General features: G+C 44.6%; 6 protein-coding genes across 9 annotated transcripts; 4 read left to right on the top strand and 2 right to left on the bottom strand.

The window, feature by feature from the left end:
* Positions 1-9771: 9771 nt before the first annotated feature.
* On the top strand, positions 9772-16664 carry LOC133108743 (leucine-rich repeats and immunoglobulin-like domains protein 1). Of its 2 annotated transcripts, none has more exons than XR_009704696.1 (10): positions 9772-9909; positions 11719-12048; positions 12694-13005; positions 13335-13634; positions 14455-14562; positions 14773-14800; positions 15109-15155; positions 15596-15646; positions 15739-15847; positions 16333-16348. XR_009704696.1 is itself a non-coding variant. In XM_061218457.1 (10 exons), exons 1-10 carry the CDS (start codon positions 9861-9863, stop codon positions 16480-16482), a joined length of 1488 nt encoding a protein of 495 aa, XP_061074441.1. In that variant the 5' UTR covers positions 9772-9860; the 3' UTR covers positions 16483-16664. The 2 variants fall into 2 exon arrangements, 1 of the variants encoding a protein (XP_061074441.1); XM_061218457.1 differs by having other exon boundaries at positions 15735-15847; positions 16333-16664.
* A 515-nt stretch (positions 16665-17179) lies between these two features.
* LOC133107549 (high mobility group nucleosome-binding domain-containing protein 5-like) lies at positions 17180-27521 on the top strand. Its single transcript, XM_061216539.1, has 9 exons — positions 17180-17268; positions 17558-17716; positions 18028-18098; positions 18307-18374; positions 20432-20581; positions 21193-21340; positions 21779-21837; positions 24075-25536; positions 27513-27521. Exons 2-9 carry the CDS (start codon positions 17563-17565, stop codon positions 27519-27521), a joined length of 2121 nt encoding a protein of 706 aa, XP_061072523.1. The 5' UTR covers positions 17180-17268; positions 17558-17562.
* A 6760-nt stretch (positions 27522-34281) lies between these two features.
* LOC133108489 (neurogranin-like) lies at positions 34282-45800 on the top strand. Its single transcript, XM_061218054.1, has 3 exons — positions 34282-34427; positions 38915-39107; positions 44730-45800. The coding sequence occupies exons 1-3, from the start codon at positions 34413-34415 to the stop codon at positions 44783-44785; spliced, it is 264 nt and encodes an 87-aa protein (XP_061074038.1). The 5' UTR covers positions 34282-34412; the 3' UTR covers positions 44786-45800.
* Positions 45801-53524: 7724 nt separating this feature from the next.
* On the bottom strand, positions 53525-118754 carry sorl1 (sortilin-related receptor, L(DLR class) A repeats containing). 3 transcript variants are annotated; one of them, XM_061217674.1, is made up of 48 exons: positions 118451-118754; positions 97920-98036; positions 97296-97424; positions 95395-95556; positions 94661-94728; positions 93442-93625; positions 86096-86203; positions 85771-85940; positions 85048-85240; positions 84197-84314; positions 80803-80876; positions 80254-80342; positions 79609-79787; positions 78960-79146; positions 78444-78572; positions 76969-77054; positions 76136-76308; positions 75755-75886; positions 75210-75301; positions 74222-74468; positions 73181-73319; positions 72160-72333; positions 71541-71654; positions 70908-71030; positions 70539-70658; positions 70035-70160; positions 68613-68723; positions 67731-67862; positions 66576-66707; positions 64482-64616; positions 63842-63994; positions 62275-62454; positions 61869-61997; positions 61584-61710; positions 60647-60816; positions 60070-60182; positions 59639-59743; positions 59238-59304; positions 58349-58431; positions 58119-58209; positions 57732-57916; positions 57279-57398; positions 56798-56962; positions 56297-56471; positions 55761-55867; positions 54932-55124; positions 54243-54455; positions 53525-53662 (listed from the first exon to the last, which is right to left on the bottom strand). In XM_061217674.1, the coding sequence occupies exons 1-48, from the start codon at positions 118751-118753 to the stop codon at positions 53595-53597; spliced, it is 6690 nt and encodes a 2229-aa protein (XP_061073658.1). In that variant the 5' UTR covers position 118754; the 3' UTR covers positions 53525-53594. The 3 variants fall into 3 exon arrangements, with proteins under 3 accessions (XP_061073658.1, XP_061073657.1, XP_061073659.1); XM_061217673.1 differs by lacking the exon at positions 53525-53662 and having other exon boundaries at positions 53698-54455; XM_061217675.1 differs by lacking the exons at positions 53525-53662; positions 54243-54455; positions 54932-55124; positions 55761-55867 and having other exon boundaries at positions 56421-56544.
* Positions 118755-121263: 2509 nt separating this feature from the next.
* On the bottom strand, positions 121264-132149 carry LOC133108479 (porphobilinogen deaminase-like). The gene is made up of 14 exons (XM_061218036.1): positions 131935-132149; positions 131118-131171; positions 130180-130252; positions 129675-129724; positions 129452-129507; positions 128718-128795; positions 128422-128499; positions 128125-128200; positions 127585-127698; positions 127228-127266; positions 126879-127002; positions 124798-124847; positions 123352-123438; positions 121264-123050 (listed from the first exon to the last, which is right to left on the bottom strand). Exons 1-14 carry the CDS (start codon positions 131956-131958, stop codon positions 122874-122876), a joined length of 1080 nt encoding a protein of 359 aa, XP_061074020.1. The 5' UTR covers positions 131959-132149; the 3' UTR covers positions 121264-122873.
* A 1862-nt stretch (positions 132150-134011) lies between these two features.
* On the top strand, positions 134012-142937 carry arcn1b (archain 1b). Its single transcript, XM_061216898.1, has 10 exons — positions 134012-134244; positions 136666-136929; positions 137978-138157; positions 138329-138534; positions 138621-138785; positions 138979-139144; positions 139376-139523; positions 140185-140293; positions 140432-140636; positions 141467-142937. The coding sequence occupies exons 1-10, from the start codon at positions 134242-134244 to the stop codon at positions 141554-141556; spliced, it is 1536 nt and encodes a 511-aa protein (XP_061072882.1). The 5' UTR covers positions 134012-134241; the 3' UTR covers positions 141557-142937.
* Positions 142938-144179: the final 1242 nt, after the last annotated feature.

Below are 144179 nucleotides of genomic sequence, written 5' to 3'. Positions count from 1 at the left end.
TCACTACAAGACTAAGACACTTGTCACTACAGACATTTTACAGTGTAATCCTGCAGCACGTAGGGATTATTGATGTGTAAGTACAGAGTAGCTGCCTGCTCCGCAGGCCCTGGGGCTGATGGTGGCAGGGCTGGGGCAGGAGTATCCGGCTGGGCATGTGCTGCAGTCCTGAGCCTGCTGCCCCTCTTTCAGCCTCCGGAACGTTCTCCTGTAGGAACACAACAGCGGCGGTCACTCACACACAGGGCCAAATTCAGTCTCTGCAGGATTTACATCATCAACATCACCATCATCATCATCATCACCATCATCATTCTCAATAACATCATCATTTTCATCATTGTAACCATCCTCATCATCCCAATCATCATCACCATCCTCATCATTATCTTCATCACCATCATCATCATCATTCTCATTAACAACATCACAATCATAATCTCCATAACACATATCCCTGACTCACGCGGGGCAGGGTATAGGTTTTGAGGTGCCCTCTGGACAGTAGTGCCCCTCAGGACAGGGCTGGCAGTCCTCCGGCTGCCCGTTCCCCATCTTAGTGCTGTAGGTCCCAGCAGGACAGGGGTACTGAGAGCCGTACTGCGTCCCTGAAGCAAAACACAGAAACAACATGTCTGTACAGTGCTTTAAGATATTGGTCCTTTGTGAAAAGCACAGTACAAATGAAACTGCATTGAACTGAACTCAATTCCTTGACAAACAGAGTGAATAGACCAGGGATAGTCAAATCACAGTTCTCGAGGACTCCCTTTACATGGGAGTCAGGTGTAAAGACAGTCTGGCCAGTCGGTAGCATAAATTGTTCAGTTAATTACCTTGGAGAAAAGAAAACCAGGACTGGATTTGGTTGTAAGGATCCCTGCAGTAGACTGCACAGGGTACAGGTGGTATTGGCCACCCAACCCAGTTCCTGGAGATTTACCATCCTGTAGGTCTTACATTCAACCGTACATTGGCACACCTGATTCTACCAACCAGCAGCTCAATGGGATCTCTAGCTGTTAAATGAAGTGTGTTTGTCCTAGAGTTTGAGTGAAAACCTACAGGACAGCAGATCAGCGTGAGAGTAGAGAATCCCCCCCCGGTCACCTTCAGGGCAGTAGTGTCCAGAGCTGCACCTCCCAGAGGGGACCCCGGCCCCGGGCAGGCAGTACCACCCCCTCAGACACGGCCGGCACTCCCTCTCCGACCGCATCCCGCTGCGCTCGCTCCACGTCCCGGCCGGGCACTTGTGCTGGGTGGGGTACATGGTGCCTGGGGGGCAGAAATGTCCCGGGAAGCAGGCCAGCGGGGGTCTCTGTGCTCCTCCTGTACCTGTGTGTGGGAATTTTAACTTATATAGCTCAAAGCATTAAACAATATCTCATATTAATACTCCTCCCTGATATACAGTGTTTTAGTCTAAAATCTCCGAAGTAGGAAATATTAGCATTAGTGAAACTGTCTTACCTCACCTCTCATAAAAATTTATAAACCAGGTTAGGATGATTTCATTTGTGTAATACACTCTCATATTATGCGCTAAATATAATGTGAATAATCAGCAAGTGATTTCTTTGGCAGATTTTCAGTGCAGGTGTTGAGATAAGTGTGTAGAAGCAACTGTGAGGTTGGTCTCTGTATTTTATAAATACTTGCAAGGGACATTATTAACTGCATTACTGCCAATAGCTCAATGTATAAGAACCTTTTCTGTGACATGGGCAATGACTACACCTGTATGCATTCACAGTTCATATTATCTATATACATTTATATGTGCTACATAATTCATATTCCCCACAATACACTACCTACCTTTCCATTCTGTGCCCCACAGCAAATACAACAGTCATTAAAAATAGTCCCTTCACACTCATAGGGAATGACAGGCACGGCTTAGAAGGCACATCCTAACTAGTGTAACGCTGTGGCACAGTGATTTAACACAGTATTTCACACCTCAAAAGCAACCTGACTGGTGGTGGCAACGAGAAAGAAGAAGGGGGGGCAGATGACAGTTACAGTGAGCTGTAATTCAGCGCACTTCATGCTAATATCTCAGGGTGCTTTATAAACAGAGCAGAAAAGACAAACAAGAACAGACAAGTTAGCACATGATTACAGCAGCACCTCTGAGATGTGGAAGTGAATGCCTGAGACGCAGCTAAAAGCTCTTCAAACCCCCTTTTTTTTTTAGAAATTAGCAGTTGCTAAATGCAGAGTGATGGTGTGAAAGAGAAGGAGGGGTGTGTATGATGGTGTGAATGAGTAGGAGGAGGGGTGTGTATGATGGCGTGAATGAGGAGGGGTGTGTATGATGGTGTGAATGAGGAGGGGGGTGTGTATGATAGTGTGAATGAGGGGGGGTGTGTGTGATTGTGTGAATGAGGAGGATGATGAAGGAAAGGACCTCGCAGACAGGCGTATCGTGGTGGGCACTGCTGGCACTGGGAGCGGTCGGTGAGGCCGGTGTGGTTGCTGAGGGTGCCGGGGGGGCAGGCGCTGGTGGGGGGGTTGGGCTTGGAGGAGCCAGGGGGGCACACAAACCTGGGGGAGGCAGGGAGGGAGGGGGGAGGGAATGCTGATAAAGTAAAGTCTGTCTTGAGATGTGTCATTTTCATCTCTCAGGTAGAAGATTGTTTTAAGTTACTGTTTGTTTGACAAATTACATTTTCTCACCTCATGGGCAAACCTTAACCCTTTCAGACCCTAATGAGCACACTACAATGTACACCACTTGTTTGTCCTTTTTTCACCACATTAATCTATAAAGAAAACAATAAAAGTCCATTGAATCATACATTTTACAACTGTTCGGACCTAGAGTCCACTGGAATGTACAAAAAATGAAAATAATTAAAGATTTGCAATAAAAAGTTTTTTGTTTGAATCTCATTTCTAAATGCAACTATACATTTTCCCCATCCCTGAAACATTTCAGGTGTGAAGGGGTTAAAATGTGTAAAACTGGCTCACCTTATTAAAAAAGCTGATGTTTAGTAATATGATGTTTAGTCTACATAAAACAAAAATACTTATTAGGTTTTTTGGTTTTTGCAATGTATCATATAATGACTGCAAAAAAGTATTAAGTATTAACAAGTGGCATAGTGGAACAATAATGAGACTTCAGAATAGAAAATATTAGCTTGTTTTAAGTTACTGCTTGACAAGGGAAATTTTCCTACCTCATTGGCAAATCTTAAAATATATCAAACTGTCTCATCTCATTGACAATATTTAGCGAATAAATTAATAGAAATAAGATCTTTCGTCCAAATATATAAATTAAATCATGAAGAGTTTGACTAATCTTTGGGTTTTGCAGTGTATCATATAATGTTGTGTGCATGGTGAGGCAGGGTCCTCCCCTCACCCCTGCATGCAGTCCACGTCCGGGCCCTTGAGGGCTCCCTGGGTGCAGGCCTTGCCTGGGTAACAGGGCCTGCAGTCTGCTGGCTCATCCTGCCCCTCCAGGGGGTTAAACGTGCCTGGCTGGCAGGGCTGGGGGTCACTGTAGCCTTCTGGGCAGTAAAATCCAGCTGGGCACTTCAAGCAGTCCTTAACACCTAAATGGCATTAAGCACATGTCATTTCTGAAGGCATCAGAACCTGGACAGCCGTAAAGTTACATGACTATGAACGCAGTGAGTAAGTAAGAAGAGCTAAAATGGTGGCTGTGTGAGAGAGAAGAGGTGAATTGGTGAATGGGTGTGAGAAATGGCTGAAATCGTGGATAAAGAGAATGGAGAGGGCTGAAATGGAGGATGAGGAGAGAGAAGGGCTGAAATGGAGGAGAGAGAAGTTTGAAATGGAGGATGGAGGAGAGAGAAGGGCTGAAATGGAGGAGAGAGAAGTTTGAAATGGAGGATGGAGGAGAGAGAAGGGCTGAAATGGAGGAGAGAGAAGTTTGAAATGGAGGATGAGGAGAGAGAAGGGCTGAAATGGAGGATGAGGAGAGAGGAGGGTTGAAATGGAGGATGGAGGAGAGAGAAGGGCTGAAATGGAGGATGAGGATAGAGGAGGGCTGAAATGGAGGATGGAGGAGAGAGGAGGGCTGAGATGGAGGAGAGAGGAGGGCTGAAATGGAGGATGAGGATAGAGGAAGGCTGAAATTAAGGATGAGGAGAGAGGAGGGCTGAAATGGAGGATGAGGAGAGAGGAGGGTTGAAATGGAGGATGAGGATAGAGAAGGGCTGAAATGGAGGATGGAGGAGAGAGAAGGACTGAAATGGAAAAGAGAGAAATTTTAAATGGAGGATGAGGAGAGAGAAGGGTTGAAATGGAGGATGAGGAGAGAGGAGGGCTGAAATGGAGGATGGAGGAGAGAGAAGGGCTGAAATGGAGGATGAGGATAGAGGAGGGCTGAAATGGAGGATGGAGGAGAGAGGAGGGCTGAGATGGAGGAGAGAGGAGGGCTGAAATGGAGGATGAGGATAGAGGAAGGCTGAAATTAAGGATGAGGAGAGAGGAGGGCTGAAATGGAGGATGGAGGAGAGAGGAGGGATGAAATGGAGGATGAGGAGAGAGGAGGGCTGAACTGGAAGATGGAGGAGAGAGGATGGCTGAAATGGAGGATGAGGAGAGAGGAGGGCTGAAATGGAGGATGGATGGCTCTTACTGATGGCACCCTGGTGCGGGGTGAAGGTGCCCTTTGGACAGCTGACTTCCTCCAGGGTCCCAGCAGGGCAGAAGCTCCCCCGGGCACAGGGCAGGCCAGGGGCTGCTGATCCTGGCACACACACACACACATGTAAACACACACCCACACACACATGTAAACACACACACACTGGCACAGGTAAACACACACATACATACACATGTAAACACACACACACTGGCACATGCACACTGTACTTACACACACCTCAACCCTCTTGCGTAAAAACACCAACACAAACAAATTAAAACATATACATGCACAGTATGCACACATACAAACACACATAGACACACAGGCATAAAGGCATAAAGACAGTATGACTTTTCTATTAGATGTACAAGATTTTCTTATTAATTCAAAGATGATCATAATTGTCATTATAAGACATTATAGAAATCTAATAATTACCAGCTTAAATCCATGCACAGATGTAAATGTTAAGTTGTTTAGATTTCTTATCTGATATCCCGGATGTTTTTGGCCTACCTGCAGGACAGAAGCGCCCCTCAGCACACCTCTTGCAGGCCGCCCTGGTGGTCTGTGCAAGCTGCCCCCCTGCAGTGCCCACGGGGCACGGGGTGCCGTGGGGCACCCCCGTGCCCTCCTCACAGTAATACCCCAGTGGGCACATGAACTGGGATCCTGGTCGACTGGCACTGCCCTCTAGACAGTAAAAACCTGGGAAACATTATTCAGAATGAGTAATTTCTCTCATGGGTTTGTCATTGTTATTTTTATTAACAGATACTCACTTGCACTTTTTATATGGTATACATTTATACAGATGAATATTTACTGAAGCAGTTTAATGTGGCTCTTGTGCACTTTTGTGAGGAATGGAACCTACAGGACACATCTATAGTTAAAAAGCCCAGCGCTATGCAACATAGCGCTTACTATTGTTTCCATTGACCTCACTATGTTTTGCTTTTATTGTCATGTAGTCATGGAGTTTCTCTTCTCCTCTACTCCTCTACCAAAATATCAGATCAGTGTAATTGGCAAGTTCAGTAACACTCTGAGTGTACATTGTGGATGTTGTGAACACCTGTAGTGTATATTGTAGAATGTGTTCATTGTGGATGTTGTGAACACCTGTAGTGTATATTGTAGAGGTTAGTAAGGGGCCAGTGTACCTGCAGGACACAGTGCACAGTCTGTCTCCCTCCGAATACCCTCCTTCGCACCATACCTCCCTGCTGGACATGGGACAGCCACACCCCTAGTGCAGAAATGACCTAAAAAAGAAATATTATTTTTTTCTTTTTTCTTTTTTCTTTTTTCTTTTTTAAAATCATGAACGTTACTGTCTCATCTCATTGGCAATGGTTTTGCCATATGAACATGAGACAAAAATACTTAATAATTGAATTATTTATTTATTTGTTGCAGCGAGAATTTTAATAGTTTAATAGTTTTGGTTTTTTTTTACGTGTTCGAAGTCTCACCCAGGGGGCAAACTGAGCAGGCTGGCCCCTCCCCCTCTTCCTGGTTCCTGTATGTCCCTGGTGGGCAGGAAGTTGAAACCCAGGACCTCTGCACCAGGGGCCCCGCAGACCTGTTCCAAAGTGGCCCCAACGTACCGCCACAGTGAAACGACCCGTTACAGCTCTCACACCGCACCTGGCCAGGGCGGGACGTGTACTGCCCAGAGGGACACGGTAAGGGCTGAGATATACCTGTACTAGGACAGTAACTTCCTGCAGGAAGGACAGATACACAAATAGACAGAGTGATGCTTTTTTTTGCCTTCCAAAGATTCAATTCCAACATTTCCTAGCTGTGGCATACTTTATTGAAGAAGAAAAAAACAACTAGATGGTTCATGCATGTCAGAGGAAATGGGCCTTTTTAGTTTTGCCTTGCCTGCAGGACATTGGAGACAGTGGTCACTGCTGTCAGTGGAGTACAATCCAGCAGGACACTCAACGCATTCAGTCTGGGTCGGGCTGGGCTCCCGTCCGGGGCCACACTATGGAACAGAAACAGAACTCCATCCATGCCCTTCAGCCATGTTTAGCACACCACCACCCATATGAAAAAGTATAATAAACATACTTGATATAAACATTAATTATACTTCAAGTATTCTTACTTATAAAATAGTACAGTTCAGGTATACTTCAGCATACTATTTCTTCATATGGGCCATCTTGTCTCACAAGCAACCAGTGCTATGCTCTTCTTTCCACTCTTCCTAAGTTTCTAGATTGCTCTCTAGCCTGATTCTAGTATGATCTGCCCTGGCGGAAACTGATAAGCCCTGTGTGTGCTGTCTGTAAGACTCTGAAAGGTAAAGCATACCTTACGCTGATGCCCATCTGGGCAAATGGAGCCAGTGGGACAGGGCAGGCAGGCGGTGAGTCCTTCTGGTGAGTGTTCTCCTGAGGCACAAGGCATGATGGTCCCGGTGCTCAAATCACAAGACACCCCAGCTGGGCAGGGCCTACAGTTCGCCCCATCCTCACCACTGATGGAGCCTGGGGGGCAGGGCTAAGCACCAGCCCAAAAACAAACACTTAGCATCTACTACATCATACATGTGACTATTTGAATCCACCAGTTTAATTAGCGAACTGCTTGAAATGTTGTGCTTTTGGTTGCAATAGCTTGTTTGAAGCTACTCTGGAGGACGAGACTGTGGGGTATTCCTTCAAGCAAATACTGGAATGGCCATGTCTAACCAGGCTTTTGATTCCTAAATATGAGACTTTAATTTTGTTATCCAATGTATCTGTAACAATCTGTAACTCTAATCTTCTCAGTCCGAATAAATACAAAATAATATAAAAGGCAGGGCAGGCTGCATGCTCAACAAGTCTGAAACTGTAGCACTCTTTTCACACAGCTCGTATACTGTGTACTGTTCAATAGGGAATAATCAGCATCAGCATGCTTGTTGTAGTGTAAGAGATGCATAAGAAACCAGCCAAATTCCATGAGAAAAGGTCATTCAGTACATCTAGGCTCGTCATTTTGTCTACTGTCAGGAGAATATCTGGTACTCTCATAAATCGTGTCTATAAAAAACCCACCTGGCAGTCTTGAATTCCTTCTTTGCCAGTGTGGTAATTGTAAGTCCCAATGGGGCATTTTCTTGGAGCAGACACATTACCAGGGCAACTGTGACAGAAACATTATATTTGGAAATATATAAAAAATATATATCTTTTTCTTCAAAAGTTTTTCCACAGACTGTGGTATAAAACAGTTCTCTTTAAAATATAAATATATAGAACTTTTGAAATCTGTCACAAAATGAAGGATATCAACAAGCTGCTATCTACAAGGTTACAGCGTATTCTATATAACCTGCATTATCATATGATTGAAAACTTACTAATATCCCACTGGACACTCTGCACAGAGTCCGGATGAGAAGTAGAATCCTTGGGAACAAGTGACCAAACAGTGATCGCTACAGATGGAACATTCTGGACTCACAGCCTGAACTCCTACAACCATTAAACACAGGATTAGTCATGTGCAGCCCTTAATATGTGGCATTGTGTGACTGGCTCCCCAACAAACCTTGTATTACAAACTTTGTACTACAGACATTTATTTCATTCAAAATGCAAGAAGCTTCTTCTTATGCAACAAAATAGCTATGGCACACACTGGAAAACTCACCTGAAATAGGATGGTGCAGTATCCATAGAGGGTTAAAACACAAACATGCCAAACATGACCAATGAAAAAGAAACACCATGTGCATGGCTGACTTGCATAAACTCCTCCATCTCATGATGATTGTGTGTGATATTTCTGAAAGCAACCTGCTTTCAGCAGAATGTGTGAGCAGTGCTGTGGTTCAATGAGGGAAAGTGATCCCACTGAAAGTGACATTTGAAACAGGACATGTGATTCCCTGGTAGGCTATGGGACATTAGGGCTCTCTGGTTACCTGCCCGCACCGTCCTACCTGGAGAAGCTGAGGCATATCCACTGACATGTGGTTCATTCAAATCGCAAAACAGACATACTGTAGCCTCTACTGCACAAAATTGGACAGATATAATTGTGTCCCTCGGCCTTGCCAGATTTGAAAATGAAATTAAGAGGGGATTGAGCTGTTGAGTTTAACAGGCTCAGATGAGCAGCTTGAATTGGAATTTTACTGTCCTTATGCTGGGAGGCCTCTTCAAGCAAACTGACACTGGCTGGCTGTGTATAGGCATGCATGTGTTGCATACAGTTCCCATGAGAACGAAAAGAAAAGGCAAAAGTTTAGACGAGACTGTTGTTGAGGTTATGAAGGTGTCAGATGTTTCCTGTTTGTTTTTCCTATGCCAGCCATCGGTACATTGCAAACCGTGCAGCTGCTGGTTTGTGCACTTTACCGAGGTGTGAGACTCTCTGTCTATATTACTTTCAAATCAGCTATTTGAGTCTTGCCATCAAGAGTCTTGCCAGAGTCTCCGGATCCTAGATCAAGTTTCAATCAAAGTTCAATTTTGTCCTCAAATTTGATGCATAATTTAATATCATATTATATCAATAATATCAACAAATTCCTTCTTTAATATTTTGTACGGGTGGTCCCCCTGATTTCTTGGTGGTGTATACGACAGTCAAGCTGCATAAAACAAGACAGTTGCCTCAATTTTTACTTGTGCCACATTGAGCAAGTTGGCAGAGGATGCTTTTACAGTTTGTCTTTGCTGATAAATAGTTAACATTTCAGAAATCTAAGAAGGTAGTAGACCATTGACTGCTTAAATAAGTAAAATAGTTACATCAAGAATAAAATAAAAACATTATTTCCTTAATTGCATTTTATCATGCATTTAATTTATACCAGCTTCATACCATTTTTTCTATTTTCTCTTTTCAAACCCATGATGAAAATTAAAAGTCTAACTGACTGTGAAATATAATAAATAAAGTTGTCTTTAAACTGAAAGTTGGCATTAAACAATTAAATGTGCATCAATCGTTTGAGCAGAATGATTCCACTGAGCATACACAATGGATTATTTTATCATGTTAACATGAGTCCAAGCATGGAAACACAACTCCCACAGAGCTTTTTTCACAAAAGTTAACCACTTCCTGATGTTCTCCACTTCCTGTTCTTGTTACCGCCTGTTTTAAGTGGCAGGTAACATAGTATGTTCTACAGAGTACTTTTGTTCATATCAGCAGCACATATATTGCATAAACCAGACCAGGCTAGGGTTGAACAAGAATGACTATTTTACCCGAACTGATATTTCTGCTCCTGCTCAGGATCAAAGGTAAGATTTATGATTAGTGTTACTATTATTTAGTTTAATAACAGCAACATGATGAAAGTATTTTTTCCACAGAGTGATCTATTCATTTGCCCATATATACCCATATATTATCAAGTGATACTTTGAAAAAAATGTTTTTATTATAACAACGTAGGTGTGAGAGCAAAATTTCACTTTTATTTCCAACATTTATGACATTTTTCATGTTGCCTGTCATCTTACATTTATAATTTACATGCTGCAGCTTGTGGATGTGTTTTCTGCATTTAAGCCATTTCAATTCAATTTAAGTCCTACAATTATTTAATATGTAATTCAATTCCTTTAACTGAATAACAAATTGAGGAGAATTGTCTAGATTCCCAAGAGAAGATTAAATTAGCTGTGGTGAGATAAATAATTAGGCTAGGTCAAGCAAGTTAAGTTAAAATGTTAACATTTTAAGCTTATTTTAGTCAAGAAATGAAGCTACTTTGTCTATGGAGGGAAATATTAAAATATATGAGGTTTCTGACAGAGCTCCAGCACAGTGGTACTCAGGCCCTCATGTTCTCTAAGCGGACACACCCATGAAGAGGCGTGGCTGGTTATTCAGGATGATAAGCCTTGGCACATTATTACAGTAGAGTAAGTCATTTCCTGCTTTCTGTGGCAATACGGCCACACAAAAAAGAAGCATTCAAATAATGAGGTTCAAGAACTAATTTAGGCCAATGATCAAAGTAATCTTTATTACTACCTTTATATAATCTTTATTTGTCTGTATTATCCATTCAAAGAAAATTTAATTCCCTCAGATAATAAAACAGATAATGAAAACGACTACAAAAGAGACGCATTTATGAAAATGAACTCCAAAAGAATATAATTATTAAAAATAATTATAAAATATGAAAATTCTAATGATTATAAAAACTTCAAGGTGTATGACTTAATTTCTACGAGCATAAATAATATGAAATATGTAAAGACTGGGGTTAGTGGGTAACCAATAAGGGTGTGACAGTATAAAGAAATCTTGCTTCAGTGTACCGCTGTTTTTACTTCATGTTTCAGTACATGTTCAGTAGAGCAGAAAAACAAATGGCAAACATAAAACTGCTTTTCATATATTATGAAAATGTAAACAGTGGCTAACTGGCCACAATTTCTTGCAGAACACAATTTGTCATTTGGATGTTTATAAATTAAGTTCCACACACCAAATAATTTATGCAGGTTTGGGTTACAGTGTGTGCCAAAGCGAAAACCCAGTACTAAAGGCCTTGACAAAGCACGCAGTGACGCTTTTCTCATTAGCCTCGCGTTGCTGCTTCCATTGTTTCACAGAAGCCCCCAATTGCTTGGAGGTTGAGTGTCAATAATACAGATGAAACAAGCTACTATTTGTGTTACACAGGGCTGCAAATAAGGTCACAGACTGCTGCGCTGGCACTGTTACGTTCTTTGGGGAGAACCATACACATATTCTTTTGGAACTGCATGTGAAAAAAAAGAAAAACATATAAATAAATGTGTTCACATTGTTTTAAAACAATGTCATGTTTGTTGACATTTCTTAAAACCCGCGGTTTTCTCCATAACAATGTGTGCAAAGTATTTTGTATTTTCAGTGACTCTTAAAATAGGTCAGATGCGGGGGGGGGGGGGGGGGTGATGGGGGGAGAGACAAACTTACGATTAATTAAACAATATTGTTAATAGTATGAATTCCGCAAATTCCCTCAAAATTCTTCAAAAAGGGAAATTCACCCAAACCTTTACAATACCACTCATTTCACACACACCCCTCTGTTATCTTTTCTGTAGGTGCTTTTCTGAATGGTGTGAACCCAGAGAATGGCTACGATACAGTTGTTGCCCAACTGGGGGTACCTCTAACACTGAAGTGTCAGCATAACTGCACCGCATGGACCCGTGGCTCCTGGGACCTTGAACAAGCAGAGGTGTCCGTCTGTAGGTCCTGTTTTAGTGAAACAAAGAAAATGGACAGAAATGGCGCTGTCTGCACAGTGCTCCTCTCTCTTCGTTATGTGTCTGTTAATCAAACCCATTACAAGTACGAGTGCCATTCTGTGGAGAACGATGACCCGAGTCTGACCAGGAAGAGGGAGCGGCGGGTTCTGGTTGTGGTTCAAGGTAAAGGAGCCGTCTGCATTCATCCATCCATCCATTCATTATCCTAACCCGCTTATCCTGAACAGGGTCGCAGGGGGGCCGGAGCCAATCCCAGCATGCATTGGGTGAAAGGCAGGAATACACCCCGGACAGGTCGCCAGTCCATCGCAGGGCACACACACCATTCACTCTCACACTCATACCCACAGGCAATTTATTTAAACCATATTTAGCCATATTACCATAATCCATGAAAGATTATTAGCATAATCCATGAAAGAAGAAATCTCTCCAATGCTGTCCAATACAAAAATTTTTTCAATACAGTGTTTATGATTCATGGGGAATCCATAGATTGCGGTGATTTGCAAAATCTGTGCACTGTGCGCAGGTTTTGTAAAGTTGTCTTTGGCAGAAAATGGGCAGCCTTAAATAAATGAAAAGCCGAAAAATGACAAATGCTGCCCTTTTCATTTTTACTCAAACAAATCAACACTACATTTCTTCCACAAAATATCTAAAGCAGCCAACACCCCGATTTTAAATCTGATTAGCTAAAATAGATTAGGACACAGTAAATTTGGAGAAATAACTTACACAAAGTTAAACTTATGAAGAAGCGAAGGGAGAGATTTAGTTGTTTTAAAATCGTACATTTTATTTCAGCTCCCCCTAGTGCCCCGGAGGTGTCAGTGACCCCGCAGGGTGACGTGAGGGCCGGGAGGTCAACGGGACTGGTGTGTGCCACGAGGGGTTTTAATCCCAGGAACGTGACATTCACGTGGACCTTCAACGGCTCTCCAGTGGCAGGGGCCAGCGAGCACACCGTGGGAACAAATGCTGACAGAACATTCTCCGCACAAAGCAACATCTCTGTCACACCCACGGCTTTCCATCACAAGGGCGCGTTCACATGTGAAATCCAGCACCCTGCGCTGAGTCGCCCTCTCAGAGCAAGCATCACACTGGATGTGAAATGTAAGAGACCGAGGTTCCCCGTGAGCGTCGCTGTACGACCGAGTCACTCAAATCACGGTCCTAGAGTGCAGAGGGCTGCTGGTTTTCCACCCTCTCTCTACCTGGGAGTCCGGTGTGAAGCCCGTCTAGCCACTCAGTAGCACCAGTGTTCAGTTAATTACCTGGGAGAAAAGGGACGGGAAGATCTGAGGATCCCTGCTGTACAGTGTACCTCAGAAATGACTCGCTCCTCGTGTGATTAATTTTTAAACAAAAACATTTCCATTTTGCTCTTTGATGAAAACATGCTGTTAGATTCTAACCTGTCATTTTAATGGCGTGTGTTCCAGATCTTTCCCTGAATATATCGTACAGTGGCAGCATAAAGAGCACAGGGGAACCACTACGATCACCTCATGCTATCAGAGCCAGTGTGGGTTCATACCTCAAGCTCTCCTGCCGGGTGCACAGTAACCCCCCTACTGAGGGTCAGTGGGTGAGAGAAAATGTTGCCCCCTCCAGGCAAATAGGTACTGCCACAACACTGACCCTGGACAAAGTAAAGGCAGAAGACGCTGGAAGCTACAGTTGTGAGGCATCTACAGCCTACGAATCCAAGCGCTTAACTGTTACAATTGAAGTGAATTCGGGTGAGTGTTTTTCTCAAACCTACAACAATACATAAGTTAATCAAGATACTGTGTTTGTATATAGCAGGATTGCCAAAGCACTTGAAAATCCTTCAAAATATTTGAATCAATTCGTACTATTGTTTAAACATAATTCCTCTCAATATATACATTTTCACCGCTGCTGCCTCCAGGACTGCAAACAGCAGGTCGACCAGGGGGTTCAGCTCAGCCAACCACAAATTATGTGTACACTCAGTGAGCACTTTATTAGATATTTATTCAACTTATTCTTTAGACTCATTGATGTTCTGCTGCTGCAGCCTATGCACTTCTTTTTCACACCATTATCTGTAACTCTTGACAGTTGTGCATGAAAATCCCAGGAGATCAGCAGTTTCTGAGATACTCATACCACCCTGTCTGGCACCAATGATCATTCCACGGTCAAAGTTACTTTGATCACATTTCTGTCCCATTCTGATATTTGGTCTGAAAAACAGCTGAACCTCGTGACCATGTCTGCATTCTTTTATGCATTTAGTTGCTGCCACATGATTGACTGATTAAATATTTGCATTCAAAAGCTGGTGAACAGGTCTACCTAATAAAGTGGTCACTAAATGTACATACTTGTTCGCAGGCAGTTCTCCCTTAATGTATTTTCATCAAATCTAACTGTAGCTAATTTACTGAGCTAGCTAGTTTGCTAATGTGCTGCTGTTAGTTCTCCAGTTCTAAAATCCACTGCCTTCCAGGCATCACCGAAGGAAGGAAAGTACCTTGGGCATAATAACAGCAACAGTTCAAATCTTTCACTGGTGCCATTTCTTTGTCACAGGGGGGTTCATCTGGTTTAAGGTGTTAGCTGCCACCATGGTTATTGTGGCAACTGTGCTGGGCGTTGCAGCGGTATACTTCTGCCTGAGCAGCCGAAGAAAGAAAAACGGTGAGCTCCAGGTTCAGCACTGGCCATGAGGCCACTCGGGCTAGCTCTGTACAGAGGGAAGACTAAATATTTAATTTGCAGTAAACTATAACTGTAGATGTGTATTTTGTCTGTGCCTTTTAAAGGCTATTGGTCTCACGTTTTTAAATTGTCCTTTATAATTCATTTTAAGTTTAAGCTAATATATTTATAATTCCTTGTACAATATAGCATGCCAGGATTTTACCACCTGCAACAGGTAAGACATTCAGTTTCTTTGTACCCGAGCTGCCATTTTCACCTGGCGAGGTGCAGGGCATACAGGGCGTGCTCCTCGCGTGACTTCGGACTTCAGCAGCCACGTCCAGTACGCCACGCACCTCGCCAGGTGACTGTGCCAATGTGCCGCGCAAAGTTGATTCCGGAAAATATGGCCATATTTCCTCAACTCTAAAATGTCACCATAGTGACAAGTTAATTTGAGGAATCCCAATATTTGGGTCTTTGTCTTCTTTTTAAATGTCACTGAGGATATATTAAATATATTTTTCATGTATCTATTGACAGTGGTACAGCAAACATTGAACCGAGAGTTGAAAAGCCCCCTGCTACAGGTAAGCCTTGACTCATCTCTTCAGGCTACACCTTTCCCTCCCTAACTCACCATCATGATTAGCCTTATATATGCCATAGACTGTAATGGCACGTATATAGTTGTATAGATATTGTTGTTGTTTTTTTCTTGTATTAGCTATTGTATTGTTGTACTCGGGGTATTCTAGCTGCCAACTGCGGTATGCTAGTTTGGAAGTTGATGTATTCTTCGAGGGTTCCGATTGTATCTGTATGGTTACACTAGGACTCGGAACTGTACTGTCCTCTCAGGTCCTCTTCGCACTTGTACTTGTGTTTGATCTGCACTTCGTTGTATGTCGCTCTGGATTAGAGCGTCTGCTAAATGCCTTGTAATGTAATGTAATTTTTCCAATCGTCACTTAGACACAAACCAACTCACAAACGAATGCCGTTCTCACCTGAATATTTCATGCATTAGGTGAAAGCGCAGCAAAATGGGAGCCTGTGGCAGTGACCTTTACCTGCGCAGGTAAGCTAACATCAGAGCCAGCTCTGGAGGGCTGAACTTTCGTACCGCCACAGAAAACGTTGTCATCACGCTGTTGTCTTCCCTCCAGACAGTCAGAGCGATCACGAGGTCCCTTACGCTGACATCATGATATCTGTGAGAGGATCCAGCACACCTGAACTCACACACATCCCAGACCCCACCCCCAGGAACTACAGACAGGTAAGAGGTCAGCAGAGAGGGGCATATACAGTCACCCCCTCCCCTCCTTAAGACCAGGCGTGGCAAACTCAAGTCTTGGAGGGCTTATCGGTGTCTTTCAGCATGAGTGATCCATTTAAGTCATTGCTTGGCTAAGGAGTCCACACAGTCCATCCCAAGGCTTTAACTGGCTGGTGATTGAAAAGAAACCACAAATATCTGTAAATAGTATGGCCCTCCAAGACAAGAACTCAACCACAACTTTAGACTTTTGCACCTACAGTACTGCACCACAACAAAACTGTCCACAACTAGTTAGCTCATCAATTGAACATGTCCCTGTTGCCCTCCCTTATAGTCAAATCGCACTCCGCTATTCTTTCCTAATTCAGATGTTGTTGGCTGTGTAGATAGCTAACTGCAATGGACACTAATGAGAAGATACACAAAGTTCAATTTCCCCCTATGACCTCTGACTTCTGACCTCTCTTTGCCCTCTTTGGCAGCGGTGGAAGGAAGAGCAAGGCTCGAGCAGCCTGTTGCAGGTCTCCTGCTCGGCTGACAGACTGCATGTCCACCAGAGGGATGTGGCCAGGAAACTGAGCACCAGTTCTGAATATGCCGTCATCCAATATCGCTCTGAGCCACTCAGCTGAGATGAGAAGAAGCCAGAGCAACACTGCCCCCTGCTGTTTGTGTTTGTTTTAACACTGTCAGCAGTAAGGAAAGAATGCACATTTTATTCTCCCTTCCCTACTCAGGCAATGTTTGATATTAATATAGTATTGGAATAATGTACGCATTGAACTCTATGATATACATATAAAGCTCCGATAAAATGCCCGTTATGTCATTTGAGAGCTTAAAACAAGTACGATTGTTAAAATGCCAATTGGTACAAAATCAATTATATATACTGTAAATGTAGGAAAGAAACATAATCTGTGTTTTTACAAATGTATATATATGAATTGTTTATTTTTTCATTGTTTATTATAAAGATGTGATTAATTAAATTTATTAAACATTTTTGACAAAATAAGGTGTAATTTCCTTGGCTGCCTTTTCAAATAAAAACGCGATTGAATAATTTCATGTCATTTGAAAATGCAAGTAAATGATACCCCTGGGAAATGTTTGTAGCAACATCCTACAAAACACTATTTGGCATCCATAACAGCACAAAAGTAGGATTATGGGAATAATAATATTACAAAACTAACCTTACACATTAGTCAGAATATCATACGTTCCACTGCCTGTTGGCGAATCATTTTTTTCCAACAGGTTTGAATCACCTATTTTACCCCTTCGAGCTCCCGTAGAGAACGTTCAGGGCTTTCTGTTGCCTAGGAACGAGGGGCAACAGTTCTATTGAGCAGGATAACTCGGAACTGTCACTGAAACCAGAGGTTTATAGACATAGCTAGCAAAAACAAACGGTAAGACGCATTAGCAATTAAATATTACGAGTTACCTGCCTTGGAGTTGCTACCTAAAATATCAAAACGTTTGTAATGTACATAGCCACGCTGTACATAATAAGTAAGTGTTGCCTTTCGAATAGTCTGCACGATAACTAAACTAACTAACGTTATAACGTTAGCTAACGTAGGGTTCGAGAAAGAGACGGATAAATAAATAATCGACCCCAGATGTCATACGCCTAGCAAGTCATGCAGATATTCACCATAAATAATTTGTTGGTTATGTCCATTTGCGTTTGAGCAGACGGGATGTCAATACCCTTTTCAAACACCACCCTTCGTGTCCCTCGGGGTTTTGGAAACCTCCTGGAGGGGCTGGCACGAGAAGTCCTGAGAAGTCAGCCGAAGGACATCCCGACATTCGCCGCCTTGTACTTCGGTGCCCTTCTAAAAGAAAGAGAAGGCAAAATTGTTATTATTATTATTATTATTGTTGTTGTTGTTGTTTCTAGTAGTATTAGTAGTAGTAGTAGTAGTAGTAGTAGTAGTAGTAGTAGTAGTAGTATAATTTATAGTTGTAGTGCTTAGCATTTATCAGCGTGTGCAGTGTTGTCAATCAATGGTAACATTTTTAGCAGAGGCTACAAGTCAGATACTGAATTAAGAGAATTGGGATATTCAAGATGATGAGCTAACACAAGAGATAGAGGACATTCCCTAAATATCTTAGCAGGATGCCACGGTAGACATTCTCTGAAGTGCTTTTCCCTTTAGAAAGCGGCCTGGATCCTGCAGAGTGGGGAGCCAAACTTGAAGACAGATTCTACAATAATCATGCATTTCAGGTACACTATTCATCTTTGTCTAACCGAAAACAGGGAGTACCCAAACAAAACACCCAATTACTTTATGATTATTTTATCCAGGATGACCTGCAGGTCATGAAGGTATAATACATGAGTAGGGGATGTCCAGCCAATGCGTACTATGTAATGACACCTTTCATACCTCCGCCAAAGTCTCATTTTTCTGTGTTCATGTCCTTTCACAAAGCCTGAAAAAGAGAAGGAAGCGGATGGCAGTTCTGAGCCTCAGCAAGAAGCAGTGGGGACCATCCATGAGTGAGTCTGTCTATCCTACACCATTCACAAGGAAGCCAGGCAAAATCCAGAAAGAGAGACAGAGACAGAGAGAAAGAGAAGCAGTCATTCATGTAATTAATAAAGTTTGATGGTTAGATGGTGTCAGGAACACACATCTTTTTATGGATTATAATATTATAATTATATTATAAATTCATACAGTAAAATGTACTGTTTTACTTCCATGTAAGATTGTTGTCATTCTTTAAGCTTTCACTTCACTGATCTTGACAGAAGATGGCACGATCCAATACACTAATATAATAAATTATCATGGCACAGTCCAACTGAAAACTTTAGAAGGCGTAGTACCACAAAGGATCACTAGAAGGCATTAGTTACATATACATCCATCTTTTGCTGTTGTGGATACTACGCTGTTCTCATGACTCCTGTAGGCTTAGCTTTATGTAAATAAAATAACATGTCAAATCACAGTATCAGTGGCTTTCCTTTTCACTGTAAGCCAATATTTTAATTATACAGCGGGTATTACAGGCAGTGAAATATAGTATGAGCTACAGCAATAACACTGTGTACACCCACACTATTCCTTCTGTAATGCATTGTACATTTACAAGGTAGCAGGGAAACACAGTTTTGATTAAATTGAGCTTCAGCTATGACTGTTCTCTTCCTAAAAAAACACATTGGAGAAATGCTTAGCCTTCAGCTACACACTGATTGGGTAATACTTAGATCAGTTACAGGTACCCTCTTAAATGTATTGCTCATTATGTTTTTATTCACTCAGTCAGTCAGTCACTCAGACAAGCTGGCTTTACATTTAGCAGGTATAGGGCATTTGTGGGTTCATGGTCTAAAACAAGAGAAACACTTCAGCAGCTCCAAAGTAGCTAGCAGAGCAACGTTACATTTCCAGAGGTTTCTGGAAGGTCGTCAAGTAAACGTCTAAGACATCCTTCCATGCAGAAAACCTGGGCCAATTGGAAAAAATACACAAATCTGATATAATATCAAAAGCCCCAGAAAATAACCCATCCCTTTCAGAATGTGGAACTGAGCATTTGGTTGGACTGTAGGCCGGGCAGGTACACCCAGGAGAGTGGGCAGATACGGAGGGCAGTGGGATGGGTAGCGTATCGGCCACTTGAGACCGAGCGAAGTTGGATTGTGCTGTAGAGGGATGAAGGCATCGCTGTGATTGGACGCTGCCCACGGGGCAAGGGGGTGAACTGCACACACTGATGAGCTGGCCTGAGGGAGAGACAGCTACACACCTTCTCCCTGCACCATAAGCTTATTGAGACTGGTCCTGGTTCGTATCGGACAGGAGAAGATTTAGACCAGAAACAACACCTGACCAGAACAGCTGTGATGTTTGGAGTGCTGACAAGCTGCATTCTGGAACAACCATAAATGCCAGGACATATATAAAGAATCTCAGATGAGATTCTAAATTGTCACTTAACCACTTTTATTTGAAGTAACTCTATAGGATTACACAGTATAAACTTCAGTAAACAAGATAGTGTGCAATCATATTGCATATTGAGATGCTTTAATACTCAACTTGCATTAGTGCTGATAGCGAGTGAAAATGGTTTTAAGTAGGACCCTGGTTCTGGGTGATTTTAAAGGTGCCAGCCTAAAACAGCCACATGTTCCCACAGGGTGCCAGCAGTGAGTGGGCTCGCCAGCATGTTTTGACAGAATAGTCTTTCATTTGGCTGGCGATGTGTGGGGGCACAATCCAGATTGATTTCTGCCTCTGTGCTGTGGAAACAGACGTTTGGGCTTGGCACCGCTGCCAAGGCTATTGTTCACATTCAGCCGCATTCTGTTTCGGACTATGGCACACCATGCATGCAGGCATGATGGGAAACATTCAGACATTGATAAGCTCTGAGAAACTTCACAAGTGAGACAGATAAAGCATGCTGGTCTACAGGCCTCCCACTCGAAAACTGTTCATTGAAAGTACTGTTGTTGAATATTAAATATCATGTCATTTTCACATTTACTTCTGTAACACAAAAAAAAGTGAATAATGTTCTCAATCCCCTGCCCTGCAGGAGCAGCGTGGCTGGGACCCCAAGCTACATTGAGGACGAATTCATCCAGCCGGTTCACCTGGCAACCGTCGCCAGCGCAAACTTTAACGTCTTCGACGACGACGTGCCACGTGTGGAGTCCTGTCGCCCGCCGTCGGAGATCGTCCATGAGTGAGTCCCCCTTTACTACACCGTTCACAAGGAAGCCAGGCAGCATCCAGCGAGAGAGAGAGAGAGAGAGAGAGAGAGGGAGAGAGAGAGAGAGAGAAAGAGAGAGAGAGAGAGAGAGAGAGAGAAGGAGCAAACAAAGGGAGAGAGGACTGACAGAAGGGGAGAGGGGCAGTCAAACATTAAATTCATGAGAGAGCGAGAGAGAGAGAGAGAGAGAGAGAGAGAGAGAGAGAGACATACACAAAATCTGGCATATCAAAAACCCCAGAAAATGACCCATCCCTTTAAGAATGTGACCATTTAATTAGTCTGTAGGGTCTGCATACACGCAGGAGAGAGGCACAAGGGTAGAACAGGGATAGATACAGTAGCATATTGGCGCCTGGAGAATAAGAGTTGAAGGCATCGCTGTGATTGGACGCTGCCCACGGGGCGAGGGGGTGAACTGCACACACTGATGAGCTGGCCTGAGGGAGAGGCACAGACCACTGTCCTCTGGAGCGAGAAGTGTGGTGTGGCACTCACCCGTGTGTCTCTTAATAATAATAATTAGAACTGGTTTACTTTGTGCTTTTAAAAGTGAATAATGTTCTCAATCCCCTGCCCTGCAGGAGCAGCGTGGCTGGGACCCCGAGCTACATTGAGGACGAAGTCATCCAGCCGGTTCACCTGGCAACCGTCGCCAGCGCAAACTTTAACGTCTTTGACGACGACGTGCCACGTGTGGAGTCCTGTGGCCCGGCGTCGATTGGCAGCAAGGCAAGTGAGGACATCTGCAATGCTGAGCTGGACCCATCATTCCTGTCTGAGGATTTTTCTCCCCACTAGAGAGTTTTTAACCTCACTTGCTATTTTGGGGATTCAGGTCTGGTGTTTGCCTTTTTGCTCCTCTGTAACGTGTCTTTGAGACAGTCTTCTGTAAAAAGCACGATTCAAATATAACTGAATTGAAATTGAGTAGTAGTACTAGTAGTCCTAGTACCAGTACTACAAGTCATCATACTAGTACTAGTAGTGAATACTAGCACCAGTGGTACTAGTAGTAGTGGTAATATTTTGCTGATTATTTTTTCCAGAATGGCCTACATATGTAATACATGAGTAGGGGATGTCCAGTCAATGCGTACTATGTAATGACACCTTTCATACCTCTTTTGCTGAAGTCACATTCTTCTGTGTTCATGTCGTTTCATAAAGCCTGAAGAAGTAGATGGCAGTCCTGAGCCTCTGCAAGAACCAGTGGGAACCGTCCATGAGTGAGTCCGTCTATCCTACACCGTTCACAAGGAAGCCAGGCAGCATCCAGCAAGAGAGAGAGAGAGAGAGAGAGGGGGGGGGAGAGAGAAAGAGAGAGGGGGAGGGAGAGAGAAAGAGAGAGGGAGAGAGAGAGAGAAGGAGCAAACAAAGGGAGAGAGGACTGACAGAAGGGGAGAGGGGCAGTCAGACATTAAATTCATGAGTAAATGTATAAAGTTTGATGGTGTTAGGAACACAAATGTTTTTATTTATTATGTTCATACAGTAAAACATAATGGTTTACTTCCATGTAAGATTGCTATTATTTTTTAAGCTCTCACTTCACTGTCCTTGACAGAACATGGCATTATCCAACGCACTAATATAATACATTCACATGGTACAGTCCTACTTAAAGACAAATTAAAACAGCAGTAGCTTCCGCAATATGATGTATAGTAAAACGGAGCTTTCGGGGAATATTTGAAGGTGTGGGAGTCAATTTGACTGATGTTAACTGTGGAGGGGGACATCATATGAGGAGACATGCTGCTGTGTGAAAAGGATATTGATTGGAGGGGAGCGGAAAATTCACAGACATTTTATTGACATACACGCCCACTGGTACAAAATGACGTAAAATCTCCTTCTCCAGGAAGTGGATGGAAAAAAATACACAAGTATTACATTTTTTTAGAATATATGTGTACTTTAAGATGTGTTCATATGGTTTTGAAGAATTGACTTAATTGAGGGAAAAGTTCATTTTGCTTTCAGCTTGTCTTTACATCTTCAGAAGGTGTAGTACTACAAAGGGACACTAGAAGGCATTAGTTGCATATACATCCGTTTTTATTCAATCTTTTGCTGTTGTGGAGTCAGTCACTTAGTCATTCAGACAAGCTGGCTTTACAGTGGCAGGTATAGGGCATTTGGGGGTCATGGTCTAAAGCAAGAAAAACACTTCAGCACCTCCAAAGCACAGTAGCTAGCAGAGCAATGTTACATTTCTAGAGGTTTCTGGAAAGTCGTCAGACAACTTCCCAAAACTAAAACTCTAAAACACATAAACCCTATCTGGACCAATCAAAAACATACATGAAATCTGATACATCAAAAACCCCAGAAAATGACCCATCCCTTTAAGAATGTGACCATTTGATTAGTCTGTAGGGTCTGCATACACGCAGGAGAGAGGCACAAGGGTAGCACAGGGATAGATACAGTAGCATATTGGCGCCTGGAGAATAAGAGTTGAAGGCATCGCTGTGATTGGACGCTGCCCGCGGGGCGAGGGGGTGAACTGCACACACTGATGAGCTGGCCTGAGGGAGAGGCACAGACCACTGTCCTCTGGAGCGAGAAGTGTGGTGTGGCATGCAGCCTCTCATGTGTGTGTCCAATAATAATAATAATTAGAACTGTTTTACTTTGCTTTTAAAGCTGGGTGGTGCTCAAAGTGCTACACAGACACATTTACACAGATACACACCATAAGCTTATTGAGACTGGTCCTGGTTAGTACTCAGACAGAAGATTTAGACAATATTTAGACAGGAAAGAAGACCAGATACTGTGTTTGGAGTGCTGATAGGTTGCACTTTGGACCAAGCATAAAAGCCAGGACACTGTGCTATAGATAATCCCAAATGAGACACTAAATTGTCACATAGTCACTTTTCTTTGAAGTAATTGTTCAACTCCATGCTTTAATACTCAACTTGCATTATTGCTGATAGGGAGTGAAAATGGTTTTAAGTAGGACCCTGGTTCTGGGTGATTTTAAAGGTGCCAGCCTAAAACAGCCACATGTTCCCACAGGGTGCCAGCAGTGAGTGGGCTCGCCAGCATGTTTTGACAGAATAGTCTTTCATTTGGCTGGCGATGTGTGGGGGCACAATCCAGATTGATTTCTGCCTCTGTGCTGTGGAAACAGACGTTTGGGCTTGGCACCGCTGCCAAGGCTATTGTTCACATTCAGCCGCATTCTGTTTCTGAAGTGTAAACATGGGTATGTGTGGAGACCAACGGCACATGGCACACTATGCATGCAGGCATGATGGGAAACATTCAGACATCGATAAGCTCTGAGAAACTTCACAAGTGAGACAGATAAAGCATGCTGGTCTACAGGCCTCCCACTCAAAAACTGTTATTTGAAAGCACTCTAGTTGAATATTAAATATCATGTCATTTTCACATTTACTTCTGTAACACAAAAAAAAGTGAATAATGTTCTCAATCCCCTGCCCTGCAGGAGCAGTGTGGCTGGGACCCCGAGCTACATTGAGGACGAAGTCATCCAGCCGGTTCACCTGGCAACCGTCGCCAGCGCAAACTTTAACGTCTTTGACGACGACGTGCCACGTGTGGAGTCCTGTGGCCCGGCGTCGATTGGCAGCAAGGCAAGTGAGGACATCTGCAATGCTGAGCTGGACCCATCACCCGTGGCCCCATATGGAGGGCTGCAAGTGCCCGGGGGGATGGGGAATTTTGACCTTACCACTGCAATGGTAACTCCCAGCCCTCTGCCCACTCCACTCGGGGTCCCAGAGGACATCCCTGCATCAGCGACTCCAGGAAGCCTCCTACTGGACTTTGGAGATGAGGAGGTGGAGCAAATGCCAGAAGCCACCCCAGGTTATGCTGCTGAGGAACCTGCTCTGATGGTAAGCATGGCAGAACCCGTGAGGGGGGAGGCCCCTGGAAGGCCAGAGGTAGTTGTGGAACACGGAGAAGGACAGGAGGAACTTCAATCGAAGGGAGGAGACACATCCAGAAGTGAACCCCAAACAGGAGGAGAGGAGACTTCACATTTCGATCCGCATGTCCAAGCCAAAGAGGATGACCCGTCTTTTGGAAAAGCTCTAGGCTCTGCAAAAGAAGAGGACCCACCCTTAAGAACAGCTTTAGACTTAGCTAGGCATGAAGGTAGCACTGGAGAGAGTAATGTTCCAGAGAGTATCCATTCTCAGAAGACCTGTACTGAAGAATGCTTCGCCATGGCTGAAGCCACCAATAGAGAAACACCTCCCCAGAATTCAGAGAGCCTCTCTGATGACAAGGCTTGTGATGTTGAAATTGATGGTAAACAGGAGATGAAGATGGAAGCTATAGTTGCAGATGCTGAATCAGATGAAATACGTGGTGGAGATCAGGATATATCTAAGGAGGAGGTGAGAATAACAGCCGAGGAAGAGGATACGAAGGAATCAGTGGAGTCCGGACAGGATATAGGGTCTGAGGAGCAGGAAGAGGGTAAAGAGTTAGAAAAGCAGATTAGGGAGTCAGAAGATCTGAACCAAGATGCAGAATCAGAAGAGCAGGAACAAGGTAAAGAGTCAGAGGTGCAGGAACAGGGTACAGAGTCAGAGGAACAGGTTAAGGAGTTGGAAGATCTGCACCAAGGTGTACAGTCAGAGGAGCAGAGCCATGGGGCAGAATTGGAGGAGCAGGAACAGGGTAAAGAGTCAGAGGTGCAGGAACAGGGTACAGAGGAACAGGAACAGATTAAGGAGTCTGAAGATCTGAACCAAGGTGCACAGTCAGAAGAGCAGAAACAAGGGGCAGAGCTGGAGGGGCAGGTGCCAGCCGTGATACCAGAGGTCAGCGTGGATGAAAGAGAGCCTAAGGTGGAAGGGAACGATAGTGACAAGCAGGAGCCAGAGCAGCAGGAAGAGGAGACGGTCCTGCCTTTGGGTGAAGATGGTTCCCACAAGGTAGGTAAAATTTGAGCTTTTCACAACATTACAGGCCCTTGTGACTGTCCAGAAAAATACCAGTTATGTGGCAATAATGGGCAATAATGCTATTTCACAAAATGATACACTAGGCATTAAGTATTTCAAATATCAAGGTAATATTTTGTTAACATTAATCATTCAATATCTGATTAAATATGACATTTCAATTAACAGTAATTGTGAGATTGTATAATATCACAGTCATACGGTATGTTTCCTAGCATCACATTGAATACAAGTATAACAGTAAGATTTTGATTAGCATTCATGATTAGATATTTTATATAAACATAACACCTATATCTTAGTTGGTCTATACAGGAACTTCAATACTTATTAAACTCTTACATTTCAATAAATAAAATCACTCTCTATGACCCAAAAGAGATGAAACTCCCAACTGACCTTAAAACATAAAGAGTACCGAATGAGGTAACCTTGGGTTGCACACCTTTGTGTCTCAAGAGGTCTCTGGACGTTCTGCAAAAATGGCACCTTCAAGGATCAACAGTCCGGATGTGTACCTTTCCCCGGGTCTCCAGAGCGCAGTGATTGAAGATGTAACAAAAATAGCCCGGCTTCTTAAATCCCTGAAATACACCAATACTGCACGTCATTCAGGAGCACCTTGTGAAGCAGCGGCACTTAAAAACCAGACCAGTTTAGGCAGTGCTAGCAGTGCTATTCAGAGACAAATGTGCAGCGTTTTAAAGTTTTTGCTCAACAGACCTGAAACAGTCACAATGAGGGCGGACCATAAGTGAGATGAAGAGGGAAAGTGGGTTAGAGCAAAAGAGGAAAGAAGGATCCATTCACCTCCTTGGTTATCATGGTGCCCAGTTTCTCCTCTTTGGATGTCAGTTTATTTTGATAGAGATAATGCATTGCATTAGCAATCAATACTGATAACACTGTAAAAATAACGAAAGCTACATCAGATCCCGCTTTGTGGATGAATCGAACGTTACGTGCGTAACTACGGCTCTATGAACTCCAGATGACGGTCAGGAGGAATTAAATAGAACTGGCCTTTTACTAATTTCTAGAGTAGCAGGCAGATACTGTTCAGATTGATTGTGTGCATATGTATGGGTTCTGTGCATGAATCCATTTGCGTAAGGCCATACGTACATGTGAGTGAGTGAGTGAGTGAGTGAGTGAGAGAGGGTGTAGAGAAGGAGAGAGAGACAGTGTGCAGAGAGGGAGAGAGAGGGTGTATCAAGAGAGAGAGAGATCCTGTTATGGATCTGATATACATCTTGATGTTATCTTGCTCTTTACACTTTTGTTCACTTGATGCGTGTGTGCAACTTCCAACTTCTAAGGGGGAAGAAATATAACTATCTATATTTGTTGTCTATAGTGATTTGCAAACTCCCACGTGTGTTGTGATAATGCAGTTAGGCTTCGTCTTCTGTTGGCTCTTGAGGAAAAACTTAGTTCTGAGAAAACGCAAGCAGCTCAGACCTGAGAGAGAACAACTGAGCCAAGGCGAAGAAAAAAAACGTCTCCCCACCGCACACTCCCTCCGCACTGTTGAACAGCACCTTACACTCATTATGCAAAATCCAGATAACCAATTAATGAGTCTGAAGACATGCTCGCTTGCTCACTCGCTCACTACTTCACTGAGGGAACTGAAGGGGGGGTTCATCACAGTATTGCCATGGAAACATGCATCATTCTTCTCTTTATCTTATTAAGGAATATATGCAGACGTCGCTACATGGAGTTGCATGTACAGAAGCTAGCAGTCTGCCACCAGAGTGTCGCTCCACACTTAATAAAAGGTTATGATAGGTTTTTATTGTACCGGTATTTAGTAGCGTAACAGACTCTCATAAATATACAGAGGGTACGTTTTTTTGGGACGGTAGAACTTTTTATATCCAATTGACATTGCTGTGCACATGTGTTTAATGTTTAATGTAGTGTCTGTTGTGTCCTGACAGTTCCATTGATATTTTGAATAATCTGAACAGAATTTCCACAGGATCTGAGCGTGGGAAACTTGTTATTGTCAGCAGCTTTGTACTCAGATGTAAGTGATATGAGATGACAGCTCTAATTGGATCACGGTATCACAGCAAGCCACGGTAGTACAGATACGCCAGTTAGTCATGTCCTGTAGCATCTCATGCCAATAGGATGTTGTGGGTCAGTGCACAACTAAATTAGTTTCTTCTGTCCGCCTGGCCTCGTCACAAATGGAGAAGAACAGAGTCTTTGGACTCAGGTAGAGCTTGAATGTTTCCCACAGCTCATGCGATGGTGACCTGCTTCTGTGCTCTCTGGGGAAAGCTATATTTGGATGCCTCACTATACGTCTGGAATTGAGCAAAGTTAGTTTTATACTGTCTGCATGCTATAGCGACAAACAAGGTGGAACACGTTTCCTTCTGGAAAACATAATAAAAGTATAGTCATCTGCTAGAATCTGTTAGAATCAAAAAGCAAATTGCTGTCCATAAACCTGTTTTTAAAGGGTAAACACCACATAACAACATGCATTACAAGATATTGTTCTAATTATTTATATTATAGAGGTAAATAATGTTTCTTAGACAGCGTCTTGGCTATCTTCTTCGGCCCATTATCTGTCCACATACCTACAGCAGGTTCTTCTACCTGAATCAGAGGCTCTCAGCCTGCTGTCCCCCCCAGAATATATAGTGGTGTGTAAAAATGTAGGTGCCCTTGTTCAAAAAGCCTTTTACCATAAATATCTAAGTGAACAGAAGTGACTGACAAAATTAAACATGACACATTTCTTCACATTTTATAGCAAGAAGCAAAACTTTGGGAACCCTGTCAATTAGTACTTTGTCACTCCTGCTCGGGCAAATATAACAGCTTGTAAACACTTCCTGTAGCCAGCTAAGAGTCTTTCAATTCTCGCTTTTGGAATTTTTCCCCATTCTTCCTGGCAGAACACCTCTAGCTCAGAAATATTCTTTGGCCTCCTTGCATGTACGGCATGTTTGAGATCTCACAGATTTTCAATAATATTCAAGGCTGGGGACCATTGGGACCATTCCAAAAACTTCATCTGTCTTTCCTGGAGGTTCTTCTTGTTTGGCTTTCGAGGTATGCTTTGGATATTGTCTTGCTGGAATACCTAACCTCTTCCACTGACCTTCAAACAAATTTCTTGATATTTGGTGGAATCCATTCTTCCCTCCACTCGCACAATATCTCCTGTGCCCCCAGCTGCCACACAACCCCAAAGCATAATGGATCCATCTCCATACTTCAAAGTTGGCAAGGTGTTCTTCTCTACAAAGGCTTCACCCTTTTTTCTCCAACATACCTTCTTTGGTGGTGGCCAAAAGTTCCATTTTGGTTTCCTCAGTCCAAAGCACATTGTTCCAAAAGGCTTCTGGCATCTCAGTATTTTCTTTTGCATAATTCAGACACTTAATTTTGAGTTGAGGTCATTCTTTCTGGAAACTCTCCAATGTTTGTTGTTTAAACTATGTTGTATTGTTAACCAGTGAATAGCTAGGCCTGTGTCTCCTACTAATGTTTTTGCAGCTCTTTTGCAGCGATGTGTGGGTTCTTCTGAGCATTTCTTACCAGGTCTCAGGCCATTCTATCTGAAATCTTTCTTGGTTTTCCAGACCTTGCCTTGACTTCAACTGTTCCATTTATCTTCCATTTCCACTGTTAAAAACAATAGGTAGTTTGATATGTTGAGAGAGTTTTTGTAGCCTTCTCCTTCATGGTGGAAATGAACCATCTTCATTCTGACATCCTTGGACAACTGTTTAGAGGAACCCATGGTTGTTGACACCAGACAGAACAACCAGTTGTTCTGCAGTTGGGTACTTTAGAAGGCATGGAGTTACTTCAGAATAAAAAAGTTAAGCCCTGGAATTATACTCATCTGGCACATTGAAGGCCTAACGAGTAAATCACCTCGGTCTGGGCCTTGGTAATAATCTTTTTTTTAAATAACAAAGAAAAATCCAAAAGGGTTCCCAAACTTTTGGACAGGGCTCTTTTCCTTTTTAAAAAAAATATAATTTATAAACAGTAAAAAATTAAAATGAAAAGCAATCGATCACATATTCATTGTAAAAAGGGGTGCCCAGATTTTTGCACCCCACTGTATACTCTGTTAGCAACCTTCTGGAAACAACCTGTCTTTCTTAACAGGGACAGTCTCCACCCCACCAAACATGGTGCTCACCTGCTTTCTCAGAACCTAACCAAGGCCCTGTGTTATGACTGCTACCGATTATTATTGTCAAGCATGTCCATCTGCACTAGACCTTCTGGAGTTGCAGAGGCGGATGTGGTGGGGTTTTAAATAATATCTTTGCAAGGGCTTAGTGTGAAAGCACTTCAATAAGCATTCTCCACCTTCCGCTGTCTAACGACAGGAATGAGCTTTGCTCTATTGGAGAGGTAAAGGCTCTAAAGAAATTAAAATGTAGGAAAGCGGCAGGCCCAGATGGCTTTCACTCTTGGCTTTTATATGCTGAAGATCTAGCTCCTGTCATTAGTCATATTTTTAATCAGTCATTCTCTGAGGGCAAGCTTCCAACTGTCTGGAAAAGTGCAAATGTGGTACCATACCCAAAGAGCCAGGAGAAAACCAAGCAAACCTGTTTAGACCAACCTCCCAAACATGTATTACAGCAAAACGTCTAGAAAAGTGTATGCTGAAACAAAATGGACGCCACATCCTTTCATCAATTTGCCGACAAGAAGAACTGTTCAACCACAATAGATCCAGTTGGCAGCATGTCATAGACATGTAGGCGGAGCCTTCTGAGGGCGAAAGCAAACCTGCGTCTGCCGTTGTTCTGAATAGGCAGCCATCATAGATCATTGCTATTTTAGTATTTTAATCAATAATAATGTCAGGAAATTGGCTCATGGTGTTAGCTGTTGTTAGCCATGGGCTTCTTGGCAATTAAATAAAAGTGCAAATCTAGGTTTAAAACATTTTTTCTGCACAGTAAACCACAAGACAGCTTTCTGGTATCTAAAAAATCGCTATGATTATTATATATGACTACGTTTTTTTGCTCATTTAAAGACGTGTATGAATAGCATCTTAAAATACAGGTCATACAGATAAAAGTGTTAAAACTCACGGTTCTAAGTGGTATATCCTGTTACCATAGTGATGGAGAATTGCCACGTGAATAAAGGAATTCATGAAAAAAAAAACCCAAAAAAAACCATACTGGCCCGGTGAGACTTAAGGGGTTAAAAGTAATTTCCAGAAGTTATTTCATATTGAACATAAAAAAGGGACACAGGGGAAACTATGTTGAGTAAATTTGTCCAAGTAAATGTTTAACTGCTATCAGAAAGTTGCTAATGTATAAAATAACTTGCTGGGCACTATACGGAGAGATGCGGCAGTTGTGGATAGTCTCTAGACAGGAAGGAAAATGAAAAGCCCAGATGGCATGAATAGTTTTTTCTCTCATCATTCTTTTGTTCTTATGTTGCACAATATGCTTTGGATCCATGCGAAGAACACATAGAATTATGAGTCAGGCCTCTGAATCCTTCTCCAAAAGCTGAATGATAGCTTTAAGAGGACTCTAACTGTAATAACATCATCAATATTTCTGACCAATGTAAAGGGTTTAATGCTTAAAAGACAACCACGATTTGCAGTATCTAGAAATGGTGTATGATGCAACATTTCCACATATTGTGGGTTGATGGTAAAATATAAGAATTATAATTTAGCTTAGGTAAAAAACAAATGTTTGCTAATTCAAATACTGTATACAGTACAGCTAATGCTGGTTTTAGAAAAGCAAGAGCTATACTTTTTCAGAAAGATTTATTTTATTTTATTTTTTAGGGTAGGTCATCTTCTCAAAGTACTGTGTGTGTTGTCCATTGACTTTGTGAGTATTGCGTGGGTTTGGCAACGGAGACTCTATTCTGAGTAACAGTACGCATGAAAACCACTTTCAGTCATCAATCAGGGGAAATAAATTCACCCCTGAATGCACACTCTTCCTCTTTCTGTAAGCCAACATCACTTATTAAAAGGAGCATCTGCTGCAACTAGCTGCTACTTATTTAAGACCTTTCATGAGAGCACTGACTGGCCCCTGTAGTCCCGATGTCAAGCCTGGGTTATGTTCTGTGCTGACGTTAACCGGACAAACTGAAGCAGAGGGACACAGCCGGCCTCGTCCCACGAGGGTTTTGATGGGTTTAAATTACCCAGCATTCCTTGGGCGACCTCTACATTTGTGCCTCCCAGTGACACACCCGGTGCCCACAGGCTACACAGTAAAACGTTCAGTGTTAAACCAACTCTTAAAGACTATGGCCAGCGTGGACCCATATAAATTCTGTTGAGTTTTGATTTTATACCGGACATTTTACTGTGTAGCCGTTATCAGTGAGAGTACCCCTTTCCCACTGCATCCACTAGCTCCAATTTTTCACTCTTCACGGTGTTAGTTTAATTGGCTGTTTACACAGTACATGGCACATGGTTAATTGGTTGGTTATTTAATAAATGGTGATTACAATTACAATGAAAAACGTATAGCGTTTCATATCTGAGGGCTAATCTGTTAGAGTAATGGCATGGAACGTGGGTGGGTAGAGGGGGGGCGGGGGTAGAAATGTGAAGAGGAACTCAGTAAGGCAGACAAACGGCTCTGCTTAGTGCCCTGTTGTGTGTCACCACAGTGACAGCCAGCGGAGGTGGTACTGAAGGATGGAGGAGACCAGCTACAGTCTTGCTTATCTCAAATCGATTTATGGCATCTCCCTGGGTACAAGCAGTGCCTGAGCCATTTTACAGTTTATGTTTCGACAAATAATCATAATGGACAACTTGAGAGCATCTTAACTGCCTTCTTGTTTTTTTACCGGTGCATTTACATTTCTGCCACCTATGCCTCCTCTGTCACCAAATCAGGCATGTACCAAAATTGGTGTCCTTGTTTACAAAAAATATATCTGAATTCAATTTTGAAATGCATGTGTTTAGAATTTGTGTATTTTATAAAAATGAGTTAATCAGTCAGTCAATACAGCAATACTTGTAATGCTGCTTGAATGCAACTTTAATTTCATAAAAGGCTCAGCATTGACTTCACCTACAGCAATCTTCTTCTGGCCTTTCCACAGAAAGAAATGAGTATTGTGTGTTCTGTAAATGTTAATATGGAATGCTCTAATGGCAGACTGTGAAGTAGAGAAAGTAGAGATTCCTGGGTGTATGATACCAGGCTGGGCACGGTACTGTATGCATTCTAGTCTGTTGACAAAATAACCAGATTCTCTATGCTGAATGGCCCATTCCCATCAGTAAATGTCCTTATTGGTTGTTGGCTAACAAATTGGTTAAAGTCAATGCTGAGAAAATCAGTGGCAAGTTGCCAGCACATCTTTTAGTTATGCCAAGAAGTAGACTGTGTATCAGCCATTCTGTTAAACATTAAACAGAAGCTGTCACCATTCCATGCTGTAATAACTGTATGATAACACATTATTATTCATAATAATATTCAGCCCAGTCCTCTGCCCTTGGCATTTCCTTCCACATTAAGTAGTCACCATTTGCATTTACATATTCTTTTCAAATTATGGTGGAAACATACATTTTATGAACACGGAAATTGTGATATTGAAAAAATAGTTCTCCCTCTGGCAGGGGGATGACGACAAAGAGAAAAGTCTAAATTTAAGTGTGCTAGAAAAAAGGCTTGAGTCGTGGTTGGAGATCAGTGACCTCCTGCTGCTGGTTGACCTATTACCATCATGACACAAGTGACAGTGAGCATTTAGCTTGACCTATGTCATTAGACTGTAGACTTAATTAAAGGTGCTAGCCTTTGAAGTTGATTCTTTGATGTTGTTTGTGCATTGGGACCTGTCTGCCTGTGGGGAAGAGGAAAACAGCATGGCTGAAATGTCAATATATGGGAGAGGAGAACCGCACACCAATACAGTACAACATACAGTACTAGCAGGTTTTGTTTGTGTGTGTGCGTGAGAGAGAGAGAGAGAGAGAGAGAGAGAGAGAGAGAGAGAGAGAGAGAGAGAGAGAGAGATATTAGTGTTATATAGAGTTATTTTATAGTGACGGTAAAACAGGCTGGATCTTAATATAAAAGTCACACTGAAAACACCAAAGAAATTGTGAGACAGAGTGGAGATCTCTCCAAAATTAAGATAAGCCAAAGAATGGTTCTGGCAACATGGACATTAAAAGTAAAATTCTCTCCCACTGGATTTGGCAGTCTGAATGCCTACGCACCAGTGAATAATTTATAATATACAAAGTACATCATTAATACTTTTGCTTTTGTTTAATATTCCCTAAGCATTAAATTTGACACATTGCCATTGCTTTATTAAACATGTGTGTGTTTTAAAAGCTAATATAGAACCTCTGAAATGACACCAGGGAACAGATTGCACACACTCTTTAAGTTGTAGGCTACTATGAAAGTGTAATAAACTGTTTATAACAGCGAACCATGCACAGTATGCAGTGGGGTCCAGGGGAATCCCGAGGAATGTTGCTGCCCGTATTAATGATTCATGAAGAGCATCTATCTACTTTATTTCCAACGGGTAGCCCTCGGTTTCTGCTACACCTACAGATAACTAATGGCTGTACTTTAAGATGTGTAGTGCTTGACTGTGTCTGTGTGTGTGTGTGTGTGTGTGTGTGTGTGCGAGAGAGAGGGGGGGGGGGGGGAGAGAGAGAGCGCGAGAGGGAGAGAGAGCATTCGGTTGTGTAGCCCATTTGTGTCCGTAGGAGGCTGTGTTGCCAAGGCATTTTCGTTCAGCAATACAATAAGAATATAGGTTGCGACTGAAAGTTGCGAACTATCTAGCTACCCGACATGGACTGTCACATCGTAAGTAGCCTATTGATGTTTATTTAAATTGCGTAATTTACGGATTAACAAATTATCATAGTTCGAAATATGTAGGCTAACTAAATTCATTACGAATCCTGAATAAATAAATAATAAATTAATGTATTTTATCTCATTTTACAAGTTTGCATGACCGAGTTTTGTTTAACAACTGAACGTTTATTATGGATGCAAATGTTGTCTTAATACTCGTATCTTGCTGAATATGGTTATGTTGTTTAAAACCGACCACAAGAACGCGAAGACCAGGATGCTCGTCTTCAAATTCATATGAACTACTGAAAGAACTCATCTTTCTGGTATCACAACATAACTTAGCTATTATTAAACAACAACAAAGCCTATTATTATTATTACTCAGATATTTACTTTGTAAACATTAAGTAGGCTATATTAGGTTTAGGTTATATGCCGTCTTTCAAAGTTAAACGTGGACGTTTGGTCGTGACATGGCTGTGCATGCTACTGCTGAACTCAGGTGTTTCGCTGCCTGCTGCGCGAGCGAAGTGCCCGAGCCTGATGCGTCCACCCTCTGGAATGTATGCTTTACTCTAACCGTTAGAGCGACATTTTCAACGAACTATATTTGTACTTGGTTTAAGTGTAGACTGCTCACAGCAAAATGTAAAACCATGTAATATTAACGTGCAAGTCTTCATGTAAAAACAAATATAAGCAGAATTGCATTTTGATTCGATATGAAAATGGCACGTTATTGGAAATAAATGAATAGTGATTCTTGGTTTGGTATATTTTGTTCAAAAACATTATTTGCTGTAATTACATGTTCATATTTTTGCTTAAGAAATTCTATAATTAATATGCAGATGAATGGATGGAGGACAGATGGACAGACATGGGCTGTTGTGCAGTGTCTTGACTACAGACTTATATTACATCACAAGGAGAAAAGCCCATTACATCAGAAGAGAGAAAGTTCATTACCTCATACCTCATAGAGAGAAAGAGAGAGCTAGAAAGAAAGAGAGAGAGCGATTTTCTTTGTGTTGTGTTATGTTTGATTTATCTGAAGTCCAAAGGATTTCATTTGGCATCTTGGCGAAAATGAGGGAGTATGAAACAGTGCTGTCCGCCTGCTGCTGTTTGATATGGGAATTTGGGAAGCATGTAGAGCACTAAGGAAGGGGGGTAATAAGTGACAGCCTGAGATGTGGGTGGACACCCTCCCACGCAGGGGGTGGAGGGGGGTGGGTGTTTAGTCAGTGGGGGACATGCACCAGCGGGCAGCTGATGCATTATCATTTCATTTGCTTATTTCTAGCATCAGCCTTTTTTGATTGAGGATTTAAGGTTGCAGTGGGCATACAGTATGCAGTGCATACTTTTCTTTTTGGGTACTGCCGTTTTCTAATCACGCACTGCGAGGAAATTGAGCCACTCAAGGGAAACACAAAAACAGACTATATTGGGGGAAATTCCACTATTCGTGTGGGGTTTCAATTCAGTGCGGACACAGGGTGGGTTCATGGAAGGCTTTTTTATAAAATGGGATCCATTTAGCCACAACCCCACCCTACCACACGCTTATCTTGCTTAAAGGATTGTTGCTTATGAAAGATGACTCTCCCTATCCCTCTTCTTTTCCTTCGTTCTTGCTATATTGTAATTCTGGCTGAATTAATCTGCACATTAAACAAGACTCTGGATCAAAACCTCATAAGTAACCATTACAGTCTATTAATGAGGGTACCTGCAAGCACAACAGCAAAATCTATGATCAACTACAATCCTTTCCCCCACCCTTCAAAGACTCGCAAAATGGCCAATTTCATCTGAAATTGAAGGGGTTTTATTTTTCTTAACATATTCTCTGAACTTCATCATTCCAACATATGAATTTATAATAGTGGAGGGAAAAAGATATTGGTAGATGGTCCGATATTGTTTCCCTTTTTTTCTATGCTATACAGACAGCCATTTTTTTGTTAATGGCGTGTGAATGTGTGAGTTCTTCCTGCAGACAAATCAACAGTCAGCAGGGCATTCCCCTATTATGCCCCTGAGTAGATAAAATCTGAAAGTAACTTTGTGTAGTGCAGTGTAAATCGTTTACTCATTACATAGTAGGGTCACACCTTGTGAGTGAATGTCCATTTCATCACTCAGTGATTTCAGCAGCACAGTTCATTGCTCTGCACTAGTACTAGAAAGGTGAACCAAGATGTTGGCAGAAGAATGGCATCTTTCCCGATGAATATAGAGCTTGTTGGTCTACCACACAGACACAAGGCTGCTGAATTCTCTGATTTTATCTGTTGTCATATTAAACATATTTAACTTCACTTCTGATTATGGCCCAGGCAAATTTCTGGCAATAAAAATCCCAGACACTGAAATTAAAGCTTACTCACTTCCTCATCATCATCATCAGGATGCATGTGCTGCATGTCTTTTTTAAACCTGGAGTGGGTTGTTTTGCTTACTACAGAACTGATTAACTAACATTTCAAAAGGAGCTGTAACTTGTGCAACGTACAGATTTAAAGTGAGAGTCGAGTGGCTCCAGGTTGTGACCTGGGACTTTAGACCCTGCTCTGCATAAGGGACCGTGACTCCCCTCTTCGGCATTGGGGAGGGGGCGCAGGACGACCCCTGGTTCCCCCGCTCCTCGCTGTGTCCGGTCTCACACCAATTACCCGTGGCCACCCGGGGCGATGCCGGGGAGCAATTACCCATGACCACCTGGAGTGATGTCATGGAGCCTGGCTGTGACAGAAAGCTCCCGCCGCAGGGCGTGATGGCCTCCCCCTCCGTCGCGAGGGGAATCTGGGCTACTGTATGATTAGCACTGTCATGGAGCTATCGGGATAGAGATGAGGGTCGCAGAACGACACAGTAAGAAGTCGATTTTTTTCCGGATCTGTGCACTTTCACTTCTGCGTCCATGACTCCCCGTTCGTCCGTGGGTACCAATGTCTCTGCTTCGGGATAAATTAATGATCAAGCGGTATTCTGAATTGAGTTGGCCTTTTTTATCGATTATATGACAAGCTGCCACCACATAGTGTGTTTCTGACAAGTGACTATGGTTGAACATTAGTTATTTTTAACTAGGAGACATTGTTATGGACAGTGGTATGATCAGCTTAAACTTAATGCTCTGACGTAACGTGGAGTGGGCATGCACGGTAAACCATTATCATAATGAGAAATCCAAATCTTCATTGCAGGTTTTAATCTGGTTTGTCAAAACCGATTTGCCCGCCACTTTGTTGCTAAATGACCATTGAAGTGCAAAGTCATTCTGAAGTCAATTACCTTCTATCTTTCTGTGTATTTGATTGTAATAATGCATGGCTGTTGCATTTCTCTTTCTCCTGACTTAACCTGCAATATTCTAGTCTACAAGAATGCTTAGACTTTAATATTTTTAAGTAATAATCCATAAATGACTTCAGCTCAAATGTTTTTTTCATATAGTAATTACTTAATGTGCAAAACTAATCAATTTCTGTCCGCTGTGCTTGGTCAAATGTGAATCATTTTGGTGAAAGGATGTGTGACAGTGCAGCCTGGATACATGGTGCCATATTTAGAGTTTCATCTCGTGTGTCCTTATTAGGGCACGCAGTTCTGTTCCTCACAGTCCACCACAAAATCTATTTTGTACCATCAACTTTCTTCAACATGTACTTTCATTCTGTTTAGCTTCTAGTTTTATTTTTCACAATTATGACAAATTTCACAAATATTTATATTGCCATAAAATATTTAAATAAAATATATTGTAAGAAATGTATCGAAGCTAATAAAATAATCCCACAGTGCCGATATGACAGAAGGGTTTCGCAAACACTGTGCTCAGTTTTCCATGTTCTGTCTATCTCTGACTCATATGAATCAATCAAAAAACAGCACAACATGATTTGGGCTTCTGTATGGCATATCCAGCTGAGATGTTTCTTGTGCGGTAATGAGGCTTGTGGTCGTGATCGAATCGTAACCATGCCAAAGCTACCTGTGGCCTCCTGCCTTAACCATAGCATCCAAATCTTACTCCAAAATAATGTCTGGTTGAACAGGCATTAGCAGTCTGAATGCATGATCTGGTGGACTCTAAAGTGAAAAGAAGAGGTGAAAAGAATGCATTTCAGAAGAGGTGTAACCTTCTGAACCTCCAGAAGGCTTTGCGGTGATGGCAAAGGTTTGTCACTATAAGGGCACCCTTGAAAAGACTAAACACGATGGGCATAGGAGCCCAACTGGCCAAAATGCTCCCTTGAGTGGTTGACAGGGTAGGACTACCACAAACCATGTTATTAACAGGGTGGGACTTTTGTCCTTTCTAGAGTGGCCCTCGAGTGACAACCATGGGGCAAGCCTATTATGATTTGGCATTCAAAATCGGAGAAGAGAAAAGACTGATTCAAAGCAGTGAGTCTTTGTTGGGTTTGTGAAGCCGCTCCAGTCACCACGCAGGCCTGATGCCCCCTTCTGGCCAACAGGAGGAGTGCAGCCAGCCCCAGGAGGAGGAGGACGTCATGGACATCCCACTGGACGACCCCGAGGCCAACAAGGCAGCAGCCAAGATACAGGCCGGCTTCCGCGGTCACATGACACGCAAGAAGATGAAGGACGACAAGCCGCGGGAGGAGGTGAGCAGTGATGAGGTGCTCAACGGCAGCCAGGGGGACTCAGGTCAGTCCCGAAAAACATCTGGCAAGAGTGGTGTGTAATACAGAGCAAGTCCACCTGCTCTCAGGTCAGTCCCGTGCTACACCTGGCCCTGGCCGGTATAAGACAGAAATCAGGTTTGGAGAAGTGGAATTGTACTTAATTGAGGAGTTACCAGCTGAAGATAACAGGACCACTGGTATAGGGTAGGGCCATCTGATCTAACGTCAGTAAAATGCCATATCTGGCTCAGAGTAACATGCTATTCCAGCAAGGTACAGTAAGCTTCAATAATTTCATCTCACAGCGAAGAGGAAACTCATTCTTCCATGTTTGTTTTAGTGGTGTGTGTGTGCATGTGTAGTTTATGGGGGATGGGGTGGTTGAGAGGGAGCATGATCGGGTGAGGAGATGCACTGATCCAATAGCTTTTTATTAAGGCAATGCAGAGCAGTAAGTTTGTGTTTTGCACAGCAAGAGGAGGGAAAACATGGCAGTGTGAGTGGAAAGTAGAGCTTGTCCTGAGCATGAACTACTGTAAGATTCAACGGAGCGTCCATAAAGACGTGGCCTTCAACAAAAAAAGGCTAATTTAGCCGATTTGTAGTTAAGAAGTTTAATACCTTTAATACCTTCACCTTTAGGAAGGAGCACATTCATTCTTTCCTCCGGGAAACCCCTCTTCACACCATGATCAATACATTTTTAATTGCGTTTCATTAATAATTTAAACTTTTTCGTGTAGAGCAGAGAAGTTTTTAAGCGCGGCCATTTGTAGCTTTCTAATTAGTTAACATGAGCAGAATCCCAGAGAGGAGGGAAGCCTTAATTAGTTCCAGCAGGGAGAGATTAATCACCAGGCAGGGGCACTGTGAGCACTGCTGCATACGGTTTAGCCCACCGTCTGTAGCCTACCGTCTGTAGCGCTTTCTGCATGAAACGCTAACCTCCTTTCTGCTGCACGCTGCTGCTGAAGGGCCTTAAACGTCTGATGAGGGTCCAACCAGAACACACATTTCTTCGCTGGGAAAACAACTTACAACAAACTACTAAAATCGGTCAACACGATGCAGAACAGTACAACATGCCTTTTAAATCTCTCTATGGGCCTGGAGAGAGAGAGCACGAAGGCATTCACAATTCACACTGCATTTTGTGATATGCACTGTTCTATGTGATAGCATATATTTGTCTTATTGTACACACGCAGCATTAACATACATCATTCAGTTACAGCTTCTGTTAGAGGTCCTCTCATATAGTCCAAGGCAGCATTGTATAGCGCCACAGAATGAAAAAAGCTTGTTGAGCACTGGTGTCCAATCTAATTGGAAAAGGGTTGGTGTGAGTACAAGTTTTTGTTTTAGTCCAGAACTACAACACCTGACTAATCACGGTTAACTTGAAGTTAACTTCAATCAAGATCTTGATAAGTTAGGATCAGGTGTCTTTAGGGCGGTTGTACATTTAACAATTTCCTCACAGGTTACGACGTTGCGGTTTCAGGTGACTTCTCGCACTTTACGGGGTCAGATTGTGATGACCAATCGTAAAATAGCATAGGCGATATGGGCTCCAGACCAGTTCTGAAAAATGTCCACCTCCTATTTGGTCGATGGGAATCAAAGCACAAAATCTGCTTGCAAGACCTCTCACACATGACTATTTCAAGCTGAAAGTGCCCAAATGTTTTTGACACATCAAACAATCGGGAGCCTGTTCACCAGTCAGATCGGCTCGGAAAGGAAGCTTTGATTGGGTCCCAATCTGAACAAAATAAATAAATAAATAAAAACAATTGGCCGTATAATGTACGGCCGCTCTGCTCCCACACCGGCCATTTTTGGATAAGATTGAACACCCCATGTTGTAAAGTACCTCTATAACCTACGTACACTGCACACGCACCACCATACAATTAGGCTTTTCTTGTTCTTTTTTATCTATGTTCTTGCTGGGTAATTCATCCTCGTTGAATATCTGGCCAGCAGAAGTCAGTCCGTCAAGCAGGTCTCAAAGGGCCTGGTTTATATACGCACAGAGCCACACGCGTGAAAAACAGCCAACCCCTTCCACAGAGGGTATTACTCCCATCTATAGCAGAGCACTGTAAAGCTGGGAGCTTAAGTCCATATGTGCCACATTTTCATCTTTTCTGCTTGAAAGTGATCCAGTTTACTTTATAGGAGCCTTGCATGCAATCTACAGTGGCATTTAATACAAGCTTGGCTGATTTTAACATCTTTAACATCTACACATGTATGTGAGGTTTTCGAGGATGTTTGCTCTTACTGTGACATGACATGATCTGTCACTCATTGTTTAATTCATGTTACTCCAAAACATTTAAAATCTCACTGAGCTCTTGCAAGCCTTATGAATACTGTTGAAGGAGATGGTTAACCATTGACACCATCAGCGTGGAGACCAGTAATTGGCATCAATAGATATTAAAGGCCCACACACATCAACATTCTCTTCCTGGTTTTATTATCTAAAACGCCCACAATATGTTCGCAGAGAGCAGTGACGTAGGTTTTTTTTTTTAAGTGCCTAACTCCTTCACCTCCTGCGGTCAGCTTTCTGTGTTAAAAGGGACAGTGGCGAAAGTGGATAGAATATAACAATGATGGAGAGATATAAATAACTGGTAAATAACTAACAACTAACAAATTTAGAAGATCAACATGGTTCTCAAAAGGTGTCAAAAGATCTGTTTTGGTCTCAAAGAGGCAGATTACATGGGTTCAGAGATGTATATTTAGCAATGTCATCCGATAATTATGCATAAACATATGTCATGTCACGTGGGAAATTGTTTCACAAACAGCTTGGAAAAATAGCAGTTTGATCCTAAAATGTGCATACTTCAACCAAAATTTTACTTGAATCAGTATGGAGCACAAACAGAAAGCTCCAGGATGATGATATGAAAAGCTCAAAAACACGTGTGAGCCTTTAATGTCTCGATGTATAAGGTATTTTGTTGCCACACGTATAGAGCAGCCAAGCACCGAGGAGCAGTAATCCTGGCCCTCTGAGTGTCTGTAGCATATTGAGCTGGTCTCAGTTCTGAGGCAGATGCCGCTCCATCATCGCCCATATTGTGTTAGGCGGGACGCTCGTGATTCCTTCCAGGACTCGTAATATGAATTTGATTGATTTTCACAGACTAATATCTCAGGCCTTAGTTTCGCCAGATGCACACTTCAGAGATGTCAGCTGTACTTTTCGTTAGAGCGTTGAAGGACATAGCCCTTTTCACATTGTCACACTGTTCACTTTTCCTCACAGTTAACATGGTGAGAACCAGAAGACACGTTCAGTGCCTCAAGCGCCTGGTAAAAAATATATGCTGGTGGATTCTCTGCTAATGCATCAAATTCATATTTAAATTATGAATATGCTATATACAGTGAGTGAAAACCAGCAGATAATGTGTCATGCCTGCCCTAAATTGTGAATAATTGCATGTCCATGAAATATATAAGTGAACTTGACAGAAGAGGATGGTGACACTGTACGTCATGCAGCTTGAACAGCAGATGTGATGAATCCCCCATCTCATAGACAGGCCTTAGTCTCTCAGAACTGAAGGTACACATTTTGTGAATATTACTGTATCACACATCCGGATAATTACATTTATTTTAAACTGAAATGAACATACTCTGGGGTTCAGCACTTTCTCATTATTATTATATAATAATTGCATTTATAGGTAACTTGGAGCATACTCAACTGAAACAAGACCAATTTGATACCAAAAAGCTCACCAGCTGGAGAGAGAGAGAGAGACAGAGAAAGAGAGAGAGAAGGGAATGATGATGAAATCGGAGAGCATGGGCTGCAATTCACCCAGTACTGGGATAAGTGTCATGGGACTCTGAAACTGGCATCCCATCAGAAATACAGTAAAGCACCCCATTACTGAACTGGAGTGGACTTCCACAGGGAGGACTGCCCTGTGGTGGTCCAGGACAGCCCATTGCAAGCAGCCGTCTCAGACCCCTGGTTAAGAACGCGGGCTTTAGAGGAACGACAGAATGCAGGACACAATGGGAGAGAGTGCCTCTGCTTTCACACATACCGCACTGCAAGAACAGACCTCTCCATGCCCACATTTCACACCTCTCCTTGGATTGGTCACAGTCTTTTGCCCAACCCCTTGGGGGAGGCCAGGCAACTGCTGCCCAATTTAGGCCTTTCCTTAGCAACGCCAACCTAGTTCTTGGTTGCTAAGCATCTTGGGAATGGAGGTGTTATTTTTAACTGCAGGTGCATCTTCTTGATCGACCATGACATGGTTGGATTAATGCACGGCTCCATGGAGACGCTCTCCAACTACAGACTGCCGCGTTCCATAATCACCCATCCTTCGGGAGGTCCATGAACATACTGTATCCCAGACAATATTAAAACATAACGGCTGAATCTACAACACACCAAGCCAGGCTGGAGATCAGCAGCATTCATCTCTCTACGCAATATATTGGGTACATTTCCTGTTAGTAGTAGTAGTAGTGGTAGTGGTAGTCGTAGTAGTAGTAAATCTCAGGACCTTATATAAGGACTTTATTTAATATTGGATATTTTGAGTTGATTACATTAACGTTATGTTTCATTCTTGCAGTTCTAATTTGCACTTTTACTAATGCCTACCCTTTTGTAACCATCTGTTGTTAGTACACAAAGTGATTGCACTTTGCTTTGGCATGCCAATCTGGATGTAAAGGTGTGCGCTAAATGGATGTGTTACCATTAGGGTGTAAAGCTATGGGTTCAAGAATTAATTGAAGTTTAATGAATAAAGGTTTGTTTTCTTTATTCTCCTTTTAGCATAGTGTGCCCCACAGGAAGCTCATAGAGTGTAGGATGGGGCGGTGGTTTGGAGGGCCTGTTACGATGTTGAAAGTGGTTCATTAATGGTTTCTCATTCACCCGAAGTGGGTCTCGAAAGGAAGCTGTTCGCCCGCATGTATAATTCACAGTCTTTTAACAAAGCAGCAGACAGATGCTGTGCTTTGTCAGGCATGGCCAGGATGCCAGCCCTTGGTAAAATAAGTGTTTTTTGGATGGTACAGCACACAAATTCAGAGGCAACCATTTGCGGCACAAAGCACCTGCTGCATAAAACTGTTATAAGGAACTGGCTGCATTTGGTGTGCTAAAGTGCCCACTGTCCCTGGGACACATTTAAAAAAACGTATTACTTCTTAATAAAGAAGTTCCAAACTGAGGTATAAGGTATGATTTTTTTTTCCCCTTTTTTGATGAACTCCAAGTACCTTTTTTAAGCTGCCATGTTTTGTCTGAATTCCTCTTGGTTTACAAATACAAGGTCATGAACTTTAGAATGTTTTATGTTCTCAGTCTCAGACCTCTGCAATCCTTTTCTTTTATTTACTTTTTTGGAATGCCAAGACTCATTTTGAAGGCCTGTCACATAACTGCAACCTCCCCCTCCGAGTCGTGAGGAAGCAGACCAGCACATGTCCACCAGCAACCGCAAGCAGTCCCCCAATGCTATTCCTAGTGAAATCACCCTGTTTCACAGTGCTGACGGCGAGAATAATACACTTTAATGTAAGAGGGGGCTTCAGTTGTCACTCTTCAGGCTGTTGTGGGTTTCTGTGTGCGTTTCAGAACCAGCAGGATCAGAAGGACTAGAGAGAGACGACAGCTCAGCCCCTGAACAGTGAGGTCCCCAGACTGCCCGAGACCTGCCCACCGACCGCAATAAACACCCCCCTGCCACACCAGAACTACTTCCGACCTTCAAATCTCAAGAAAACCATAGAGCTAGATTTGGAGTACAGTTTACGATCAGTGAACTCTCACACAGCATGCGTTTCTAAAACTACTGTTAGTGCGCTCACTGAGTACATACTGTGTGAATACAAGAAAAAAAAAAAAAGGTTTATGACTGATAAATGTTAACGGTATAAATGTAACCATTTGAAAAATGATTGATTCTTTTAGGGCTTCTTACCGATAAATGGTAAACAGTGTAAACATAATTTTGAAAATGGTTTTCATAATATTCTGTCTGATGTTCATTTACTCTGCTACTTTGAAGCTTAAGTACAATTATGCATCAAAATTAATATTAACTACCGATGCCTTTTCTAAGCTGTGTGATTTTGTCTTATCAGTATACTGAATGAATCTGCTTTCTGTGTATCCCATAATGGTAGTCACTATTATATCACCATCCTATATTTATTCAGTTTTTTGTTTTGATAAATATTATGTTTTTTTACCTGACAATTTATTCATCTTTTTTGTGTATAAATTTGGTCATTCCTCTCCATAACCAACTTAAACAACGTCTGGAGAAAATGTGTGCTGAGCTATTTGGCCCTATTGGCTTTAAGAACATTTCTGTCAGACTAAAACATTTCCTGCATCAGCAACTTTCCAGCGTATAAGCATGTAGTATTACTTTTTTTGTTGGCAAAAGCAGAAATCCATATCCATACAGAAATACAATCTTGATTTATCCTGTATTTCTGGCTTCCAGAAAAGTTTGCTTTTTATTTATTTGTTGATGTAATTCTGCGGTTTCCGTTATAGAAGGTGGATGAGAATGCAAATGTGTTGAGTGATTTAGATTAAGTTCATCGGCATGCTGCATGTCTGATTATTCTGTTACCCAAGGCATCAGTGTAATGCTGTAACAGTTGTGTAAGGTTAATAAAAGAATGCAACACATTACCCACTTTCCAGAATACTTTCTTAACCACTGTTAGAGAGTGATGGGTTTACAGTGGGTGGGGGCATATACAGGACTAGTCTTACACAATAGTGCTGATTCGAGTATTGCACCATAAATCAGAATCTGCTGTAGTTTCTGATTTCTGAAGAGCTAGCACTTCCTTTACCACCGCAGAGAGGTTTTGTTAAAGAGGCAATTCAAGATTTATCACCAATTATACAGCTCAAAAACACGGCAGTATTAAAATTATCATCAGCCTCAACTTCTTTTTAGAAACAAATGTTACTGTGGTATTTGTGGTTTCCTCTGCACGTTTTGTGACGGTCCTAGAGCAGAGATTTACAGTGCAGTCCATATGTATTTGTAAAGTGGTACAATTTATGTTATTTTGGCTCTGTATTCCAGCACATTTGATTTGAAATCAAGTAATAAATATGAGGCTAGAAGTGCAGACTGTCACCTTTAATTTAAGAGCATTTACATCCATATTGGGTGATCCCTATAGGAATTGTATAAAAGTAATTTGACAGTTGGTTTCTCAGCTCTTTATGATTAGTCAGGTGTTCTCAGTCATTTCTGTAGTGCAGGTATTCATAGTATTATGATGACATCACTTGAATAGCTGGGCACCATATTGTACGGATAGACTAACCGCCCCATGAACACGTTATCCATCTTACTGTTCACCTTTTTTCTGAAAATGGTCACAACGCATGTCATTTATCGTTGCCATAATAAATCCAGTGATGACAAGAGTAGGCAGTTGCCCTTTTACAGAATCCCAGTGGTGAGAGAGAACACAAGGAGTTTAAGTCAAGCCAGGAGGAACTCATGGCTAGCCAAAATAAACCGGAAAGATTTCCGGCCTTCACAAAGCAGCAAAGTGTGTTCTGATCACTTCATTCAAGGTAGAATCTAGCCAGCTAATGTGTTGTAATATTAATCAGCCACGTTTATGATATATCGCCTTTATTTACAGGCAAACCAGCTTATCTTAATAATAGCATTCATCCTGACTGGGCCCCCTCTGTTAAGATCGGGGTAGAAACATCAAACCACTGCCATAGCAAATGCAACAGGTACAGAAACGGTCTGAGAAGCTATCAGCGTACAACAGCTAAAAGTGAACCAACATGGCAAGATGAGTACAATGCAGAGGCCCGACTACATCTTGACAGGTGTAAGCACTGATTGTGTTCACAAAGTAATTCATAGTCAGTTTGTGATGCTAGGTAGACTGGAGTGGCAATTGTCAAGTTTTGTTATGTCCATGTATGGATCTAATCCATTGATAAGACATTTGTTTTCTTCATATCATCTCTGTGATAGTTTATCTAAAGTGTCTTTATATTTCATGTTGGTATTGGTTGGTTCTGGTTGTCCTTTGTAATATTTTGTCTACATGCCTTGACGGAGGTTAGCATTTTATCCTGCTGGTACACTGCATCCAATATTTCAGTATCTAGTCTTGATTCTAAGCTTTTGATTGCCTTTGGAGTCAAGAAAGCCGTTATGAGGCCTCTTGTGTCCAAATACTTATGGACTGCACCATAGGTTATGGAGATAATTACTAGATGCTTACGTGGGTCGCCTGTGGGAGGCGGTAACCCAGGAAAGGAGAGACAATATAAAAAAGGGACACCTGGGAGGGAGGACTTCTTCCAGTAAGGAACTATAAATGAATGGCGCACGGCTGCAGCGGAGTTTTGCATTTCTTGAATCTGTGACAAACTGGTGACCTCACGGACAGGGATAAAGCAGCGCTGCTGGAAGCAGACACAAACTGAAATATTTTAAATTACTTTTTCTTTTCTTTTTTTTAATAAAAAATGAATGGTCGCTCTCCACCTGGCAGTGTGACACAGGAGAGGGAGTCCGGCTGGTTTTGTTTTCTCTTGTTTTCTTTAGTTGTGCCTTGTGAAGTGAGGGTATGTCTGCCCATTTGGTGCTTGTTATGCTTTCAACACTGTGGGGCCATGGATGGGAAGCACAAGAAAATCTGCAGTGGGGTGAAGTGATTTAAGCTTCCTGAATTCCTCAACTAAAACAAAAGTAGAGTGGGCTCCACTTACCTGGGCTGCTGGGTCCAGAAAGGAAGGGGGCGTGGTGTGGAGATTGGCTTTGCGGAATGTCCAACTTTTTAATTTCTCTGAAAGATCTTGATTTATACTTACCTGGTCTGTGTGTTGTCTGAGGTGACTGGGTGGATATCTGCACAGAAGAAAAGGGATCGGTTATCGTGGGAAAGCTCACAACCCCTTACATTATCATGATGATGATAGTGGTGGAGATGACAAATGAAGATGACCATGATGAGTAGGACAGGATGAACAGTGCTAACGGTGATGTAGCTGACGGCTGTTATGATGAATATGATAACAGTGATTAGGCCTGCCAACTGATATAGCTCTCACCTGTGAAGTGACAGGTACATTGGTGTGGTGAGTCTGTCCGTTGACTCTTCAATATGTTCCTGTACCCGTTACAGCAAATACCCTCAAAGACACGGATAAGCTTTCTGACCAGGATAAAGTGAACACCCACACACGCTATTAAAATGAGAACTCTTTTTCTTTTTAATTTTGACTGATATTACTGGACCAAACCGTAAAGAAATGTGTTGATTTAGACAGAGGCACTAGATAGCCCAAATGATAAAAACTATGATTAATCTCAGTTTACCAAATCTACACTGAATAACATCTTGACGAACAAAATAATCATTACCAGAAGAGATATATGGCAGCATAAATCCATAAAGCACAAATGCATCAGAAATCCATACCAAAAGAAAGTCAAGACATTCTTGTACACCATGCCAGGAGAACTAATAGCAGTCGTAACAGTAGTAATGGCATGTAGTGTAGGCCTGCGTGCTGCACAAAGACTATACATACAACCCATGACACCTGTACGGGCACACAATGCAGCTAGATTAGCTTCCCTTATGTAGAAATATCTAGCTAGATTAGTTTACTTTATGTAGAAATCTCCACTTAAGTCCCTCAGATCCTGTAATGATAGTTCTAAAAAGCCATAGAATGCGACCAAATAAAAATGACTGACTTAAACCAGCCCACTTCCGTGTAAGGTCAAAAGCAAGAAGGTGATTAACTTGAAGAAAAAAACAAGTGCATGACTGCTGCCTAGGTAATACTGCAATCCTTGTTATATTGTCGCTGACAAACAATGATGCACAATAAATGTACCATCGGTTTTTGCCTCCTCCTGAAGTACTCGTTGGTGACAGAAGTGCCACGGATTTGCAAGTTGATTTGCGAGAGTTGGGAGCCCACCGGCCGCCCACACGAGCGCCCACGCGCGCTCCGGCTCCGCGCAGAGGCGCTAACGGCATCGGCGTGGGGATAGATACTGTCACAGCCTGCTGGAGTTCGGAGTTTTCCAATTCAATTTTCACAGGGTTTCCAATGGCAACGCGAGAACGGTCCAAGACATCCCGATACCAGCTTGACAGAGCGCTGAGGATGCTCGGGAATGTGCCTGCTGGCTGCAGCACGACGGCTCTTTAATGACTCTATTTATAGCCTGCAAATGTGGAATGCATTCGATTCTAAATATTTTTCGGACACAAGAGATTATAGTGTTTATAATACACAACATACAAAAGATGCAATTTATTGTAGTTATGTATGTATATGTTCTGTAATCGTATAGTGTTTAGTATCTAGGTAAGCTTACAGCAAAAAAACAAAGTGCATTTTTTTTTCATACCCCTGAGAGTAACTTTTATACAGCTAGGCTACATGACTGAGCTGAGATGATCTTTCCACTGCTCTAGCAAGCATGTTCCACAAGTAGTGACTTTTCACGGTGTCACAGCACAGACTACAGTGGCACCAACACTCCTGCCCTGTCATTCATACTGTGACATGACGAGGTTGTAAAAACACCAATTCTGTAATGACAGTTTGTCATCTTAAAAACAAGACACTGATGCGGCTCATTTAGTTCAGAAACACTTGTATCGGCTCAACAGAACCATGAGAGTTTAAATTAGTAGAACACATAGGGTTACAACTACTATACAGTAAGCAGCCCATCTGTCACCACGGCATAATTTCTCATTATGCCCCATAAATTACAAATGTAATGTTTGTTTAAAAAAACAACAATTTCAATAGTAATGCACTGCTTGATCTTATTCAATTCATACTTTACATAGGATCAGCACGCAGTTTCATGAGTTGAGTATATTTCTTTTCATAATTTGTACAAATGAGAGTACAAGTAAACCCATAAAGGGGTATCACTACAGAAACAGTGCTGACAACAAATTCATGCATTAGTTCGGTTATGAACTGTTGCCTGTTTGCTGACACTTATCTGTCAGGGGTGTCCAATCTTAACTGAGAACGGACAGGACAGGTGCAGGATTTTGCAGTAGCCCAGCAATAAAACACCAATTACTTGAAGACTATGATTAAAGTAATTCAGTAAAGAAAACAAATTACTTGTTTGCTCTTCAAGTAAACAAGTAATTCAGTTCAGTGCTTAGTCAAAAGCCTGCACCCAAACTGGCCCCCATGTAATGTTTGGACAATCCTGGTTTTAATTTTCTTCATGCAGGCGAGAAATTTACAACAAAAAACCTGGCCATGAAACAAGCGGTTTGGGCTGAGAATATTGAGCGGCTTTTTTAATGAGCACGATTCCTTTTGCAGCGCGGATTTGCCTCCATTCTGCCTGCTGCTTTGTGTCCCAGTTATGTCTGGCACACCGAACGCAGCCTGCGATGCCAGCAGTTGTAGGCGCTCGCGTAACTGACCCGAAATGGGGTCATCCTCCCCTCCCTCACGCCACCACTGGTCCGTCTCCACCCAACGCAACACCCCTCCCCCACATACAACCAGTCCTGTCCCACATTCCACTCTGCTCCACCAGACCAAATGACTGATGTGGCTGTACACCTAAAACACAATAAGCTGCCAGTGCCAAAATAACTGTGAAATAATTCCCACTCTTCTTCTCTGATTTGCGAGCTGGAGAGACGTACGGGTGGGCAGAGGTGGGCTCCCTTGACAATACCTCCAGCCACTGGGCCGGATTCCATTAGACCCGTTCAGATTTGCTGAAAAATATTCTGTGGAAACAAGGCAATATCCAACTGGAATGATTTAACAGCCCCCACCCCCAGACACCAACCACAAATACTGTTTCTTGGCTGATATACTGGATACTATTATGACTATTAAATAAAGTCAAAGAACATTGCAAATATATCCCAAACTTTTTCACCAAATTTGTATTTTTAGTTTGAATTGAAAGGGAAATGTAGTATATCCAGTTTGCAGAAAGCTTTCATTTTTGCATTGCCTCCTTACACACCACCCAGTATTGAAAAAAGGATCTTGCCAATCAAGTTGAGCATGTTTATTTCAGTATAAGTGGTCCTTAAAACACCTTCAATAGTACTTCTTCTGTGTCTTTAATTTCCATTTCTGTAAAACCCTTCGTAAGCACGGAGATAAACATTTGAAAATATAGTGATGTCCAAATACATTTTGTGCAACAGAAACATTTTAAGCATCCTATATTACAAAAACATTTTACATCATTTCTGATGCCTTGAATATTGGGGTACAGGGGTCACACAACATAGAAGAGCATTTTGTGTTTTTGTGTGTAAAACATATTTAAGAAAAACATTTACATAATTATCTGTGCTATGTGCCCTTCCTGCAATAGAAATATTGGAAAACAGAACATTTACAGAACATAAGATTTATGTTACAGTGAGCTACAAACAACTGCCTTTCTGCTGTAAAACAAAAGGGCATGCTTTTTACACCCGAAATATCCTCAGATAAACCACATTAGATGTAACAGTGCATGTTTACTGTGTGAATTTATGTGTGCATGATATCATACATATTCAATCTGTGTTATAATAAGGCATATGTGGCAAGCAGAAAGAAAAAAAGTCTAAAGCCTGCTGAGAGAGACTGGTTTAACTTCACAATCCTGTTTAAGGCCAGTAGAACGAATGATAAATGATAGGAAAAAATATATAAGTTCGCTGAGAGAAATCAGCCCACTGGTGGGTGGGTCAGGAGGGCTGCTGGGATACTCCCCTCCCTGTGGGGCAGAAGTCAGGGGTCAGGACTCAGACAGGATGTGTCGTGGGTGTGGACCAGGACTGTGTCCGAATCAGTGCACTTGTCTACTATTGAGTATGCAAGCTGTACACAAATTGTGTGTACAACTGTATACAAGCTGTATACAACTGTATGCAACTAGTGTACTCAGTAGTGGCAAATTGCCCCCTTTGGACACAGTCCTGCTCAAAAGGTGGGCAATGGATGCAGGGGTCAGTCACATAGCCCAGCTACAGGTGTGCCCCAGAGGAAGGCTGGGTAAATAGACATACAATTAATTTTATTTGGAGAACGGGACGTGGGAGGAAGTGTCAACGTGATGGATTACCACAAATCCATTAAATTAAATGCCACAATGTGAAGAATACATTCAAGAAATAAATCTTTCCAAACACAAAAAACACCTCACTTCCAGTTAAAATGGCTCATTAGTGCTGACAAAAAAAATACATTAAATTTCACATCTGCACAATACGAGGGGCTTAAAATGTAACGGCAAACAGCTTCTGCAAGCATTTACAATTCCCCAGCAGTAAGCTTTCTCAGAGACTGGCCTGTGTGGCTACTTGTGTCACCCAGTGCTGTACTGTATGTGAAGGCCTTCCTACCGCTGCTCGACACCCCCCCTCCACCTCCCGGGACGCCTCATACCTCATACACCCCGAACGCGGCAGGAAACCGTAAACAGGAAGTGTTCAGCTCCAAAGTGTTTCCTGGGCATCAAGTATCATGAGACAAAAAAATACATTTGACCAACCAACTCAGCTGGTGACAAACTAAGCCTGATTGCGATTCTTTATCCAAGAGGGAACATCTGTTACCAGATTTTATAACTTCTGTGATGAAAGCACACTGTAACAATGATCACTAACATTCACTCTGAGTAAAACCTCCTTTTGTGTTGCATAATTGGGAATTATAAATCTCTTCTGTTTTCAGCTTTTTTGGAGTCACACTGTGTTGAAGCGGCAACGAGAGATTACAGGCTTTGAGAATCGATCACATATTAAAAACAAGGACACATCCCTACGCATGGAGCCTGTGACTCAAAAGAGCATGACAAATTAAAAGTAAATGAAAAGAAAATGACGAGTTTGGAACACAAAGCGGAACGAAACCATTTGCTGTGTGGTCTGGGTTCATAGTACCAGGTTAATTGAGCATTCGCGTGATTGGTCCACTGTTTAATACACTTTGAGTGAATCGGCGCAGCTACAGGTGTGTACTGCCTCGCTGATCACGGGTGTGAGATGCAGCCATCTTCCCTCCACTGCCGTCTCAAACACATTCTCCTTCACAGCTTGCATCAAAGTCCTCTTTACCCATACACATACACATATACATACACGTACATATAAAAATAAGTTATTGCGCATCCGAAAAAAAGTGCATCGTATTCTTAAAAAAAATATCTTTCTTTGCTTTTTTTTTTCTTTTCTTTCTTCATCTCCCTTTAACTGCAGACTCTTCTTGAGGAGGGGGTAATGGGGGGGGGGGGGGCATATCCCCATGAACACGTGCCATTGGTGGAGGGGACAGAGAGAGAGAGAGGGAGAGAAGGAGAGAGAGAGTGAGAGAGGGAGAGAGAGGGAGGGAGGGAGGGAGAGAGGGAGGGAGGGAGGGAAGAGGGGTGGGAGAGGGGAAGACGGCAGAGAGGAAGTGGTGAGGGTGGTCTCGCTACGCTATCACCATGGGAACGTCGTCAGAGAAGCCGCTGATCATGGGGGCGTCCTCGTCGTCGTCCCCTGAAAAGAGCGACACAGGAAGCGTCAACAAGCGCTACAGCTCCGTCAGCAACTTACTCCACCGGGCTGCCAAACTCCAGGTGAGGAGAGGAGAGCAGTGTGGGATGGAGGACAGCCGTATGAGGAGGTGGAGCGGGGAGAAGGGCTGAAGATGGATGTAGATAGCAGAAACATTCATTTATTAGTCATGTTTAAAAAGAAATACATGAAATGTGTTCTCAGTGCCACACTCCCGAGACAGATAACATGTGGAGCACAGACCAGAACCTTAAAAAGAAAAAGAAAATGACAAGAACAAAAAGACACAGGTGTGGGTGTGGAGGGGAGGGGGGTCGAGAGTTCGTGATATTCATGGCTATGGGCAGCTGCTACTTTACACAGAATTGCACTTCATTTGACCTGTGTTTGTTTGTTTGTTTATGTTCCAATGACCTTCGGTGTGCACTTTTGTTTGGATAAAAGTGCCTGCCAAATAAAAAACAGTGTAAGGTAATGGAGAGAGCTGGGTGTGAGGGGGAGGTGTGGGTGTGTGTGAGGGAGAATGGGAGGGGGGTGAGGGTGTACGGGAGGGCAGCCGCACCCAGCTCGTCCCCGGAGGAGAAGATGGCGGAGCCGAGGCGGGAGTTGTAGTGGCTGTTAGCGAAGGCGGTGAAGTTGTGCTGCAGGCGGCGGTGTCTGAGGTACAGGGCCAGCAGCCCCGCGCACAGAGCCAGCAGCAGCAGCAGCATCACCGGCACCACCACCACCGCCGTGGGCCCTGAGTCTGAGCGCGACGCTGAGTCACCGCCTGGACCTGCCGGGAGTCACACACACACACACACACACACACACATACACACACACACACAAAGACACACACACACACACACACACACACACACACACACATATATATATACACACACACACACACACACATACACACACACACACATACAGACACATTACTCCTCAGTGTGTTGCACACTGTACCTCATCAATGACACACACCCCTGCCTGGGCCTGCAGTACATCACATACATCACTCCACACTACACCACATTATCAACACATCACCTACTGAATAATACATTGCACACAGTACACTACACACATTATACCAGCTTCATATCGCCAACAGCAGAAGCACTAACATCAAATAAAATGTCCTGAGTACACTACTTGGACTACACCAACAATTCTACAGCCAGCACCAACAGTACACTGCATCACAGTCACTATACTATACCATACTATACTATACAGTGTTCGAGTACATCGTACACTCACCAGTGCCCAGGTCAGTGTACTGCAGCAGGGCTGGCTCCCCACACAGCTGTGTGTTCAGCAGGCACTGGGCCTGCACAGAGAAGGTGTAGTTGTGCCCCAAATGCAGGCTGTTGATCCTGAAGAATGTGTCAGTGGTGTTACCCAGGAAGGAGGTGGAGTTGGTCACACTGTCATGCATGTGGATCTCATAGCCCTGCAGAATATACACACATAGGAAAACATAAACATGTGCACACACACATACACACACACACACACACCACGCACCACGCACAGGGATACGCACAGGGACACACACAAACACACATATACACACACCATTAACACCATTTACATGAGAGAACTTGAGATAGACATCCCTTGTTTAAATATAGTAATTTCATACCTCAGGCTATACTGTGGAAAAAAAAATGAACAGCATAATCTTTTTCAGCCAGAATTGTGGAAGAAAACTATTATGAGACATGTCAGCCATCAGCCAATATAAACTGGTATAAAGGAGCCTAATGAACTGATAAGAGTCTAGAAAGACACTGGCGGCTTAACCAGCGACAGTGAGAGATGAGATCCGTAATGGAGGCCAGGCCAGCAGTGTACAGGGCAGGGAGCTGCACAGGGCAGGGAGCTGCACAGGGCAGGGGGCTGCACAGGGCAGGGGGCTGCACAGAGCTGCACAGAGCTGCACAGAGATGCACAGAGCTGCAGAGAGATGCAGAGAGATGCACAGAGCTGCAGAGCTGCACAGAGCTGCACAGAGATGCACAGAGATGCAGAGATGCACAGAGATGCAGAGATGCTCAGAGATGCACAGAGATGCACAGGTTCTCACCCGACTCTCATTGAAGCTCTGCTCCTTCACCGCCAGACTCTTCCAGAACAGGAAGACATGATCGTTTTCTGTCAATATCTTCAGCGCATCTGGTGCTGGCAGAGGAACTGAGAGATCGAGGGATGTGGGAGAGGGAAAGAAGTAGGGGAGAGAGAGAGGAGGGAGGAGGGGGAGAGAGTGTGAAGAGGGGGGTCACACACACACAAAATTATTTGATGAATATGAAGTACGTATTTTGCATATCTGATTGCGTAATATGAATGCAGATCTAACCCAAAAAATGACAAACTCCGTTCCAGAACTCCGGGGAAACGACATAACCCAGAAAACACAATACAACCCAACACTCCCAGCATTACCACCAGAACACCACTGCCAGCACGTCCCCTTTATCAGGGCTGCATTGCACTCCTACACAAGACAGATTCAGGTCACGCTTTCACCACCGGGGCCTATTTACACAGTTAGGAAAGCATTACTTAACCGGCAGCCATGTAAGCACGTCTGGTTTTATTGTGTGAAGCGGTGAGAGTCACCTGTGCTGAGCGTGTAGCTGGCCTCCTTGCTCATGTTGCGCAGCCTGACGCTAACGCTGTAGCGGCCGCCCGGCTCCAGGCCCTTCAGGCAGTACTCCACCGTGTTGTTGGGCGTGCTGAGCTTGTAGCTGCGCTCCGTCTTACGCAGCGCGTCGCGGACGTGCACCACGTACGTCTGCGCAGGCGGACAGACACACAGACCGAGGGTCAGCTCCTCACACTCCGATCCCTTCGCTGCGATCCCTTCACTGGGGGGGTGACCACGATTTTAAAGGGTTCTGACGCATGACCGAACTAAATTATTCAATAAAACAACAGTGTTTTCAGTGAGTCCACCTCTTAGACCATGAAACTTTATACCAGAAAAACAGCCAGCTGTGGGATTGCTGGTTATTTATTAACCCATAAAATGGCAATAAAAGAGTATTTTACAGTTTATACAGCACAGACTCAGAGTTTACTGTAGTGCCTTTGTGTTGTGTCTGGGGGTGAGGGGCGTACCAGTGGGGCGCTGGGGGTGTCGTAGGGGGGCTGCCACTTGAGCGTGGCCTGGGTCTTCTCCACCCCCACTTTGTGCAGGTTACGGGGGGGCAGCCGGTTGTCGGGGATCATCTTCACCACCGTGTACTCCGAGGGGGGGCCGAGGTAGGGCGCGATAGCCCGCACCTGTCACACACACAAACACACATACATGCGCACACACACACACACACACGCGCACGCACACTCACACACACACGCGCACGCACACACACACACACACACACACACACAGACACACACGCACACAGACACACACGCACATACACACAGACACACACACACGCACACACATACAAACACACATACACGTGCACGCACACACACACACACACACACACACACACACACGCATACAGACAAACCGATGAAATATGTTTATTGGCTGCATAAGCACAGTGGCTGAGTGGACTGCTCATTTACAGTCTTCAGACAGACTCACCAGGAAGAGGTACTGTGCGTCGGTGTCCACGGTGACGATGGCACTGCTGCCACTGCAGTTCTGACTGCGAGGGTCGCGGTAGAGCTCCAGGAAGGAGGGAGCGAAGAACACGCCATACACCTGCACACACACACACACACACACACACACACACACACACACACACACACACACACACGCACATACACATACACAGACACACACGCACGCACACGCGCACACGCGCACACGCGCACACGCGCACACGCGCACACACACACACACACACACACATACACAGAGGTTAAACTGAGGAACGCAAACTATTTATTAATAAAATATGCGTACCATTTGAGTTCAGCCGTTCCTGTTTCGGGGTTTTAATGCGTGTATGCGTACTCTGTTAGTGTGTACTGCATGAGTGTATGAATGTGTGAAGTTAGTATGTAGTATGTAGTGTGTGTTGTCTCTGACCTCTGCGTGGGCACCGGTCCAGCTGCAGTCCACAGCGGTCTGGTTGAGGGGGCGGGCCTTCAGGAAGGGAGGGGCGGGCTGAGAGCCGTTTGTCTGCAGGTGGGACAGGGCGGTGGGGCTGTCCCCCACACTGGTGTGGGCCCACACAGCCAGCTCATACAACGTGCCTGCTGTCAGGTTACTCACTGCAAACACACACACACATACGCACACAAGCACACCACACACACACACACACACCACACCACACACATACACAGAGACACAGACACGACAAGCACACACACCATACACACACACACACGCACACACACAGGAATATGAATGAGCCCTGGCAGACAGCTCATTAGCAGCTCTCTGTGTTTGTAAAATTGTGCGGAGTTGTACCTTTCAGAATCTTCCCCTGCACAGTGTAATTCCAGCTCTCTTTAACATGAGCGTCAAACGCCCAGGACAGCACCACCATATACTGCTTCACCTGCACACACACACACAGTGAATGTAACACACACACAAGCCCATGTGTAGCACATCCCTCTGGAATGTGAGGTGTACACACACGCACACACACACACACACACACAATCAGAGTTAGGCACCTATACCGACTCACTTACCTCATACTGCGGGTTGAAACTGAACGTGAGACTAACAGAGTTGTCTGTAACTTTCTCCAGAGCAACAGATGGGGGAGGTAGAGCTGACAGAGAGGGAGAAATGAACAGATTTCACTCTTTGCACCAAATCACCATGTTTAACCCATCACAAATCAAGCTAGTTCTTTGCAATAGTTACAACAATGAACCGGACACGGTTCAGGGGGCTGGTCTTCAAGGTTGGCAATAAATTCACTGAACTGAAATCACTGTGGGCTCAGCAATCACACAGGAGCGAGAGAGTTATGTGACGAGAGTGGGCGTGGTGTGGAAGATACCCCTGACCGCAGCAGAAGTCGACCACCCTCTTTAAACCCATAAAAAATGTCAGCTCTTGGGGGGTGTCTCGGTGGCGCTGCCTGCAGAGCACTGACCGCATGCTCATTGCGAGCCGCGACGTCAACGGTTCGAATCCGACCGTCTGACAATTTGTCGCATGTCTTTCCCTCTCTCTCGCCCCCATTCTTCCTGTCTCTATATACTGTCCAATAAAGCTGAAAAAGGCCTAAAAAAATGTCAGCTCTTGAAAACATTTTTTATTTATTTATTTTTTTTATGGTAGGGCTGAACACACTGCCCTGGTGTCACAGCCAATCTCTGCAGTAGGAGGAATGGGGGAGGGGCTTGGCTGAGAGAAGGAGACATTTCACACAGTTTTGCTAAAGTAAGAGGCAAATGCACATACAAAATATTTAGCGCAGGTGGTAAGTAAAAAAAGAAGAAGGCAAAGCTAGAAAAGTAAGACACTGCCATTAGACAGTCTTGCTGACTTTAATAAAAACATCACCAGGGAGCACTGACAGCTGTGTGTGGGTATTACTTTCCACCTTCTGGAGGGGACAGCTCTCACCTTTCTGTGGGGTGATGCTTTTAATCTCCGTCCAGTTCCCCACCCCCCGGCCAGTCACGGCTGCCACCTAAAACACACCGAGCACACAACTCAACACCACACTCAACACACTCACAGGTCATACTGTTCACTGCACTGACACACAAGCTACAAGACTCTAAAACACATCGAGTACACAACTGAACACTACACTCAACACAATCACAGGTCAGTACACTGACACACAAGCTACGTGACTCTAAAACACTGACAGCAGCAACAGCAACAGCAGTCAAAGCTGTGCTATGCAGGGCAGCAGAATGCTGTAGAAGGAGCATATCCTTCAGCAAAGACAGTCAGTCTGAATGGCTCATATCCAGCTATACCGAGATCTGAATAGGGAGTGGTGTTGACATTCTCACCCGGAACCTGTAGAGGGCGCTAGGTTGCAGGTTGTGGATCTCCGCTGTGGTGGTGCCGCTGCGTTGTGAGGTCCATTCCGCACTGCCCGTCTGACTGTACTCCACCTGCACGCGAGAGAGTGCATCTGTCTCAATGTAAATGGCCCAGGCTGTGATAAAAAAGCGCTAAGCTAGCTAACGCTCAAGCAGGCTAATATCATTAATTTATCATAATTAGCCAACTACTGCTTTGGGTCTGCCAGAGAAAGTGCTTCAAACTGTAATGAGCCAGATTACTGGAAAACATTACATAATAATGATAGGAAACAATATAAAACTGCATAATAAAAATCTGTCAGAAAAACATTAGCATTAATGGGAAACTATGCTAAAAATGGAAATGTAAATAGCACTTCGGGTGAATAGAATTTTAACACACTTGGCACACTTACAAGATACTCCCGGATCAAACCATGCGCTTTATCGGGGGGGTTCCAGGAGCAAACCACTGTGCCATCCTCCCCTTTGTCACATGAGAGCTGCAGGTCCCTGGGGGGGTCCGGCACTGCGACATTACAGGTCATACATTACATCACATGCACTGTGCCCCATTAGTGTCAATTATAACACATTTGCCCTTTTCACAGGAACACTGCAATAACTCACATACAGTACAGTGCAGACAGAGAGTGGGCCTGAACATAGCATCACTATGTGACATTTTCAAAAGAATGATCAGAAAAGCCCATTAAAAAAAGTATTCATATACTTATATTTTTAAACATGGTAGATATACTAGACTATAATAAAACCTTGCATAGCGTGTGTGTGTGTGTGTGTGTGTGTGTGTGTGTGTCTATAGGTGCATCAGGTGAATAAGTATGTGAGGTGTATAGGGTGGATATATGTGTGTGTGTGTGTGTGTGAGAGAGAGACAGACAGAGAGAGACAGAGAGACAGAGAGACAGAGAGACGTGGCAGGTAACATGTATGAGGCTCACAGCGCGGCGGTTTTAGGCGAGCACTCACATCCCTCGGGCGTGCGGAGTGTCAGGACCTCGTTGGTTTTGTGCAATTTGTTGAGACACTGTGTCTGCACCTTGACCTGGTAGGTGGTGTCAGGCTTCAACACCATCAGAGTGCAGCTGCTCTTCACACTGTGTGTCTCCATGAGGGTCCACTGCTGAGCGCCAACCAGCCTGTGTGTACACACACACACACACACCCACACACACGCACGCACACGCACGCACACACACACAAAAACACACACGCAAGCACACGCACACAAACACACACACATATACACAACATGTCCAATATTACTTCATTCTACATACACTCAGTGAACACTTTATTAGATTTTTATTAGTGGTATGCAGAGATGCTCTCCTGCATACCACCGTTGTAATGTGTGGCAATATTTTATGACAATCTTCACCCCAGGTAAAAGCACTCCACACAGGAGTATTGTGTGTGTTCCACTGAGCATGATATTGACAATGTATTTTCCATAAGCCTTTGCGGTGACATGACCTAAACTCAATCTGGCATTCACAGGATTCAATAGCGAGGCCATCGTTTCTGATGGAGGAGTGGCATCGCACTCAATCTGCAGATTTCCATATGCAAACAGACTACTGGTCTGGCCACACAGAGCTCCCCATGGCCCCTACAATGAAAGGCTCTGTCACTGTATCTGTGAGCTTGGTACTTACCCTAAACTGCTATAGCAAAAATATCCAGCTATATGAATGGGTTGTACGTAAAAAAAACAACAGTTCCCTTTAGATACTGAACTGTAATGAACTGTGCGTTGGTAGTTCAGTTGGTTTACGTTCACTACTTAACTATGTAGCTAAGAGCATCTGCTAAATGACTGTAATGTAATGTAATGTAATGTAATGAAATGTAATGTAGAAGGCTCATACTGGCCTAGTGCATCAGGATCCCATGGATAAGTTACCTGTAATAGACCAGGAAGTAGCAGGAGGATAGGGGCAGGTTTTTGGGTCGGGACCAAGTGAGGGTAACAGCGCCAGAGAAGTCAGAACTCCAGTGCAGGTTCTGGATCTTATAGACCAGGGTGTCGGCTGGGGAGAGGAGAGGAGAGGTGACTGAGACTAGAGTTATCAGCAGTCACAACACAGCATGACTATACGGTTTCAGACTGCTCTCTCTCTGTCAGCGCATGCGAGTGTCTCTCTCCCGCAGTGCGTGTCTCTCTCTCAGAGCGTCCCCCCGGTCTCACCGGTGCAGTTGTCCTCGTCGCTGTGGTCGGAGCAGTCCATGAAGCCGTCGCAGCGCTCGCCGTCCGTCACGCAGGCCTCCATGTCGGCGCACAGAGTGCCGTTCACGCAGGACAGCGGCCCGCGGGTGGCTAGACCAGGAAGAGAGACGTTCAGATTTCACTCATATCTTACATGGCTTTTCAGGGACACACACGCACACACGGAGGGAAGTCTGGGTGACTGGGACCAAGAAGGTCGGTGGTTCGATCCCCGGTGTAGCCGCGATAAGATCCGCACAGCTGTTGGGCCCTTATCTCCACATTGCTCCAGGGAGCATTGTCCTCTGTTTAGTCTAATCAACTGTAAGTCGCTTTTGATAAAAGCGTCAGCTAAATACCAAATGATTATTATGATGAGTATACTTACGGCAGTGCGCCTCGTCAGAGCCGTCGTGACAGTGTGGCTTGCCATCGCAGCGCTGCCAGTCCGGGATGCACACAGGGGGGCGTTGGCACGGAAACTGCCCCTTGTTACAGCGGCCGGGGGGGAGGGGCAACGTGGGGGTGGCAGTGGGTGGGGCAGCCTGGGTCACTGTCCCATTGGAGCCTGAGAGAGACAGACACATTCAGAGTGTTGAAGTCACACTCATTGCGAAAAATGTGAATTCCCATAGAGGAAAAAAAAATCTTCTCATGAGCAAACAACACTTTGTTTCCCAAATGAGCAGGACTTAAACATTCTATAGTACAAATGTCCATCACTGTTAGAGTGTCTGTAATTGGCTACTGATTGGCTACATACAGCTCTGCTACTTGGAAATATGAGACCTCATTCATCAAGCGTGAGCATAACGAAATCACATTTGTAAAGCGTGTTCTGTTATTTTATTATTCCATTAATTTATATATATATATATATATATATATATATATATATATATAATTATTTTATAGTGGCTAAATTACTTTAATATGGCAATAGGATATTATAATGCTTCATATAATATAAAAACGCAACAGGATTCAACAAAATGGGTGATGTTTCATTCGGTAATCCTGATTAATTAATGCTTAAGTGGAGTTGAATATAAATTCCATAAAACACGTACGGGGCATGGCGTAGCCAACTATGCCTACGAAACAACGATCTATAACGGTTCAAGTTGCACTTGCAAACATCATGCAAGGCTATAGAAGTGGCATGACATGTGGCTGATTTGTTTAAGAGTTTAGTTTTTTGCCTCGCGTTTAATGTCAGAGGTCGACATGACCTGTTTTTCCCAGTCATTAGGTGCTAATTCGCTCATGCTAATATGACGTGAACGCAGCATTGGGCTTCGTTGCTATGGCTTTACATTTCATTTACAGCTTTATTAAAAGATTTGAAGCATGACCATATAATCACTTTGTTTGAGGCTTGTGACACCTCCTTCGGGCTCTCTGCAAGGACAGAGAAAAGGCTATTGCTGTCACCCTCCGGTGGGATTCCAGTTACCGACATCTCCTATGATTTTGGTTTTGGAAACTAGGGGGAAGGAATGTGCCAAATGTGAAACCATTTTCTTTTTACCTGTTGCATAGTGTGTGTTACTTGAGAAAGTGTTTACAACAGCTAGGCTATATTGGCAGGCTTTAGTTTTCCACAGCTCTGACAATTCACTGCTTACACTACGGAAATAAAATACACTGATCAGCCAACCACCTGCTTAAACCAATTTTTCATTGCTTCAGCAAATATACTGAAGATTGCAGATTTCAAAACCACAAATCAAGGTTTTTTTTCCCCCTGTACTGGCAATTGTTTTTACTAAGCTGAATAGCTATAGTTTATAAATCAAAACAATAGCGTACAGATAACTCACAGATTGTATTCCTTGTTTTCTAGGGGAAACAGTATATCCACCATGCGTGGATATCATACACAGAGCTTGTTAATAAAATGTGCCGTGGCTGAATGAGATTTTGGGATATGTGGGGGGGGGGGGCTCTCGTACCCGTGGGGCAGCCCAGCTCGTCGGAGCCGTCGGGGCAGTCCGCGTACCCGTCACACACCCACGCCCGGATGATGCAGGCGCCCGAGCCGCAGTGGAAGTGGTCGGGGGAGCAGGACCCCGGGGTGGAGGACGGAGTGTGGGGCGTCACCCTGCCTACAGCGATGGGAGAGAGGACACACAGACACGCACACACCCATAAGTACACACACACACAAGTACACATACACAGACACACACACACACAGTCAGGATTAGAGGACACAGAGAAGGAAATGGTGAATGGTAAATGGTTGATGTTTATATAGAGTTTCCTCAGTCACAGAGCTGTAGGGGGTATGTGAGGGGAACTTCCTGTGTGTGGTACCTGTGCAGTTGGACTCCTCAGTCACAGAGCTGTAGGGGGTATGTGAGGGGAACTTCCTGTGTGTGGTACCCATGCAGTAGGACTCCTCAGTCACAGAGCTGTAGGGGGTATGTGAGGGGGACTTCCTGTGTGCGGTACCAGGGCAGTAGGACTCCTCAGTCACAGAGCTGTAGGGGGTATGTGAGGGGGACTTCCTGTGTGTGGTACCCGTGCAGTAGGACCCCTCAGTCACAGAGCTGTAGGGGGTATGTGAGGGGGACTTCCTGTGTGCGGTACCTGTGCAGTAGGACTCCTCAGACCAGTCTCCACAGTCGTTCTCTCCGTCACACTTCCACCAGGTGGGCACACAGCGGCCGTTAGCACACTCGTACTGATAGTACCGCGTACAGCCTGGCACGTCTGTGGTCACACCTGAAGCACAGAAACACAGTACTCACACACAACCACACAAACTAACACACAATGCTCATATCCTCACAGGAAAATACACGGTACTCAAACAACCTCACAACTTGACTCACAACACTCACATACAATCTCACAGGGCCCCAGACTATACTTTTCAACCGATTCTGCAATCACAAAAGCTATTTGTTGCAGTATTTGCTGAATCATTTACAGTACTGGGTTCACTACACGCAAAAGCTAAGTTTAGAAATGAGCATTATCTCATCACAAATTGATCAACTGTAGAGGATTGAGAAACCAGAAAGTGCTGGGAATACCTCCAAGTCGCATAAATTGCAGGGGGAACGACCAACGAAAGAGCAAAAGTTGAACTTCTTTATTCGCAGTCTGGAGCCCTGCTGACGCACAGCACACACACAAAGGTCACAGCACTCACACACAAGCTCACAGCACACACACACAAGCTCACAGCACTCACACACAAGCTCACAGTGCGGGCTCACAGCACTCACACACAAGCTCACAACACTCACACACAAGCTCACAGTGCGGGCTCTCAGCACTCACACACAAGCTCACAACACTCACACACAAGCTCACAGTGCGGGCTCACAGCACTCACACACAAGCACACACACAAGCACACAGCACACACACACAAGCACACACACACACACACACACAAGCTCACAGCACACACACACAAGCTCACAGCACACACACACAAGCTCACAGCACTCACACACAAGCTCACAGCACACACACACAAGCTCACAGCACACACACACAAGCTCACAGCACTCACACACAAGCTCACAGCACACACACACAAGCACACACACACAAGCTCACAGCACTCACACACAAGCTCACAGCACACACACACAAGCACACACACACAAGCTCACAGCACACACACACAAGCACACACACACAAGCTCACAGCACTCACACACAAGCTCACAGCACACACACACAAGCACACACACACAAGCTCACAGCACACACACACAAGCTCACAACAAACACACACAAGCTCACAGCACACACACACAAGCTCACAGCACACACACACACAAGCACACACACACAAGCTCACAGCACTCACACACAAGCTCACAGCACACACACACAAGCACACACACACAAGCTCACAGCACACACACACAAGCTCACAGCACACAAGCTCACAGCACACACACGCAAGCACACACACACACAAGCTCACAGCACACACACACAAGCACACACACACAAGCTCACAGCACACACACACACAAGCTCACAGCACACAAGCTCACAGCACACACACACAAGCACACACACACACAAGCTCACAGCACTCACACACAAGCTCACAGCACACACACACACAAACTCACAGCACACAAGCTCACAGCACACACACACAAGCACACACACACACAAGCTCACAGCACACACACACAAGCACACACACACAAGCTCACAGCACACACACACACAAGCTCACAGTGCGGGCTCACAGCACTCACACACAAGCTCACAGCACACACACACACAAGCTCACAGCACACAAGCTCACAGCACACACACACAAGCACACACACACACAAGCTCACAGCACACACACACAAGCACACACACACAAGCTCACAGCACACACACACAAGCACACACACACAAGCTCACAGCACACACACACACAAGCTCACAGTGCGGGCTCACAGCACTCACACACAAGCTCACAGCACTCACACACAAGCTCACAGCACACTCACACACACTCTCACACACACACACACACACACACACACTCGCACTCACACACTCACACACACACGCTCACACACACACTCTGACACACACACACACACACACACACTCTCACACACTCTCACACACACACACACACACAGTCTCACACACACCCACACACACACACACACACACACACTCATACACTCATACACACAGTCTCACCGCAGTTGGCCTCATCGGAGTAGTCTCCACAGTCGTCCATGCCGTCGCACTTCCACTCCAGGCTCACACACACGCCGTTGGAGCACTGGAAGGTGTAGGCGTCGCACGTCTTCTCGAATTCCGGTCTGGTGGCTGAGGGACAGGGAGGGGGTCACACAACAACAGAGTCTGGCACAGCAGGCTCCGATCAGCAGGAATGCAGCGGGCCGTTCTCAACGCTTCCAATGAGACAGGACGTGCACTAGCAAGAATGTTTTTAAAGATACAGAAGGTTCCCCGCTCACAGCAACAGTAATTTTACAGCAGCTCTGGGCTATGTTCATTCGCAGCAGCAGCCTCTACAGGCCTGAATAATTTAATGTTGTTGAATGCGATGGTCTGATGCACATTGAGGCGTGGCTGACAGTAGGGTGTGTTCGGCTGTGAGGAGGCACAAACTGCTCAGCTTCTCCCAAATACTGTGCGCAAGATTTTCTTCTTAAAGAGTAATTGCACTCACTGTTTCAGCCTGGCTCAGACACTATTTTGAATTGTGTCCATGCTATTTGCATAAAGTATTCTCTAAACAATCAGTTGTTGGCAGTGTTCCGTGCAGTATTGATTCGATAACAATTTGTGGGCGTCAATTTTCCAACTGAATATCCGATTGACATTTATATGACCTAGAGGTACCTTGAAAAGGGTACGCTGACATCACAATTGGGGCGGGGTCAGAGTGGACTGCATAAAGCATTTGAAACTTTATAGGAGAGCAGAACATGCTGCTCAACCAATGTTTTTATGCCAAAATTATATTATGTGATAAATGTTGAAAATAATGGCATGGATTCAAATGTTTCACAATACTATAAAGAAGGCATACAAGGTAAAAGAATCAAGGTTAAAATGACCATTTAGATTGTTATGTATTGGTCATTACTTGCCAATATAGAAAACGGATTTCAATCCACAATTTTGCAAACCACAAAAATTCACATTTTTCTGCCCCGTTCTTGCTATTTATTTTCACTAACTAGAATAGCTATAACTTACAACTATAAACAATAACTGACACGTAGCTAAACAACAACAACTGACTCATATTCTTGTAGGGGAAAACAGAGTATACCCCCGGTGCTTGATTGACAGCGGTTGGCAGGAGGGGGCGGGACTTACGGCATCCGGCGTAGGCCGTGTCCTCGTCCGAGCCGTCCTCGCAGTGCCGCACGCCGTCGCACACCAGCGACTGGAACAGACACTGCGTGCGGCTGCGGCACACAAACTCCATGTAGCGCGTGCACAGAGGGTCTGCAGGGGGGCACCAGAGACACCGAGCTCTATTTCCACTGTGTGACAGCGCTAGCGTTTTTGAGACACTTCGCCAGAGCGACTGACAACATGAAGACCAGGGTACAGACCAGAGGCTCTATGTATACGCTTATTTTTCACCTCCTATCTCCATGTCCTTTGCCTGACCCAGAAATCAAATTCCAACTGGCGTCCTTTTGCAAAAGTATTTTTATGGAATGCGTGAGGTATAAACGATGACCTATGGATCAACCTCTCCACATCTGCCAGGCATATGCCACATCTGTAACTGATTCGAACTGACTTTTGAAGGACATTCCTATTGCCTAATTCACATTCTCGATTCCCTGTCTATAGCTCCTTTTCTCGCTTACTTGTTTGCCTCTGGTGAAAAATAAGCAATTGGAAAGAGGTGCAGGAATTAAACTGCTCTCATACCACAGGGGAGGAAAGTACCATGCGCCATGATCATTAGAACAACACGTAGTGTCAGACAGTGAAATTTATGTAGTAATGAAATAACTTTATCAGGAAATAATATGTCATATATCATATATTCAAATCTTATATCAAATCCCACTTCTTTTCCCTTGTTGAAATTCCACATGAGGTCTGTCCTGTTTATATAGTATCTTTGTGTATTATTACTGCAGGATTGTGTATTTCTGTGTTATTGTATTGTGCATCATTATTGTCTCTGCTGACAGACGCAGCTCTGTACATGAGCAGTGTGTGTGAGCAGTGACTGACCGCAGTGCTGCTCGTCAGCGCCCCCTGGGCAGTCCTTCACGCCGTTGCAGTGAGCGCTGGAGTGCAGGCAGGTGCCGTTGGAGCACAGGAACCCGTTACAGCGCTCTCCTCCTGAGAAACAGAGACAGCACTTACACACATGCGTGCGTGCGTGTGCGTGTGTGAGTGTGTGTGTGTGTATGTGTGTGAACCCGGTACAGCGCTCTCCTCCTGAGGAACAGAGACAGCACTTACACACGTGCGTGTGTGTGCGTGTGTGTGTGCCTGTGCATGTGTGTGTGTATGTGTGTGTGCATGGGCATGTGTGTGTGTATGTGTGTGTGCATGTGTGTGTGCATGCGTGTGTGTGTGTGTGTGTGTGTGCCTGTGCGTGTGTATGTGTGTGCGTGCGTGCGTGTGCGTGTGGAGGTGTAAATGCAAACAAATTTGGACAGTGACACCATTGTTGTTGTTTTGGCTCTGGAATCCAGCACACTGGATTTGAAATAAAACAATGAATTTGAGGTTAGAGTGCTAACTGACAGTTTCATTTAAGGGTATTTTCATGCATATCAGTTGATCCATGTTGCCCTTTTTATACATGGTTACCCTATTTCAGGGGAGGAAATTGGACAATTCTGCAGTTTCTTGTTTACCCATGCGAATTTGCATCAGTTCACACTAAGAAAAGCTAACAAAAGGTCTAGACTTGATTCTAGGTGTGAAATTGGCATTTGGAGTGTTGCTGTTTACTCTCAAAATGAGGATGAAATAAGTGCTAATGCCAGTAAAGCAGGCTATCACAGGGATGAAAAATCTGAAGAAATCGATCTGAAACATAGCCAAAACACTGAGTGTGTCAAAATCAACAAGCAAGCAAGAATGCACTGAGGAGTGTGGCAACAGCAAACAACCTGGTAAACCACTGTAGTGGATGACTAAAGAAAACCCCCTTTCCAACAGTCAAATAGATCAAGAACACTTTACAAGATGTAGGCAAAAGACTAGCATAAAGACATACGCAAGGTCTTTGCTTTACAAACCTAACACACATTTACCTGTGTGTTTTTTTAGCCCTATCTGAGGCTATACACTGCAAATCCACAAGGTGGCAGCCTGGGCAAATCTGGTTGGAGTGAGTAACCTCAGAGCAGAAAGGAGAGGAGCAGCAGAAGTGTGGTGGGAGGAGCAGCGATAAAAGAGGAGCAGCAGAAGTGTGGTGGGAGGAGCAGCGATAGGAGAGGAGCAGCAGAAGTGTGGTGGGAGGAGCAGCGATAAAAGAGGAGCAGCAGAAGTGTGGTGGGAGGAGCAGCGATAGGAGAGGAGCAGCAGAAGTGTGGTGGGAGGAGCAGCGATAAAAGAGGAGCAGCAGAAGTGTGGTGGGAGGAGCAGCGATAGGAGAGGAGCAGCAGAAGTGTTGTAGGAGGAGCAGCGATGACTGACCGCAGTGTGTTGGCTCCTCGTCAGAGCCGTCCTGGCAGTCATCGTCCCCGTCACACACCCAGCGCTGGGGGATGCAGTGACCCGTGTGGCACTGGAAACTGCTCGACTCACAGGTGTGGTGGCCCACTGTAGAGGGAGGGAGGGAGAGGGAGAGAGGGAGAGGGAGAGACAGAGAGAGAGAAGAGAGAGAGAGAGAGAGAGACAGAGAGAGAGAGAGAGAATTTCTGAGAACTTCAGAACACAGAACAACAGTCTTTATGCGATTCACCTTCACTCTCTTGCTAACCCAGTCTTTTCAAAAGTCATAAAGTGTGTAGCAGGCCTAAAAATAACTACAGGAGTAGTGTATGAGTAGTGGTGGCACTGGAGGCATTGTGGGTAGAGCTTCTTTCTCCAGCACCGAGGCCAGCCTTGCAACAGTAAGTGTGGCAGGCATAAAACATTGCATGCGACATGAGTCCATTTCAAAAGTAAACATGCTCAGATGTGATTGGCTGTTCTCACCGGTGCAGTTGACCTCATCAGACCAATCCCTGCAGTCGTTGTCTCCATCGCAGCGCCAGGCGTCCCGGATACACACACCCCGCGCACACGTGAACTCCCCCTGCCCACACTGGTGACTCTCTGAGAGAGAACACACACAGTCAGCACACACACACACGCACATACACACGCACACAAACATCTACACACGGAAATAAGCTTCAACATACGCCACCTACCAGTGCACACAGGCACACAGGCACACATGCACACGGTCCGCTTACACACACACACACACACACACACACATACACAGTCAGCACACACACACAGACACACACAGTCAGCACACACACACACACACACACACACACACACAGGAGCTCGTACCACAGTGCTCTTCGTCACTGTTGTCACCACAGTCATCCTCATGGTCGCACCGGAAGGCCAGCGGGATGCAGGAGCCCGACACCACGCAGCGGAACTGCACCGCCGGGTCACATGACGTGGTGGCTGGAGGGGAGACCAAAGCACACAGACTCAGACACAGGCTGTGCGCTCAGTGTGAACGGGCAGGTGTTGGATGTGACCGTATCGATGGTCAGTGTGAACAGGCAGGTGTTTAATGTGACCATATCGATGGGCAGTGTGAACGGGCAGAGGATTGATGTGACTGTATCGGTGACCGGTGTGAACGGGCAGAGGATTGATGTGACTGTATCGGTGACTGGTATGAACGGGCAGAGGGTTTGATGTGACTGTATTGGTGACCGGTGTGAACGGGCAGGTGTTCGATGTGACCGGTGTGAACAGGCAGAGGATCGATGTGACCGGTGTGAACAGGCAGAGGATCGATGTGACTGTATCGGTGACCGGTGTGAACGGGCAGGTGTTGGATGTGACCGGTGTGAACGGGCAGGTGTTGGATGTGACCGGTGTGAACGGGCAGGTGTTGGATGTGACCGGTGTGAACGGGCAGGTGTTGGATGTGACCGGTGTGAACGAGGGGCAGGCGTTACTCACGGCACTCCAGCTCATCGCTCATGTCTCCACAGTCGTTGTCGCTGTCGCACTTCCAGATGCTGCTGATGCACTTTCCGTTGGCACAGCGGTACTGGTTGGGCAGGCAGGTGTGCTCTGGAAGGAGAGAGAGTGAATATGAACCCTGACTGATTGACCGTGCGGTCATTAAACCCCATACCCTGGACCGGCCAGTCCCTGGCCTAGGTCTTGTCCCTCCAAGGTTTTTTCTTATCTGCCATTAGGGAGATTCTCCTTGCCACTGTTGCCTTAGCCTTGCTTATGTGCTTATGTTATCTTCTCTGAAATATGTTTATGAAATTCTCAATACAAATACATTTTGATTTCATTCTGATATACTTCAGCCTGCAGTGATCACATGACAAGGGACATATCCTGCAGGAGCCAGAGACTCCATTTTAAGAAATTTGACTTTTTGCTTTGCATATGCCCTCTAATTTATTACACACCATGTATGTATACAGCTGCATGTCTACTGACAAAGTTAAGGTTATGTACCTTAACTACTAAACTGATGAAGGCAGTGTCTCACCTAAGATTTGAACCGACACCCTGTGAATTACTACACCCTCTGCAGCCTCGGTGAGGGCAGGTCTCTCACCTGACTTCACGCAGGTGTTGTTGCGCAGGTGGTATCCCGTCGGGCACTGGCACTGCACCTCCCCCGAGGGCAGGAGGGTGGTGGGCGCCCCCTCTGGACACACACAGGTATGGCGCTGACCCGGCTGGGGCAGACACAGCAGGCTGCAGGGCTGACTGGCACAGGCGTTATGACCTGCGGGGGGGAAACGCGTACACACACACACAGACACAGACACAGACACAGACACAGACAGACACACACACACACACACAGACACACGCACACGCACACAGACACACACAGACACAGACACAGACGCACAAACACACAGACATACACACCCCCGCAGACACACACACACACACACACAGACACACACAGACACAGACACACACACACAGACGCACAAACACACAGACATACACACCCCCGCAGACACACACACACACACACAGACACACACACACACACACACACACACACAACCGCAGACACACACACACACACAGACACACACACACACACACACCCACCCCCGCAGACACACACACACACATAGACACAAGCACACACACACACAGACAGACAGACGAATGCAAGCACACATGTAGACACACACACGCACGCGTATGCAGACACACACACGCAAAGGCACAAATGCAAGCAGACACAGACACACACACACACACACACGAACACAAGCAGAGTGCACAGAGGGAGAGCATCCAATAAATGACTAAATCCACTGGCAGTACTTTTTCAAAAGCTTTTTTTCTCCTAATTTCTCAGTTTGGATTTCACAATCACATTTAAACCCATTTACAACACGGCAATTGAGGAGAGGGCAGACAGTCACTGCTTAATTTCTGGCCTGAAAGAGCCCAATTAATGCAGTCAGACTGCAGGCATCTGATTGGCCAGAAAATAAATTAATGACCAATGGGGAGGAAATCTTTTCTGACTGAATCCCTCCCTGCTTGAACAATGGTCACTGGTGTGTCGCACTGCAGGTCTTGTTTGTGGACAATGGGGCTCTGACCTTTCGTTTTTCCCTTGTAGAAGATCTTGAGGTCCATCACTCCAGTCAGCCGGCCTACGAGCAGCTCACTATCTAGGGAGCCGGATTTGGGGGCCTTGAAGATTCCCATCCGTGACCAGTCATCCCAATAGATGTCATTCTGAAATAGGTAAACATGAACACATGTTCAATGAAAACTTAATTTAAGATGCCAAATGTACAGTCCCCTCCAAAAGTATTGGAACAGCAAGTATTTTTTTGCAATACATCTGGGGTTGAGATAAAGATGAACACGAGACAAGAGTTTTTAGGTTTTCCTTGGTCAACCTGTTGATGTCTGTTGCTCAGTACACCAGCGGTTTCTTTCTTTTTCTGGACATTCCCAAGTTGTTGTACAAGCTATCCCCAATGCTTGTGCAATGGCTCTGATCAATTTCCCCTTTTTTCAGCTACAAAATGGCTCAATTTACCCAAAAGCTGAAATTCGGATCTGCTATCTCATACCTTTTGACCTCAAACTCAATTGTCTAGCAAAAACAAAGGAATTGACCTTGCTCCAATACTTGAGGGGACTGTATATACACTCACTTTATTAGATACACCAGCTTATTAATGCAAATATATAATAGCCAATCATGTGGCAGCAATTCAATCCATAAAAGCATACATGGTAGAGAGGTTCAGTTGTTGTTCAGACCAAACATCACAATGGTGAAGAAATGTGTTCCAAGTGACTATGTAATGATTGTTGGTTCCAGAGAGGGTGGTTTGAGTATCAAAGAAACTGCTGATCTCAAGAAACTGAGAGGAGAATGGCTAGACTGGTTCAAGCTGATAGGCCGTTTCAAGGAGACAGAAACTCAATTAGCCACGTGTTATGACAATGGTATGTACACAAAAGAGCATCTCTGAACAGACAACACGTTGAACCTTGAAATGGACAGGCTACAGCAGCAGAAGACCAATAAGTCTAAAAATTGATCGTTGATACGATTGTAAAGGGCCGTTTAGTGACTGCAGGGAGAAGGGTTCCCCGGCATGCATGCACGGTGCTGGTCATACCTTAAAGACGGCGATGGCGTAGGGGTGGGGCAGGCCGGCCAGCACCACACTGCGCTGGCCCCCGCTGAAGTCGGCTCTCTCGATGCGATCCCCGAACGCCTCCGTCCAGTACAGCCAGCGGTCGTCGGCGGCGATGCCGTTGGGCCAGCGCACGCCCTCGGACGCGATGCAGGAGGCGTTGGAGCCGTCCATCCAGCCCCGGTACACCCCCGCCGCCCGGTCCCCCCAGTCCGTCCAGAACATCAGGCTGTGGGGGGAGGGGACGGAGCTGTCACCAGAAACATAGCCAGAACCCAGCCACCAGACACCGGAACCCAGCCACGACACACCCAAAACCCAGCCACCAGACACCCAAAACCCAGCCATGACACACCGAAACCCAGCCACCACACACCCAAAACCCAGCCACGACACACCCAAAACCCAGCCACGACACACCAAAAATCCAGCCACGACACACCAGTCCAATCACAAAACACCAAAAACCCAGCCACGACACACCTGAAACACAGCCACGTCATACCCAAAACCCAGCCACCAAACACCCAAAACCCAGCCACCAAACACCCAAAACCCAGCCACCAGACACCCAAAACACAGCCACGACACACCAATCCAATCACAACGCATCCAAAACCCAGCCCCAAAATGCAGCCGTAACAAGGTTACAACCCAGCCAGTATTCATCCAGAACAGAGCCAGACCTCAGCCCATTTAAACAAGCTGGCAGGCCAAGCAGCAAACCCTTAAAACAAAGCACTGAATCCAGCAAAGCAGTTAGCATTCATAATTACATCCATCCAAACCCTTACCGCAGGCTGACAAAATAAATCAACTTCACAGATTACTTTCCCCGCCAATTTTGTAGGAAAAATATCAAATCAATTTTAAGCTTGACAGAGAGCAAACACGGACATTAAACAATGAAAGCAAAGCGATATCTGATCGGGCCCATGGGGGTAGGGTGAGGGAGGGGGGTCCGCAGTACCTCTCAGCAGGGATGAGGGCCAGGGCTCTGGGATGTTCCAGCACTGAGGAGTTCAGCAGAGTGCGTCTCAGGTCTCCGTCAGCGTTAGCCACCTAGCGGCAGGAAGTGGACGCCGCCGTGGTTACACCACTTCAAAAACACACTTGATGCCATTTAACTTTTACAACTACTCATCGGATCTGGGTCAATTACGCAATTGTTTTGGATTCAAATACTTTCCATACTCAATTGATCTTGCTTTGTGCAGTTGAGCCAATAAACAGGACCAGGAGGTGGGGTTTGCATTTTTTATTAGTATGTCATAGGTTCAAATACACCAGACAAGCTCAGTAAAGCGTAGAAAAGTATTTGAATCCAAAACAATTACGTAATCGACCCAGATCTGTTTCTTATATTTAGTTGGCACATATCATCTTTGATCCACTATTTTTGTTTTCAATCACACTTTTACATCTTGCTAGAATAATATTTGTGTTTCTGCACCATTTTATGCAGTGTTTTCTCTGTGTTTTTTATGAATGAAGAGGAATGTGCCATCCTTATACCTCAATCTTTTGAGCTCCGGCATCCACCCAATAGAGAAGCCTGCTGACGGGGTCAAAGGTCAGGGCCTCCACATTCTGCAGGCCCCTCCTCACGATTATTTCCTGTCCAGAGCTGCCATTCAGACACAGTCTCTGCAGGGCACACACAGGAGAGTAGTCACGCACAATATGTTACACACATGCGCGAGCGCACACACACACACACACACACACACACACACACACACACACACACACACACACAGAGGACAGTAGTCACACACACAAAGACACACACACACAGGAGAGTAGTCAGACACAATATGTTTCACACACAAACACAAACACAAACACACACACCCACACACACACACACACACACAGGGCTGGTGTGTTCCTGACCTGTATGGTGTCCAGGGCGATATCAGCCCAGTAAAGGCAGTTCCTCTCGTAGTCGAAGTCCAGGGCGACGGCCTCACGCAGTCCCGACAGGGGCAGGGGCGTGTCTGTGCCAGTGGCCAGGTCGTAGCGATGGATGGAGTTACGCACGGCGTACAAGATGAACTCATTACTCTCTGGAGAGCAAACACAATGGATTATAGCAGCTGGCACATCTTGCATCTAAAATATGACCAATATGACCAATATGCCCAAACAGCCACCTCCAAACATCAGCGGGGCTGGCTCACAGATGCTGAAGTTCTGAGGCTGTTGCACATGTTTCACAGCCTCTGTCAGTGGACTTTGCACTTTTCTGAGAGTACTTCATAGTTTCCAATACACCAGACAAGCTCAGTAAAGTGTCAAATAAAGTATTTGAATCCAATACGATTACGTATTTGAGGGGCGGCCTGTAGTGTAGTGGTTAAGGTAAAATGACTGGGACACGCAAGGTTGGTGGTTCTAATCCCCGGTGTAGCCACAATAAGATCCGCACAGCCGTTGGGCCCTTGAGCAAGGCCCTTAACCCTGCATTGCTCCAGGGGAGGATCGTCTCCTGCTTAGTCTAATCAACTGTACGTCGCTCTGGATAAGAGCGTCTGCCAAATGCCAATAATGTAATGTAATGTAATGACTCAGGTCTGGTCTCCATTTTCTGAATGCAGCTCAAGTTACTAACTAGGAGGCCAAAAGACTATTGCACATGTCTGACATGCTCTGAATATTAAAGTAAGTAACTGATATAACTGTGTAAGTCTAGAAACACTGAATCCTGAGAGAGGAGCAGAGCTGACCTCCTACAGGGCAGGGGAGCATCTCTCCATCCAGCCGGGCCTCCACATCACCCCCGCTGCAGCTGTCCCCCGACACCTTCCTGTACCTGAAACACACGGCCAGTCATCCGGGTTACCACAGCCACACACACACACACACACACACACTGCACACAGAGACACACACACACACACACCACACAGAGACACACACACACACACATTGCACACAGAGACACACACACACACACAAACACACACACACACACACACTGAAGCTGTCCCCCGACACAGAGACACTCACACACTGCAGCCGACCCCCGACACCTTCCTGTACCTGAAATGCACAGCCACCTGCACAGTCTTAACTCATAGAGCCATCGCAAAAGCAACTGTTTGGAGTGCCCAACTGAATGAAAAGCTTTAAGAACTGAATGAAAAGCTTCTTGGAGTATCGATAAAATAATTTGAATGCAGTATTTGGCCAACTTAAAACTTCATCCTTTGTTTTAATTCCCAAAAACATCTCTAGGCTTACATGAATACAGTTACGGCTGTCAGAATTGCAGCAACTGAAACAAAAATGAATAATGTCCTGGACATATAATCAATAATGAACGAATGTTGCATATTGAGAAGCCAAACTTTGGTCCCAGTGCACTATTCATATTCAGACACTAGGTGGTTCTGTTGCCAAAGGCGAAGAATCCCTGTCCCCTTAATCTCATACTGCAAACAGACAAACAAGCATGCTGACATCTTAACAAGTTATCTCACAGCTCTCATGTCATTATTATTCTCCAGCAGCACCTCAGCAGGTAGTCCACACTGCTGACAGAGTCAGAAACCCAGCCTTGGAACAAAAGCTGCTTCATAACAGCCAATAAGAACGGCACACCGGTGCTCTGTTCCACAGTGCTGAAGGCTGTTGGATGTGTTCCACTGACTGGGTGTTGGGTGTGTTAAAACTACAGCATGTTGGATGTGTTAAAGCTACAGCGTGTTGGATGTGTTAAAGCTACAGCGTGTTGGATGTGTTAAAACTACAGGGTGCCAGGTGTTTTAAAACTACATGATGTCAGGTGTTTTAAACCTACAGGGTGTCGGGTGTTTTAAACCTACAGGGTGTTGGGTGTGTTAAAAATACAGGGTGTTGTGTGTGTTAAAACTACAGGGTGTTGGGTGTGTTAAAACTACAGGGTGTTGGGTGTGTTAAAACTACAGGGTGTTGGGTGTGTTAAGACTACAGAGTGTTGGGTGTGTTAAAACTACAGGGTGTTGGGTGTGTTAAGACTACAGAGTGTTGGGTGTGTTAAAACTACAGGGTGTTGGATGTGTTAAAACTACAGGGTGTTGGATGTGTTAAACTACAGGGTGTTGGATGTGTTAAAACTACAGGATGTGGATGTGTTAAACTACAGGGTGTTGGATGTGTTAAAACTACAGGATGTGGATGTGTTAAACTACAGGGTGTTGGATGTACAGGACAGACTCACCCTTTGCTGCGGCGGTAAGTGGTTCCTACAGGGCAGGGTACCGGGGGGGCGTAGAGACTGCCTGAGAACTCTGGGTCGGGAACACACACCTCCAGAGACAGGTCTTCACTCAGCTTAAAGCCGTAGTCACTGAGGGAGAGAGGGAGAGAGCCTATCAGAGGTGTGCACAGGATGGTTGAGCCAATCGGAGTTACTCACAGTAATTTGAGACCTTGGCATTATAAGGTTCCATCTGTGTTCGGAGTGGTTTTGAGATACTGAGCTTCAAAGAGTCCAAGTTGAATGGGCTCCAAGCAGATCATGACCCTTTAAAATGTTGCATTTTTTCATACTTTTAAAGAGTATTCTTGTGTAAAACTGTACATATATATTTAGTGCCCTATAAACAAGATATGTATGATACCAACTCATAAAAAAAAAAATGTCAGTTAGAACCTTATAATTCTAGGCTCTCAAAGTTCACAGTCAGAGATTGAGGAATTTGACGGTAAGGTCCAGGGCGCAGGGTTGCTGTACCACTCATAGTCCTGGCGTGTGCAGGAGCAGTTGGTGACGGTGACCGGCCGGTCAAAGTCCTCTCCGTTGAAGCAGGTGGCGTGTGGGGAGCGGCGTTTGAACACCATCTCCCTGCCCAGGAGGCAGGCGCTGCCACGCTCGTCTGAGGGAGACCAGCGCTTGTAATCTCCCTCTGCACACGGCACGCCTGTAACACACACACACATACACACACGCTACTGAGACACGGCTTACTTATACCCTTAATATATACAAATACATACACACACACACACACACAAACAATACTGAGACGCAGCTCAAAACACTTACATTAACACACACACAGACACGCACATACAATACACACACATAAACACACAGTAACACACACACACACTCAGTGCTGAGACACAGCTCAGAACACCGACATGCATGCACACACACTATATGGACATAGCTCAGAACACTTACACCCTTAACACACACACACACAAACACAAACATACACACAGTGACACACACACAGTACAGACACATACACACACAGTGAAGCACACACACACTCTCTCTCTCACACATACAGACTCTCTCTCACACACACACGCACACACACACACACACACACCCACACACAGCCTCAGCGAGTAGCTGTCTCTGGCCCCCTCACCCAGCACGTCGCTGGCGTTGATCTGCAGGATGAGCCAGCTGTGCCAGTGGTCGGCGTAGGAGCCGAACACGGTGAAGATGGTGCTCTTCTCCCCCGGCTCCGTCAGCAGCTGGTACACAAACACCTCCCGCGAGGAGAACTGGAACGGAGTCCACGTCTCGCCCTCGTTGGTGCTGAACCTGCCGACGAGGTCAAGGGTCACACAGAGGTCATCGTCACACCAGCACCTACCAGACCTGGGTCAACTACACTTTTCTGTGCTTGACTGATTTTTTCCTGGCGCAACTTGAGTATTTCATAGGTTCCAAAACAACAAGCAAACAAAACAAAGCCTTGAAATGTATCTGAGTCCAAAACAATTATGTATTTGATCCAGGTCTATAACCTAATTTGACCTGCTCCGAAACATTATAAACACCCCCCCCCCCCCCCCCCCACCATCATCAAGGAGTCTGCCAAAAATGCAGAGAAACACACAGCCAAGAGCATAAAGCCCATAAACTCTCTGGCACAAACAGATATCTCTTTCATACATATCCTTTACAAACATGCTGAAACACTGGCGAAAACACACTCAGACAAAGCAGCTGGACCCCTGACCCCCTGTGTGACAGTGGTGTGATGGTGACGGTCACAGACACTCACTTGAGCTGGGTGGTGGACCCCCCCTGTGGGATGGCCATCAGAATCCCCCCGTGGTCTCCCCACGTATAGAAATGGGGTCCTGCCAGCGCCTGTACCAGGGGAACAGAGGTTATACTAGTACACAGTTACACAGCAACAGCCAGTCAGCACACTGAACACAACCATAACTCAGCTATGGCCAATCATCACACTGAACACAACCATAACACTGCTACGGCCAATCAGCACACTGAACATAACCATAACACAGCTACAGCCAATAAGCACACTGAACACAACCGTGGTCATTATGCAACTAAAAACATCCATAACACAGCTATGGTCATACACAGCAACGGTAATGATGCACACTGAAATCGGCACACAGCATGGTCAATACAATCACAGAAAACAATCACTGATGTATGCATTACTATGTATGCATGTGTGTACATGTGTGTTTACGTGTGTACACGTGTGTGTGTGTGTGTGTGTGTGTATGTGTGTACACGTGTGCATGTGTGTGTGTGTGTACGTGTGTACGCGTATGTGTATTACAATGTGACTCACCTCTCTCCAGCGGACCCCAGCACTGCTGGACACGTACACATTGGGCTTATTGGCCAGACTCCGCCCAACAGACCCTGGAGAGGGAGACGGTGAGGGTCAACACTCATTTGTCAGAATGTAGTGAGTTACTATATAGAGAACTTCATTATATTTCACAAAAGCCCTTGCTATGGCGACCAGACTACAGCCAATCACTGCTCTTGCTTCAGTTTTTGATTGGGTAAGGGAGGCAGGTGAAAAGTGTTGGGAGCAAATGGTAAATGGTTGGCATTTATATAGCGCCTTTATCCAAAGCGCTGTACAATTGATGCTTCTCATTCACCCATTCATACACACACTCACACACCGACAGTGATTGGCTGCCATGCAAGACCAGCTTGTCAGGAGCATTTGGGGGTTAGGTGTCTTGCTCAGGGACGCTTCGACACCGCCCGGGCGAGGGATCGAACCGGCAACCCTTCGACTGCCAGACGACTGCTCTTACTGCCTGAGCCATGTCGCCCCCATTTTTGGAGGCTATAGTGACCTTGACTCTGAGTGGGGCACATGGCCCCCAACTGCACAACAGCAGCGAGACAGAGATGAAGAATGCTTCAGCTGGTCTCCAGGTACACCTGCATGAACACCAATCAAGCACAGAAAAGTATTTGAATCCAAAAGAATGACGTATTTGACCCAGGACCGGCGTGAACAGACCTTCCCATTCCAGAGGCTTTTCTCAATCTTGTTTGAAGACAGCAGAGTATCTTTTTTAAGTTATCTTCTTTAATTTAAGTTATCTTTTTGACGGATGAGGAGGGCAAAGAAGAGCTATAACATGTCACACAGGGTGAGGAGATGGAGACAGATTCTGTGACCAAGCATTGTTCCTGCATTAGATTTCAGTTTTGATAATTATGATGAAGCAGAGGTTTTTTAAAATCATAGATCAGCATTTCATTCCTTAGATATAATTAAGGGCCAAGTTAATTAATAGTTTAATGATCTGAGATTAGTACTTGGGATGGGGTGGGGGCAGAAAACAGCCAGAACAATGCCGGACAGACCTTCTACTCGTCCTGTAGTCTTACACTTAGCATCTGGAGCACTTCAATGTTTCCCCCAGAAAAGCAGGGACTGGCACAACAAACGCCTTCAATATAAGCAAACACTGATAGACCAGGGAACTAATTTCAGTCAATTTTTCTACTAGCTAAAGACCTGACAATTCGCCGCTGTTGTTCACGGAGCTAGCTGGTTTGAGCGCGTGTGGGATTGCGTGTGTTAATTACCCTGCGGGCAAGACAAACATAATTACTGTGTGCTTGAGTTACGCGTGTGTGTGTGTGTGTAATAACAAGAAAGTGGCATATGTCTCACAGTACTACTGGCACATTATCACAATAATAATCTAATCAAAGGCTTAAATTCCCATGACTGGGCGGCCCTGTCCTAGTGGGCGCTAATGTGATTCCCTCCAGGCACTGAGCACAGGGCAGCACTTCCTATCGGATACCATTCATTCCTGCCCTCGTCCTCACGCGTCGCGTCCATGACAAACGACTATGCTGAATCACCGCTCTCTGCAACCAGGATGGGCTAACGTCACTGTGACTATACGATCCACCCGTCCAGATGAAGAGAAATCAGCTACCCTACTAAATCAACCAGAGAGCCAGCGTTCAAGCTATTCCTTCCGTAATTTACCCTGTGTTTTCTTTGCCGTGCATGTGACCAAGGACACCAATGAGCATGCAGATGAGCAAAACTGCAGCCTTGCGTGGGGGTATTTTCCCCCTTTGGCTTCTATTGGCGTCACCGTCTCTACATACTATAGACTCTAAGAAATCAACAGTCATCAGTGAACCGGTGCATTTCACATGGTACCTTGGCAGTGTTTACATTTATCAAGGCTTTGACTTCAAGGATGGTTTTTAAAGGTGTTTTTCTCAGAAGACAGATAGCCCGAGGTAACCCGCCAGGATGCTCTGAACACTAAAACGTTTTTACTACCCAGAAGTACCAAGTTGCATCAGGCTTGTCCAGCATTACAACACTGATTTCTGCAGGCACACCAACCTAATTTCATAAACATGAATAAACCAAATATTGCCAAACTACTGTCTTGAAATAAAGGACTAACTAAATCGATCTCAGCATTTTTATTTCTAAATTACGGCTCTGCTCTTATGTAGGTAAAACAGACAAATAGACAAAAGTCATAGGCTATTGCAAAAGCACTAAAATCTGCAAAACACGACAAAAGACAAAATGTAAAGTGCAATATTTTTTTTCAAGTTCATATGCTCCAGCTAGTACAATTACACTCTCTCCTCTTACTCATCAATTCCACAGAAAAAGATAATATTATGTTCTGTATGAGCAGGGACAGCACAAATATCTGATACATTTCATGTAGTTATCTTTATTCATCACCATCATACAGTCTATTCAGAGTATGTTCAAAGGTTTGGTTTCAGTGAAAAACTGAAAATATATCAGAGTCATTATCTGTGTGGAGTTACAGGCTAAACCTATTTATAACTATAACACCCAAAATTATCCATCCTCACCTACAGTCTTCATCTTCATGACTGCAATGAATTTGCATTATTTAATTATATGTATTATTATATGATAATTAATTATATGTATAATTATATGATTATATTTCTAATTTTGATAGTTCTTGCTTAAGCAAAGTATTGATGATTCAGTTTCTGAATAGCGTGTTGAAAGAGAGCAACAACACACCTGTGCACCAGTACCTGCTTCTGATTGGCTGGTGAGGGGATTTTTGTCATGGAAGGTGCAGAGTATTGCATCTACAGTGTTGAAGTAATTTTCATTTTAAAGCCAGCTCTGGCCTTTCTAGTGTAAAAGTCCTACAGGTCAACCAAAAATCAACTGCTGCAAACAGCTTCTACAACCACCTCAATAATACATCCTGCAAAAACACCACCAAAACACTTTCTTCAACCAGCACAACCACAGCTTCTAGACCAGGCCCAAGGTCCATCTCTCTCCGCAGGGGAGTGCTGAAGGCTTCAGTCCACTGCACCTCAGTTTAGATCAGGGGTGCCAAGCTCCAGTCCTGGAGGGCTGCAGTGTCAGCTGGTTTTCAATGCGTTTCAGCACCAGTAATTAATACAAGTCATTGATTGGCTAGAGAGTCCGCATACCTTTTTCTCAACGCCTGACTTGCCTGCTGATGTGAAAGAAAACCACACATACCAGCTGACACTGTGGCCCTCCAGGATATTTAATGGCTTTCGGGTCCACTTAAAATCCAAAAACGGTGTGAGATTCCAGTCGACATCCTGGTCAATACGGAGACCCACCTGTGAGAATGTGAGGCTGGTTGTCATAGAGACCCAGTTGTGAGCACCGGAGGGCGGTTGTCATGGAGACCCACCTGTGGCCATGATGAGGCCTGGTGCAGACTCCTTGGACAGGATGGGTATGCGACGCAGCTGGATGTTCAGCAGCTGACTCCAGCGCTGGGCCAGGTGCAGCGAGCACGCCCTGGACAGCTGCAGGGATTCAGGGGTCTAGCATGTCTAATACTCTTGTACATAGATTCAGGGGTGTAGCAAGTCTAATACTCTTGTACATAGATTCAGCGGTCTAGCATGTCTAATACTCTTGTACATAGATTCAGGGGTGTAGCATGTCTAATACTCTTGTACATAGATTCAGGGGTGTAGCATGTCTAATACTCTTGTACATAGATTCAGGGGTGTAGCATGTCTAATACTCTTGTACATAGATTCAGGGGTGTAGCATGTCTAATACTCTTGTACATAGATTCAGGGGTGTAGCATGTCTAATACTCCTATACAGAGATTCAGTGGTCTAGCATGTCTAATACTCTTGTACATAGATTCAGTGGTCTAGCATGTCTAATACTCTTGTACATAGATTCAGCGGTCTAGCATGTCTAATACTCTTGTACATAGATTCAGTGGTCTAGCATGTCTAATATTCCTATACAGAGATTCAGCGGTCTTGTAAGTCGCTTGTGATTAAAAGCATCTGCTAAATGATTAAAATGTAAATGTAATTCAGGGGTGGAGCATGTATACTACTCCTATACAGGGATTCTGGGGTCTAGCATGTCTAATACTCCTATACAGAGATTCAGGGGTGTAGCATGTGTAATATTCCTATACTGTTACATTTAAACCTCTATAAGCCTCAAAAATACTGGTGGAACAAGATGACTTTAGGGTCCAGCAGGTGATTGGACAGGGGCGGGAGGCGTACCTGGCAGTCTATGGTCCCGCCCAGGCTGTCAGCAGTGGGCGGGGTCAGCAGCTCCCAGGTGCCGCCCTTGTCGAAGGTGATGACGGAGCGCATGTTGTCCTCACTCAGAGAGCCGTTAATCAGAGTGGCCACAAACACGCCCCTCAGGCCCTCTACACGATGCAGGTCTGCAAAGGGCTCGCTGGCAAAGTACCTGTACATACACACCCATACACACACGCACACGCACACGCACACGAACACACACCCATACACATACACACGCGTGCACACACACACACACACCCACACACACGCGTGCGCACACACACACACACACACACACACACACACATACGTATACACACAAATACAAACACAGACACAGATAGAAATCTTCATCCCCATAACCACTGCCAAAGTTCACTCTAGGCATTATACCACAGGCCTGACATTAAAGATGAAAGTAAAGCCACAGTGATGTACAGCTTCAGTCATTCAGTGGAAAAGAGGAGGTGCTGTCAGTGTGTGTGTGTGTGTGTGTCTGTGCATGTGCGTGTCTGTGTGTGTGCGTGTCTGTGTGTGCATGTGCGTGTATGTGTCTGTGGGTGTGGGTATATGTGAGTGTGTATCTGTGTGTGTGGGTGTGTGTGTGCATCTGTGTGTGGGTGTGTGTGTGCGCGTGTGTGTGCATGCGTGCGTGTGTGTGTATGTGTGCGTGCGTGCGTGCGTGTATGTGTGTACCTGATCAGCGTGCTGCTTCCTGAGCCCTCAGGGCTGTAGTACAGCACGTTCTCCAGAGACAGGGAGAAGGACAGGCCTTCGGTGTCAGAGATGTACAGGTGCGTGACGTTGTTGCTGTGATTAACACACACAAACACCTGCTCCTCGGAGGCGTCGGCGATGTAGTACTCCTGCAGGAGGGCGGAGGGTTACATTCAGTAACTCACAGTGACATTTACAGGCCTGTTTTACTACAGCACGAGTGTGCAGGGTGTGCGGGGCGGAGTCAGAGCCTCCTCTCCTGCGGTTCTGACTGAGGGGGCGGGGCTGCTGGCGGCACACTCACAGTGATGGGGTGGCGGGTCATAAAGCGGGCAGCACGCATTGGCTGGCGGTTGTAGGACACCCACAGCTGGACGGGGGAGGGGTTCTGGTTTTGCCCTTCCTGTGGAGGCTGCAATGAGAGGGACACATGGAGGAACAGGGTTACACCGGACAGAGCGTCAGGGTTACCCTGTGCAAAACTTATCAACACAACTACAGCTGTTACCTCTGTCTGCACACACGCACACACACACACACACACACACACACGCGCGCGCACGCACGCACACACACACACACACACACGTACACACACACACAGAGACATACTGTACGTGCACACGTACACTCATAATCAGAGACTTAAGGCTGATCAAATACTTGGGAAATAATAAACTACTAAAAACAGGAAACAGAAACCACAGTTTTCAAGTACTGCCAAAACAAAAACTTTACTGTAAGTAGGGCACCTCTGACCAAAAGAATTACAATCATTTCCACATTTGAAGCATCTCGGCATGTATCCACTCCACAGCTGCATTAGCGGCAGTTTTATACTGCTCTACAGAGAGACTGCAGGACTGAACATGCCGATGGAGAGTGTTAAGAGGAATACGGTGCAGAGGAGAATGGAAGAGAATTCATTAGAGGACATCATGATGAGTCATGGGCCAGGAAATATAATTGGACATTGCAAATTGGGGGGAAAACTGTTTCCCCAAGATGATCATGAGAACCAAAATACAATACTTTTAATTAGCAGGTTGCATTAGTCAAAGTTGAGAAATATCCAGCGACAAAATCCTAACCACAAACGATTAAAATATTTGCTAGAGTGATGTTGTCTGAGATATTGCAACACAAATACTAACAGTAAAAATACACTTCCATGTTTCATTTCTGAAACACAAAACAGTGCAGTTCCAGTATGCAAGTCAGAGACAGAGTTTATCATTTGCGCATTATTAGCATAATATTAGCATATTATTAGAGCTCAACTCCGGCATTGCTAGTGCATTAAAATTCATAATTAGTGGGTGGCTTGTTCCCAACATGGAGGGGGTAATTGGGCCTGGAGAATCATCCAGGATTACAAGAGTTCATCCCATGGGGATTTAGCATTATTTCAGCCGTTAAAAAAAAACACAAAAACACAGGGAAGGAAACAAACGAGGGTTCCCGTTCAGCAGGAACGGGGAGAAAGGAGCGTGGTGACAGGGCCGGTGACCGATGGCTGGGGACCCAGATGAATGTGTGGCTCTTCTGATCGGCCGCCACAAACGGCCCTTGTTCCCGGGCACGGACCGTATGCTCCGCCCCCCTCTCCGGAGGCCCGGCGCTGCCGTGTCCTATTCGCCGCTTTGATTTATCTGGCGGCTTTTACGGCCGTATCCAGGAAGAGCTTGGCAGCCGTCGCACCATCCGAGCCGGGCGGAGAGGAGGGTGAAGAATGTCTTGGAGAGAAGGAGAGAGGAAAGGAGAGCCCCTCTGCAGCCGGGGAGAAACGGCACCTTTAAATGTGCCGTGTTTCACAGGAGAGCCTGTTAACAGAGCTGTATTTAAGTGCTGAAGTGATTACACTGAAAAGTAAAGTGTTTAAAAGCACCAAGTGACCAGCTGAAATCACATGGTCCTTTAAGAGAACCGCATTTGAGCACTGAAGAGAGAAACAGAAAGAGATGCGTTTTAGTGCTGAAGCGATTTCACTGAAATGAGACCCTTCAACAGCACTGTCTCACTGCGGAAGGGGTTTCACCGAAATAATGCTTCAATAGCACAGTGAGTGTGGTCCTTTCTCCTGTGATGCTTTGATAGCCGAGTGTGGTTTCTCCTGTGATGCACAGATAGGGGTGGTGTGGTTTCTCCTGTGATGCTCTCACAGGGGTGGGTGCGGTTTCTCTTGTGAAGCTCTAGTAGGGATGTTTCTCCTGTGATGCACAGATAGGGGTGGTGTGGTTTCTCCTGTGATGCTTTCACAGGGGTGGGTGCGGTTTCTCTTGTGAAGCTCTAGTAGGAGTGTTTCTCCTGTGATGCACAGATAGGGGTGGTGTGGTTTCTCCTGTGATGCTCTCACAGGGGTGGGTGCGGTTTCTCTTGTGAAGCTCTAGTAGGAGTGTTTCTCCTGCGATGCTTTGAGCAGCGCCGCAGGGCCGAGAAGTCTCTCCTGTGACGCTGAGCTAGACACTGCGTTTGCAGCAGTAATGACTCAAAGCAAATGATGAGGAAGAAAGACACAAGAGAAAGGAGAAGAAAGGGGAATACTCCATCGGCCTTCCTCACAGTCAACTACATAGACCATCAGCACCTAATTTAAACCCAAGCAGCCAGGTGATGTAGGTTAATGGTGTCATCAGCCACGTTAAGTGACCAATGCATCGAGTAATAACATACACTGGCTGACCCAGTGGCTCTCCGGGACCCTGGACTGAGGACAGCTGCAGCACAGAGTGCAGCGTTAACCCAGCGCTGGGTCTGTGCCAGTTGAGCGAGTCCCAGCATCTGCTCCTCCTTCATCGCTTCATCGTTTCCTTATTTAATGAGCGACGATGTGTCTGCTACAGAGCACTTCGGCGCTTCCGTTCACATAGCCATTACATTACATTACAGTCATTTAGCAGACGCTCTTATCCAGAGCAACGTACAATCAAATGCAAATCAGAACCGGGAACAAGTGCGTTGAAGACCCTAGAGGAAAGCACGGTTCCAAGTCCTAGTGATCACACAGATAAAACTTGAACCCTTGAAGAGCAAATCAACTTTCCAATTAGCATACCATGGTTGGCAGCTAGAATACCCCGAATGCTAAAATAACGATATACACAAGTGCAGTTATAACCTGCAGCACACACGGCTAATCATAGCAGTGACGTATAGTCATCACTCCTCTGACTTTCACACCCTTCATTTACTTATTTCTTTCTTTCTTTCTTTCTTTCAGCCATAGTGCAGTGCCCGCAAACCAACTCCAGTTCCGAGGCTAGTGCCTTGGCCTAGGGGCAAGTAAAACTCTCCAGTTAACCACGCCTGCATGTGTTTGGACTTCACCGCGTGTGGCTCCAGTGTGCCTGACTGTACATGCCCAACCGTCTCTGCATGTGTAATCCATGAAGCCCTGCGTGACACAGCCAATCATTGACAAAACAGCTTTAACTCCATGGGGATGACAGGGCCACCGTGCTGGGCAGGGGAGGGCTCCAGGACACAGCTATTAGGAAGTTGCCAGAGTATGACAAGGGCCCAGTTATTTCCATGGATCGATATCATCACCGCCTGCACAGAGCAGTCCAATGAGAGGGGCCCCGGTTTTGCAGGCTTTAATTAGTCTTAAGCAGCTTCCGGCAGAAGCTCTCACAATATTCATTATCCTAATGCTATTACCAGTGTGAGGGAGGGAGGGAGGGAGGGAGAGAGGGAGAGAGGGAGGGGGAGGAAGAGGGAGAGAGGGAAAAAGAGAGTGAGTGTGAGTGAGAGAGAGAGAGAGAGAGAGAGAGAGAAGGAGAGAAGGAGAGAGGGAGAGAGAGTGAGCTGAGCCCTGAAGTAGTCTGGGAGTGGGACGTTCTCTGGCACCATGAGCTCTTCAGTTTCTGTGTCCTTTATAGGGTCAAACACAGGGCAGCTGAGGTGTTCAAAAGAATGGGCTGTTTAATGCCACAGGGAATACACAGCAGTGACTTCATTAAGGGCACAGAAACCATTTAATTCATTCTCTAAAGGACCTGTACCCCATCTCTCTCTCTACAAACCAGCTCAACCCTCACTCTCCACTCAATAAACCATGAACTAAATATGTGAAAAGCCACAGACTGGGCTTTATAAACCAGTAAGGCTGTAACGGTGTATATTGCACTTCCACTTTGAATTCAGGGTTTGGTAAATTTTTGGTAGAGTAATTCGGAGTTCCGGACAAACACATAGTTTTGAATTTAAGGTCCGCACTGAATGTGAATTTAACCACGGATTAAAGCATGTTACAGTAATAGGGGCGGCCTGTAGCGTAGTGGTAAAGGTAAATGACTGGGACACACAAGGTCGGTGGTTCTAATCCCGGTGTAGCCACAATAAGATCCGCACAGCTGTTGGGCCCTTGAGCAAGGCCCTTAACCCTGCATTGCTCCAGGGGAGGATTGTCTCCTGCTTAGTCTAATCAACTGTAGGTCGCTCTGGATAAGAGCGTCTGCCAAATGCCATTAATGTAAATGTAATGTAGTTCGATTTGCAGCATGTGCTGAACCGAAAGTCTGGTACTGAAGGAAAGATACTTTTTTCCAGCCTTGACAAAGTCTTTTGTTACACAGTGGTGCAGTGAGGGAACAGAGCGGGGCACTGTCACTGTTACAGTCTTCAGTAAGGACCCTGATTCTGAAGTTCCATCTCAGTGACCAATTCTGAGTTTGGCCAATGAGCTTCTGCAGCACAGATCACATGACATTGTCCATTTCCTTTTTATCAACTGTTCGAGACATTTTTTTATTTTTCATCCAAATTGGAATATCAAATCGCATCATCACTGCAATGCCCTCTGGCAATGCAGGCAGACACACAGCACTGACATCAGGTCACACAGGCTCACACCAGCCATGTGAAACGTACACAGCACTGACAGCAGGTCACACAGGCTCACACCAGCCATGTCAAACGTACACAGCACTGACAGCAGGTTACATAGACTCAAACCAGTCATGTCAAACTTACACAGTACTGACAGCAGGTCACACAGGCTCACACCAGCCATGTCAAACGTACACAGCACTGACAGCAGGTTACATAGACTCAAACCAGTCATGTCAAACTTACACAGTACTGACAGCAGGTTACACAGGCTCACACCAGTCATGTCAAACTTACACAGTACTGACAGCAGGTTGCATAGGCTCAAACCAGTCATGTCCAGCTTACACAGTACTGACAGCAAGTTACATAGACTCAAACCAGTCATGTCCAGCTTACACAGTACTGACAGCAAGTTACATAGGCTCAAACCAGTCAAGTCAAACTTACACAGTACTGACAGCAGGTTACACAGGCTCACACCAGTCATGTCAAACTTAAGCCGCAGATCCTGTCTGCACACCACAATAGAGCTGCTCTCAGTTCATTTAAGAACAACCTTAAAAATCAGCTTTTCTGAAAGAAAAATCAATAGGAATTGCTCCTCAACCGCAGGCTCAGGGTCTGCGGCGGTTTCAATTCATCAACTTTCAGAGCCCTGGCACATGCAGTGACAGCTTCAAAACAAAACACTCAGAACACATAAAGCGGGCACCCACCCACACATAGATTCAAACAGAGATCGGGGGCTCGGTGGTTTTCATTGATTAAAACCAACATCTCAGTGTCTAGAACCTTTGGGTTGACAAATGTCCAAACTCTAATTCTCTTTAATAGACTTTGCTGTGGAATTCTTGCAGTATATGCTTTGTGGTTCAGCTTGTTTACTTGCTTCTGTGTAATTGCAGTGTGCCCAACTTACTGCTGTTCGACACAAAAAAAATCTTCTCTGACCAAAATTCCATTGGCCCAAACAAGTCAAGCCAAACCGTTAAAAATCGGATAGTACAAGTTGTGCTAACGCAGAACCAAAACCAAAAGAAATAATGACTCCCTTCTGGGAATAAGCCGAAGCAAGCTTCACCAAACACTTTGCTCAGCAACTGAAGAATTCACAGACCAACAGCTGATCAAGTGCTTCAGTAAATAGGATCTGCTTCAAAGCATTTCATGCGGTATCCCTCAAATTCCTGGTTTGCCCGATGCCGTCACGAGGGTTGTTGCCACCGTTGGGCGTTAATAAGCGTGTCGTTAGCTCGCAGCAGGCAGACAAACGAAAGTATCCAGCCTCCACTCCCCCACGTGTGGCTACAACATGACAAACAGACCACCAGCACGAGACACCGCCAAGCGGCTCCAGACCACAAAAGAGCCCCACTGCTCCACCATGGATCCCCTCTCAGGGTTCCCAGCCAAACTGGACTCATATTTTAACTGTACATTACTTTCAAATCATGTTTTACAGTTTTAATTATGTTTGAGTTTTTTATTGGCACAATAGTGAAATTGTATAATGCGCCCAAGAAAAAAAGAGTGTATAAACACCGAAAACCATGATCTTTTCGACCACTAATAACACAATATTGCAGAGGGAAAGACACAAAGAATGTACAAGATGGATGCAACTCAAGACGTCACGTTTTTGGTGTGAATAAGCCCTTTTAGCTTGGGAGCAGTATGCAGTGTGCTGACTCCACGTTATCTGTTATGATTAGTTTTTGGTCTGGCACCTGTGGAGACTTTGGATATGCTTGTTTCCATTATTTTACAGTAATCAAATATCCATGAAATCAGGCTTCTCTGGCTGAAAGGGATTCTGTGAAACAAGCCTGAGATTGTATCTCCCTCATGGGTCATTTCCTGACGTGACTGTGGTATTACTCACCGTGTTCGACAGAGAGCCTTCAACTGCTTTCTCTTTAGATGCACATGCACTATTTGCAAATGCATTATTTCTGTGAGTTGTGCTAGCACTGTATGTCTAGGTTGAGTTTCCAACCGGATGTTTTACAAATGTTAAGTGATTTTGCGAAAAGTCATCAAAAGAAAATGCGAATCAGTGTGTGCTTCCAGCAACTACTGTTATGCGACTATTCTGAAGAGGACGCAACAAGATAAGGGAAATCAAGAGTTTTTCTGTGTTTCCGCTCAGGTTTATTGATGCGGAAATTCAAAATTTGGATGGAGATATGATTCTTAGGGAACATTTTCAACGACACAGTGAGCAAATATAAACAAAAGATGCCAGTCCACACAGGTGCCAGTCCACACAAACAAGCTAATTTAGAAGACCACTGGCGCTGGACTCGACGCCCCGCACAGGGTTGTGGACGTGGCTGGGTTCAGAGACCCGGGCGAAGTGTGGACGTGGCTGGGTTCAGAGACCCGGGCGAAGTGTGGACGTGGCTGGGTTCAGAGACCCGGGCAGGGTGTGGACGTGGCTGGGTTCAGAGACCCGCGCAGGGTGTGGACGTGGCTGGGTTCAGAGACCCGCGCAGGGTGTGGACGTGGCTGGGTTCAGAGACCCGCGCAGGGTGTGGACGTGGCTGGGTTCAGAGACCCGGGCAGGGTGTGGGCGTGGCTGGGTTCAGAGACCCGCGCAGGGTGTGGACGTGGCTGGGTTCAGAGACCCGGGCAGGGTGTGGACGTGGCTGAGTTCAGAGACCCGCGCGGGGTGTGGACGTGGCTGGGTTCAGAGACCCGCACAGGGTTGTGGACATGGCTGGGTTCAGAGACCCGGGCAAGTGTGGACGTGGCTGGGTTCAGAGACCCGGGCGGAGTGTGGACGTGGCTGGGTTCAGAGACCCGGGCGGGGCTCACCGAGGCGGTGGTGGTGGCGAACATGTACTTGTCGCGGAGCTGGAAGCTGTCTGCGCGCTCCAGGATGACGTGCCGGCTCTGCTCGCTCTGGAAGAAGTCGGTGCTGCTGAGGATGGTGGACACTCCCTGGGGCTCGTGCCTCTGCAGCAGCACCGTGGTGGGAGGGTCGTACGGCTCCACGCCCCTGCAACACGCACAGAGACACTCTCACACAGGGGACAACGGTTCAAAGCCCCAGCTGGGAGAAAGACTGGTTCAATTCCTCATCTAGAGCACTGTTTCTTAAGCTATGGGTCAGGAACCAAAATGACAGTATGAGGTGGGTTCCAGAAGGAGTCCACTAGGTAGTACACTAGGCTATTCTGGTCTGTGTATTTGACAGCTCCCTGAAAGGTACTCCATTTCTAATTTGGGTCCCAGTATGTAAGTTTAAGAACCAGTGAACTAGAGTATATTGTTAACTGAAACTTCAGTTTGAGAAACCCAACTGTGCAGACCTAGCCTAGCGGACACGGGCCGTTGAGTGGGACAGAACTTTTGGGACAGCCCAGAGTGCAGCCCTGGGGTGGATCTGCATGCAAGGGCCGGGCCACGGTCCTATACCAGCGCCAACAGTGGAAACACGAAACCTGACTCCTAGGGTGCGCTGAGGACAGTCAGCTCCCGAAAGGTGGTCTGAGGGCAGAGATTATGCTGAGGGACACACATAAATAAGCACAAGGCTTCCTACACGCTCACTGTGAGCAGAATGTGTTTAGCACCAGGGTGTGAGCAACACAAAACCCCAGGTTTACTGTGCTCTTAATAGGATCTGCACAAGATACTTACACTGCAGGCTCACAGAGGGATTAGAGCTCAAACTCTATCAGGAGGCAAGAGCAGGAGAGAGAACACTGAACAAACCCAGCCAATGAGCCCTGCACATTCCTCTGTATGTCGTCTTAACAGCACTAAATAAATATAATTCCAGATATTCCAAATATAAAGACTCTGCAGACACTTCTACCCTAGTTCTGTTATAGCTTGTAATGATGGCTGCCACTTTAATTGTTTAGTAACATACGCTTCCTCTAAAATTGTATCAAAGGCACAGCCTACTTCTTCCACACACACACACAATTCGCACTGGTTATTGGATGCACAAGAGAACTAGGCAAAGAGAAAGGTTTAAATATTCAGTTAAAATATTCATGCTTGTTTTAAAGAAGAATGATCTCACCAAAAGTATGACTTGACATGTTCTTGGATCAACACCCACGTCTCGCCAAAGTCATCCGACTTCCACAGCTACAGAAACAGGACGGGAAGAGTGAGGGGGGACAAAGAGTCAGGAGGTGTCTGTAATTTTCACTCACTCTCCCTCACACAGACACACACAGACAGTAATAAAATACAGAATTAATCGTATCAAATGTATTACTGGTAAACTGAGAAACCGAAAAGATTCCAGAACATGAGAAACACAGTTATGTGTTGGGGCAGGAAGAGCCTGTCCTCTGGGTGAGAATTTACCGTTTTAAGAAACTAACAACACATTCACAACAAATTTGTGCAGCACGTTTTAAGCAGTCAAATGGCAGCCCAGCCCCTGGATAAGGAGAGAAGCTGTGCTCATTGGGATGAGAGCTGAGCAAAGTACGGACACAGTGGGAGAGAGTCCCGTTCACCGCCGTACACGCCGAGATAATGAGACGCCTGTCTATCGGTAGGAGCTGTGTGTGTTATTCTGACTCATGGGGGTGACATACCTGCACATTGGGGTGTGAGCTGTGTGTGCTCCTGGCTCATACCTGCTTATTGGGGTGAGAGCTGTGTGTGTTACCGTGACTCATGGGGGTGACATACCTGCATATTTGGGTGTGAGCTGTGTGTGATCCTGACTCATGGGGGTGACATACCTGCTTATTGGGGTGTGAGCTGTGTGTGTTACCGTGACTCATCGGGGTGACATACCTGCTTATTGGGGTGAGAGCTGTCGTATCCCAGCAACAGATTTGGCCTGGTGCTGTGAAGCACGAGATCTGTGGGCTTGAAAGGCGGGGCAAAGCCCTGGATGGTCTTGCAGAAATCGAAGGTGTTCCACAGGTAGCCATTGGTGGTGTCTGCGAAGAGGTACTGCGGTGTAGAGAAGACAGGGAGGGATTAGACATGGCGGATGAAAACTAAAAGCAGGGTCAGCTTTAACCCCACCTCTATGGAAGCATATCTGCGCCAAAATTTTTATGAAATGCAAATCGGCAATTACATTCCGTTTTCATTCCATGTACATAAAAACCATGACATAATTCAAATGAAAATTCAAAAGCCCACTTTGCATTTTCAGTTTCAAGTTAATGTATGGACTTTAAAATTGACTGTAAATGCAAATTCAATTTCATATTCAGTTTCTCATCCTCTATGACAAAAGCCTGTCATAAATTAAATGAAAATGAAAAAACACACTTTAAATAATAACAATTTCTTATTGTAACCGCATTATCCATGACAAAAATCAAATGATAATTAAATTGGCCCATTCTCATTTAATGTTCATGTTTCCATAGCACAAGGGTGACATAAATCAAATGAAATTGCATTGTCTCCCTGCATTATCATTTTCACACAGTCTTGCAAAAAACCTGCCAAAAATCGAATTGACAAAGCAAATCCAAAGGGGGGTTTGCATTATCAATTTGTCTTTTTGGCATGGTTTTAACGCACATGAAATTAAAACGAAATGTAATTTCCGATATGCGTTTTCATTTGAATTTTGGCGTGGATATGCTTCAATGTCCCCTCCCTCACATCATTTGGCCAGCCATATTCACATTACATTACATTTACATTACATTATTGGCATTTGGCAGATGCTCTTATCCAGAGCGACGTACAACAAAGTGCATACCCATAACCAGGGATAAGTTTGCTGAAAAACCCTAGAGGGAAGTACAATTTCAACTGCTACCTGTACAACAAAGATAAGGACGAGGGCCAATTTTTTTTTCACAACATCACCTCTCCCCCTCTATCCTCAGGTGGAAAGTCCAGGGTTCAGAAAGTAAAAGCCCTGCCAGGTGTTTCTTCCACCCATTAGCTGAGCCAACTGTTTTTGCAAATTAGTCCAACCTCCTGGCTGAAGAATTGCACCAATTAACAAATCCAGGTGATTGGAACAAACTTTCACTTTCTGAACCTGGATTGTCCACCTCTACTTCTCCACCATAGCCCTCTGCTCCGGAGCCCCCCGCAGAGTTGGGCTGAGCAACTGATCTCACGCTGAGGAGCTGGAGTCTGGGCCAGTCCTGAGTGTGACCTCCAGACGGGGCGGCAAGATGCCACAGCCTCAGCGGAGATTAACAGCAATGGCTGCCAAATGTGAGCTCAGCCACCAATCAGAAGGCAGCAAGGCCACCAGGCTCACTTCCTGTACGTGCAGAGCATAACGGAGCCCTGGGTGGGGCTGGGCGGGGTCAGGTGAAAAGGTGCCTTATGAAAAGAGGGCACGTTTTCACCAGACTAACCCCGTCTGGCAGACAACACTGACACGTGTTGATGCCGGAGACGAGAGGTGGGGAGCCAGGGAAAAACGCACATCCCAAGAACTCAACACATTCTCTGAGCATCATTAGCTCTTTTCTTTTATAAGAAGGAAAACTAATATTGCCATATTAAATACCTTAATTGTTGATATATTCCATCATGCCACAAACATGTCCAGTTACGGTTTCTCTTAGTTAGCAATTTTAGCTGTTAGTTACATAAAAAAAACATAGTAGCATTCCACAACAGACGACAGCAAGGTAGTACACAGAACACATATTTAGTACACAGAACACATATAGTCATAATGACCTGCCCTGCATTCAGACGCTCACCCTCTTGTTGTCAGCAGGGCTGTGGTAGAACTGGGCAATGACCTGCTTAGCCCCCTTCTTCTTGCCCGACAGCTGGAACTTGTCTGAGATGGGCGCGAAGTTGGTGCCGTAGTCATAGGAGACGTAGATCTGACATAGGACGGACACATGGGACAGCAGGGGTGAGACAGCGCACAGAAACAGTGTCACCACTTCACCCACACTGTTCTGCAGCCACTCAGTGAGGCTTCAATGGAGGCAGACATTTACACAGAAACTCCTACTGCATATTTAACACTGCCTGGCCGGAGATGCGAACACAGGAATCAAAAATCTTTGCCAAACATAGTATTTAATGTTTATTTTATCATCATGTAAGAGCTTGCAGAAGATATCAATGTAAACTGACTAGGAGATTGTTGGCAAGCTGAAGATATTTGTTTTTAGGTAACTACTGCTTCTGGTTTGTCAAGCATGGCCACTATCATGGATCAAAATAATTTTGCCTACCTCAACCCTGCCCCATCTTTGAACAATTTCAGCAGGTAAGACACAATCTGGAGTTATCTTCAGCTGGTGTACTATAAGTGTGTTGGGTTTTCTGTTGTTGTTGCACAGTACGTGTTGGGTTTTATTCTGACTCACCGAGCTGGTCTTGGGTCCTGTGGCTCCTGCACTGTCTCTGGCTAATGCTACAATCACGTTGCTCTTCTCTCCAGCCCAGTGCACCACCATCTGGTTGTGTGAGTCATTCAGGTTGGCCTGCATAGAAAAAATAGAAAGATATTTTACAGAATGTAACTGTTAATGTAAACAACATGGACAAAGCACTTATTTCTTTGCCAAAATACTTGCAATACTGATGGTCATAGCTTTGATTTGAAGTAAATTTTAATTTTGTGAAATTTTTTGTATATGCTTATCCTTTCACCTTTATTATTGCATCTTAGGTAAATTGTACACCAAAATAAAAATGACTGAGATAAATTTAAGCTAAAGAAAAACCGAAAATGAAGTTCAGCAGTATTCATAGGCACTGCTCCAAGCTTTGCTGACTGCTGCAATCACACTTTGCTCCTCTGCAGCTGACCTCTGCACCTCGGTTAATGTGAACAGTCTCAGGTTTGGATGTACAGTTGACTCCAGATAAAAATGCACTGAAAGTGCAGTAAACTTGTTGACATAAGTGTTATTTTACAACATGGGTAAAGTAGTGTGCTTTATTATTGATTCAATGGAATCAACCAAAGTCTTTCATTTTTTTTATATTAAAAAAATATTTCCCCAAAAAACAGATTCCACAATTATTGGCACCCCTGGTTTAATACCTTGTGCAAATGCCCCTGGCAAGCATGACAGTCATGAGTCATTTAACCTTTTCTGTGTGGATTTTGATGTATGTTTGGAGCCATTGTCCTACTGGAAAATCTACTTATGACCAAGACTCAGCTTCCTAGCAGAGACAACCAGATTTTCTGCCAAGATTTCCTAGTACTTAGTTGAATTAATTGTGACATTGGTCAATCCCCCTGGACCATTGGCTCCAAAACAACGGCCCACCAACATATTTGACAGTAGGTATGACGTGCTTCTCCTGATGGTTGACAAAGAGATATTGCACGCTTGTAACCTCATTTTTATACTCTAGTGAAACACAAAGTTATGGAATGACACAATATAATTTTACTAAATTAAAGTAAAATTGTATTGCCAATTTCACTTTGTTTGATTTTATTTACAATAATTGCTAGGGGTGCCAATCACATTGAAACATGACAGTAAATGCATTGAAATAAAAGTATATTGTTTTCCTGTATGTTTGAACATAAGATATAGATCATTATCCATGCTTATATGCAGCCTTTTCTCTACATTTTTTATTAAAGGTGCCAATAATTTGGCAGCCCACTGTATAGCCACCGGTTTCTGCTTTCTGCTGCTAGTAAACTTGTAGTGCAGTGTATTGCCAAAGAGGCCAGGTTCAATTAGAGTCCGCCAATGTTGCTAGCAATCCGGCATTCATTAACAACTACTAAACGATTACCAAAGTATGACACGGAACAGCTGAACTCAATAATATCAATAATATCATCAAATATCTATTTCACAATATCAGAACTAGACTATTTCACAAGTCGCTACAAAATGTCCCCTCAACAATGTACCCCATCCATGAGAGCACACATTCCTGAGCTGAAGAGAGGGTGTAGAGAGACAGCTGGAAGCATTCCCAGTGTGTAAGTGATGAAATGATCTGTGCACTGAAGCTCGCTCACTGCCAGAACTCCTGATACGTTGGTCCATGGAATGTTGGGAGCGAAAACTACAGAAGCATTTTACATAAAATATCCAGTCAAAAGGAAATTATTCCCAGATTAGAAATGGCCCTCTATTAGAAAATGTAAAAGTGAACCTGATGCAAAGCGAGAATAGATTTCATCGTGTTTGAATGCGTTTGCAGGATTTAAAATAAATACATTCCCCAAGGCAAGACAAAATTCCCCATGGGAGATTTCAAAATGCAGCTCCCCCCCCCCCCCCATTTGCAACCCTCCCTGTAATTGTAACTGGGTTGTGAATGCACAGGCCAGACCCACAGTGAGCCATACACAGGCCAGACACACAGTGAGCCATACACAGGCCAGACACACAGTGAGCCGTACACAGGCCAGACACACAGTGAGCCGTACACAGGCCAGACACAGGCCAGACACACAGTGAGCCGTACACAGGCCAGACACAGGCCAGACACAGGCCATAAACAGTGAGCCATACACAGGCCAGACACAGGCCAGACACACAGTGAGCCATACACAGGCCAGACACACAGTGAGCCATACACAGGCCAGACACACAGTGAGCCGTACACAGGCCAGACGCACAGTGAGCCTTACACAGGCCAGACACAGGCCAGACACAGTGAGCCATACACAGGTCAGACACAGTGAGCCGTACACAGGCCAGACGCACAGAGAGCCGTGCACAGATACTGCAGTAGACCCAGCAGGAGCAGAGAGGCCCAGGAGGCCTGCAGCGCTCCCCTCTCACTGACACACTTTCCTGGTCACATACCACAGCCACACAGCCCGCTTTAACGACACCTTTTTCAGCCCTTTCCTGCAAAACCATCAGCCGTTAATCTGGCATTTACAGCTGCACATAAATCCGACGGAGCCGCCGTTCACAGAGCCACTGCTGGGGAGCTCTCTGTTAAACTGAGTTTATATGGGCCTGTTATTAATGCCCTCCTCATTCATCCCTACCAGGCAGACCTGGCGACCTCTCCGTCTCCCCGTTACAGTGCGGGCGCAGGCTAGCGAGCGTGTGCACGCGCGCATGTGTGTGTATGTGCAAGGGCCGGGTGATTATGCGACTGAGCGAGTGAGTGAGTGAAAGTTTGGCTCGGGGCCTGTAGCCGAGTGTGGCACAGCTTGTTTTAATGGCATTTACAGCCTCTGCGCAGGAGGGAAAAGGCAAAGTCTAACAGAGAGTGGCACAGCTTGGCTTCAGTGCAAACTCTCCCCAAGCGACGGGCAAAAAGTGTATCAGGGTTTCACTACCCTGTTCTAACCTGTGCTGTCACACACAGCTGTCCTGCTCTGTCTAGGTTTATCTTTAATTCATGACCCTACAGGATGCGAGAGGGCTTTATGAAACCTCCTTCTCAGCCTCCTCTCTCAGCGCCTCCCTTCTGCTCCTGACCGTGAGACAGAGCTGATGTGGCACCGCGGTGTGTGAGAGGCACCGGTGAACAAACAGGCTCTCTCCTCCTCCCCGGCGGAGCCCGGTACAGCTTTCAAACACTCTCTGTGGCGGCTGTCAAGCCCAGAATCCAGGGGGTTTTGATCAAGTCTTATTAGCGGATTCATTCATCTGCGCACACAAAGGGCTCGGTTTCCTGCCCTGAGCTCTTGAGAAGAACAGAACTTTGACACCCTTTGTAAGACACAAAGGAACCCCCAGCGGAAGACAGAGACGCAACGATGAGTGCGTCTCCTTGCTTTCACGTTCAGCTCGTCCTCCCACAGACAGGGGCCTTTGTGGGAGTCTAAACCGCGTTTCCGGTATTACGGAAAGGTTGCGCAGTCAGCACTCTGCCCCGGACAGGGACATTGGCTCAGGGGGTAAGAGCAGTCGTCTGGCAGTCGGAGGGTTCCCGCTTCGACCCAGCCTTGGGTTGTTTAGAAGTGTCCCGGAGCAAAACACCCAACGCCCAAAATCCTGATGAGCTGCTTGGTGCCTTGCGTGGCAGCCAATCGCCGTTGGTATGCGAGTGTGTGCATGAATGGGTCTATGAGAAGCATCAATTGTACAGTGCATTAGATAAAGGTACTATATAAATGCCAACCATTTACCATTTACAATGAAGGGCTGTATCCCTGGCTGGGAAGCAGACAGCAGCCTCACATACTTTTTGAGATAAGCAGCCGTACATCGGCTGCAACAGCAAAGTGCATTACTGAACAAAGTTACCTGGTCTTGGCTGCAAGTTATTTATTCTTTTTTTCCATTTTTCCCCAACAGGCAATCTGCCCCAGCTCAGACCATGATGGAACATCCACTACTTGCACTTTCTGCGGGACCCTGGCCTTTGTAAATAACAGTGCTCCCTCAACTGAACCTCATGATGCCAACACAAATACATTATTATGGGCAAGGCTTCTGGGTGGTCAACACATTTTCATTGATATAAAGCAAAACAAACTACTTGACTCCTACTTGAAAAGGGAGGAAAAAAGTGTGTGTGTGTGTGTGTGTGTGTGTGTGTGTGTGTATGCATGTGTGAGCATGTGAGTGTGCGTCTGAGTACATATGGGTGTGTGTGGTAGAAGATGTACGGGACCTCCTTGTTGGCAGGTAATGACATTAGCGCTGCTAAAGGCTGTAATTTGGTCACAGTCAGTTCCAGAGCACTGAAATCCTGTTACACACATCCATCAATTTAAGTTCCCACTGCTGAGAAATGTGATCTTTCAGAGAGAACAGGACCATATCCAGCTTTGCCACATCGCTTCAGTCACAAATCAACCATGTAATTAAATTCCAGAGAAATCCATCCAGGTTTTAATGTGCTGAAGGACTGGGTACTGTCAGAAACAGCACTACTGTCTGGTTCTAGCTCAATTTACGGTGCGCACAGACGTACAAACAAACAACTGCACAAACACTCACACAAACACATTCACCCACACACAAACACATGACTACCCAGTCACCTCCACCCCAGCCCGTTCGGTGGCCTGGGCCACCCCAGTGCACAGCAGCCCTGCAGAAAACTAAAGAGGTCCTCACACTCCTGGTGCCCTGCTGGTCCCTTTACTAAAAACATGAACAATCACTATGAATATTCACTAGGAATATGAACAATTGCATAAAGATGTGAGCATCCACACTGATGAACGATAATGTTCTGTAAATAATGGCACTTAGGTCACTTCAGATGGATCGATTTTGATTGGATGTCAGTGTTTATATGGTCCATGCAGCTGGAAAGAAATCTCTCTTAAAGATCCCAACAATATTTTTAATTGCTGTCATTGTCGTTATAGTTGTGCCATGGACTCCACTATCCACTTGAGTGGAAAGATTTTAAAAACGATATATTTATAGTTATGGTTCTTGGTGTGAACAGGCCTCAACACTGAGGTTACATAATCCGACGCCTGTCTCTTGTATATTCCTGGCTTTCTCAAGGAGACCAATTTCAGCTCATCGTACTGACTCTCAAAATGACCAATAATGGCCTGCACTGCAGAAGAACGGCAAACAGCTTCAACATGTTCAGTTTCAGACATCCTCCGTCAGACATCAGATTTTTTTGTTGTTGCATTATCTAGAAACTAAATAATTTTTTTAAATTATATATTTTGTCACTGTATATTAGCATAAATTTGTATGCTTCAGGGCATATCATGAGGCATATACCCACATTTTCAGGGAATCTATGGAAATCCAAAAGTGATTGGAAATAGCTACGCTGCTAACCTAGCAGCATATGGGTATCACAAATACAGAACATGCTGTAATGCCTACAAAATCTAAGTGTTAAATACAAGTTACTTAAAGTGACTGTACGTGGCTAAAAATAGTTATCTAGAAATTATCACAGAGGAATGTATCCACAACACATCCACCAAATATCTATTCAAAGAAAAGTAAATAACTATAATAACACACATTTCAAGTCAGATTTAAAATCTGTATTGAAAACAACATATGGCCGTGGGACCACCTCACCACCTCACCTCGCTACTCAATTCCACCCAGAATGCACCACCCACAAGTTGTATAGGATTGTCCTCTAGGGTCTACAACACACTTGTCCCTGGTTTTGATTTGCACTTTATTGTACGTCGCTCTGGATAAGAGTGTCTGCTAAATTACTGAAATGTAATGTAATGTAATGATAAGGAGAGAGACTGGGAGAGGGGTAAGGCTGGTAGAGGGATTAAGAGCTGAAAAATAGCAAAATGCAAACTCCACACAGAAAGGCACTGGTCGGGATTCAAATCCAGGACATTTTTGTTGTGAGGTGTTGTGATGTTATCCACTGCACCACTGTGCCACCATGTCACTACAAATCTGTCTATAAAAAGTCTCTGTACACACATCTCATTAAACAATGGCAGGAGATATGCCATGAGACTAAAACATTTATCAGCCTAAAGGTCAGGGAATTCTTGATGTCATAAATGATCTGGAAGCATTAGCTCAGAGTGTGGTTTTTAATCTAATTGAATCCCCACGTAGGAGTAGATGTAAATGTTTACTGATAAGTCAATATTGCAATGCAATTGATTTCTCTCATTTTGCTGAAGTTAATACATACCAAAACCCTATACAATGTAGTTTGAAGCCAGAACACATTTACCTTTACAGTCACTAAGTGTATCTTGGGGTTATGGAGGTATTGCCTGGACGTCTGTATGGACATTTAGAAAGCATACTGCATCTCTATAGCACCTCTCATCCCATGACCTCAAAGTGTTTTACAACGAAGAAGTTAGACTCCTGAACCTCCACCAATATCTATAAACTTTTTGTGCTAGAATACTCACCACACATCAGCTGAGGTGGAGAGGGCCCTCCATTATTTATTTTTTTACCAATTCGGGGGAATAATTTGGTGGGCAGGATGACAAAACCACATTGTAAAGTTTTCCAGGATAAAGACTGCTCAGCTTACTCTGTGATTAATGACCACAGGATGTTTAATGACCACAGTGAATGATGTTTCAATAACATCTACTAAAGCCTAAAAGCTCCAAATGGAATTAAAGTTCTCACAATATTAAAATTATTTGCCATTTAGTCTCTTGGGACTGATTGGTATGGGAGTTCCAGAAATCCTAACGTCAAACTGATTTATGGCTCAAAGGTTGTTGTACAATTGTACACTTTTGGTACAGACAGAATGTGTGACCATTATTCCAGATTCGTAAACTACAGTACCGCAGTGCAGATTAGCGACACAGAAGAGACGGATATCTACGACCGTGACGTTGGCACTCTGTCATTAGCGTAATAGCGGGAGGGGCCACTGCCCAGGCCCTTGGAGCTGATATCAGGGCAGTAAGCACTTCCTGTGGCCCTGGGGGGAAGGAGGTTGTGGTTGAGATGGTTTACTGCAGACAGTCACAGCAAGCTGGTGCAGCACGCACAGCTCCACGCTGCATTCCTTGGCACAGAAGTACTGATGCAGGCTCTGATCGCATCCGAATAGCCAGAAATGATTCAACGACCAGTCTTTCACAACATTATTCTACTCATTTTTATGTTTTCATTCCTTTCAGATTTGCTGCTACTGCTCCTTCTCTGGTATGGTCGATAATACAGCCTGTGAACATTTACATGACAACAGGAGAAGAACGGACAGATAATCTTCTCCTACAGTTCATATGCACAGCCTGTAGTTTCCACATCAGACCCATAGCTACAGCATATGAACATAATTCACTGCACAATACAGAATAATTGATCCTTCTTTTTCTCAAATAGAAAGACAAATAAAATCACAAGTTAAATAGCATAACAAACAGCAGAGACTGTGTCTTCAAAGAGTTATGCCCTCCCCCAACAGCCATCTCACTCCCTATTGCAGAGATAATATAATAATGCAAAAATAAAAGCATCATATTACGCACACAGTTCAATACAATCCGAACAAAGGGATTTTTTAGCTTTCTGCAAAAAATTGGTGCAGCAACTGACTCACGCCATGGGCACACACTCTCCCTCACTCACTCATCCAATCACTCTGTCTCACACACTCAGTACACAGACAGACAAACACACACACACACACACACACATTTTCTCACTGGCTCGGAGCCTCCATTAAAATGTCTTCATCTTTTCACCAGGAACTTTTGTGTTCCTTAGAACACTCCAGAAAAGAAAAAGGGCAAGGAAAGGTTATTCCGGCAAACAGAAAGAAGCTCTTGGTGTCGGACGGCCCTGTCTGATAGACGGCCCACTCTCCCTCACTGAGGCAACAGGTAACACGGCAGGGTCAGCCAGCCATTCGCCCACAGGAGAGTTCACCACAGCGCGTTGGGCGAGAGTATGAGCCCACGGATGAGACCAGTAGAGGATGGCAGATCGCCAGCCGCACTGCAGTGGCCCGAATGGCTGCTCCAATCCTACCCGTGCCCCAGGCTTTTTACAGGCCTATAAATAACCCACCATGCCGTGGGCCCTGTTAAAACAGGCCGAATGTTTACCATTCGCTGCTTGGCTTCGAGGGCTGTTTATGCATTTAGTGCACAGCACAATGGGCCTGTTCCGTTCACTGCATTTATAGCGATGCTTCTTTTTAGCATTAATCTACCGTATAATTTGTATAGTGTTTTCGGTATGGCGAGTAACCTACGTGTCACAAAGATACATCGTGTGCAGCGAGCGCGTGAAAACTGGGAAGCTGTAAAACCTGAACCGGCGGAATGAGAAACGCTGTTTTTTTAATGAACAAAAATGAATTATGGATTTTAACTGAGAAATCCCATCAGCCGGCCAGACCGCGGTCACGTGGGCAGCGTGGAGTGGTGGGGTTCTCATTAGAGCCAGGAACCGTTCCGCGCCGCTAACGTACCTGGGACACCGGCTCACGCTCCGAGCGGGGGAAGCGAGGCTCGGGCGCGGGTTATTTTCCGCGGGGGCGGAAAGCGGAGCGGGGTTAATGTTTACGGCCTCGCCTGGCGTCCGCGGCGCCCGGCACGTCATTATTCAGCCGCCGGGGGGGACGGGCCGAGTCACATGGGCCGCTGCGGCGGAGGGCTGGGCCGATGACATCATCCCTGCAGAGCTGGCTCGCGGCAGGGGGTACGGCTCTCATCTCTTCTACACAGTTACGCCAAATTATTTTATTACACTACTGCAGAGCTGTCCTATCGCACAGGCGTTATTCCACTGTGTTACCGTAGAGTCGGCTGATGAACACAAATAATAACATTTACGTACTGTGCAATTATTTTAATATACAGTATATCATTTACATATTTACACATTATTTGAAGGAACAGGGAAGGCTTGTATCCCAGATGCCCCTGTGATGGTACATTCGGGTATTGTTGTTGATGTCAGATCTGATTCTACTCACATATTGCCTGTGGTTGGCAGTCAGCTGATTCAGGCCACGGGAGGGGGTTAGTTGAGCGAGTAGGTCGATCGTAAGCAAACGGCTTGGGCACCCCCATTCTCCAAACACCAGGAAGCGGTGAATCACTACTAAAGCCTTCCACTGCCTGCTAAAGTGCTACAAGGGGCACCATGTGTGATAGTCGATGCAGAGCTTGTACTTGCACATTACATTACATTGCATTCGATTTGACAGATGCTTTTATCCAAGGCAATGAGAACAGCACTTCCTGTTGAGACTGGAGAAGGCTCTTCTAGGACCAGGGCAGGCTGAGGTAAGGCTGATCTGGAAAACACACTTAGCGCAGCAAGGCTTTACACCACAGAGAAACCCAGGCCTGCTGCCCTATTCACTGGCTATGGAAACTGGAAACTCAGTAACTGCCGTCTGTAATCCTCACACTGCAGAGCTCATAGCCTCCACTACGCCCTCTAATCCGCACTCTTTTCAATTCTCAAAAGCAAAACAATTAGGCTATTTTACTGAAGAAAATTTAGTTAAACAAACTCGAGAGTATGCCTAAAGGGATGAAGAGATTAAAACTGCAAAACTGCAGCTGTTTGCATATCCTCCCAAGAATGAGCCAGCTTTGAAGCACAAAGTCGTCCTCGATCAAAAAACGCAATGAATAAGGCTTCCTTTGACTTCATATGTTCCAATAACATATAAATTCAAACGGACATAGACAAAGTCTGATAGGATTGTTGTCCGTCTCCCACAAACACCATTGCTACTAGAATGACCCACAAAGCCTGTCTCTGCCGTGGTGTAATTGTCCCCATGGCAACCAAGTCAGCTAATGTTACTTTTTTTCACAGTAGCACATTAAAATGTATGTGAATACATGTTTACATTTAGGTAGTATGGTGCCTTTGGCTGGGTGAGTGCCTGTATGTGTGTGTGAGGGAGGGCCAGTGTGTGTGTGTGCGTGCTTGTGCGTGTGCGTGGCTGTCTGTGAGCCCACGTGTGTGTGTGTGTGTGTGTGTGTGTGCGCGTGAGCCCACGTGTGTGCGTGTGCATTTGTGTGTCTGTGAGCCCACATCTGTGAGCGTGCATGCGTGTGTATATGTGTGTGTGTGTGTGTGTGTGTGTGTGTGCGCGTGTGTGTGTGCGTATCTCTGTGAGCCCACGTGTGTGTGTGTGTGTGAGTGTATGTGTGTGTGCGCGTGTGAGCGTGTGTGCGTGTGTGAGTGTGTGTGTGTGAGTATATGTGTGTGAGCGTGTGTGTGTGTGCGCGCGTGTGTGTGAGCGTGTGCAGAAGTGCAGCGGTGTTCCTGAGGCAGGCGACGGCGCTCAGGGCTGCACACTCCTGTGCAGGTGATTTAGCGCGTCCTTCGCGCGGCCTTGGTCACACTCGTCTGAAATTCAGCTCACGTACTCCCTCCTCAGTCCCAGTGCCTTTTGGGAACTACTGTCGCCACTACAGCACGGATCACCTTCAGCCTCGCACAAACAGGCAGCTCACTTTGTAATTACAAAACGTCCGAGGAGATCCTTCCGGTTATGGGGCCTTGTATTGTACATGACAAAACAAGCAAACGTTGTTTATTTTCGCCTAATTTATTCTTCTAATAGAGTCAGTCGCTGGGGGCCGCCTGTTTCAGCTGACCGCCTTTTCCCACAGGCCAGTGACGGGCCTCCTGCCTCTGTACTGATACCTGGGTCTGGCTTACCTCCAGAAAATGGGCAGGAATCGGGCAAGTAGAACATTCTGGCAACCGGTACCACATCAATATGACTCTGGAGAGACTGTCCCCCGGAATGAAATCTGTTGGCATTCTGTACATTTACCACATTAACCAGATAATCCATCTCCACTGAGCCTTATCAAAACACTAATTAGTATTCTGAGGAGAACCGCACTTGAGATAATTAGTGCCACAGACTCCAAAGTCCAAGCTTCAAACAAAATACACTCACACACACACAAACACACACGCACGCACGCACGCAAATCCAGACACACATACACAAACACAAACACAAATGCACATGCTCTCACACACACACACAGCAGATCAACAGATAAACTGTTGGTGTGAACAATCTCAGTTTATTCCCAGCCTGCAGCTCACAGTCTGTTGGGGGGAGGGGGGTAGAGATCACACCCGCTGTTTGTGTTCTGTGAAAAATCTCCACCCTTGCGCAACGAGGGCTGGCGGTGCCCCAGACACGCACTTCTCCTCCCGTCTCCAACGCTGCACCCGCTCCCCTCCACTCCACTGACTCACAGCCCTCTTACTGGAACTCCTCACGCCTTCCCGCACGCCCTTGTTGCTCCTGTCGTTAGCCATTTTCCAGTATTTTCCGCTCAAACCCCCACTCCTCTCCCTGCCCTCCTCCTCCCGCGAAACGGAGTTTCAAATCCATACAAACCCATCAGCAGCTGACCGCGGTGAACCCTTCTGAATATGCAAATCAGAGTAATAACTCTGGGTATGAATGACCACCTGTTACAGCCCTACAGAGGCAGCACTATAATTTAGCCCTTTGCTGCCACCCTCACCGGCCAAAATGCCGCTGAAAATGTCAGCCGTTCAAATCACAACAACCAGACACTAATAATAATTTGAAACCCGAGGGGGAAAAACATTGTGCAACACGGTAATTCTAGAGAAAATCATTAATTATGTATTTTCATTTGATGCGAACATGAAAGAGCCTTGCTTTTGTGATGAATGGTGAAATGTACTATTTTCAATTACCTGGAAACCTGCAATAACAGCCTTATTTGAAATGTATTTAAAACACTGACCTGTCCCAGGCAATCATCACAAAGGAATTTGCCCTATAATGAAAACAAAATTAAAAGAAAAACACCAGATAACCATTGCTTAAGTTTTTTGTTATTCCTTACATTTCTTTTGAAACCTGCTTTTGCTTGCACCACTCAATGTGTTTGCAGAGATGTAGTGCCTTCTGGGGATTGTAGTATGTGGGGGTCAAAAGCCAGCTTAAGTTCTATGGCATGCAGGTTTTCCATTACTATTACAGAACAAATACACTGTCTGAACCCTTTTTTACCTGAAAAAAAGAACAGATTTGCCAATATGTAGCCCTATATTTACATTATCTGCCATTTCATCATTTCCTTTTCCGAGTCTCACATTTCACCGAAGAGAGAGAAACCATTTCCACAGGTGGCCATTTACCGCTGCAGCAGTAAAGACTGTTAGCATTATCATCACCATTTACCACTGCAGCAGTAAGGACTGTTAGCATTATCATCACCATTCACTACTGCAGCAGTAAGGACTGTTAGCATTATCATCACCATTTACCACTGCAGCAGTAAGGACTGTTAGCATTATCATCACCATTCACTACTGCAGCAGTAAGGACTGTTAGCATTATCATCACCATTTACCACTGCAGCAGTAAGGACTGTTAGCATTATCATCACCATTCACTACTGCAGCAGTAAGGACTGTTAGCATTATCATCACCATTCACTACTGCAGCAGTAAGGACTGTTAGCATTATCATCACCATTTACCACTGCAGCAGTGAGGACTGTTAGCATTATCATCACCATTCACTACTGCAGCAGTAAGGACTGTTAGCATTATCATCACCATTCACCACTGCAGCAGCAAGGACTGCTAACATTATCATGACCATTTACCACTGCAGCAGTTAAGACTGTTAGCATTATCATCATCATTAACTGTAACAATAAAGAGCAGCTGCCTCAGCGGACAGCACTATTAGTATGGCCATGGGCAGCAGGGCAACATTTATCCTACAGCCTCCTTCAAAATGTTTCTGCAACAAGGACAGGATGAAAAATAAACACCTCGGTATTGATGTAAGGGGGCAAGTTAACCTCCACAGGAAAGAAGATTTCCAGGACCAGTGAGACAGCTGGAATAGCACAGGCAAAATCACCATGGATACCACATGGATCAGGTGCAGTGGAATAAGGCAGAGAACAGGTGGTACAGGTGGTTAAAGTCCACAGTTTCATATTCTAACAAGAGCAGCAACAACAGCAGAAACATCAAAGGGTCCCCAGCTGTGCCAAATAAATTATGTTCTGATCAAAAATATTTCTAACATTAAACAACAATGATTTTCAAGACTTTATCATACTATGTTTACATCAAGTGAAAATAAGCTACATGGTAAATACATGGTTTAGAAAAATTCCAGACAAAGTTTTTCTTGAATTCTTAGTCGTGCTGTAGATGAAAAAGAAAAAAGCAAGTGGAAGTGTTAATTCAAGACCGTTCCAAAATAGTCAAGCAGACCCTCAAACAGTGGGAATCGAGCCAAGAGTCAGGCAGGGAGTAGGGGAAGGCTGGTCTTCAATCATCAAAAACAGTCAATACCAACCTTGGGAGAGACGTAAAGAAGCATATTCATATAAAGAATCACTCTTTATACCTCTATTTGGTACACAATCAGGCGTAGGAGTGGACAGCATATAAACAGGGAAGCATACCGAACAACCAGAGAGTTTTCACAAGCTAAAAAAACCCAACAAATACAGCTAAAGGACACATTAGATACAACAAACACAACAAAAGGACACATTTCAGTGAGTCACAGCGCCCAAAACATCTAGAACTTTCCAAACCGTCAAGACAGCTTCTAAAAGGCAGCTACTCTGGAGCTAAAGAAGAAGCGGCACAAAGTACCATTCAGCTTTGTGACAGTTAATTTACAACGGCCACATGCTGGGGGGGCAGAGGCAGGGCCCTTTTCATGTGTGTTAAGTTACAGCTGAGCTTGCTTTACATTGACATCATTTGGCTAACGCTCTTAACCAGGGCAAACTCACAGGTCCAGCCAGTTATGTGTGGCATCAACATCAGAGATAAATAGTGGCAAGTTCTGGCCACAGGGAAGCTTTGTGGCCAAGAGGGAAGTTCTGTCCACAAAGCTCCCCTGGCCTCTGTAAGTGATGTATAAGCAATGTTCTTACGTGCCCTGTCTCTGCATCATCTGCAATGCATCATTTGTTCATAAATACATTTTAAAAGAAATCTGCAGAAACAGACAAAACAGCACTCAAACTGGGAGTTTGGGAAAAGAGCTAGCAGCGCTATTCTGCATGGTGCAGGGCTAACTGGCTAACAGGTTACTATAGTGTGTGGAGCAGGGCCAGACAGCTAACAGGCTTCTATTATCTGTGTGGTGTGGGGCTAAAAGGCTAAAAGGGTGCTACGCTGCATGGTGTACGGATAAAAGCTGTGCCCTGGTACTGCCCAAGGCATTTCTCCAGTTTCCAACCAAGTGCTCTCTATGAGTGAGACAAATCCCATCTGCTCTGCTGGAGACTACAGGCTCTGTTCTGTGCAGACGCTCCTAAGAGATCCCTATCAGGCTCTGGCAGAGAGCAGCATGTCTGCACTGTTAAACAGCAGCTGGACTCCCTGCCCGTTTCATTGGCTAACAGGGGCTGGATATTAGCCCTCATACTCTATTTGAGACTTATGCAGTATCATTCATAATAAAAATTATTAAACCAATAATAATTCTATTAAATTAGCTCCACGGAGGCCGAGATGAGAGGAGCTCTCATAATGTAGGCTATTTAAAGGAAATGAAGAATGAAGACCGTGTTCTGTTTTGCTTGTATGGAACAGCTCTGTCCAATTTCTGGTTTATGCTTCACATCTGGAGCCAGTATCAGTGCAAATTAGGGCACACACCATCGACAGTGTGAATCAATGTCCTAAGGCACAACTATACTAATGATTTATATACATAAATACAGTTGATTTATTGCATCGCAAATTCAGTTTTCCCTTAACTTGTGGGCCATCTCTGAACACGGCGTGGCCCTCTGTGTTCCTCCTGGACAGTTCCAGTTAGATTGTGTTTTCTTTTTCAGAAATTCGGGTGTAATGTAAAAGGAATTTGCTATTGGAACATTTCCTGGGGTAACTACAGAGTATACAGTTACAAGAAATGAGATGAACTCAAATTTATGCAAAATACTCAGACACTAGTGTGTAGAATTAAATGCAAAATCACCAGTGAAAACAAGGACACTCTCATCGCTCTCACTTAACCGTCAACGTTTATTTTACATTGGTTTCCTATGATTAGAAGTCAGTGTACTGAAGGAAGTTTCAACTTCAAAAATGACAGCGCCTGGCTGTGTTGCGGAAGGGCCTATGTCATGTCCTCCCTGCAAACAACATTTGGTTACTGCCAAACAGCCTGTGACCGATGGCTCTTAGGTAAATATTATTTTATAACTGATTTCTGGAAACCCCGCAATGTTGTGGAGAGGAGCCAACTGCGTCATCCTGGAGATCAAATCACACCACATAGCAAGTCCAGCAGGGACAATCTTAGGCACAAACAGTGTTTAAACCAGGGGAAAGCAACCCTGGCCCTGGAGTGCCAATGACATTTCTGGTTTTTGTTCCACCTGAACTTGATCACAAGAGTTTGATGGATGATTAAAAGTCTGACCCTGAACATTCTGAAAGGCGAAATTCCTTCAATTCCCTCAAACCATGGTCACCTGCATTCACGAAACCTGACTAATAAAAACAAATCCAGTTATGTTGGTATCAGTTAGGGTGGAGCAAAAACCAGCACCATTTATGGCACTCAAGGACCAGGGTTGCCTACCAAGCTTGGTCTAAACCTGTAGCTCTCAAAATGTGAAATACTGAGGAAGGGAGGCAGATGTGCATTCTTTGCAGATGTGTGAACTGAAGTAGTTTCCCGTTATGGACACCCTGCCTGGCAGGCATAACGACCACAATATTCTTGTTGTTACATGATCTTTTGATAATCTTGATAGTCTTCCATACAGTCATTTTCAGTGCTTTTAACACAACAAATCAAAACACTTCCTTATGCAAAGGTACAGGGGGACATTCTGCAGGTCACGATCAAGGATTTAAGCTTATAACAAACTAGCTTGTTCGAGTTTGAATTAATATTTTAAATTATCTTATATTGCCATATATTTCTATGAATTTGCCAAAGGTATATATGCTACCACAAAATACAATCATGTTTCATTTCTCAAAACTAAGAAAAACAAGCACTTCTGCTCAATATAATATGGGCTACAGTCAGCTTTTGGCTCTGAATTTCACTGCGAGTGGTGAACCTGGCTGATATACGTGCAATGATGCACTCTAAAGCCAGGACAAAATCCATCTATGCCAGCCTGCCCTGGGGTCCTGCACAGCAGTACATAATTGGTCACAGTGCTGATAGGAAAGGGCCGGTTTCAGTCTAGAGGGCATTTCCAACTGGTTTGCTCAAAAGAGTTTCTCAGTGAATGGGGCCTGCAGTCTGTCTACATCAGGGCAGAAGCTGCTTTAGCTCAGCTGGTAGACTCAAGAGTGATGAAGACACAGTTGGCTAGCCAGCTGCACACATTTTTGGACATATTTGCACTTGTGTGCTGCCCTGCCATACTGACTAAAGATGTTGCTGTGATAGGACTGGTGTACAGATGTGATCAGCCCGTAACAAAGTAGGAAATGAAGCTCTGTTCAAAAACAATAAAGGATGCTTTATTTTTTGGACAGGTTTCTCCTTTTCAAGTTACTGCACTGCTGCTGCCACTATATAAAACTAGAGCAAAATAACCTCTTCGCGGTTGTATACCTCCACCAACCAGTCAAGTTGCAGTTTACATCCCTGCCTGTTCAGCAATAACTAACTTCTAAACTTGATGAATCCACAACAAGTAGAGCGTCATGTATTTTTATGCATTTCATTAAATAATTAATGTGCCATTTCTTTGTCATTGATGTTACACATAAACAACATTAAATGTTGAATAAAATATTTTTTCTTATTCCAACTTGAATATTTAGTTAAAGGCAGAGTAGTGGAATGATAAAATGTTTCATTATTTACATTTTTGTAATAAAATTGCACGTTTAAACAACATTGTATGAATGTTTTTATTATTTGAGTCCAAGTGGATGTTTCTGCCAAAGATATTTCCTGAAGGCGTTCTTCAGATATCACGTACACAAAAACGACATGAGGTCACCGTGACCTTTGACCTCCGACCACCAAAATGTAATCAGATCATCCTTGAGTCCAAGTGGACGTTTGCGCCAAGTTTTAAGAAATTCCCTCAAGGCGTTCCAGAGATATTGCGTTCACAAGGACGGACAGACAGACAACCCAAAAACGGCTGTCACCAGGGCGGAGGCATAACAGAAATAGTAATACTCCCTCAAATCAGTCTCAATCAGTTGTCATAAAAGGCAACATTATAGCCCAGCGAGACAGTGTTGCACCACTGAAATTACAGAACATTCATGAACATTTTATTGTTGCCCAAGGTAGGCGGTGGTCATTGCCCTTAGTAAAAAGCATAAACACACTCCAGTCGCCCAGAGTATAAATCAATGTCGCTGCGATCATCAACATTCATTACACATTGTTGGATGCTCTGTCGCTGGACAATAGATGAAATCAGAATGTTTGTAAACAAAGGTTGCTAAAATACTTCCAGGTAGCCACAGAATTAAGTAACGTTACTTAAAAATCGACTGAACCAGAGCTGTGTAGAAACAGTTAGCTAGTTAACTATGTCCAAAATCGTGTTGTGTTTGGGACTATAATTCAAAATGTAATCAGGCACACAGTGGATTGGGCTTTTTCTGATTCTTAAAAGGGAGGATTACCCAGATCATACAGTCTGTTTACAGGGCAGTCTCAGGTGCTTGGCACAGTCAATGACAGCTGACACAGAGACGTCTGACTTAAGTTTCACAGTGTCAGAAACATGGGGGGGGAAAACTAAAAAACAAAACCAGAACTTCTGATTGTATTGCTCATGTCCTTCACAAATGTTGTTGGCAGTTAACCTAACAGCAGATGCTCATCGGCAGCCGTACAGAGAAACACTGAGATAACTTTACAAACATGAAACGACAAATCTGACCTTGCCTCTTGCCTGTTGTTTTTTCCTGTTGTAAAACTAGTAAGCTAGCTATCTAGTTTTGGTGGTAACATTACAGTAATAGGGTTTCCAATAACGCACGCTAGCTAGCTAGTTTGCACTAGTTATTCATGTTATTCATGATGTCGGTTAGCTCACGTTACTTACAACGTTAGGGGCGTGCTGACAGCGAACGTTAACGTTACATTAGCTAGCTAGACCACATCGTATAAATCAAATAAATAAAACAATTTTGTTCAGTTTTCATAAATTTATATTCCGACATTGACTTCACGTGTTCAGACCTTGGTTTAATGAAACACAGAAAACACTGCCTGCTATTCACATTCCTCAATGTTGTCCACCCGGAAGTAAGTTCTTTACTGTTGTGACATCATGCTTATTTCATCTATAAACTGGCCTTAACCCGGCCTATAATCAAGACACACCAAGCCAGTGTTTCTAAATGTCACCTAGTCATGGGGAGGATGCTGAAAGGTGCACTTGCTAAAGACAGCAGTTAGGCCTAGCATTTACAATTTAGGCACACTGATAGACTAAACTCCCTCACAGCTCTCCTGAAATCACTTCTAAAAGATAACCTGAGGCACAATACCCCCAACCCTGCAAGAAAAAGGAGGGAGATTTAGAGATCAATGTCCAATAAGTGGAATGCATGGATTAAATTTGACTTGGCCACACAGCAACACGTTGCGCTGAGGTCCACATAATCCTGCACTGCAACTAGCAGTGGGAACTAGGTGGTGGTAGGCTGACTAAGAAAAAGGAGATGCTGAGTGTCCATGCAGTGTTAAATTCCAAGGGTCACCTTCTGCCCCAATAAGAACTCAGTGTAGCACATACTTGTTAGATGCCACATCTTTTTATTCTTCAGTCTACCATTTAGTCTGGACGTTGAAATCATCGGGGTATAGTTCATGTGCAGCTTGAGCAGCTAGACTGCATGTGCCCAATAGATCGGCGACAGCCAAACCTGCCACCTTCCATTCATATCTCGTTCCCTTGGTGATAGTCAAATATATGCCAGCCTGTAGGGCTGCCAGTCACATTAGAAATTGGCACAGACCTTCAGCATGAGATTGCAGCTTTAGCAGATAGTACCCCTGGGCACCATCCACTGGTGTACCATTTTACATGAAAGCTCCACATTCACACAGGTCTGTGTATGTGACCAATAAGGTGTTTACAGCTGCAAATGTTCAAATTTCACCATACATGCAGTGCAAGTCACACAATAGGGCCACACTACAAAACAACACATTACATCAAACAGAAAAATGCAGCCACAGAGCATTGTCTAACCACTTACACAAATATAACAACATACAATCGCTAATAACTACACCATCAACGATTTATTCCCTAAACTAAAAAAATACCAGAATTGGAACATGAGCCCTGCTAATTGAGACATAATGGCATTCGCTTTCATACATTTTCGTTTTCCTTTGTCGACTACAGATAATTAAATATCAGTAAACTGAGCATAGTTTGTGATATATTCGTAATATAATATGACGCGGCGGTGATAACATTTTGGAAAGGAACAAAAGCGCTTTAACGAAAAAGGCTCGGCGTGGTGGTTAATTATGGAAAATTATGTCGAGGAGCCTACGTGCATGCAAACAGTCTCTTTCTCGAACAGACTGTTTTTACATACTGCGGTCTGTGCCATAGGTTGGAACAAATAACGCAATCCATAAAATCTACTGTATCTTTGTTGTGCAACTCGATTCCTTGAAGGCGCGTTGAGTGGTTGAACGGTAGGCTACGTTTCAAGTTCAACAACAGCTCGGTAATAATCACATAGTCTGATCAAGTCCGTTTTCCCTTTCTTTCTGTGCGCAAACAGTTCGCTTAGCTAGAGTTCAAAATGTCATAAGTAGGCTAAGCAAGACATACAATTTTGCTGCACGTTTTTCTAAGTTAATTTAATTATTCAGATAGTAGGCCCAAATGCATTAATTCTGTTGAGCGCTAAAGGGAATAAAATAACAAATGTCCTTGTGTGAAGTGATGCGCTTTTACAGTTGCGTAAAGCCATAGGCTTATTTGCCAATCTTGCAGTTGATCTTACATTTGTTACATCTTAATAGGTTCCTTATAACGCATATTGTGGCTATAATTAAGTTGGCGGTGAGCTGTAATGATGGGTTTCTGAGAACGCAACCGTACAGAGCCAACATTATTAATTTATAAGGGTAGCTAGCCTACTCAGTTAGCTAACGAATACAAGTTTCCCTGTTTCCTATTAACCGTAGTGTGCTTTTGGTAAACAAATCAAGACGCTGTTTGGAAACGCTAGACCGACACATTTGGGTGCTATGCATAAGTAGAGTCCAGAAGCTAAATAACGGTAGCCAGCTGCACTTTATCTCAACAATGTCCGATGTCAATGTCAGTGTTTATACAGAGAAATGCTGCTAACGTGCTAGCTGTTATAGTGAGTAGCCTATGCTTTCATATTTACACAATTGTTGCCCAAATAGTTGGGAAAAAGCTTCGTTTCGATTGCTTTCTGAGTTAAACTGTGCATTTTAACAGCATTCGTGGTTGGATATGGAGCTTTCCAGATGTTCACTTTTTTTTTCTTCCGTGGAATTCCCAGCAGTGACTAATAAAGCGACCGTATCTTACCTTCCCGTACACCTTCGGCAGGGGCGACTCTGCAGCGCTCCTGCGACTGCGATGCTGATGCGCAGCCGAAGCCGTCCTGTCTCCACTCTCTTCGCGCAGCGTTTGTGCGGTCGCCTCGTTGTTCGACCCAAGCTGATTTTCGTTCGCGGTGACCCACGAAAACCCCCTGTCTTGCGGCAACATGAAACGCTCGTTTTGGTGAACCCGGAGCGTGGAGGAAGAATACCCAGGCACCACGCTTATTAAAAGATATACTGTAAACCGAAGAGGAGACAGCATCTTGAATGACCGCCGCGGCGCCATGTTTGTACGCTTCTCCCGTATCTGGAAGAGCGCCCTCGCGTGTAGTTGCTGTGAGACTCTGATCATCCCGCAGCATCAAATCCCTGAGGTGTAGTTAATTTATGTCGGCAATATACTGTACATTTGTATATTTATTTTACGTCAGCGTGCGCTTTAAGTTGGTTTAATTATTTCTGAACGTTCGCTTCTCGACCAAACAGGCAAAGGTCTTGGTCGCTATCATTACTATTATATATCAATGTCAGTGACAGCAGTGAGCGCATACGGTGTTATGGAACGTTAGCCAATGACTTGGGAACAAAGAAAGCATAGCTCTAGCCTATAATGTAATCCAGCAATACGATTACACTGGGAATCCAGAGCAACATTGTTAACCTAGATGGTAGGAGACATGTATGCAAATACACATCGGAATAGGATTAAAACCCATTCAGCGATGCACATATAGCCCTGCATATATATTGATGTATTTATTTATTTATTATTTCAGTTGACATTATCTAAACAAATAGACATGCATAAAACCAGCACTCCACAAACTGGCATGCTTTGGCAGTGCCATATCCATGTGAATCCCCCAAACAAGAGGACAGGTAGCTTTTAATTTGTGTACCATCATTTAAAGTTTAAAGTTGAGACAAACTAATAAGGCAAATTAATAAGTAATAAAACACTCAAGGTTTCAGCCAAGTATTCTCTGCAGTTTACAAATAACATCAAGTACCACTGACCAAAGTCAAGCGAGGGGATGTTTCCCAATCTGAGTCCTGGGGACTAATGTTTTGAGAGTGCAAGTAAAGTGACAGTTAGTCATTGACTTGTCTGAGCCAATCAGAAGGTTCTCACTGTCCACAGCCAAACAAAATGGTTGGTTCAGGCATTGATGCGATTTTTTGGTTTTGTGGGATGTCCGTAATGACAGGGTTCAACAATTGGAGCAAGTCTTAAAAAATGGAAAATAGACCAGATCAAGATAAGTGCAGGATAGACTGTGTAAACTTCAAGTAAAATAAATCAAACAAAATCAGCAGAGAAAGACATATTTGAAAAGTGTTTTAATTCCTGGGTGCTAAATTAGATTTTTTTTTTTTAAACCCCAAAGCATGTTAGTACCATTTCAGGGGGCTTTATCAGATTGAGTTGGTTCAATGTGTGAAGCTAATAGCCTAACCAAGCTCAATGAGTGGTTCCTGCCAATCCCCTGCACTGATCTGTGACAAAGTGGTGCTATACTTGTCTTTTCCTTTCACAAAACATAATGAGAATGTGCACGATCTGCCATTTTGATGCGTCTTAATAGCCACAATATACTGCATTCATATTTGCAGTTGCCGTCATCGAAAATGTTAACCTGTCCCCCAACTGACTCACCACTACTCATTATTGATAACATGGCTATCATCTCACTATCAAATGACAGGTGTAGCCCCCAAAACACAGAACATGTCACCGAGATATCAAAGCTACTCCAGCAGGGTGACAGGATTTACCAAGGCTTTACTGTGGCCCTTGGGAACCATTTTGATGGTGCCTGATGATACCAGTACTACTTCCTGTGTCCCCTTCAGTCTCAGAAAACTCAGGAAGTTGCGTTCCAGTAGCCAAAACTCAAGTCTGTTCAGATCCAGAAAGTTGAAAAAAAAATACAAAATACCATCAGCACTGTGCTGAAAACTAGGACAGAGAGCACTGCTGGGAGAGAAGCAAAGCAATGCAAGTCCTTTGAGGGGGATGTTCTCAATTTTCATTTGTGGGATGAAAAGAATGACTAATCTTAGCGGATGCTTTATGAGGTAGCTGATATGCATGTATCCGCTGTATAAAAGGCATAAAACAGATTTTCCATCTCTCAGGACCGTTGCATAAGAGCCGCTCCTTAACTGTGCAACATTGCGTAACGGGGGCAGTTCTCTCATTCATGTCTAAGGCACAACCAAGTCTACAGTTGCACCCCAGAGTGGAGTTGGCAGAAACATTAGTAGGTAAGTATTTTACATAACATAGTGACGCGACACTGCCAGTTGCAATTGCAGGTACTGTGAAGGGAAAGTGCTTGCAGGTCAACCAGAAGAATGAGTCAGGATACAAATGTAACAATTATTATCTGGATGTAGAGCTAATGAGCAGAATAACAGCAGCCAATACAAAATGGTGCATATTATCTGATATATTGAAATTATCATAACATTCCTTGGTAAGGTTAGACTGTGTAAAAAGGTGCAATTAGAAGCATTCTGCTGCCATTTTTATGAAAAAGTGTATTCAAACTATTTAGTCAACATTCAGCAGTGTTTCTGTACATTTGAAGATGCCAAACAATTTCCAAAAGTGTTTGGTGTTAGAACAAGCAATCTCTCATTTTCAACTACAGCACATTTTAGAACTTATAGCCCACCTGTAAATGGTTTATATAGAACATGCCTTGACCAGGACTTTCAACACTTTATTGGTGTCTTACGATTACAAAGCAAATTGAGGCTAAATAAGGAAAACCGAATAGCTTACTTCCATACTTTGTAAGAAATAGCTTTATTATAACTCACAGACAAAGCATAAACGAGACAGTAAAATTATACAGTAGTTTTGTTTGTGTAAACACTAACGTAAGGCCAATGAGTGCGTTTATATATTGATGGCTCATGTAAGGTTGATCAGCATGTTTACATTTAGAAGGCACATACTGCAGCATCAGCAGAATGTCCATATACGCTCTGCGTTTATTGCGGTTTACACTGTAGAAGTGTGTGGGTTTACATTTCAGGCTCAATATTAAATTCAAATCCATTAGCTAAAACCTTTTAAAAACACACAGCTATACGGATAATGGACACAGGCGAATGTGGGATGATATTAGAACTGAGCAAGTAACCTTTGGATTGTTTAGAGCTTTTTCCAGCATGCCATACTGGCCCATGAATGTGGATTTTAACCCGTTCAGTCCCAAGCCCAATATAAAGTGGCTCCACCCAAATCCCAATGTTGGCTTTGGTTGAGAAATCTTTTTAGGGTTTTAATAGCGGCTCAAAACTATAGTATAGCCATCATTTTGATTGGTGCCATATGGCTTGGGACCGAAAGGGCTAATCGCTCTGTCTGTTCTGCAGCTATGGAAGCACTGCAGAGATGGTGGAGGAACTTCTTCACAGTCACATAATTTACTGTGCCAGTTTACTTTATGACATTCATATAGTTTGCTGGGTGGATATGACATTGTGCCTTCTGCAGAGTAACTGCTGGGCCATTCCCATGTATTAGGGAAGGACATTTAGATCAGTCGCATAAAATTATGGCACGCATGGCGTTTGAAGTGCATCAGCAACATTGTTCTTTGTCATACAGCTAACTTACAACCATCTCCTTTACATCCTCATTTACAAAAATAACCTTTCCTGTAAAATCCCGGTGCATTCACAAACCTGACCCTGAAATTACTCAGGTGGTGAGTGAAATAATAATAAATGTAATATTTATGTAGCATATTTCAAACCAATCTCAGAACATTCACACACAAGCTTTCACTGCATCTTTCTGGACCAGAGGGTTCAAGAAAGTATGAAATTGCAGCTAGTGCCACTATGAAAATATCCAGTGCTGCTCAAGTGTTTGCATCGTTTAGATGCCAGCATGTCAGATGTGTTATGTGCCGAAAGAGTTCGAACATGATCAGCATTCCAGGACACTACTGCTATTGGGATTTCTATAACGGTTGCCCATAATGCTTTTGGTCTAGTTTCACAGACACAGATTAAGCTTCGTCCTCGACCAAATTCAATTTTGAATGGAGATTCCCCATACAAAACTCGATTTTGTCTCAATTTTAAAGCTTCATCCGTGCCTGTGAAATCGGCACTATATATATTTTTGAAGCGATATAGAAGTATGCAAGTATGTAAAAGAAAACCCCGGATGAGTTTTTCATATTAGCACCAGAGGAGCCTCACATGGCAGACTGATTAACAACGTCCAACCACACACGATCCCTGGGTTTACCGTGATCAGTGAAGGACACCCATTTGTACTCATAACGGCTGCAGATTTCGCCCCCTCTCTGCCACGCACAGGCGTACAAAGTCAGGATGGTTGGTCCTACATGTGAGAGTGAGGCCCAGGAGGGGGAACGTCAGCGCGCGTCGTTGAGCTGCCTGGCCACAGTCAGGATCTCCCTGGCCCCTTTGCTGAGCAGCAGCTTGGCCAGGTCCATCCCCAGCTTCTCTGCGGCGTCCTGGGCCGCCTGCGACACGTTGCTGGCCGTGACCCCCACCCGATGGGCGCCCTCGTCCACCGCCGCCTCCTCCACCTGGAGCGGACGCCCCGAAAAGTCAAACCGGCCCTCCGACAACCGCGTCTCGCACAGCGGGGCTGGACAAAACCGGTTCTACCCCCTTGTTTGAGATTCAGTACAGACACGAAAGCATCAAGGAGAAAGGTTTTCCCCAAAGGCAGGAGTGAGAGAGAAAACACAGAAAGAATCTAAGAGAACATGAGTGAGAATGAAAGATAGTGAAGCGCCAGAGAGATGCGCGGGGCGAGAGAATGAGGACGAGGGAGCGAGAGAGAAACTTTAATGAGTGAGAGAGAGAAACTGGAGAGACACAGACCTCATTGCCTGGCTCGACGCTGGTCTGCATGGTCTCCTTCAGGCTGTCCGAGCCATCAAGGCTGTACACAGCGCCAGTCAGGTAGAGCTGAAAAAGCACAGCACACCGTGAACACAGACACAGCGAGGGGCACAAGTCTCACACACACAGTGAACACAGACACAGCGAGGGGCACAAGTCTCACACACACAGTGAACACAGACACAGCGAGGGGCACAAGTCTCACACACACCGTGAACACAGACACAGCGAGGGGCACAAGTCCCACACACACAGTGAACACAGACACAGCGAGGGGCACAAGTCCCACACACACCGTGAACACAGACACAGCGAGGGGCACAAGTCTCACACACACAGTGAACACAGACACAGCGAGGGGCACAAGTCTCACACACACAGTGAACACAGACACAGCGAGAGGCACAAGTCTCACACACACAGTGAACACAGACACAGCGAGGGGCACAAGTCTCACACACACCGTGAACACAGACACAGCGAGGGGCACAAGTCTCACACACACAGTGAACACAGACACAGCGAGGGGCACAAGTCTCACACACACAGTGAACACAGACACAGCGAGGGGCACAAGTCTCACACACACAGTGAACACAGACACAGCGAGAGGCACAAGTCTCACACACACAGTGAACACAGACACAGCGAGGGGCACAAGTCCCACACACACCGTGAACACAGACACAGCGAGGGGCACAAGTCCCACACACACAGTGAACACAGACACAGCGAGGGGCACAAGTCTCACACACACAGTGAACACAGACACAGCGAGGGGCACAAGTCTCACACACACAGTGAACACAGACACAGCGAGAGGCACAAGTCTCACACACACAGTGAACACAGACACAGCGAGAGGCACAAGTCTCACACACACAGTGAACACAGACACAGCGAGGGGCACAAGTCTCACACACACCGTGAACACAGACACAGCGAGGGGCACAAGTCCCACACACACCGTGAACACAGACACAGCGAGGGGCACAAGTCCCACACACACCGTGAACACAGACACAGCGAGGGGCACAAGTCTCACACACACCGTGAACACAGGCCCGCTACTGCACAGCTCAGTCGGCAAGGGCCGATTCTGCTCTGATTCTGATTCTGCGCAAACTTCTGCTCTTAATTATTTACTTAGCTCAATCGTGTCTAAATCTGATATGTGTATAAGCATCAGCTACAGTTACAGACTGCAGGTGTATCCTAAAGATTCTACTGATTCAGCAGAGGTGTGAACCAGTGTAGTTTATAGAGTGGTTAGAACTAAAATGAAGGTAACTGGTTGGAACAAAAACCAGCACATAGATCGTCCCTCCAGGACCTAGAATCAAGCTCTGGGGGACACCGCAAGGTAAGGGATGGCATTTTTTATTATTTTCTTTTACAACAAATGACGCAGACTTCTGCCATTACCTGAAAGTCCTTCACTTCTGTGTGCACTGCCACCGGTACACTGCAGCCCCCTTCCTGAGAGAGGGAAGGAGAGAGAGAGAGAGAGAGAGAGATAATGAGCTTCCCTGAAAATAAGTTTTGCACAGTACTGGATTAATAGCTACATTACGGCAGAACTCGGTGTATCTCAATATCATCCATAAAAAACAGTTGAATAAGATGGAGGACAGCAATGAATGCCAATCCAACACATTTATGTGAAATATTGGACACCATGCACGCCTATGTACAGTGCATCCGGAAAGTATTCACAGCTCTTCACTTTTTCCACATTTTGTTATGTACAGCCTTATTCCAAAATTGATTTAATTCATTTTTTTCCTCCAAATTCTACACACAATACCCCATAATTACAACGTGAAAATTTCTTTTTTGAGATTTTTGCAAATTTATAAATAAAAATAAAAAAACTAAGAAATCACATGTACATAAGTATTCGCAGCCTTTGCCATGAAGCTCAAAATTGGCCTCAGGCGCATCCTGTTTCCACTGATCAACCTTGAGATGTTTCTACAGCTTAATTGGAGTCCACCTGTGGTAAATTCAGTTGATTGGACATGATTTGGAAAGGCACACACCTGTCTATATAAGGTCCCACAGTTGACAGTGCATGTCGGAGCACAAACCAAGCATGAAGTCAAAGGAATTGTCTGTAGACCTCCAAGACAGGCACAAATCTGGGGAAGGGTACAGAAAAATTTCTGCTGCTTTGAAGGTCCCAATGAGCACAGTGGCCTCCATCATCCGTAAATGGAAGAAGTTCAGAACCACCAGGACTCTTCCTAGAGCTGGCCGCCTGTCTAAACTGAGCAATCGTGGGAGAAGGGCCTTAGTCAGGGAGGTGACCAAGAACCCGATGGTTACTCTGTCAGAGCTCCAGCGTTCCTCTGTGGAGAGAGGAGAACCTTCCAGAAGGACAACCATCTCTGCACCAATCCACCAATCAGGCCTGTATGGTAGAGTGGCCAGACGGAAGCCACTCCTTAGTAAAAGGCACATGGCAGCCCTCCTGGAGTTTGCCAAAAGGCACCTGAAGGACTCTCAGACCATGAGAAACAAAATTCTCTGGTCTTATGAGACAAAGATTGAACTCTTTGGCGTGAATGCCAGGCGTCATGTTTGGAGGAAACCAGGCACCGCTCATCACCTGGCCAATACCATCCCTACAGTGAAGCATGGTGGTGGCAGCATCATGCTGTGGGGATGTTTTTCAGCGGCAGGAACTGGGAGACTAGTCAGGATTGAGGGAAAGATGAATGCAGCAATGTACAGAGACATCCTGGATGCTCCAGAGCGCTCTTGACCTCAGACTGGGGCGACGGTTCATCTTTCAGCAGGACAACAACCCTAAGCACACAGCCAAGATATCAAAGGAGTGGCTTCAGCACAACTCTGTGAATGTCCTTGAGTGGCCCAGCCAGAGCCCAGACCTGAATCCGATTGAACATTTCTGGAGAGATCTGAAAATGGCTGTGCACCGACGCTCCCCATCCAACCTGATGGAGCTTGAGAGGTGCTGCAAAGAGGAATGGGCGAAACTGCCCAAAGATAGGTGTGCCAAGCTTGTGGCATCATATTCAAAAAGACTTGAGGCTGCAATTGCTGCCAAAGGTGCATCAACAAAATATTGAGCAAAGGCTGTGAATACTTATGTAAATGTGATTTCTTAGTTTTTTATTTTTAATAAATTTGCAAAAATTTCAAAAAAACTTATTTCATGTTCTCATCATGGGGTGTTGTGTGTAGAATTTTGAGGGAAAAAATGCATTTATTCCATTTTGGAATAAGGCTGTAACATAACATGTGGGAAAAGTGAAGCGCTGTGAATACTTTCCGGATGCACTGTAAATTAAACTGACAATATGTGGAGAACATCAAAGGACAGCATGTTTGCACTGGATTACAATGAACGCATGCACACTACATCTGCATTTGCCGTGGACAGAATCTAAACCCCGTGTATGTTGTATATGCTCAGGATAGAGTGGGCGGAGTCTTGTGAATGAGATGTGTGGCTGCTCTGAGAACGGGTTCTGGGAGACTTGCCAGCTGTCGCATGAAGGCCCTCTCAGCGATGCAGCGCAGCACAGTGTCGGGGTCGTGCATGACGGACACCATCTCCAGGATGTCCTTGTCTCTCGCCCTCACCTCAACTGCTAGCGCCCCCTACAGCACAGGAGCAGCATGACAAAAAAAATCAGTTGAGAACAGAAAAACACAGCGCATAGTAATGTCACACAAAATACAAGTATAAAACTGAAAATAGGTATCGCAGTTTACAGTGGCAATAAAGAATAAAACATCAAATTAGGAAGTAATTGGACTGAATATTAGACATCAATTTAAAAATCACATACAATAAAAATAAAAATAAATTGTAAATCTACTCACCTGCCCAACAGCATACATACAGTCTTCAGGACCTAGTATCTGCAACAGAACAAACAGAACAGTCTTTCAAACAATATTGTACATAACCACCAAAACAGAACGCTTCGGTCGAGATTTAAAAAATAACATTTTTAGCTGATGTTTGTAACCATTTCGGCAGTATTTTTCATTGGCGCGACTTCAAACTGCCGAAATTCACCTGATGCACGGTCGTTATTTTTCTCTTGCAATTCTGCTGACCATTTTCTGTTCCGTTTTCCTCCATGCATTTCGTACGGCTGCTGTATTGACTATTTTAGGTCATGCCTCTTGGCTAGTTTATCGGAAAAGAACGTTACAGTGACATCACAGGCATACCTGGCTCACGCGGCTGTCCCAGCCCATGCGTCTCAGCCCTGCCGTGGCGAGTATGATGGCGGCGAAGTCGTCCTTCTCGTCCAGCTTCTTCAGTCGAGTGTTGAGGTTTCCTCTCTACGAGGCCTGGTTCAGGAGAAACACCCATGTGCGTTCACCATTCATTTCCTCTGCAAGCCTACCAGCGCACATAGCACACTGCAGTAAGCTACTTCAGGGCGGGTTCAAGTTAGCATTCAAAAAGGTCTGAAAAAAATATGATACTACTGTTTTTCAGAAGGGGAGGGAGGGTGTCAACTGGCTGGGTTGTCATGTTGAACTGTGAAAGTGCAACTCAAACTAGCAGTACACTCTTGAAAGCAGAGCAAACACATTTATGCTCACTTCCAAATTTTTGGTGCTTCAGCCATGAAATGGGCCTCACGCTTTTCATATCGGGACAAAAGAGAAAAGGTATAAAAACTCAGCGTAGGTTGAAAAGTAAAGTAATAGTTTCAAACACTGAAGACCTGAGAGCTAGGCTAGGCATGCTGGGAAGGATACAATGTCTTTAAACTCCAAGTGAGGGAACCTCTTCTTCAGCTGTGCCGCACGCCGAAGAGAACTGGTGCCAATCACACTGTTAAAGACACACATTTACAAATGCACTTTTTGTAAATAAATACACGGAAAATGGCAGCATCACTGACAAAAGTTTGTTTTGTCTAAAATGTTAAGAAATCATGAAAGTATTGACTGCTGTCTTCAGTATCTCCTCAAAGGATAATGCCCAGCAGAGATTGACCTCTCCTTTACCACACCTGCCTTCATTTCCCATTATCCTCCCTGCTATTCTCTCACCTCTTGTCTGGCAGGGTGTCCAGTGTTTTCCCTGCATGCTTTGGGTGAAGGACCACAGCATCATGTGGATTTTCACGCCTAAGAGAGAAAGTGTTTGTTGAAAGTCAAATCGATACCTTACATCACGCTGTACACCCAACTGTCCCAAACAGACAGCCACAAACAAAGCACAGCACAACAAGAGATTACACTAACATACTTCACTCCAAATAGGTTGATTTGGACAATGGAAGTAGCTGAATAGCACTCACAATCATCTTCTTTAATAACAAAATCACTAGACATGCTGTACTCACTTGAGCACGGCTCCAATAGTGAACCCCAGGGGCAGTGTGGTAGGCAGGTCCTTCAGGGAGTGCACTACCAAGTCCACTCTGAAGGGAACGCACACAGGAACAGATAATGAAAGACTGAATCCAACTCTTTAAATACTACAATCATCACATTTCAGTGGGCACTAAACTGAAATCCATGAAACATTTAAGTGGCTTTTTTTTTTTTTTTTTGAGCAAATTTAAAAGGTGAGCAGTAATTATCAAAAACACCGCCGAAATGTACTGGCTCACAGATCAATTTATGTCTGTAGCTCCGGCCAGTAGACAGTAGAACATCCTATCGATTTACCATCAAAGCACCCAAGCAACAGCAAAGTTGAATGTAGGCAGAGACAGGACATGCCAGGTAAAATACCCAGGGGACCTCAGAAAAGGCAGCCCAACAATCACCACTGACTATTAGTTATGGGAAAGTGAGATATAATAAAACCAAAAATGGTAGACCTACTGAATACCACCATTGACTCACTGATTTGAACCAACCATTTTTCACATCTTATTGCAGCATTTTTCTTCCCCAGGTAGGAGGCTCACAAAACATCAGCGTCACATCACCCTTACGGTGTAAAAGCTGCAACACGTGTTCCTGAACACTAGAGGGCGCGCTAGTGTCAGATGCCGAGTGCAACGTGAGCGCATTCCTGAACACTGCTGGAGAGGGCAGGAACACCGAGCTGCACTGACTGCACACTTACTCGTCTCTCTCCAGTGCATTCTCCAGCTCTTTAGTGAAAAGGCTCTTTTGTCCAATCTGAAAATGGCAGAATAAAGACACAATGAACCTTCTTCCCATTTCATTACAAAATATTTATGAAAGACATAACAAAACTGAAAACTTTTGCTCACATACAAATGATTAGCATCCAGTTAGAAAACTGCACTCAAATCTATTCTTAAGAGACACAGTTGCATACTGACCTTTGATAAAGCTGTATCCAGGATTTTATCTCCTGTTGTCGACATGCCAACTAGAACACAAAAAATACGTTTTTTTTCATCTTTAGAGCCAGTCCTACACACAGAGACAGTAGACCTCAGAGCTAACAGGGGGACACTAGACTTCAGAGCCAGTCCTATAGCAAATGGGAAGCACATGGCAGAGCCAATCCTATAGCAGAGGGACAGTAGGTTAAAACTCCTAGCAAGTAAAGCACCAACTAATGCTACTGTCTGAACAGTATACACTGCCACCACCTATTTGTACTGGCAGCTATTGAAAGCCTCACAGTCTTTCTGAGTGTCTCTCCCTCACTCACTCACTCTCTCACTCCCTCACTCGCTCGCTCATACACTTTCATTAGTATGATTGTGAGACACAGTCTGCATGCTGTTTTACGCAGGACAGAGAATGAGCACTTGGGTGGAGTTTGAGCGTGTGTGCCTGCGCGAGTGTGCTTGGGCGTGTTGGCTCTCTCATTCTCACCAATTTCCAAGTGGACATTTGGATTGAGTTCCTTTAGCTTCTCAGCCACACTGTCGGTCTGGATGCGAGCCAGCTGAGCATTCAGACACAGACAAACAGAACAGACCCAGGGTATGACCATAAAGCAATACCCATATCCAGCAAGAAAAAAAACATATATTCTGCATTTACAAATGGAAATTAAATAAATAAATAAGGGGGCCGAGGATCTGCCAAACGTATTATTATTCCCAGCTACTTCCTATTATTTTTAAGTGACATTCCTATAATTTAACCCATTAAATAGTTGGCCTTGCCTACTTTCTAAGAAAAACAAATAGATTTTGAGGTTATTCAACAATGACACTCCAATCGCTACACTACTGAAAGCAATTCAACTTATCTTGAGAAAATAGAGACATATTAAATAAAAATATAATGCAATCCAGTAAAATAAACAACTGAGATTTTGCTTGGTCATTCTCTAACTTCAATAGCCTACATTCTTAGGATACTGATATGTAAATGTGATTATTTTAATGAAATACAATGTATCCAAATATTTCAATACAGAAATAATTAAGAATAAATTAATAAAATTAACAGATGGATGGGAAACAAAGTACAGAGCAAGTGGGCTCATTGCTGTATTTATGGGAAATATTCAAACTAATACAGGTCAATCAAAAACCATAGAAAGAGCATTTTAACAATATAACAACTTGTTAAATTAACCTCCATCTAACCTACCATGATGCAGCAACCTATTTCCTGAAGTGATCACTCCACCCTCAACTGTCCAAATCCACAACTATGTGTTCAATGTAATCAGCTAACAAACTGACAGGTAAGCTTCAAGATATTAAGTTATTGTATTACAGTGGTAACACAATCCTTCCAATTCTCAAATTATATTTATTTGACAAGGTGAGAGTGCAAGAATACATCCATGGCATTACCTGGCTCTTTCTTGTTCCAATCCGAATGACCCTCCCAGCTGTCCCATTGCCGTCCTGAAAAACACAACTATTAATTAAAAACATTCTGTACATTCAATCTCTTGGGGACACAATCAAATACAAAAGGATGTTCATACGGTCTCGTAGTGCGTAAGAACTTGCAGAACCCGTGGGCTGGAGTGTTGTAACTACGTACAATGGTTAGAGAACTGGTGTTGCAACCATAGACTGTATAAAAAATGGTTGCAACTCAATGGTCGTGTGATCTATGAAAGGCAGTTAGCTAAAAAAGCACTATACACAGGATGTACATAATTCAGGGATTACTTCCAGACTATATCCAAGGTCCATTTACCTGTGCGACTAATTTACCGCGTCTGGATAAAAGTTAGAGGTTCAATAAACCACAAGATCCAATAATGGGAAATTATCAAAATGGAGAACAATGTGCCTAGCAGTACAGTTGCTAGATTATAAAACTAGTTTATGAAATGCTACCATTTTCAGATAGCTAGCTAGCTAGCTAACGTTATTAGCTAACGAACAAACTTCCTGTATGACGAACATCCAGTTAACAGTGTAGCTGGCGAGTGCGAAATAAACTGATCAGACAGAAAGATAAGACACAGAACAATTACAGAATCAACGTCCTTATATTAGCTATTTTCTAAACGAAAGCGTAGTTAACGACCACGCCGTCTACTTTCTTTTCCAATGGACAACCTACAAATAAAAGATTGATCTTCACGAAAGCCAATCAAATCCAAGGATTGGTGGAGGTAGTTTATGAAATTGTTCATGTGCTCTGTAGACCCACCTGAGTACTGCTCTCACCCGACATACTGGCGTGCTTTTTAAATCCAGCGATAGAATCCGACAGATTGACTGTACCGATGACAGTTCCCCACCGAATACATTGAACTGCGCGTTTCGCCTGTATTGATTTAAGATATCACAATGAAGAGGAAGACAGACACATTTTGCCGGTAGCCTTCCTTCCCCGACCTCCAGGGAAGGGAATGTCACTTCCGTTAGCACATGACGCGCATGCGCGTAGTGTCACGGTTACAGATTAAAAAAATAATTTATTGTGTCGTAGGATCAACGAGTGTTGCCAGATTTCGACTGTTTAGATTATGGTATTAGAGAAAGACACACAGAGAGAAACTATCTATGTAATTATTTAGAGCAGATGTATACAAGACCCACAAAGTTATTTTGCTTCTAAATATGCAGTCTGTCTCCCTTCCACCAACACCAAAGTCATGCTGATATCCTAATCTCAGTGTACCATCTATGAATTTCCTCCTGCTGAAGTAGTCTTTGAAGACATCATTTTCCTTTTAGGCTGGGACTTGTCATAAAAGAATATGAGCATCTTCCAGCCCTATGGGGTAACATACTGTATTTAACATGGCCACAGGCCACAGGAAAACAAAATTGTTGTGTTGGCAAATGGGTTTTTGAAGTAGAAGGAGTTTCTAGCTGATTTCCTTTGTTCATGTGGTACTGAAAGTGGAAGAGGGTAATACTCTGGCAAGGTCTGGCTTATCAGTCTCTCTCTCTATTTTTCTGGTCATTTCATTTCAATGTCTTGTCTAATGTCTCCTGTTTTGTAAGTTAGAAGTAGTGAGCCAACATTCAATAAAGAATGTATGATTTCAATCTATTATTCTAATTGACTGCTTCTCTTTTTAATAAAATAATTAAGATCTGATATAGAGTGTATTTTTACTTGTCGGTTGATTTCACCAGTTTACTGGAGAATGACTTATCAATAAATTCAGCGATTTAATTGATAATTGTAATTCTCAATAATAATTATTCATTTAAATCATGAACAATATATTTTATATGTAGGTTAAGTGAGGGGTTCTAGCACGCAATAGCACTCATGTTCAGTATTCAGAGGTTTTAACAAGGTTGTAACCACTGGATTCATGAAAGAAAAAATAAAATAAATGTATCCTCGCTTCCCCACAGCATAAAAAGTCTCTGGTAGGATTGCACAATTACAGTGCAGTCCCTGCAGTATTTAGACAGTGATACAAATTATGTTCTTTTGGCTCTGAATATGAGGTAAACATGCAGACTGTCACCTTTAATGTGAGGCCTTCCTTGGCCTACTCGCCCATTTGCTATTACTCTCTTTCTGTCAGTTCTCTCTCTTAATGATGTTCCAAACAGTTTGTTTAGGTATGCCTATTAATTGGGCTATGTTTCTGTTTTTTTCCCTGCCTCATAATGGCTTCTTTCAGTTTTATTGGCAAGGTTCTAGTCCTCCGGTTCATAAATGCCAATAACAGACTCCAACAACAATCAAAAGCCTAGAATTAAGACTAGACACTTAAAGCTTCCTTATTTTTGCACAATGGAAGTGATTGAATACACCTCACTAATCAGAAAGAGCTGAGAAGCCAACTGTCCGATTACTTTTGGTCCCCTAAAATGGGGGCTATGTATGTATGTCTGACCTCATATTAATAATTTAATTTCTAATCCAATGTGATGGAGTAAAGAGCCAAACGAAATTGTTCCACTGTCCAAATACTTACAGACTGCATTGCATAGTTGCATGGGTAATGTCGCATACACCCACATCAAAACAGTGATAGTAAAGTGGTAATATTAGGGCGACTAAATAATGGCAAAAAACCAACTGCACTTATTTGAGATTTCCATTTAATTTGACTTTGAATTCAGAGAAACACATGAGAGTAATGCGCTCGTGGTTTCATTTTGGTTGATAGGGTTATTTTTGCTTATTAACTCGGGGAATATTAGTCTTTTTTTAAATGTCAATGTACAAATTCACATTCACGTTCCATTTTAGAGATGTAAATGACAGACAGACAGGTGCGCTCCAGCTCATTCAAGGTGACGTCCGAGTTCTCAACGTGCACGTTTGACTCCAGCAGAACTTCCGGTTGGAGACGTGGCTCTACCGTAGAGTTCAGTGGCTATACGCTGCTGCCATCTTGGAGCTGCGGGCAGAAAGACGCGAGTTCTGTGGGTACTAAACGGAGAGATAATTCGGGAGAGAAAGATTAACATCAAGGTTGTACCGTCAATGTCTACATAAATCAGCGATTTAAAAGCGTATAGGACATCGCACACAGTGAATATGGTGAGCACAGAAATATTTTATGTATCGTTGTTGACGTTTATCTCGTCTACGTACATCCTTGTTTTTTCTTCTACTTCGACGTTTCATAGAAAATAAAACCATCTTAACTTAACATTACTGTCTGTCCTCTCCAAAGTGTGGTCAATGCCTGGTAATCTCCCGGAGAGTTTTTTTTAACGTGGATTCTGGACTGATACTACGCTTTACTTGTAGATTAGCTAGGCTTGTTGATGTCACTATCAGTTAAATTGGCATTTGGCTACACAGTGATCTGTCAAGGCAGTACTATCAAAGACAATGTTGTTAGCTAGGCTAGCTAATGCAGTTTCATTATGCTATACTAGCAGTAGGTTTAGATGCTTCAGAAATGCTCAAACTATCTATTTTGCATCCGTCGCAATGCATTGCAGGGTTCCACAAGACATGCCCAGCAAGCCTAACCCTAGCTAGTAACCTAAAGCCAGTGTTAGTGTGTCAGATGGCGTAAATGCAATCTTGCTAACTAGAGAACTCCCATGTATCCCGGCGACAAGGTGAAGTTTTAAAACTACAGCTCGAACATAATTTAGTGGATCTAATGTTATACTAGTTGGGTTGCCAAGTACTCTATTTGGCTTGCACATGGTTTGCTTTTTAGAAATCATAAGCAAACTGAACAGTTTCTCCTAACAGCTTTATGTGCCTATATCCTTTAGGCATTGGGTAAGTTATAATATCTAGCATTAGTTCTCAAACCTACAGGAAGTAAGTGGCTTTGGACCCCATGTTGAGGGTTAATGTGCAATGTTAACTCATAGATCAAGCTTTTGTCAGTCCCATAGCTCTTACCACCACTGACTGCACCATATGTTGCCTGTTGCCTTAAAGAAAGTGGTCCATCGCAGATTAGCAGTCACATAAATCGTAATTACCACGTTTCCAAACCCATCAAGCAGTCAGAGAGCTGAACCAACTGCAGTCTTAGTCTGACAGTGTAGCTAGATCCAGTTACTGAATTTAATTGTGTGCATTAATCATTGTCTTATTTGATTTTGCTGTTTGCTCAGCACTTCCAGCAAAGGATGTTCAGTAAACGATGTGACTGGTCATGATACAGTCCCTTTAATGTGCACCTCACAGTGCCATTTATAGAAGTTAATAATTTGATGCAGTAAAGCACTGCATGTGCTGTATAAGGGGAATTGTAAACCCTCACAGTAAATGGCTGCATGTGCCCGAGCAGTAAAACCTGATCCATAGCATAAATAACCTAACCCTCGCATACGGTACAGACTCTCACCCAAAGTGCTGTGCATTTCAGCTGTTCTCCAGTAACATTCAACCCGTGCACAGCTACCCTCGGTGCATTGTAAAAAAAAAAAAAAAAAAAAACCCCAAGGAAGTGAGACTAGTAGGCCTATTGTGTCAGCTACTTTAGTCATAATTAAATACAATGTACTGTAAATTCAACTGTATGACCGGTTTTCTTTGCTTATGGGATGGGCGGAGGTTCACATGGTGACAGGCAGTCATGAGGTATTTGCATTTTGTGTGACAAAAAATACTTGACGTATGCTCTTGGTTTCTATCAATTCAAGTGAGTTATGTTAAGTGAAATGAGACCTTTTTGTATTGCATTTTAAATTTTGGTTGGTTTCTTTGCCCTGGCTGAATTAGTAGAATTAGTCTGCCGTTCAACCGTTGACACACAATGTCATGAGACATGGGCATTGTACATGAATGCCACTAATTCTAATATTCTTCTGATCTACATGGTTGTTCCCTTTCTCATTTGGGTGTCTGTTTAATAGGACACGGGAAGCCATTTTGTTTTAAATGGAATTCGATGCTATTTAAAGTGGGCAGTTGGTAGCTCTGCTGGAATCTATGGTTCCCTTAAGGGAAAGCCAGTGAGGAAAGTTTTGTTACCCTGGTAACAAGCATGGTGTCTTCCGCTGCCTGATGGATGCTTCACTGCGGCACCTGTGACAGGCAGAGACCTAGCCCTCCTCAGAAGCCCTGCAGGACCGTGAACCCCAGCAGCACTATGAGTGCCTCAGTGCAGGCAGGCAACAGACAGAGGGAGACATTTCAGGAGGAGGGGGTCATATTCTTTATGAATACTTTCCCTTTATTGTCATTTCACTCTTGTATTTATGTAATTTTCTTTTTGCTGTTTTCTAAGTGGGGTTGGGTTTGATGATTTGGTCTTTTCTCACAATGCTTTGGCCTGTTTGAACAGAGATATGTTTGTCCCTGTTAACAGGAACTTGGTGTTGCCCTCAGGGGGTTTGTGTGTGTGTGTGTGTGTGTGTGTGTGTGTGTGTGTGTGTGTGTGTGTGTGTGTGTGTGTGTGTGTGTGCGTGCGCGTGCGCGTGTGTGTGTATATATATATATATATATATACACAGAGAATCACATGACTCTCGCTCGTTCCTGCAGGTGCTGTTGGCAGCAGCCTTGTGCACCAAGGCGGGTAAGGCCATCGTGTCGCGGCAGTTCGTGGAGATGACGCGGACGCGCGTGGAGGGGCTGCTGGCCGCCTTCCCCAAGCTGATGAACACGGGCAAGCAGCACACCTTCGTGGAGACGGAGAGCGTGCGCTACGTCTACCAGCCCCTGGAGAAGCTCTACATGGTGCTCATCACCACCAAGAACAGCAACATCCTGGAGGACCTGGAGACCCTGCGCCTCTTCTCCCGCGTGGTACGGGCGAGTCCTGCTGCCTGCGCTTAATGCTGCATTCACGTGGATCACGGTAGACTGATGAGCAGCAATGTTGGGATGGTTAAAAGGCACGACGGCACTATGGGAAATAGAATATACATTGCTCAGTGATTTCTAACATGGATAGAAAAAGGTGGATTGCGCTTGTTATAGCTCATTATATCTGCGTTAAGAAAAAATGCAACATAATACATTTTTATGTTGTTTTGTGTCATGTCGCAGCCGGTTTGAAATTCCATTGAATATGACGGTAAAAAGTTCTGTCATTTTTTTATCTTCAACAACAAGTGCCTCGTGTTGTTGCCATTCTGTGCTGTCCTAATCAAATTTGACAATTTTTCTCTCGTCTACCATAACGACTTGTGGTTTTCCGTCGACGTGATCCATGTGCATGCGGTATTAGACCTGAGTGCAGCCTGATGAATATCCAGCATCCTGAACGCCCCAGAGAAGCACAGGACCATAATCCATCTGCTCTCCCCTTCCTTCCTCACAGCATGCGAGCGCTGCTCGGTGCTGTCTAATAAAACAAAATGCCTCTTTGATAGATCAAAATGCATACAATATGGAGGATTTCCTGACTTCGGATGAGAGATTGAATTATACAACAGTACTATCGATGTGAGGGGGATAAAGGTGACATGGACTTATGCTGAGACTGGCCCGAGCTTTCAGAATGCACTTAAAATGGCCAGTCTGGCACTGAAGCCTCTTGGGTGTTCGCACTAAGCCTGTGTGCTCATGAAAAGCACAGTGAAACTCAAGCCTGTGTGCTGATGATGCACAGTGAAGCTTATTAACTCATTAAATGCGCACATGAGAATCACAGTAAATGGCCATATTATGTGGGGTTGGTTCGTATTGAGTGGAGTTTGCTTTTATGGGGGGGGGTTGGTTAGCATTGAGTGCAGTTGGCTTTCATGAAGTGGGATTGGTTAATAATAGTGTGGGGTTGGTTAGTATAGCGTTGGGTTGGCTTTTATGGAGTGGGGTTGGTCATCATTGGTCTACTGGCTTCTTTGCTTAGATCCCGGAGTACTGTCGAGTGCTGGAGGAGGGCGAGGTCTCGGAGCACTGCTTTGACCTCATCTTCGCTTTTGATGAGATCGTGGCCCTGGGGTACAGGGAGAGCGTCAACCTGGCCCAGATCCGCACCTTCACCGAGATGGACTCACACGAGGAGAAGGTGTTCCGCGCTGTCAGAGAGGTAAGACGGGCAAACTGATCCAGGATCAGGTTACGCACTCCTTCAGACAGAACCCCACCAACAATGAGTGCATGAACAGTTCCTGAGACAGGGTCTACTAGTATATATTGTTTGTCCAATATTTGAGTTTGGCACAGGCTTGAAGGCCCCTCTCCTCTCTTTCCCCCTCAGACCCAGGAGCGCGAGGCCAAAGCGGAGATGCGGCGGAAGGCCAAGGAGCTGCAGCAGGCCCGGCGCGATGCAGAACGTTCTGGAAAGAAGTCTCCAGGCTTCGGGGGGTTTGGCAGCTCTGGGATGGGCAGCGGCAACTCTGCCACCATCATCACTGACGTGCTCATCGAGCCAGAGAAGCCAAAGGCGGCGCCGGCACCTGCCCGGTATGTGCAGAGCATTGTGGGATTGAAAAAGCCTCCGTGCGAGGCGAGTTTGCATCGCTGACACTTCTCTGGCACTCTCCCTGCAGGCCGAGCGGCCCCAGTAAGGCCCTGAAGCTGGGGGCCCGGGGGAAAGAGGTGGACAGCTTCGTGGACAAGCTCAAGTCAGAAGGTGTGGACGTCATTGCTCCCGCTTCAGGGAAGAGGCCGTCAGAGGTGTCTAAAGTTCTGCCTGCCCCCGTCAATGTGGAGAGGTAGGTCCTGCTGGTTCTCCATAACACACCAGGTTTCTCCTCCCCAGTGCGTAGAGAACATCATTGAGTGAGTTGCATTGTATGTTCTTACGTTAGCATTAGCCCATGGACACTGATAGTGAAATGCTGGTGCGGTTGTTCTGTCTGAGAGAGTGACTGGCTCTTTCTCTCACTCTCTCCCCCTCCTCTTCAGTGTTCATATGAGAGTGGAGGAGAAGATCTCCCTGACCTGTGGGCGGGACGGGGGGCTGCAGAACATGGAAGTGGTGGGCATGATCACCCTGAGAGTGAGCAATGACAAGGCCGGGCGTGTCCGCCTGCACCTCAACAATGACGACAAGAAGGGCCTTCAGCTGCAGGTGAGTAGGACAGAATGACACTCCTGCTACATGCGCCGTATTCAGTGTGTAGGGTTTTCTATTTCAAGTTCGGTTAAAATATTTATGGTGCTTTTCTTTTGTATTTGTTTTGAACTGAACCAACTGCGATACTGCACCAGGGCAGGGTCTGGTCTTTTTTTGCAGATTACATTTAAGATGAAATCCTTTGGTACAAGATAATACATTTTTGGTTCTCCCCAATGTGCACAGACCCACCCCAATGTGGATAAGAAGCTCTTCAGCAGTTCCTCCATCCTGGGTCTGAAGAACCCGGAGAAGTCCTTCCCTCTCAACAGTGATGTGGGTGTGCTGAAGTGGAGACTGCAGACCACCGACGAGTCCCTCATCCCTCTGACCAGTGAGTCCCTACACCGCCCGAAAGCTGACCCACACCGCCTGAACACGGACCTACACCACCCGACCACTGACCCACACAGCCCAAACCCTGACCTACACCCCCCAAATGCTGGCCTACACCACCCGACCACTGACCCACACAGCCCAAATTTCTGACCAACACCGCCCGAACGCTGACCCACGCCACTCGACCACCGATCTACACCACCCAAATTCTTAACTAGATGCTCATCTACACTGCCAGAACGCTGACCTACACCACTCAAATACTGATCAACAGCCCCCGAATACTGAACTAGAAGAACCTACATGCTCATTTACACCACCCGAACACTGACCTACACCACCCGTGTAACAAGTTAGATTTGCTGAGTTTGTGGTGGGAATTGAACCCCAGCCTCTCACTCCCTCAGATTCCTCACACAAGCTAAAGCAGCTGAGCAGCAGCTAAAGGTCAAGGGCACCAAGGTTGTTTTTAAGGGTTATGTCTTCAGAGATTGTCACAGCAATCAGGTTGTGCTGCACTGGTGAACTGGCCGAGCAAACCCCACTTCACCCACTCACCAGTTTGCCTCATCTACTTCCCATTAACCTGTGCACTCAGATTCACTCCACTACACTGAGCTACACCACTGAGCTGTAATTCACTCGTGTCCCTGCAGTAAACTGCTGGCCATCAGAGGGCGCCACAGGCTGTGATGTAAACATCGAGTACGAGCTTCAGGAGGAAGGGCTCCAACTCAATGATGTCATCGTCACCATTCCTGTTCCGTGAGTAGCTCAACACCGAATAGCTTTTCAGTTTATTTTCACAGCTGCTTCGCGAGTGTCTGGTGCCTCCATGTTTGCGATGTACTATTTCTGTGTGTGACACCGCATGTCCGTTTCTGCGTCTCCGTCCCCCTGCAGGTCCGGGGTGGGCGCGCCAGTGATCGGCGACCTGGACGGTGAGTACAGACACGACAGCAGGCGGAACATTCTGGAGTGGTGCCTCCCCGTCATCGACGCCAAGAACAAGACGGGCAGCCTGGAGTTCAGCATGGCCGGCCTGCCCGGCGACTTCTTCCCTGTCCACGTCTCCTTCGTCTCCAAACACAACTACTGCGACATCCAGGCACGTGCCTCTGCACACACTCCTCACACTCCCTCTCAGTTTAAACCCCTTTATGTGCATTACTGTGCAGAAGTCTTAGGCACCCTAAACTTTATTATATATATGTTTATTTTTTTGTGTGTGTTAGTATAAAATAACACATTTGAGATTTCCAAATATTCATTATTGTAAGCAATTTACCACTTTTTACATAACTTGATCAAGGCTGTCTGAGATCAGAAGCAAGGAGCCAACAAAGGTCTGCAGAAGAACTGTGGCAGTTCTATATCTCAGAGAAGTGATGCAGTTTTAATGTGAAGGGTGGTCACAAGAAATATTGATTTGATTCAGTTTTGAACTATTCTGCCAAATTACAAAAATGTAGTGTAAAATGTATAGTACATTTATTTAGGACCTTTCATTGAATTATTTTTGAAAGAATCTTATCTGTACAGAATGTTATACAGGTGCCTAAGACTTCTGCACAGTACTGTACTTCCTGTCTGCTTGTTTGCCTGTTAAGGTGTATACATCAGATTTGTGTTATTAACTGAACATTCAATTGCTGATGTAACAATCACTACTCGTCATTGAGACCCGGGTCAAATACATCATTGTTTTGAATTTTCTGTGCTTGATTGGTCTTGCCTGATGCAATTGAGTACACCAGACAAGCTCAGTAACGTGCAGATGGACATAATCCAAAACAATTACGCATTGTGGAAATAAATTCTAATAGTTAGTAATGGAGTTCTAGAACAGTGAATTCTGGGGGAAAAAAAACATTCTGAAAAGGGTACAAAAGTAGAACTTCCCCTCTCACTTTCGGTCCGCTCCTCTGTGCTCTGCAGGTTGTGAAGGTGACGCAGGTGGACGGGGAAGCGCCGGTCAAGTTCTCCTCCGAGACGGCGTTCCTGGTGGAGAAGTACGAGATCCTGTAACGGCCAAAGCTGCACACAGACTGCCTGAATTACAGCTGGGACGCCGCACGTCTGATGGGACTGAAGCGCTGAACGGCCCTTTCACCACAGTGTGCAGTACGGCTGTGTCTATAACTTTTGTATGAGAATATAAATGATATATGTATGAGTAATGTCAAACCGAACGCAAAAATGTGCTGCATCAGCAAACGCAACCGTGAAGGAAGAGAGACTGCGACCGCACTGGGCAGAGACGGTTGTGCCGAAGGGACTAGTGGGGAATGCTCCACCTGTGCCTGTGCGGAGAGGTGTAAGATCCAGCCTCCACTCCCTCTGACATTTCTCATTGTCTCATTTCCCTGTTGAAGCCCCTCACATTCAGCTTTGCGTCGCGCGCGCGCACACACCTACCCACACCGCTCTGATAACACTCCACTCGTGTTTCTCACCCAGCCGTTCCCTCTGTAAAACTGTCTGGGCATCTCCGTTCAGCAGACAAAAGCATGTTTTCATCCTGTTTATCTCGGTGGGAGAGGTTTCCGAAAAAGTATAAACCATATCAAACCTGGTCATTTTCCTGTGTGTCTGACCCTCACCTTTCACCCTGTGAGAACAGGTCACAGGTGTATGTGTAATATTCATCAGGTCATGTTTTTGTGCAATGTTGTAGGCTGCTCTAACCTACTCCCATTTCCTCTGATGATTCTGTAGCCAAGCGACACCAAAGGGGTGTCTAATTGGGGTCTCCTGTGCACAGATGGGGCTTCCCTATAGTGTAGCAGTATGGATCTAACATGAACCCCAAAAATGAGATTGAATGTCCACAAATGGCAGGAATACCTTTTACATTAAAGTGCTTCTGCCATTGTGCATTCATCCTATATACACACATAATTAATCCTAGAGATACATACATTTCATCATGCATAACTGTCATAATAGACTTCCCAGACCTGGTGAAAGCTGCTCTGTTTACATGCTTAGGGACAGGACAGGAAAATGACCAGGCTTAACAGACAAATGATAAAACTATAATATACATGGCACTTATCTGAGGGCGGCCATTTGGGTAACTGATAGACATGCAGTTTGTGTGATCTGGCACCGTCGAGTTTGAGCCCAGTGCCGCCTGCAGCCCTGGCCCTTCCACTTGCAAAGAAGGGGTTAATGCAGCACACTGCGTCAGGCACAGGATGTCTGGGGTATGGGGCCCCTGGCCAAGAGATGACCTAAGAAGAATAAATGCTGAATATTTGTTTCATTTTTGTTTTGAGGTTATGGTGGGGGAATATTTTAAATGGTTTTATAACCCTGTGAATAAGCAGAGTGGGGACACTTGCATTCCAGTGTAAAATAAAGGTTATAAAGAATCTTTAAACAATTAAAGGTTATTGGAAAGTTTGATGAGGGCAGTGTGTTTTCAACTTAATTTTTATACAGCTCTCACTGGGGAACACGTCTATAGGGACAGCAGCCCTATAGTTTATACCATAGGCTCAGTACACACACAGCGGTCCCAGTTATTACTTCACTTATTTTACACATTGAGGTCCTTTCCTGTGCTCTTTTAAGTAATGTGCAGAAACCAAGAAATAGCTTGGTATTATAGCTATTTTGCTAATATGTGAATTCATAATCATTTGATTGATTTTATTTAAAATAAGGATTTATGTATTGTATCCCCTTTGTTGAGAACACAATATAATAGATTATCTGTATTATTCTCATCCTTATCCTGGGTGTGAGTGATTTTGGAGGGTCATGAATGTGTCTATGTTTGTGACCTGCTTTATATTGAGGACACAGAGGAGGGGGTGTAAATGGATCAATAATAATGGGGGGGTGGAGGGTTGGGGAGACTGAAAGAAATGGGGGGGGGGGGGGTAAATCCAGTGAATTCTCACAATCAGCTGCTACACTCAAACAGATGGGGGTGGGTCATGACACCAGGCGTGTCCTTATTTGGGGCTTGTGGAGGGGGAACAGGGGGTGTTAATGGCTTCCCTGCTAGCTGTAGGGGAGGGTGTGTGTCTTTCTTTAATGGTGCTAACGCATGGATAAGCAGATAAGCACCAGCCAGGCTTTGTGATGTATCTGACATTAAAGAGATGGTGATGGTGGAGAAGGCACAGCACAGACACCCTCGTCTGCAGTCATTGTCATGACGTTTTGGTTGTTTTTTTATGTCCTTTCTCATTATTGTCAGAGGACAGCCGTTGGGTTGGTGTGTTTCTCCATTCACTCCGTGAGGAGATCCCTGCCTGTCTGTACCGGTGCAGATAGAGGTCGGCATAGAGTGAACATCCCTGTTCTGCAAGATTCTGCTCGTGTCTCAGAAAACCTGAAGGAAATCTGCAGATTAGTTTCTGACTGGCTGTTTGAGTTTGCATGTAGATTCATACACAAGCATGAGCACCCCAGTGACCCTCTGTGATGGATGGAACTCCAGCGTGGTGCAGAAGGTCTGCTTTCAGGTACGTCTCCCCCCCCCGCACATCCAGGACATTCAGATTTGTGTAGCGAAGTAGAGTAGCGAGTTTTTTGCCCTTTGAAATGGCACATTTTAGAGTTGTGTATTAAGCACTGCTGCCCTTTGCTGAAGTTGAGCTTGACCATAACATTCACTACAAAGCTTATTCTGAGG

The sequence above is a fragment of the Conger conger genome, chromosome 13, assembly GCF_963514075.1.
Source record: "Conger conger chromosome 13, fConCon1.1, whole genome shotgun sequence".
In the NCBI taxonomy this organism is placed as follows: domain Eukaryota; kingdom Metazoa; phylum Chordata; class Actinopteri; order Anguilliformes; family Congridae; genus Conger; species Conger conger.
The sequence above is the reverse complement of the archived record's forward strand: the minus strand, read 5'-3'. Positions and strand labels throughout refer to the sequence as shown.

What these genes read in the sequence shown, in the direction of transcription:
- LOC133108743 (XM_061218457.1), top strand. Translation starts at nt 9,861, where the DNA reads ATGACTATTTTACCCGAACTGATATTTCTGCTCCTGCTCAGGATCAAA. An exon ending in TGAAAAGCCCCCTGCTACAG is followed by an intron (nt 15,156 to 15,595) that starts GTAAGCCTTGAC and finishes TTCATGCATTAG; the next exon opens with GTGAAAGCGCAGCAAAATGG. An exon ending in CCCCCAGGAACTACAGACAG is followed by an intron (nt 15,848 to 16,332) that starts GTAAGAGGTCAG and finishes CCTCTTTGGCAG; the next exon opens with CGGTGGAAGGAAGAGCAAGG.
- LOC133107549 (XM_061216539.1), top strand. Translation starts at nt 17,563, where the DNA reads ATGTCAATACCCTTTTCAAACACCACCCTTCGTGTCCCTCGGGGTTTT. An exon ending in GCAGTGGGGACCATCCATGA is followed by an intron (nt 18,375 to 20,431) that starts GTGAGTCTGTCT and finishes CCTGCCCTGCAG; the next exon opens with GAGCAGCGTGGCTGGGACCC. An exon ending in CCAGTGGGAACCGTCCATGA is followed by an intron (nt 21,838 to 24,074) that starts GTGAGTCCGTCT and finishes CCTGCCCTGCAG; the next exon opens with GAGCAGTGTGGCTGGGACCC.
- LOC133108489 (XM_061218054.1), top strand. An exon ending in CGGCAGCCAGGGGGACTCAG is followed by an intron (nt 39,108 to 44,729) that starts GTCAGTCCCGAA and finishes TGTGCGTTTCAG; the next exon opens with AACCAGCAGGATCAGAAGGA.
- sorl1 (XM_061217673.1), bottom strand. Translation starts at nt 118,753, where the DNA reads ATGGCGCCGCGGCGGTCATTCAAGATGCTGTCTCCTCTTCGGTTTACA. An exon ending in TGCCGAAGGTGTACGGGAAG is followed by an intron (nt 98,037 to 118,450) that starts GTAAGATACGGT and finishes TTTTCTATGCAG; the next exon opens with GCCAACCTGAATGACTCACA. An exon ending in CTACAAGGGAAAAACGAAAG is followed by an intron (nt 72,334 to 73,180) that starts GTCAGAGCCCCA and finishes TCCCCCCCGCAG; the next exon opens with GTCATAACGCCTGTGCCAGT.
- LOC133108479 (XM_061218036.1), bottom strand. Translation starts at nt 131,958, where the DNA reads ATGTCGGGTGAGAGCAGTACTCAG. An exon ending in TTGGAACAAGAAAGAGCCAG is followed by an intron (nt 130,253 to 131,117) that starts GTAATGCCATGG and finishes CTGAATGCTCAG; the next exon opens with CTGGCTCGCATCCAGACCGA. An exon ending in GCGTCGAGCCAGGCAATGAG is followed by an intron (nt 123,051 to 123,351) that starts GTCTGTGTCTCT and finishes CGTCCGCTCCAG; the next exon opens with GTGGAGGAGGCGGCGGTGGA.
- arcn1b (XM_061216898.1), top strand. An exon ending in GCGGCGCCGGCACCTGCCCG is followed by an intron (nt 138,535 to 138,620) that starts GTATGTGCAGAG and finishes CTCTCCCTGCAG; the next exon opens with GCCGAGCGGCCCCAGTAAGG. An exon ending in GCCCCCGTCAATGTGGAGAG is followed by an intron (nt 138,786 to 138,978) that starts GTAGGTCCTGCT and finishes CCTCCTCTTCAG; the next exon opens with TGTTCATATGAGAGTGGAGG.